This window comes from Colias eurytheme, chromosome 24 (assembly GCF_061535395.1).
Source record: "Colias eurytheme isolate Ceu_HAF_F1 chromosome 24, ilColEury1 Martin Lab GWU primary, whole genome shotgun sequence".
Classification (NCBI taxonomy): domain Eukaryota; kingdom Metazoa; phylum Arthropoda; class Insecta; order Lepidoptera; family Pieridae; genus Colias; species Colias eurytheme.
The window spans coordinates 1,317,712-1,440,027 of record NC_143003.1 but is presented as its reverse complement, the minus strand read 5'-3'; the positions used below and the strand labels follow the sequence as shown (position 1 = coordinate 1,440,027).

Sequence of the window (122,316 nt, the reverse complement as noted above, 5' to 3'; positions counted from 1 at the left end):
TCCGCCCGCGGCTTCGCCCGCGTTTTCAAAGGAAAACCCGCATAGTTCCCGTTCCCGTGGGATTTCCGGGATAAAACCCATCCTATGTGTTAATCCAAGTTACCCTCTATATGTGTGCTTAATTTCATTGTAATCGGTTCAGTAGTTTTAACGTGAAAGAGTAACAAACATCCATACATCCACACATCCATACATCTATACAAACTTTCGCCTTTATAATAGTATTAAGATAAGATTAAGATTAAGATATTAAGATTTTGTATAAATATGAGTTAACATTATAGATGAAAAGAACTCCCGGAGGAATAACATTAATTAAGAGAAAACGAAATCGCAATAACTGATAATTTAAAAATACATTCAACCCTCAAATGAGTAAATAACCCTTGAGAGGAATAATTTAAAATACAAGAAAGTGAGGTAAAAAGTGCCCCCGTAACCCTGAAAAGGTAGCGAGAATTTTAAGGGTTATTTGCAATTAGAATTATTCTCTAGAGTACTTGAATACGGGTTGAAATGAAACCGTTTGGGCCACTTCGACCCCGTGTTTACGTGGAACGGGTTAAAACGAATATAATAGAGTGTTTGCGTGTGTTAATTGTATTTTCTTGTGCAGGGTTAAGTGGTGGGTTATATATTATTAGTTTTTAGTTTGAATTTTATATTAAATAATATAATAAAGGCTTTTTAGTATATAATTTATACAGGGTTACTTGTAAACACCGGCAACCTCGCAGGACAAGATAGCTAACATCATAAGTAACAACATTTGTTCTACGACTTTTGATAATTTGTTAGATTTTATTTTCATACAAAAATAAATATTCATTTAATTTTCCGTTTGAATATTATAAACTCTACGCCTCCCAAAAATAACGTACACAAAAAGCGAACGAGAGGGGGAAGGGGGCGTCGCGTCGTCCATCCGATAATGAATAGAACATAATAATATACTTACAAATGTTAGGAGAGTACAATAAAAGTTTTTTACTTATGATGTTAGCTATCTTGTCCTGCGAGGTTGCCGGTGTTTTACAAGTAACCCTGTATACCAGTTTAATGAGTTATACAAGCCATTTTATGTAACTACGATGGGTGTTCAAACTTAGAACTAAAAACAGACGTGTGGTACTCGGGGACTGCCGCTATTGCATGCTATACCTTCAAGCCACACCTCCGCGCCCGTCGGGGAGCGTGAGGTTTTTCGTAACGGAATTTCTGGATTCGGTCCCCACGCTCAAGGCCCGCGATAGAAGCTATGCAATAGCTTAAAAACATTGTAGTGCTTTTTAAAAGAAATGGAAAGAAAATTCACGATGAAATAGAGTCGTTTATTTTCAAATGGCTATATGCCATATCTATCTTAATGTACCTACAGTTTCAGCAAAACCGTTGCAGAAATAAAAAAGTTTCGTTATTTTTTTACATTTTTGGACAATTATACGCTGCTGCACAACATGGTTTCATAGATAACTTAATATTAACAGCGATCTCTTCCAGTCAACTTACAGTTAGTTAAGAAAAGATTCTAGTATAATATTATAATATTATTATCTGTAATTGTACAACCATATTTAATTTTATTAGCATTAGATGCATATTCTTTACATTTTACAAATATTATTTACCTATATATGACAACTAGCGGTCCGCCCCGGCTTCGCCCGAGGTACCTACATGTTTAAAGTTTAAACTATCCTATCTCTCAAGTTGGATCGAACTGCACACGGTGTGCGAATTTTATTATAATCGGTTAAGTGGTTTAGGTGTCCATTGAGGACAAAAATTGTGACACGAGATTTATATAATATACTAGTGGTCCGCCCCGGCTTCGCCCGTGGTACCTACATGTTTAAACTATCCTATCTCTCAAGTTGGATCGAACTACACATGGTGTGCAAATTTTATTATAATCGGTTAAGTGGTTTAGGAGTCCATTGAGGACAAACATTGTGACACGAGATTTATATACATATATAATATATTAAGATAATCACAAACATTTTTATTTATCTAAATAAAACCACAAAGCTAATTAATAAGTGTTAATAAGCTTGGCTGAATTAGTGTCGCTGCAACGGTGTCGCGTTAGCACGTTCGTTCTGCTCACAAATTAACATAATTATTGCGTTCTACTGCGATACGCTGGATTATCACGAAAACAATTTGTACATTGTTTTTTAGAAAGAATTGCAAGTAAAAAATGAAATTATGAATTAGCTACTAGGTTTCCGCCCGCGGCTTCGCCCGCGCAGTCAAAGAAAAACCCGCATAGTTCCCGTTCCCGTGAGATTTCCGGGATTGCGTCATTTTCCCGGGATAAAAAGTAGCCTATGTCCTTTCTCGGGTATCAAAATATCTCCATACCAAATTTCATGAAAATTGGTTCAGTAGTTTAGGCGTGATTGAGTAACAGACAGACAGACAGAGTTACTTTCGCATTTATAATATAAGTATGGATTACATAGCTTCTATCACGGGCATTGAGCGCGGGGACCGAATCTAGAAATTCCGTAACGAAAAACCTCACGCTCCCCACTCCGACGGACACGAAGGTGTGGCTTGATGGCATAGCATGCAATAGCTTTACCGCGGCAATCCTCGAGTGCCACACGTCTTTTTTTTTCTCTACAATTAGACCTAGAAGTATTTATGTATGTATGCAACAAAGCTTCTTATAATATTACTAGCGGTCCGCCCCGGCTTCGCCCGTGGTACATATGAAAAATAGATGTTGGCCGATTCTCAGACTTACCCGATATGCACAGAAAATTTCATGAGAATCGGTCCACCCGTTTCGGAGGAGTATGCAGACTAACATTGTGACACGAGAATTTTATATATAAGATAATAATTCCCAACACATTCAAAACATTATTATAGACTGAAGAGATTAAAAAGAAGGATGATTATTAAATAATGTTTCATTATAAAATTATATATTTGTACCTCAAATTTAATACGGAAATCTATTGTATATTTAGTGTGAGAAATAAAAGTTTCGATTTGATTTGAAAGTCATAATTTCTAATAACATGTATAATATTATTATCCCATACGTAAAATTTTAGTCTGGTGTTACCTGTTTGTATCACTGATCGTTATTTTTAAAACTATTAAGTTTTTGTGTTATTGCATGAAACAAATGCTAGATATTTAGATTAGCAATCAGATTTTTTATAATTTACATAAATATTCGGGAAACGAAACGAACATCTTTTGATTTCATCTCTTGTATCACTTTACCCAGAAGTCGGTTGACGTTATTCCGGGGTAATCCAAAAAGGATGATTCGATTTTGATAACTCTTACCAAGAAAAAGATCCTCTATCTTTGAATATTTTAGGCTTTATTTTATTGGGATAACTGAATATTTCAGTCGGTAGGATAAAGCGGGTTACCTTCACTTCATTCACATCTACCTACATAATATTATATGGAGGAAAGTCTAATTATTTTTGTTTATTTGTAAGAAGCTCAAAAATTGCCTAAACGGTTCAATAAATTATTTTACTTTAGCTTTCCACCCACAGCTTCGCCCGCTTTGTCTAAAACGTATAATAAATTATATACTAAAACCTTTCTCTTGTATCACATCTATTAAAAAAAACCGCATCAAAATCCGTTGCGTAGTTTTAAAGATTTAAGCATACATAGGGACATAGGGACAGAGAAAGGGACTTTGTTTTAAACTATGTAGTGATGATGAAGCTCTACGTTATTAACGTATTTAACAGGATGTAAGTATAAGAAAAAAAACATTGCCTGTAACCTACAGTAATATGATTTCCAATAAATTATATAGAAAAGTGAAAAGTTACGCTGACTACCATAAAGTTTTAAAAAATTTTAGCCAACCAAGTTTACATTTATAGGACATAGGTGCCTTTCTTCCTATGAATTTTATTTAAGTTTTTCTACTTTTTCTTCTGATTTAAGTAATTTTTAAGCAAATTCAAACAGCCGTCGAGTACAATAATTACTTACTCGAATATAAAAAGAAAAAAAGTACTTTTATTTAATGGCATGCCACATTGAAAAACATATACAATTAAAATTTGAATTACTAACAAACTTTGTAACAAATCCGTAAGCTGTTTAAAAAATAAACTGTTTACTATAAGACGTGAAGTCCCGTGTCCCCGTAGTGGGGTAGGGGGCAGATGCATTATTCATACATCTGTTTCACTGATCGATTTTTCTTTAGGGACAAGTAGGTGATCAGCATTCTGTGTCCTGCCAGACCGAGACATTTTTTTTTTCGTCTCCACCGGGAACCGAACCTAGGACCCCTCGTTTCTACGCTCACGCGTCAACCACTGTACCGAGGAGGCGGACAGAGAAAACTGTTTAATACAGCTACATAATTCTACCAACACGGACGCAGACAATACTAATCCACAATAATATCATTGCGCAGTGGATTGAGGGCCTAAAGGGCTTTATGAATAACTCCTCACTCGGTAATTGAATGAGGCGAGTGTCACGCGACACTGCGAGTTGGTGATTACTGATCTAATTAAGGCTTTCACGAGTTATAGGCCAGGAGCTGGTTGGGGTTTATTCTTACACTATTTTTTAATCGTGATAACTTTTACTGGCGTGTATATGTATAATATTTTAAACTGTTATTTATAATACTGAGCTATGTAGATATTAGAAGTTTATGTGGTACTTATTTTTTAATATGCTTACAATAAAACTTATTTTAAACATCTTTACTAAAACACAATTGATCGGTTCAGTATTTCAGAAAATAGAAACACACAAACAAAATAACTTAAACTGTTATCAGAAATGAATACACAATTATTAGAAGTATGATCTTTCAGTTATATTTAATAAAATAATATTATATAGGTAATAACCTAATACTTTTACTAAGTTTTCGTAAGGTTGTTAAAAATAGGTATCAGACTTTATAACATATAAAGTATAGGTAATATTAAAAATACTTAATGTTGTGAGCTCACGGAATCGAATATGTGCAAAATAATTTTCTTTTCTTTCGTAGCAATATATTATTTTCTCATAATATTATGTTTATAAGTTAATTTGAATAATTCTTGTAAGGAAAATATGTTTCGAATATATTATACGATCGGATTAAGACCCCAAATGGTGTTTTGTAAACTTTATACCATACAGGTTACGGTTTCCTTCATAAAATAATATGTATGTACCTACTCCTATTTTTAAAGAAAGCAAGGAAGCCTGAAATTTATTTCTTTCTTTAAATATTTTAACGTTTGTAAACTTCAAATGCAAAATAACGGTAATTTAAACAATCTCGAAGCCGTCTCCCGTACTGTAATCCAGGAAACACAGAGTAGTGAAAGAATAATATACACAATTAATTCAATCTTTTATTTTACTTCAAATTAAATCATAGTATAATCATAATAATTTGAATTTCTTATAATAAAATATTATAGGTAATTTAAAAAATTAGGATTCGTGCAAACATTCACGTATGCTCCATAATTTAGGTAAGTATTATTTAAGTTATTAGATACGTTATAATTTATAAAAAAAAATAAAAGTGTTTAATTACTGACTTCCTTTTACAATACTAGCTAGTAGTTCAGTTATTATTTTGTAATACACATACCTAGTAATATGCGTAGTAGTTTTTAACATTAGTTTAGTCTCTTTAATTTTCGCTTTTTAAGTTTCTTGCTTTCATAATTAAAAACAGATGTTTCTTAGTTGTAATCAATACCTAAACGAATATGTATAGAAAATATTTCGCCATTTGAACGTAATAAACGAAAATGATCCACTTTAACAATATAATTAATAATTATTATTACATTTATAATACTTACTAATAATTTTTCCTAACAAAATTAATCTGCTTAAAAATCAGTATTACCTCTCTGAATCGCCTACTCTGTGGCCTAACCTAATAAAGTAGCAGACTGTTCATTTGATGTACGAATGTGCTCGCATGAAGTTATGCAAATATCTAGTAATTAATCGATCTACATAACTCTGTTTGCTGAGTTTTAGTTTTTGTTCAGACTCACAAGAGGGTAGAGTCTTGTAGTTCTGACCGTGAGCGAATTTTGATATCTGTACTTATAAGTAAGAGTTTGTCTTTATTTTTGTTATTTTAGAGCTTTTAGTTTAGTTTATAGACATAATACTATGATCAATATTGGGAGAAGCCTCTGGCTCCTGAGACACAGTTTTAACTAGTTCAGGAGTCGAAGGATTCATTATCTAGACCTGTACAATTATTATGTCAATAAAGATTTTTATTATTATTTTATTTTATTATATGTTTGTTTGAACGCACTAATCTCAGGAAATGCTGGTCCGATTTGAAAAATTCTTTCAGTGTAAGATAGCCCATTTATCAAGGAAGGCTATAGGCTAGGTAGGTATATATGGAGGAGACGGGACGGAGCAAAGCGGTTAAAACCGCGGGGCACAGCTAGTTATGTATAATAATTTATCTTTAAAATGATATACTATAATAATAGTTCAATCAAATCGTTCGTGTTGTTTCAAACCACATAAATCGGAGCAAATATGTCAACGAAGCAATTTCGCTTGAAATTTGGTGTAGGATTAGCTTTATGTAAGTTCTTCAACTTGATGGGATGGAACATATTATGAATCACAGAGTACTTTAAATATCTTCTTCTATAATATAAAAATGAATCCCAAAATGTGTTGGTAAGCGCATAACTCGAGAACGGCTGAACCGATTTCAATAATTCTTTTTTTATTATATTCCTTGAAGTACGAGGATGGTTCTTATGTAGAGAAAACGTAAACATGTACCACGGGCGAAGCCGGGGGGGACCGCTAGTTAGAAATACATTACTATTTATGACATTTCTAATTTTGTTTGAAAATGAGACGATGCCTACGTCATAATATATTTAACAACGAAGTGAAGTAAATGTAGAACAGAGAACTTTCTGTTAATCAAAATTCTAGAAAGAAAAAAGCAATATCGGACCTAGAACATACACAATATACTACAGACAGCGAGCTTATTCCCAAACCTCTTATAATAACATTCCACTCACTCAACGCTGAAGATTTTTCATTAAAAACGAAATCTCAAATAAATAAATTGTTTGTGCGGCTCATCGTTTGAAAATCAACAAGTTAAGTAAACGAGGTTGGCAAAACAGAAGAGCGTCGGCATAAGCCGCGCGGATATCTTCAAAATATTTACACAAAAAATCCCAACGAATATAATTTTACTTTTTCGGACTTCTGGCTAATAGATTATTTGACAGATGCGCCCATCTTAGACTATGTGTTTAAAACATCAAAACCCTTTTTTGTGAAACTTATATAGGGGCGTTGAAAGTAAAATTTCAAGGTCGCGTCATGGCCATACCGTCACGTCATGAAGTAAAGCGACTATTTTGGCTTTGAATCTTGACTAAGAAGTTTCACTTCTGACACGCGTCGACACACACGCTCTTTTTTTATCTCTAGCTAGAGTCCATGTAAGAATCTTGGTTTGGTTTAAGGGTCTTGGTTGTTGGGTATTATAAAAATATCATGTTTAATTTGAAATTCCTATTTCAATTACAAGCATTGATCCTTCAATGCTTGTAATATTCGGGCTTTCGATAAAATTACCGGTCAGTAATCATTGTAACAAATCGCGTACAGTAAAAAAAAAACATAAGGATATAAAACTAAACAAGGATTCCTTAATATTACTCCATATTATTTTTTCCTTACGTGTTGAAATCACTTACAAATATTTTCATAGCAACCTAATAAAGCACGTTCGTCGGGCTGTGGGCATAAACTCGCCTGCCGCATCTACGTCATTATTCTGACAGCTAACGAAGGCGCAAAAACCGAGTTACTGCGAAGGGTTGTTTTATCAAAGACTTTGTTTCTACCATTCTTTTGTTTTTCGTATAATTTCACGTCAATAAGTGCTGTACGGACAGATGGCGATCTGGAAGTTGGTTGTTTGCTGTTGAAAAGACGTTTGATTTGGGGCTGACTTCGAAAAGGTTTTCTATAAAAGAAGGAAATGAATTACCTTTGTTGACGACTATTGTATTTCTAACTACAAAATTATTATGTATCTATACTAATATTATAAAGCTGAACAGTTTGTTGTTTGCTTGTTTGTTGGTTGTATGAACGCGCTAATCTCAGGAACTACTGGTCCGATTTGAAAAATTTATTGCAGTGTTATATTATAGCCCATTTATCGAGGAAGGTTATAGGCTATAGGTATGTATATGATTACGCTAAGACCAACAGGACCGCAGCCACGCGGGTGAAACCGCGGAGCGCAGCTAGTTAAGCATACAACTTACCACAGGTTTATTTAACCATCTAAAGCTTATTAAGCTCAGTTGTTACTTACAATACAAAGCATTTAAGATTCATCTCCATAAGTCAGGTCGAGGAATATCCAGGCAAATAAAGATCCATGGAGAGTATATCGCGATTACATCCCGCATCTTATTACAGAGGTCCATTGTTTTGATCCACAGAATTTCGGGATTACTAATCCATTGTTGGGTTTGTTTTGTTTTGAAGTGGGTAAAGTGCAGTTGAGTTATTAAGTTAGGATCGTTTTGCTGTGGTGATGATCGCTGTGGGATTTTTGTAATTTATACCTAAACTAGCTTTCCGCCCACGGCTTCGTCCGCTTTGTCTAAAACCTATAGATTATATTATACTAAAACCTTCCTCTTGAATCACTCTATCTATTAAAAAAACCGCATCAAAATCCGTTGCGTAGTTTTAAAGATTTAAGCATTACATAGGGACAGAGAAAGCGACTTTGTTTTATACTATGTAGTGATAGTGATACCGTGATATTTATGTAGTTATGTTTGATATTTTTTATTGCATGGATATTTTTTATTCATAACTATATCGTTCTTTTTTATCAGAAAGCGTTTTGAAATGGATGTAGTACCTAGTCAAAACTTTTGGTAAGCAACAACCTGCTCTATAGGTAGCAAAAATGAGAAAGTTTAAATGTTTTTAGTTACCAATAAAATCTTTAATCTTTTGAAATTCGTAAGAGACTTAACTTGAGTAAAAATTTATATATTCATATTATTCATAATACTAAAAGGAACCTAGGATAAAACATGAGACATTGAGACGTCTTGTATCTCAAGACCAACCCAAAACTATCAGCGAAATTAAATCCCATCTCAAGTGAACTGCCTCCGACTCCACTGTATGACGGATGGTATCTTTTTTCTGAATAAAATCACATATCACTGAAAGGGCCCGCATTTACATAATACTCCAGTTTGAATTCGTACGCGACCACAAAGACTAAATAATGCATGCAAATTCAGGGGTAGATTTAATGAAAACCTAGCTTCTATTGAAGCGGTTTATAAAAACGAGCGAATTGTTCCCAGGCGCGCGGAGAATGGGTTTAAAATCCTTTTTTCATAGTTTATTACTTATTCAATAAAGGTGATTTACACGGTTTGGATTGCACGACCGTATGTGCAATGTGTGTTAGCTGAAATTAAAGAAAGTTAAATAATACCAATAGATAGGATTGTGCTCGATTTTGATGAGATTTTCTTTTGATACTTATTTTAAATACAAAAATAACATATTGATTTCTTGTTAAAAAGAATATCGTGAAGGAAATTGTCGTTGTTTAGTTATAAAGTAAACCTGTCTAATAAATATTTTTTTTCTGTTCTGTGTTAGATTATTAAGATTTATATTTTTTACATTGTGGCAAATAAAACGCTTTCTATTTCTATTTTAAAATTTAACTATCTATTCGATACCCAGTGTAAAACACAAAGAACAAGGGTTGAGATACTTACGTAAACCCACGAGAAAATTAAAGGATAATATGGATTAGACTGCGATAAATTCTTCACATCCACAATATTTATGCTAATTTTATGTCTGCTATAATAAACGTTATAAACCTATATTGAGCTTTTATGATGTCCCGTTTTCGAGTTGTTAAAATATGTGGATTGGCCTTGAATTTTTAACTGACATTATATTATGTAGTTCTTGTCCTTCCTATAATTTTAAGTAGCTGCAGATACCCTGCCAAGCTCTAGCTCGTCAAATTTTTGTTGCATGAATGGGAAATGTCGAAAACATATGAAAATAATAATCTTTAGCAAGTTCTGTGCGGAATTTTTTTGAATCGTAAAAATAAACTATATAATTAATGCTTAGTTAATAATATATTAATTATTTCTATTGATATTTTATAAGACAGTCGTATCGGTTACATTTACCTGTAACTGAATAACCGCGGAATGGATTTTAATTTTTATGCTTTTTCACTTTTTGAAATTGTCTCCATTGGGATTAAGATATATTGTATAATAATAATTAAAAACAGTGGTGATGTGGTTTAATAAAACAACAAAAGCTCATATAAAAATACTTTATTAAAGAAAATATAATTGTTCTTACAATAATATTATTGGATAATATTTTGTGACAATAATATAATACGCACTTTTTGTTACACAATACATTCGTTTTAACATTTTATTTAATGAAAAAATAACATTAAAAAAACGACTTAAAATATCGACAGATGGCGCTGGAATAAAAAGTAAAACAGATTTATTTCATAGAAAAACACACAACTGAGAAAATAAGTTTAAATAAACTTCATACACAGGTATTATCCACAATTTCTTATGAATGCAAAAATATTAAAAACGAGTAAATAGTATAAAATGAAGATTTTAAAACAGCGCCATCTCTCGTTTCTAACCTAAAATGTTTATAAGCTAACGGTACCAAATTTCGAGATCATTCTACTTACATAAAATATTTTAACAAAACACACCGAGGGTATATACTCATAACAATACTAATTATATAAATATCACATAATAAATCAAAGCAAGCAGTCCTATCAATACATAACCTAAAAATATTTCACCGCCATTTTGAATTATTTAAATTACAACAGTATAATTAAAATGGCGGACGATTATTATAACGAAAAGGGCATTTAAAATAATTATTTACCAACCATAATTGACTAATAAGGAATGGTCAGAACCAAAATGAAAGAAAATTGATGATTTTAAAAGGATCGTTAAATAAAACATTAATTCATATTATTAGGAGTAAAAAGTATTCAAAATAGAGAACACATTTCATACATAAAAAATAAAGCTCGTTGACACAGATGTTCGTTACCTTATAATATCAATACTTGTTATTTTAAATAATATTATTGTCTTGGTCGTTTCAATTAATATACAAACAACTTCTGGATAATTTCTGTTTAGCTTAACTTTAAAAACTTTAAAATAAAAAGACGTGTGGCACTCGGGGACTGCTGCGGTACCAAATATTGCATGCTATGCCTTCAAGCCACACCTCCATGTCCGTCGGAGTGGGGAGGTTTTTTCGTTACGGAATTTCTCGATTCGGTCCCCGCGCTCAAGGCCCGCGATAGAAGCTATGCAATAGCTTAATATCAAATCGGTAGTACTGTTTTAATTAAATTGTATTATTTACTACAAGTTGTATTGAGTTTATTCATAATAACTGTTAACGTAATAACAGTAAAAAATACGTGTGGCACTCGAGGACTGCCGCGGTAAAGCTATTGCATATCATCGCATCGCTGTGCCGGTTGGAGTCCCACACCCCCCGGTGTTAGGTGTTTTCGTTACGGAATTTTTACATTCGGTCACCGCGCTCAAAGTCTGAGTTAAAAGCTATGCAATAGCTTAAAAACCTATTTAAAAACATTACTACAATATATTTTATAAAGTTATGAACATGTTAAAGAGAGCTTAAAATATGGATATTGTAATAAACTGAAAATAACAAATATTCTTTATTATAATTTTTGTTTAATTGAAAGTTTCAGAATTATAATATCCTTACTAATATTATAAATGCGAAAGTAACTCTGTCTCAATCACGCCTAAACTACTGAACCAATTTGCATGAAATTTGGTATGGAGATATTTTGATACCCGAGAAAGGACATAGGCTACCTTTTATTGCGAAATATGTACCACGGGCAAAGCCGGGGCGGACCACTAGTAGTGAAATATTTTTTCTGTTTGTGTTTAACACTGAACTTTTTCTTACTGGCAGGAAAGCAAAACCGGGACGATTGGCTATAGTTTGTAATTTTTTTACAAATATAATAACTGATAGTTAAAAATAATGAAAAGTAAGTATACTTGCATCAATCATTCCTAACTAACATTCAGTTTAACCCATTGAGCCCCGAACGGCCCGATCGGTCCACGAAACAATAGATTTTCTATTGTGTCTGTGATTCCGGGGCCTGAGTTATTATAAAAAGGAATAATACGCATTACAATAAATTCAACAACAGATCACAACTATGAACGATACCAAAATACAGAAAAGTTATTTTAAACAATTTAACGCAGAAAACAAAAGAACGTTTTATACGAGTTTTAAATATAATATTTAGCACCAATTATTGATATATAATCTTATTTAAAACTATTAATACATGTATCAAATTCTTATACACAAAAAATACATAAAGTTTGGAAAAGTAAACGCATTGAAAATGTGCTGCTATTTAATATATGTATATATGTATTTTAATAATAGCAATATTATTAATAATAAATTTAAACTTGCTTTCATTTCAATTACGATATGGAACTGTTCCTAGACTTCCAATTATCTTCTTTATCACAGATCTACAGTAGAAGATCTATTATCTCCTACAACTAAAATCTTTCCATCTTTTTAAATCTTCTGAATAACTTTTTCAGAAATCTAAGAAGTCCCCAAAAACATACATCTCGGAAAATATAAAAAATTTTATCTCCTAATATTTTTGGAAGGGATTTTCTTAATGCGCATTATACAAGTGATAATTCCGTTACTATTAGAGACATCAAAAACTTAAAATGTAAACTGAAAACAACATCAATGCCAGTTAAATTTTTCCAAGCATAATATTTCAAAATTAAACATTGCTATATTATTTCAACATTTAAGTTTATTTATTTTAACTGTACTGTTGTGTGTTAACAGCCTTATTATTATTGTTATTGAATAATTCATTGTTGTTACGTTGTTTACACCTTAAATTTCATAATATTATAATATGATGTAAATTAACCCTGACTGGGGTGGATGGTTGTAATTTAGAAATTTGAGACATTTTCAAAAACTCAGTAACACAAAAAACAATACAAATATGCCATATATTCAACATCATTTTTTGAAACCGGCCTTTGCATAATATATAATACATTCAATAAAATTTTTTTCACTAAGGGCCGATTTTTCAATGCTTGGATAAAACTTATCCGTCGAATAAAGTATTACACGATAATATTAAAATGTCACGTAAACTGTCAAATACGGGCAATTAGAATACGTTTTTAAAATGGTAGTTTTATACATTATTCGACGAATAAGTTTTATCCAAGCATTGAAAAATCGGCCCTAAATTAATCACCCTGTATCCCCCCCCCCTAGCCATCCAACCCTGTCATATTCAAGCTATCCTCCTCCTCCCCACTATTGTACGTGAGGTTCTGGTTCCCCTCCCTCTCCGCGTCCCTCAGGACCCTCTCTAACCTCGGCTGTATGTCCCCCAGTAGGGCCCGTTTACTGGGGTCCGTGGCCCAACACGACTGCATTATGTCCCAACACTCGTCCGAGAATTGGGGCAAACGCTCCGGGCGGAGCCCTGGGAAAATGTGTTAAAGAATAATAGAAAATGTATTTGTTAGCACAAAAACAATAATAAATAAATAAATAAATATTATAGGACATTATTACACAAATCCACCTAGTCCCACAGTAAGCTCAATTTAGGCTTGTGTTGTGGGTACTAGGCGACGATAAATATAATATTAAAAATACATATATAGATAATAACACCCAGACCCAAGACCTCAATGGACTCCTAAACCACTTAACCGATTATAATAAAATTCGCACACCATGTGCAGTTCGATCCAACTTGAGAGATAGGATAGTTTAAACATGTAGGTACCACGGGCGAAGCCGGGGCGGACCGCTAGTAATTTATATTAATACATTTATTATAGTGATACTATACACAGTACACACCTTTTTTCACTTTACTCCATAATTGTTCTTTATTCTGGAATGATTCAAATGCTGCGGGTAGTTTGACGGTACCAGCACACAGATACCTGAAAATAAATAATAGTGTTAGAAATTATCATTCCAATAATAATTATTAACCTGTGTTGTTTCTACAGTAAATCACAACAGAAAATCGATCCGAGATAACTACTGTCACATCATTGGTGCTACTTTTTAAATAGCAGTAGAAATAGAAAAAAAATGTGTGCGTGTACTAGTGTACACACGTAAGAAGTGAAACTTCTTTATGGCCTTATTTTTCAAAAATAATTTACTATATGCAACTTTACAGAAATACGTCGTATCACGCGTGGTTGGGTTAAGAAAAAGATGGCGCGTAACGGAAAAATGTCACGCGTAACGAAAAAATGTTACACTAAATTTTTTTCCAACCCCGACAAAGAAGTTTCACTTCAAAAAATATACTTAACAGTGCAAAGCGGAATAAAAAAAAGTCTAGTTATTTATTTCAATCGGATTTTGTTTTATTATACCGCTCTATTCTGGTAAGAATATGCTTTGTTTGAATATTTTCGTTTGTATGTACCAACGAAAATATTCGATTATACTATACTTCAATATAGTATAAATCGTTAAGATTAGGTTTTATTTACGTCTAAGTCTTGTTTAAGTGTAAGAAATATTTATTCGTTGTGTAAATTCTCCTAAAATATAAATAAACAAAGTATTGCTCGTTCCTGAATTTCAATTCAAACATTTCCAACAAATTTTTCACGTAGTAGAATAGTTAGAAACCACAAATTTAATTGTAATCCTTTTTTCTTTTTCGAATACTATGTGCTCTTTGTTACTTATATATGTATTTTTTTGTACTTTTCTCTGTGGTGCACAATAAAGAATTTTTGTTTGTTTGTTTGTTTGTACTATATGCCACTAACCACAGCAGTACGCCCAGCGCATACACATCAACAGCCGCGTGATATCTCCCGGCCAGCAGTTCGGGCGCCATATGCAGCGGTGTGCCGACCAGCGAGCCGCACACTAGCGCCCCGGCCGCACAGAACCCCAGGTCCGCTAGTGCGGCCCGACCCGATGCGTCCACTACTACGTTCTTTAGTTTTACGTCCCGGTGGACTAGGCCAAGGGAGTGCAAGTAGCGCAGGCCTGGAAAATTTGAACTTTAGGTTAAGAGACATTTATTTGATGGCCAATCCAAAGCGAAATTAAAGACAAACTTTTATCATATAGTGTCATCGACGGAGAAACATTTTGCAAACACAGATACTATACTGGAATAGTGTTAACTGAATTAAGTTCTGCCAATCGAATAATATTGAGTGTAAGGAAACACGATAACGAACACGATACATTTATGACCGAAACTGCAGCATCTATAATGTTACATTTACATTACGCTATAAATTAACGAAAGTTTTTGTAAAAATAAACCTATCTTCTCAAGTCATAAAAACAGTAGCTGAAAATTTATAAACTAATCGCTAGTGTGATCTTTTTAATATTGATCTATCAAAAGCTTTTGAGTTAGTAAACCACAACATCATAACGTATAAATGTGGGAAATATGAAACCCAACCTATAATTTATTAAAAAGACATGTGGGAAATAGAAAACTATGTTGAAATATTAAATTCAGTGAAGACCAGGAGAGTGTTGTATCACACATCCACATACAATAAATATGGAGTTTCTCAAGGGACCTTATGTGGACCGTTATTATTTCTAATCTATATGAGATTAGTTATGGTTTGCACGTTACCACTCACCCTCGAAGATAATCATCATAAAGTCATAAACATTGTAATTCCTGTGTCATACAAATTAACAAATTTTAGTGAGTATCTAAATTTTATTTACTGTAATAAGCTACATAATATGGATATAGAATCTGCTGTTGCTTATTTTTTCTCTTCACTACATCGGCATCGATTGATAGAAGGGCAGGCATGTAAGCGTAGATGTTTAAGTGTTCGCTAACATCTGTTTTGGTATGATTCGTTGTCCCAGTCATTCGTGAAATTTAAAATATACTCTCGATGTATAACATAATGTTTTTGAAGTGAAAACTTCTTTAGCGGTGTTGAGCACTTTTTCTGTAATGAGTATAAAATCTTAAACTCGCGTTAGGACACGTGACCTAATCGAAAAAGCGTAAGACGGATACCATTCCAAAATATCAAACATGCTCAACGTTAATAATCAAGTTTTCACTTCTGCCGGCACTCCCCCAGTGCAACCCGTCTTTTTTTTTTTCATTATTAGGAATTTAAATTACTGCGATCACGTGAAACGAAAATGTTTACCGAATTTTATATCTATACTAATATTATAAATCTGAAGAGTTTGATTGAACGCGCTAATCTCAGGAACTACTGGTCCGATTTGAAAAATTATTTCGGTGTTAGATAGCCCATTTATCGAGGAAGGCTATTGGCTATATATATCATCACGCTAAGACAAACAGGAGCGGAATAATGAGTAGTATAACACAAAGCACTGACCGGCCACAACGTCGCAGGCGACGCGCATGCGCTGCGCGGGCGCCAGGCCGGCGCGCACCGCCGCGTGCAGGTCGCGCGCCCACCGCTCCGACACCAGCACCACGCTCACCCCCTCGCCCCCGCCGCTCCGCTGCACCAGCGAGCCCAGGAGACGCACTATGCGGGGGTGCGGGGGGATGCTCCTATGGGACAATCGCCATACATAGTTTATAAGAAGAATAAGAAGAATAAAATGCATTTATTAGAATCACCAAATTACCACCACCACATAAAAAAAGACGGGATTGCCGGCAGAAGTGAGAACTTGATTATTAAAGTTCAGCATGTTTGATATCCATCCGTCTTACGCTTTTTCGATCAGATCACGTGTCCTGACGCGAGTTTAAGATTTTATACCCAACGCCTCTAAAGAATTTTTCACTTCAAAAAACAATAACAAAAGCACTCTTAAACTCTATAAAAAATAACAAGATGAAAAAACTTAAAAGCTAAAAATCTAATATATAAATATTTGTGTGGCGACTGGTGACCTAAAGGATAAGGCCACTCAGCTTATGCTATGCCGCACCGGTATGGTCGGCATAGCGCTGGTTTTCAGGGCCCAACCAGACAACAGGTGCGTAAGTCTAAAGTGTCCCTAATAATAAAATTTAGTTATATAACATAAAATAATATAAAATAAAACAGAGTAGACAATTTTAAATAAATAAGTGAGTGTTTGTTTAGATAGTTTAGATAGGTAACGTAGGAGGACAGTTTCCCCAGCACACGGTAAATGTTAAAAATACTTATGTAATGACCGATTCGAAAGTGCTACTAAATAGTAGTCTAATTGAATAAAAGAATGTTTATGTTTGAGTTTGAGTTTTCCCAGGCCGTATCGCTAGCCACTCCCCGAATCTCACCTGGTATAAAAAAACTCCATAGCCAGCTCGTGGTAATGCCGCGTGTCGGCTGGCAGCACCGACTTGGCGGCGACCGGGCTGTGCCCCGCCCACGCGCCGCGCACCGCGTACACCACGCCGTACTGACCGCGACCTGATAGCGTTACATACAAACTAAATAACATAGTATAAACACAATTTATATGTATATTTTATCTTATATATAAAATTCTCGTGTCACAATGTTAGTCTGCATACTCCTCCGAAACGGGTGGACCGATTCTCATGAAATTTTCTGTGCATATCGGGTAAGTCTGAGAATCGGCCAACATCTATTTTTCATATGTACCACGGGCGAAGCCGGGGCGGACCGCTAGTATTTATATATTTATTTATTCATATATGTTAAGATAGTGTATTTGAATATACCGTAATATGCGTTATCGAATATTTTATTTAGTTTTCCTTGTTTGTATTGCCTTGTTTTTGCTCACCCACTTTTTGTTGTGTTTATTTCCTATACTTTAAAGGGTTGCCTGGTAGAAATCGCTACCTAAGGCCGCCTTTTGCTTGTTTTGTATATGTTGTGTGCTTTTGTATTTGTATTTATTTATTTTTAAGCAATAAAGAATTTTCATTCATTCATATAAAACAAAGTCGCTTTCTCTGTCCCTATGTCCCTTTGTATGCTTAAATCTTTAAAACTAGGCAACTGATTTGATGTGATTTTTTTAAATATATAGAAGAGGAAAGTTTTAGTATATAATTTATTATGTTTTATACAAAGCGGGCGAAGCTGCGGGCGGAAAGCTAGTAAATAATAAATAAATATTCAGGACAATTTTCACACACGGCACGATCTGATCCCATACTAAGCTTTCGCTTGTGTTATGGGAACCAGTGGTAGGGATCAGAAAAAGAAGGCGCGTAACGGAAAAATGTCACGCGTAACGAAAAAATGTTACACTAAATTTTTTTCCAACCCCGACAAAGAAGTTTCCCTGCAATAAATAAATGTTTTTAGTAACATATCAACTTTCAAATACGATTAAAAATAAAAATAGTAATGAAACACGCACCGATCTCTCGGCCCAAATCCGGAGTTCCGTACATGAGGAGGTCGCACATCGATGTACTCTCTAAACATAGACGAGCGAACGATGGTGCGTATCTGTAAGTAAATACCATCAAATTTCATTCATTCAATGAGTAGTTTTTATAGCATTACTCGTAACATAGATAAACAATAACATAAAAAGACGGGACTGCCGCGGTAAAGCTATTGCATGCTATGCCTTCAAGCCACACCTCAGTGCCCGTCGAAGTGGGGAGCGTGAGGTTTTTCGTTACGGAATTTCTGGATTCGGTCCCCGCGCTCAAGGCCCGCGATAGAAGCTATGCAATAGCTTAATAAATTTATTTTATTCTTATTCTTCTTACTGCCGATTTTTCAATGCTCGGATAAAACTTATTCGTCGAATAATGTATAAAACTACCATTTTAAAAACGTATTCTAATTGCCCGTATTTGACAGTTTACGTTACGTTTTAATAGTATCGTTTAACACTTTATTGGACGGATAAGTTTTATCCAAGCATTGAAAAATCGGCCCTTATTCTAAATTAGAAGGTAGCAGTCAATAGATGAAAAAAAACATGTCTTTCCTAACCACTAAAGTCTACTAAGTTAAGTAAGTTTATATGAACAGTATATCTTTGAAACTACCGTCAAGGACTTAAATATTATCGTCCGTGGCTTGATCGTTCATTATTTTGAACAATAATTCTTATACAATTTAATTCCTAACTTACTTCTTTCGTATCGCCAACTTAACGTCTTCCGTGTGATGCAATCGATTCGACAAAGCGCTTTCGAGCGACGCGAGCGCTGACTGATAGCGCTCGTGTGCTACGCTTAGACGCTCTAGGATCTGGAATTTGAATTAATACTAATTATTTTCTGAAGTGAAAACTTCTTTAGCGGCGTTAAGCACTTTTTCTGCAATGGGTATAAAATCTTAAACTCGCGTCAGGACACGTGACCTGATTGAAAAAGCGTAAGACGGATACCATTCCAAAATATCAAACATGCTCAACGTTAATAGTCAAGTTTTCACTTCTGCCGGCACTCCCGGAGTGCAACCCGTCTTTTTTTTTGTTGACAATAAATTTCTTTCTTCCTTGTCGCCAAAGCAGTTCCACTTGTGTCACGCACCTGGTGGGACAGCATGCGCGCAGTGCGGTGCGCGCTGAGCGACGCGAGCGCACTGAGCGCCGCTTGCCGCCGCCACGCCGCGCTCAGCGCACAGCACGCGCCCGCAGAACCACCGCCCGGCACGCGCAACCTGGGGACAAGGCTTTATTAGTTACAATCATGTTTTATTTGAAAAACTGTGCCGAAAAAATTGGTTGTCTGTAAAGTCGGTTTACTGACGATAGTTAGACGTGACAACGTCCGATTGTGTTTCTTTGTCGCTCGTTCCGCGCTCTCGCTTGCACTTCAAGCCTTGGGAACGCCTCAGTGCGAGGTAACGCCGCATGAGTCATGTTTTTTCGTGCGTGCAGCCGGCTCTATCGAATTATAAGACGTTGTCACGTCAAAAAATATGAATAAACTTATCAACTAAAACCAATCAATGTAACAAATAAAAATTGAGTTTGAGACGATTGACTCTAACTCGTGTTAAAAAAGTGTAGTAGCGATTTCCTCTCTTGTACATGAAAATCAATGATATATGTAATAAAAAAAAAATGTCCTCTATCACATCTATCTCGCAATATACTCATAATCTACTGCACGAATCGTAAGTCTATTTTCACCAATAAACAAAACACTTAAAAACAATAATAGTAGATAAAGCGGGTACCTGTGCAGCAGCCGGCGCAGCGAGTCAAGCAGCCCGCGAAGCAGCGAGTACGAAGCAGCGGGCTGCAGGTCCACCGCCCGCGCGGCGCCCGCCAGCGCCCGCGCAGCAGCACTGGCCGACTGCCCGCACGCCTCCGCGCATGTAGCCTCCAGCGACTGCAGGCACCTGGGGCACACCACACGTGACAATACACGTGACAACACACGTGACATTCGACACACGTGACAACACACGTGACATTCGACACACGTGACACCACACGTAACACTACACGTGACATTCTACACACGCGACATAACACATAACATTCGTCACACGTGACACCACACGTGACACTACATATGACATTGGACACACGTGATACAACACGCATCCACAACACGCATCCCCATCCATTTTTTCGAAATGTATGGGCTCAGTGTTTTTTCTTTCTTTTTTTAATCAAGCTAGTATTCAAGTGAATTAAAATATATACACTTTAAATTGTAAATATAATATAAATATAGAATAAAGAAATAATTAATTATTACCTTTCTAATGTACCGAAATATGCATCCTTCAGACAATCGACGAAATTGACTAGCTTCAAACTTATCTTGTGGCTAAGTTTTGAGAGAACTGAAACAGTAACATTGAAGTAAAAAAATCTCAATTATGTATAGAAAATAGACTACCATATTGTGTATTTCGTGACAGAATAATTGTCAAAATAAACTATAAATTCAAACTTAAATAATGTTATCAAAACTCTGCTTGACAAATGCATAAGCTGAGTTTAGCTTGTGAAAAAAATGGTGTATATTTTCATTATAGCTGTTTTTTTTTTAACATTTACGTCAATAATACTAATAAATATAACAATACTAGATTTCCGCCCGCGGCTTCGCCCGCGTTTTCAAAGGAAAACCCGCATAGTTCCCGTTCCCGTGGGATTTCCGGGATAAAACCTATCCTATGTGTTAATCCAAGTTACCCTCTATATGTGTGCTAAATTTCATTGTAATCGGTTCAGTAGTTTTTACGTGAAAGAGTAACAAACATCCATACATCCATACTTACAAACTTTCGCCTTTATAATAGTATTAAGATTAAGATAATTAAATAAATATGAAGTATTGTGATAACAGATATAACTATTGCAGTTAATACTGACCTGTCCTCTGTACATCAAGCGATGCATGTTTAGTAGACAGAGGAGCGGAACAACCAGACAAACTCCACATGCTTGAAGATTGGCAGCGAGTGCCGAACGAATCGCCTACTATGCTCTGAAATGTATGTGAAATCGGTTTATAATTATGTGAAATTATAAATGCGAAAGTAACTCTGTCTGTCTGTTACGCTTTCCCACTTTAACCGATCAACCGATTTTAATGAAATTTGGCACAGTCAATCTTTAAACACTAAGGTAAACACTCACTAGACATGTCTTGTGACGTCACGCAAAGCGCGCGCAAAATGGAGGCGTTTAAACTGCTTAAATTTTTTTTAAGTTTTAAATTTTTTTTTTAATATCTAGAGTATTTTGAAGCCCATAAATATTTTTTTCTACGTTATAAAATAGTAAACTATTAATTTAATACAAAAAAGAAAAACCATGAATATTCCCCATTACCAACGGCACGAAAAACTATTTCATATCCATATATTTTACCTGTAACCCATAACTCTGACTACCCGCAAAACTTTCATCATGCGACGGCACGATATCGTAGTCGTCGACGTTAAAACTGTCGTACGATAGCGCCTCTTCCACGTCCGACAATTCGTCACTTTGCTGACTCGAGTCCGTTATATCGTAGTCTTTTTGACTTGATTTTTGGCCGGTTTCTTTGGGTTTAAAACGGTTAAGTTGTATTATGGGCGAGTCGCGTGGCGAGTAGAAGGTGGAATTCGATACTAGGAATTGTTTGTCTTGGTGGCAGGGGAGATCTGGAAATAATAGATTTATTATTAAAAAAAAGACGTGTGGCACTTGGGGACTGCCGCGGTAAAGCTATTGCATGCTATGCCTTCAAGCCACACCTCCGAGCCCGTCGGAGTGGGGAGTGTGAGGTTTTTTCGTTACGGAATTTCTGGATTCGGTCCCCGCGCTCAAGGTCCGCGATAGAAGCTATGCAATAGCTTAATAATAACTGCTTCTTACGTTTTTCCGTGTTCGATTTGTATTTGGACGATTCAATAGCGCTACTAAATAAGGTCGAGTTGAAGAAATTAATGATAAGCATGAGTTTGAACATCAAAGCAATAAAACATTTCTTAAAGAAGAAAAAATTATTCGAATTATTAAGCCATTGCATAGCTTCTATCGCGGGCCTTGAGCGCGGGGACCGAATCCAGAAATTCCGTAACGAAAAAACCTCACGCTCCCCACTCCGACGGGCACGGAGGTGTGGCTTGAAGGCATAGCATGCAATAGCTTTACCGCGGCAGTCTCCGAGTGCCACACGTCTTTTTTATAATAAAAAAAATTGCAAGGGTTATGGTTAAAACAAACCATCCACACTCCAGTCCATATTCTGAATATCGGTTTTCATTTCATCCAGCACTTCTTGAAGTAACTGTATCAATTCCTGTTTCTTCTCTCCCTCTGTGAATTTCTCGGTTATCGTCTGAAAATAATTTTTAAATACTTGGTCTTACAAAATCTGTAAGTGCATAAAACATTCCCAATATAAAGATTATATTTATTGGCGAGAAAGGGTGCGGGTTCGAGTCCCGCCTCGTGATCGGATTTTTTCTATTCTTTATAAATTTATATAGACTAGCTTCCGCCCACGACTTTGTACGTGCATCCCCGTTCCCGCAAGAATTTCGGGAAATCCTTTCTTAGCGGATGCCTACGTCCTAACATCTACCTGCATGCCAAATATCAGCCCGATACGTCCAGTGGTTTGGGCTGTGCGTTGATAGATCACTATATCAGTCACCTTTGAGTTTTATATACATATGTCTATAGATTGTATTAACTTGAATGTGTTTTTGACCAACGAAAAGTTTTTGAAAGTTTTTAAAAAGGATAAAAATAAAGTCCGTAATGCTATAAGATAACATAATAGATGGCTTAATCGATCGAGAATAGATTAAAATGTTTACCTATATAGAAATTTATATTAAATCTACTAGCTTTTCGCCCGCGGCTTCGCCCACTTTGTCTAAAACCTAATAAATTATATACAAAAACCTTCCTCTTGAATCACCCTATTAAAAAAAACCGCATCAAACTCCGTTGCGTAGTTTGAAAGATTTAAGCATACAAAGGGACATAGGGACAGAGAAAGCGACTATGTAGTGATTCTCCGAAGTATATAAACCTGTTTTGTGTAAGTTGTTCATAATTTTCTAGTGCAATAAATAAATAAATTACCTCATACAAGTGCTGCTCCTGTTTGGCAACATATTGTATCTTTTTGGGGATCACTTGTAATTCCCTCGCAAGATCAAACGACGCGAGAATCAAACGCTGTAGCAGTTTTACGTGAATCTGTAAAGAAAATTTATTTCAATATTTGGATTTTCACGAATTTAAACTTTATTCCGATATTAATAAAGATTACAGTATCTCTTCGTATTCTATAATAATAATATTCGTATTCTATAGTAAAAGTCTGTACTCGAAAACAGACTCTATTGCTGAAACATTAAAACACAAAACCGCTCAGCTCTCTCAGCACAGAGCACTGCGTCAACAGAGTACTTACTGCGCACATTCCGAGGCGAACTAAAATTATTACTTTTACCACACATTCGAAAATAGACTACTACGATGATAAAAAAGTACAAAACCGCTCACTTCGCTCAACATTTAAGATTTGCACGCATTACATAACAAACTAGAGTTATTCCTTTAACCACATATTCAAATAATTTGGAAAATCCAAAAGTGCACGCCTCATAATTTTTTTTTAATAAATATTTATTAATTATTATTTTTGTTTATTTAATAACAATTAAACCACATCGAATCAGACCCTGAAAAATGAAAGGGTTCTATTCCTGAGCATACTCAAGCGTAAGAGAAAAAAAAAGACTCGATTAGTAAAGTATTTCGGTCGCTATCGTGTTAACAAGAAAAAGGATCCGCACATACAGACACACGGACGTCCAAGACAGAACTTTTTTAAACTGTTTTTTAACTAGTTTAAATAACAAAAATGACATCAAAAATATCATGAACGTTAAAAATAGTGTTTTTTCTTAATATGTGTGTGTATGTATTATCTTACAAGTGCAATGTATGATACATAAAGACATTTTAAGTTTGAAAAATCAGATGTTTTGCGCGAAGTGACAGTAGTACCCACCTCAACGCTTCGCTTATGAGGCGTGCAAAACGAACTATATAATTATATAAATAAAGCACTAATTTCCTTACCTCACTCAACATAGAGCACTGCGTCAACAGAGAACTCTGCGCACACTCCGTAGCGAACTTCAGCACATTGCTCAATAACACAGTGCGACTCTTGACAGTTCTATTGGCGGGCTCTTTTTTTCGTTTCTCAGTCTCTATGTTCGATTTGTCTATGTTTTTCAATATGTCGCTATCGTCTAGTATGAGCCAAGTTGATCTTACGTGGTGCTTTGGTGGTGGGTTTGCTAAAAATTAAAACATTATAAATAACAATAAAAATGTAATTTTAAAATTACTATGTGAAATAGAATAAGAAATTTTTGTTCAAGCAAACCCGGCGAACTCCGTTTCGCCACCAGAGACACCTTTTCTTTGCTATAAACCTCACAGAGCCCGAGACCTTTCCAACGAATACAAAACCGTGGAAATCGGTTCGTGCGTTCTGGAGTTATAGCATCAGGAAGGAAAACCCGACTTATTTTTATATAGTAGATTAAACGTACTTGTACATTTTTTATAAAACTGTACTCACATATAAACTCCCACTGATCAAGCAGCTCGTTCATGAACGCGATCTTCTCTTCCTGCGCACGCACATCTGTTTGCGCCGATGTTTCTTGCGTATGCCTGAAATATTATATATTATACATTATATTTTTGAAGTGAAAACTTCTTTAGCGGCGTTGAGAACTTTTTCTGTAATAGGTATAAAATCTTAAACTTGCGTCAGGACACGTGACCTGATCGAAAAAGCGTAAGACGGATACCATTCCAAATACCAAATACCAAAATATCAAACATGCTCGACGTTAATAATAAAGTTTTCACTTCTGCCGGCACTCCCGGAGTGCAATCCGTCTTTTTTTTTACCGAAGTAAAGTATCAGGGGCCTTAGACAAAGTAACAATTAAAAAACGATAACGAAGTTAGAAAAGGAAAAATGTATGGGATTGACATTAGATAGACCACGTGATCTAACGCGGCGTATGTCAATCCCATACATTTTTGCCTTTTCTAACTTCGTTATCGTTTTTTAATTGTTACTTTGTCTAAGGCCCCTGGAATTCACTTAAACGAGATACAATGAGATTAATTTGAATGTATATTTTCACGTGTAAGCGTCAAAATAATTACTTAATTAATTTGACAAGCTCTTCTAGAATTTGGTATTTTTAACGTGAAACTAACTCGTGACAAGATTTAAAATTTATTTTCTTAAAAATAATTCGATTCCAATATTTCACTACGTACATTTCAAATAATTTAATAATAAAGCTATTTTTTTTTAGTAATCGCACTTTCCAGTAGCAGATTTTTATCAGAATAAGGGCTGATTTTTCAATCCTTGGATAAAAACTTATTCGTCGAATCACTACATAGTATAAAACAAAGTCGCTTTCCCTGTCCCTATGTCCCTATGTCCCTTTGTACGCTTAAATCTTTGAAACTACGCAACGGATTTTGATGCGGTTTTTTTTAATAGATAGAGTGATTCAAGAGGAAGGTTTATATGTATAATAAGATCTATTAAGTAGTGGAGAAGTACTGTTATTTTTGAGGTTTCTAATGTGATGTCGTAAAAAATTACATTTATTCCGCTTACATTGCAAACGCAGGCTGAACCCTACGAATTTTATCAAAATAATGTACTAAGTATTATACACATTGAAAAGGTCTACAGAAAAGTCCGCGATGGTATATGTCTATCTCTTATGGATAACCCACAATAACTTTTTTTTGTCATTTACTTTTTACGACAAATAATGGCTAATTTTCGAAGCGATTTTAACCAATACAGCATTAATCCTTAACCAATTAAATACCATGAATACATTGTTCATTTAATATAGATCTATATGGCCCTTTACACCGTATGATTTAAGTGAATATTTTCGAAGATATTACAGATTTAAAAATTGCGGGACGTAGCGTTTGCGGCCGCCCGGCTATGTATTTTATACCCGTGCGATGCCGGAGCGGGCCGCTATATTTTTATACCTATACAACGTTCACAATTTTTCTGTAGTGTATTTAGTATCAGCATTGCACCCGTGCGAAGCCGGGGCGGGTCGCTAGTAATGTATAAAACTACAATTTTAAAAACGTATTCTAAATTGCCCGTATATGACAGTTTACGTGACATTTTAATATCATCGTGTAATACTTTATTGGACGGATAAATTTTATCCAAGCATTGAAAAATCGGCCCTAATAGGTTTGTAAGCTGAACAACCAACCTAACCTTCCGCATTCAAAACTGCTTTTCTCAACTTACGCTATTATTTTTCAGGATAATTTTACACATACATGCACGGCACGATCTGATCCCATACTAAGCTTTCGCTAAAATTTTATGGAAACCAGATGGCTGATAAACATACATATATAATTTTAAATAAATACTAATATAGATAATTAACCAGACATAGAGCAAACATCTATGTTTATCACACAAATATTTGCTCCGGGTGGAAATCGAACCCACGACCTCTTGGAAGGCAGGGCCACTACCAACCAAGCCAACCGTCAATGACTATATTTTCCTTCTCTTATCTCTTACCTGATTCCACCTCGTAACAGATCTCTATCCGACTCCGGCAGCTCACTGCCATCTCTAGCGGACTCAGTGCACTCACTCACTTCTACCAACTCTTCTCGACAAGAGAGAGAAGAGTCCGAGAAGAGAACGAACAAGAGTTGCGCGTTTGGATCGATCTCCTTTATTTGGTGGAAGTCTTGGAGATTCTGGAAGTATTATACACATAATCCTACTAATATTATAAATGCGAAAGTTTGTGAGGATGGACGTGTATGTGTGTGTTTGATACTCTTTCACGCAAATACTACTGAACCGATACAATGAAATGAAATAAATGAAATGAAATACAATGAAATTTAGCATTTATAGAGGGTAACTTGGATTAACACATAGGGTTGGTTTTATCCCGGGCATCCCACGAGAACGGGTTTGCGGGTTTTTCTTTGAAAACGCGGTTGGAAAGCTAGTATATTATAATGCGAAGGTAAGAGAACGGCGTATGTACCACGCGTTTTTATTTACGTCATAATAATAACTAAAACTTTTCAATCTTTTCATTTTCCTATATCCCAAGGTTGCCTGGAAGAAATCGCTTCAAAGCGATAAGGCCGCCAATTTGTACGGTGAAGATTCTTTTTGTATATTATTGTATTGTATATCTGTGCATTGTACAATAAAGTGTTTATTATTATTATTAAAACTGTACTATCTAATCACCTAGACATATACCTAAATATTATCGAATTGTAGTAAATTATGAGGTGATAATAATTTAAAAAATGTAACTGTTCAAAACACAGACATGTATCAAGATAGACTAAGCGAGTGTATGTACTTCCCGTGTCCAAACTAAGTTTATGAAACTTACTTGACGCTGGCCTACACTCAGTCCGCACTTGCAGTTCGCCAAGGAAAGACGTGAAGCTGAATAAAGTAAAATGCCGAATTGCGCCGTTATAAACTGTAGAAACTCCACAGCTGTGAGTGGCCGAGATAGCATAGATGTTTCCTTCCACCGATAAGTAATTTTCTAATCAGAATATGCACTATTTATTTTAAAATCAAATAAAGAATATCTGTGGAAAACGATCGTGACAAACACGGATACCAATCATACGAAATGATTCGGAATACATTGCGGCTTTTACTTGGCACAGTAAAGATCGCGTCGTATGATAACAAGCAATGAATAGCGTCTTCTCATTTTTCTGTTCTCATTTTTCTGTCCAATTTTGTGGTTAGTGATGTTCATTTGATGCAACAGTTCTCGATTCTAATCGATTTTATAATCGAACAGAAAAATGATAATTTGAAGGAGCAATTTTTCAGAAAAAAAGGCATAGATTTTTTTTGTCATTTAATACGACTTGACCTAGAACTTTTAAGTATTTTAATACAAAGGTACTAAAAATAAATATTATGACATGGACGCCATTAGTTAAAGTGTCATCTTGGGAGTTTTTTAAGAAAACTCCTTATTGCTGACTATGTTTGTTTTTTCAGTTTTCCAAGTAACCCGAACATAAAAGGAAAATGGATCGATGCAACGGGACATAAAGATTGATTGATTGACAGTTTCATTACTTTCTTTCGATGGCCTCTCTAGTACGTAGTACATGGTAACTCAATGGGCATATGTAAGAAAAAGCTAAAACACATTAGTTTACTTGTTAGAATATTAAAAGGTTTATAACTTTATTTTATCATCCCTCTGTTTAAGGTAATTATCATTTTTCTGTCTTGAATCGATTTAGTAATCGATTACGATTCATTTATTTGATTACCTCTTAGACATAGATCTAGTTTGATCTGATTTCTTTCGATTTACTTCGATGGGATAGGACGATACTAGAATCGCCGCGCGAGTGGCGGCCTAATCGATTTAGCGTAAAATGAAATTAACATCACTAAAAAGCGCTCGTGACGTCATAACGCGTCAAGGTCAGTACAAAAAATATGACACGCTTGGTTTTCATACAGATCGCGGTACTTGCATTGTCTACTTAAATATACATGTCTGTGGTTCAAAAGTAACATTATTAAAATTTACATATAAATTACACAATTATTTTTCAACGTGCAAAAACCAACATTTCAATTTACTTGTACATAATTTAATGCATATTTAGTTATTTACCTAAATACAATACTAAAATAATTATTTTTAAACTAAACTAAACTGCCTTCTAGTTATTGACATTAGATCCACATGGATGGCAAAGCTTTCAAATCAAATAAGAAACTTCAAAATCAGTACACCCAATCGAAAGTTCTACACAAACATACCTCAGCATTAAAAACAGACGACTCAGCGTTCCATACACCTTCGGTATTTTCGACTTTTTTCTCTTTATCATTTTCAGTCTTTTGAACATTAAACAGACTAAATGTGGTCCAGAAATCTTCATCGCTTCGAGACACCGCCATTTTATTAACTGTCTCATTAAATATATTATTGCCATATCTATCCAAAGCATATAAGTATATGGGGGCATAATTTCTAAGTATTGCTTCTCTTTTCTGGTAGAAATCTGAATAATTTTCACTTAGAGTCTGATAGTTGAGTAGACCAGGGTCTGAATCGATGTCTGGTGGTATGATGATGCGAAGACCGTCTTTTAAAAAGGAATTATTGAGTTCCACTTCTAATACTGTTGTTAGGTCGTTGTTGTCTTTTCGGAGGAGATCCTTGAAGAAAAAAAAGCTATTAAAGTTAAGAAGGTATTTAATTGTAAATTTAAAAAATTTGTCGCTATCAAGCAAATACTTTTTTACGAGACAGGATTCAAACCCGCGGCTTTTTCGCAAAAATACGTTACAAAACATTGAAGGAAATAAAACTATATATATATATATATATATATATTTAATTTAAGTCAAATATATTTCCAAAATTTTATTTACTAAATATTTCGCTTTTTTACCGCTTGGTTGCCTGGCAGAGATCAGTGCTTAGTGATAAGGCCGCCAATTGTACTAAATATTTCACTTCCATATTTGATTTTTATTGTTTCTTATTATTTAATAACTCAGCCCCCGGAATCACAGACACAATAGAAAATCTATTGTGTCGTGGACCGATCGGGCCGTTCGGGGCTCAATGGGTTAATGATTATTGTATTACAGTAAAGTGTAATAAATCCACACTAATATTATAAATGCGAAAGTAACTCTGTCTGTCTGTCTGTTACTCAATCACGCCTTAACTACTGAACCAATTTGCATGAAATTTGGTATAGATATATTTTGATATAGGACATAGGCTACTTTTTACCCCGAGACAAAGGATAGGTTTTATCCCGGAAATCCCGGAACTACGCGGGTTTTTCTTTGACTACGCGGGCGAAGCCGCGGGCGGAAAGCAAGTAAATAAATAAATACCTGAAGAGGCAAAGTATCCCATGGCTCCCTATTACACTCCAGTTCTTCCACCAGTTCGAATTCCGAAGTACCGAGGGTCAGATGCACTTGTGTACTTGAACCGTATTGAATACGCAACTGCAAATAATAAAAAAATTAAGCATTATTATGATATTCAGAGCCATTTTATTTAGTGAGACTTTTAGATTTTTTGTAACTACTCGTGACATTCGACACACGACACACGACAAACGAAGACACACGTGAATATTCCAAAACATTCATAATTCCGTGTTTAACTAAAAAATTGCCTTCAAACTAAAACCTACATACCCATCGACACCCCCTTGGCAAGTTATCGGGGAGCAATCTCCTACCCAGAATGCAGTGCAGCAGACGAGCTCTAGCACGTTGGCTAGTTCCCAGGATCACTAGCGCGGTTGGCCGGGACGATTGTACTCCGAGCTTTTCCACTCTTTCTGATACCTCCGCATCTATGAAAAAAGTAAAAACCATTTTATTTATTTATTAATTGCAACAGTATACATACCCTCTATATTGTTTTGACTCTCTTTTTTCTGAATCTACGTTGTACGATCACAGCTCTGTATCATATTCATAATCTTTTTATTTATAAAACTTTTATAGATTAAAATAATAAATTTTAATTATTTGTAACAATTTCGCATGAATAAGTAAGGAATTGGAAAATTCGATTCGTATTTTAAAGTTGATACCTTTAGAAGCTAATGCACATGAAATTGCTTATCTAAAGGATCAATCAAAGTTGGGACCAATACTCAATAAAATATGTCATGCACTATACAGGGTGTCCCAAAAAGTAGTGATGAACGGAAGCTGGGAGGTAGAGGACCTAGAGGGCTATCCGAATCAACCCCATGAAAACCTTTTTTTGTGATTTTAGTTTTTTAAGGGCCCTTGAAGTGGTGAACATACTGGGTAATTTTATCTTTCTTGGCATTTAATTCTTTTTATTATTCCATTCGAAGATCTAACGATAGTAAATGTTACCATACTGAATTGGCCTATCTTTCAGCTTAGCAAACAAAAAAAAAATCAAGCATCTAGCGCAATAATTGACGTCACCATGGGTGAAAATATCATTGTACTCGGCGATAGGTGAAAAATTGAAAAAACCTTCATAACTCCGAAAATACGAAAAATCGAATAAAATACATGGGGGTGATTCGGATAGCCCTCTAGGTCCTCTACCTCCCAGCTTCCGTTCATCACTAATTTTTGGGACACCCTGTATAATATACGCGATGTGTATATTGTTGAAGGAACAGGATATCCTGAAGCCTAACTAAACCGATTTGTGAAGCTCTGGGGTGCATTTGAAAGCAATGTTTATATTTTTAGCAGATCGGGTGTTCTGTTAAGAAATGTTCTTACTTCTAACTTAAATCTTTGCATTATTGCATACTAAAGCATTCTCTTAGATATGAAAAATATCATGTACCCAAAATAATGTTGAAATACCCTTACTTTTTAAGACAACGATTTTATAATCAAACGTATCCAATCTGTGTCAATCCAAGATTTCCGTGCATACATTCAAGTACATTATAAAATATCAAGTGTGTGTGATACCTGAACTTATCAAAGAAAGCATTAGACACAAGACAGCTAATGTATTTCAAAGGATATTATACGATCGTTACTATCAGGTATCAGCCCGGATATTTCCCAGGAGACTGTCATGGATCTGATGCCGGGTTCGTATTTTCTCTACTAATTTAAGTTGTAATAGGATCCACATGAAAATTCATCGTTATTATTAAGCTTAATGGTATATTCCGAAATATAGACTATACTAATATTGATTCACAACAGGATATAACAGTACAACTCGGTTACAATATCTGTGGACCTCGCTGGAATGCGGAGCCCCTTCCCGTTCCCCTTTACCTCCCCGCGCTCGCCCGCGGCGCGTCATTACGGTTAGCAATTTCGTTGCGTTCGCGACGTGACGTCATCGAAGCCAGGTCCACAGATATTGTAACCGGGTTGTAGTATTTGAATTAATATCCTTCCCTTTCTTACACTACAAATTGTTTACGTCATTGTAGAGGATGCCTACTTAGTAATTATCTAAGGTAATACATTAAATTGGTGTTTAGGCAGCTTCATACTTTAACATATCATGATATCATTTTATTTAGTACTAGCGGTCCGCCCCGGCTTCGCCCGTGGTACATATTTACGTTTTCTCTACATAAAAAACCATCCTCGTACTTCAAGGAATATAATAAAAAAAGAATTATCGAAATCGGTTCAGCCGTTCTCGAGTTATGCGCTTACCAACACATTTTGCGATTCATTTTTATATATAAGAAAAGAAGAAGATTTCTTTAGGTAGTATATTGATGTAATAGGGTAAACATGAAAGTACTGTTCGTCAATTAAAACAAGTGTTCGATCAAAATTTCCTTAAAAATGTATAGCTCAAGCATATTATTGCCACTTTCATCACTTATGGAAAGTTGGTAATACTATAGCTATGCAGATCTTAAAGCTCCGCCAGTTATATAAGAATTACTACCAATCACAGCTCATCCATACTAATATTATAAATGCGAAAGTAACTCTGTCTGTCTGTTACTCAATCACGCCTAAAGTACTGAACCAATTTTCATGAAATTTGGTATGGAGATATTTTGATACCCGAGAAAGGACATAGGCTACTTTTTATACCGGGAAAATGACGCAATCCCGGAAATCCCACGGGAACGGGAACTATGCGGGTTTTTCTTTGACTGCGCGGGCGAAGCCGCGGGCAGAAACCTAGAAAACAATAAAACAAAAACAACAACAACTTACCGCAAGGCAGTATATCCTGGACATCTTGAAGCGCGCGCGTGGTGTCGCGCAGCAGCACGCGCAGGGTGCGCACGCGCCCCGCGGACCGCCGCCAGCCGCCGCCCGCCATCCGTGCCCATACGACTTTGTTCTGAAAGCATTTACTTCCTATTAATATTATAAATGTGAAAGTTTGTAAGTATGGATGTTTGTTACTCTTTCACGTAAAAACTACTGAACCGATTACAATGAAATTTAGCACACATATAGAGGGTAACTTGGATTAACACATAGGATAGGTTTTATCCCGGAAATCCCACGGGAACGGGAACTATGCGGGTTTTCCTTTGAAAACGCGGGCGAAGCTGCGGGCGGAAATCTAGTATAATACTATAAAGCTGAAGAGCTTGTTTGTTTGAACGCGCTAATTTCAGGAACTACTGGTCCGATTTGAAAAAGTATTTCGGTGTTAGATATCCCATTTATCGAGGAAGGGTATAAGTCACATCACTCTTATACCAACAGGAGCGGAGCCACACGGGTGAAACCGCGAAGCGCAGCTAGTACAATATACATATACTCACAATAACTATACGCCTATTAGAATAGCTTGTCGATAATCTATAGGTACTCATATTATAAAAGCTGAAGCGTTAATTTTTTTGCTTGCTTGAACCTGCTTATCTCAGGAACCATTGGTGCAATTTCACTGTTAGATAGTCCATTTATCGAGGGGGCTATATGCTAATATCATCGCACTAAGACCTATTAAGCGGAGCAATGCGAGTGAAACCACGGGGCACAGACTACACTATAAATAGAGGCGTATATTATGTCGTTTAATTTTTTCTTTAATCTATCGACTCACTGGCGTTCTACTCCACGTAGAACGATAAAACATATTCATTGTTGATACTGTATTGCCCATATAGATAAAGGATACGCTTTAATCAAAAGGTAATTAAAATTTAAAAGAAAGAGGCATTAAAAATTAATCTCTGGTAGAATACGGCACAGACACATTTGTAATGTAAGTTTTTAGCCTAAGTACAATTATCTTATCCCGAAATAATATTTGCCAACATAAATTTGTAGGTACATATAAAGAAAATTTAAGTTCCTGTCTAGTTGTTATCGCGTAACAATTAATTAAACTGAGAAATCATATAAAAAGCATGTAACAGTAAATTTCATAAACTACCTAAGTTATAATAATGGAGACGAGGAAACGGAAATGCTATTTCTCAATAAGGTAGTAATCGACTCATGATCGTTATATACCTAGTGGTATACATATATATCATTTTAGATATAATATATTTCCGGTAATTATGCCTCACGATAATTTGATATATGGCATACGAGACATGTTAGTGAACTTAGCAGATCATTTTTAGCAGATCAAAAAAAAATGTGAGTTCTTATCGCGTGCAGTTGAGTTCTACAGTTCCTGATACTTTTTAGAAATAGTTCTGGCGTTTTTACCTTAAAAAACGACATTTGAAAAAATAATCTGCCAACTTCCCGTAGCAGATCATTTTTAGCAGATCAAAAAAAAAATGTGAGTTCTTATCGCGTGCAGTTGAGTTCTACAGTTCCTGATACTTTTTAGAAATAGTTCTCGCGTTTTTACCTTAAAAAACGACATTTGAAAAAATAATCTGCCAACTTCCCGTAGCAGATCATTTTTAGCAGATCAAAAAAACAATGTGAGTTCTTATCGCGTGCAGTTGAGTTCTACAGTTCCTGATACTTTTTAGAAATACTCGCGTAAAATGAAACACTAGAAAATTTATTTATGTCATATTTCATCACGCCGTAGCATCATGCCGTAGCATCACTCCGTAGCATCACGCCGTAGTATCATGCCGTAGCATCATGCCGTAGCTTCATGCCGTAGCATCATGCCGTAGCATCATGCCGTAGCATCATGCCGTAGCATCACGCCGTAGCATCATGCCGTAGCATCATGCCGTAGCATCACACCGTAGCATCACAGCGTAGCATCACGCCGTAGCATCACGTCGTAGCATTACGTCTTAGCATCACGTTAAGCCGGGTCCAGGTCGGGTTTTTTCAAATGTCGTTTGTTAAGGTAAAAACGCCAGAACTATTTCTAAAAAGTATCAGGAACTGTAGAACTCAACTGCACGCGATAAGAACTCACATTTTTTTTTGATCTGCTAAAAATGATCTGCTACGGGAAGTTGGCAGATCATTTTTTCAAATGTCGTTTTTTAAGGTAAAAACGCCAGAACTATTTCTAAAAAGTATCAGGAACTGTAGAACTCAACTGCACGCGATAAGAACTCACATTTTTTTTTTTGATCTGCTAAAAATGATCTGCTAAGTTCACTAACATAATATACGAGACACCAGATAAACAGAATAAACAATTAAACATTAGAAACCTATCATCATACCACATAGTCTCATCATCATCAGCCCGTTCCCACTGCAGGGACAGGGCCTCCTATGCGGATTAAGGCCATGTCAATCAAATCTTCTATTACTAAATCGAAAATATACCATGGTTCTATTTTCAGTAATAGAATACCCTTGGACGAATATAGGCGAATTATATTATTGAGAACACAAAACTTGATATGAGAGGAATCGCGGACAAAAGATTAGTGGCAAAATTATAATAACTACGTAAGATGGTCCTGTAGGTCTACCATGAGTTTACGCACACGATACTCGCTAGCGATTGTAGTAAGCGGTTTGTATAAAATTTCGTACAGCGCCCCTAGTGTGCCGTAGCGGAACTAAAAAGCCTACCATGAGGTGCATTATAGTATAACTACAGTAGATAACGTAGTGTAAACTATACTACACTCGCTGTAGTAACCATACAATTTTTGCACCACGAGTTCTAATTTTGACATTACTATTCGATGATAGATATAGTGCCACAAACTTATCTGACCCGGTGACAGTGTCACTGATGTCGCTTTCTTTCATATAAACAAAATATTTCGTATGAAAAGTCTGTGAAAATGTGACATTTCAAAATGGCGGCACGTAGTTCCAGTTTTTGCCACCGGGTCAGATAAGTTTGTGGCACTGTACGTCATTCACGGAAAATAATCTCGTGAACTATTCACGTTTACTATTGTAGTTACGTCAGACGATTTAACTATGTCAACTCATGGTAGAGGTACTGAAGTCATATTAACTGTGTATTAACTGACAGGCATCAATATCAATTAAATGCCGTATGTAAATAAACAGTTACCGATAAGTACAGTATTTGTCCACTCTAGCGAAATCTAATACTGTGACCATACTGTGACGCATCGATATTATTAGCTTCACACGTAGCCAGGGAACGGGAAAATATAAGGTTTTCTCTTTGATATATTCATTCTGCTGTTTAATGCACAGAAATAAGAATACCCACACATACTTGATTCTACAGATTTATAGGAGGGCAGTTTTAACTTTTAACTTGAGCTGACTTTTTTAAAGAAGTCTCTCGTATGAACTTTATCCCGAACAAAAACGTTAATAACAAAACACTAAGGAACAATGAAACTTTAGGCTGGTGAAATAGTTTTCAAAAAATTTTCTCTTTAAAATTTTTGTACTTATACCTATGTGTTAATAAAAAAACCTTATCTTTCTTCTCTTATATATAAAAATGAATCGCAAAATGTGTTGGTAAGCGCATAACTCGAGAACGGCTGAACCGATTTCGATAATTCTTTTGCACGCCTCATAAGCGAAGCGTTGAGGTGGGTACTACTGTCACTTCGCGCAAAACATCTGATTTTTCAAACTTAAAATGTCTTTATGTATCATACATTGCACTTGTAAGATAATACATACACACACATATTAAGAAAAAACACTATTTTTAACGTTCATGATATTTTTGATGTCATTTTTGTTATTTAAACTAGTTAAAAAACAGTTTAAAAAAGTTCTGTCTTGGACGTCCGTGTGTCTGTATGTGCGGATCCTTTTTCTTGTTAACACGATAGCGACCGAAATACTTTACTAATCGAGTCTTTTTTTTTCTCTTACGCTTGAGTATGCTCAGGAATAGAACCCTTTCATTTTTCAGGGTCTGATTCGATGTGGTTTAATTGTTATTAAATAAACAAAAATAATAATTAATAAATAATTAAAAAAAATTATGAGGCGTGCACTTTTGGATTTTCCAAATTATTTTTATTATATTCCTTGAAGTACGAGGATGGTTTTTATGTAGAGAAAACGTAAATATGTACCACGGGCGAAGCCGGGGCGGTCCGCTAGTGGGTTAATAAAATCATATTAGCATATTAAGACGATACACAAAAAAAAATCCACTGCTTGGCGGGCGGAGTCTAGCTCGCTATCGCGAACGCGAGTGTGCGCGAAGTCATTCTTGCAAACTCGCCGCGCTGCCGCTGGCCGACTCGGGACAAACATGTATGGAGTCGTCATACAGTTATAATATTGTTATACATTTATTTAATTGTTGATTTATTGGTTTTATTTTCTTGCTTATAAACAAATAATCTTCTTTTTAACAACTTCTTAGACATTATTAATAATTATTATTATTTCGTAATGTTTACTTTATTACAAAATAATACAGGTTATAAATTATAATAGGTGCGGTCGGATTGATATTTTTTTAAATAAAAAAATTGTTTTAAAAAAAATACAAAATATATTGACGCATGTATTTATTTTTTGCACTCTATTATAATTGTAATTATTCATTACAAATAATCAAAATAGAACCAACCAATAGAATAAACCAGCCAGAACAAAGTTAGGCCCTGGTAGGGTAGGTAGGCAGGTACAGCAATGTGAGACGAACACTGGCTTATTTATACCAATAATAATGTATTATAAACATTATTAAGTTTACAACAAAAATACATAATACATATTAGCTAATGTGAAAACGAATCAACCAATCATCCCACAACAATGAAATGTGCACACAAATATTCATCCAAATCGGTTCATGTGATTAGGAGGAGTGACTGCAGCGCCATCTTCCGGGCCCAATTGTGTTTTCAGATCACCCAGGAACTCAATTTAATATACTTACACAAAATTTTTCGAAATGAAAACTCACATTACTATGTAAATATGAATATAAACCTGTTTTAGTACTAAGCAATTTCCCGCACAGGTGTAGTAAGTATAAATGAAATAAATATCAACATCAAATTCTTTATACAACATACTTATCTACCACCTTCTAAGAAATGTAATTCTTGAAATTATTTCGTATTTTTTTAATATAATACTACTCCAATGAGCTCCTGTTCCATATTATGTCCGCCATACTTCCACTAAGTTCACCATAATTTTTTATTTCTTTGCACTTTGTTGCTTTTTGCTAAAAATGGAATCATGCGATAAAACCAGTAGAACGTTGATAACATACATTTTTGACTGAATAAAGGTACTTACGAAGGAGTGGGTTCACATTGTGAACAATCAGTGGTTTTATTTTCCTTCTGGATTCCGGATTTCTGAAAAGATTATCTATGCTATAAATGAAAAAAATCTTACACATTCGTTATGTACTTAAAACAGGGGTACATATCAAACATCGTCTATAATACAATTATCATCAAATTTAAAATAAAACCAACTTACTTCATTAATTTGTTCCAATTGTAAGCATTCTTTTTCCTCCAACCTTTATGTTTCTTCTTCTTATTTTCTTTATTGTCCCCATTTGTCTCATCATGTCTTATTGTGTTGTCACCCTTTGTTACGATTGCGCGAGCGACACAAGTTCCCCGTGTGACGGCCGTAGCGGGAATGACTCGCGCAGCGATCGGGGTAGGAAGGTACAGGGCGGCTCTCGCTATATTGGCTGGTCGCGCGCTAATTTCAAGTATTTCTTGTTTATTTCAAAACCATCGCATATTTCAAAATTCTAAATCGGTAGACGTATAGGTTGTATATTTTATAGTTAATATCCAAAAAGTCGTAACTTTACGTTTGTTATTTTGAAGATGCCAGAGATTTAAAAAAAATAACAATGACAACTTTGTATTTTTTTTCTATCGAGAAAATATCATGGAATCATGTTTCTAAAACGGTAGACGTATTGTGTTACTATTGAACTTTCTTGTCAAGAATTTTCATCACGACAACTTTAATAATATAAAAATTATGAAGGTTTAATAAGGGCCGTAAATGTTAGAAAAATTAATTCATCACCTTAATTGTTTTCACAAAAGATTCCTCATAAATTAAACTGCCTGCCTGGGACTGCCGCGGTAAAGCTATTGCATGCTATGCCTTCAAGCCATACCTCCGTGCCCGTCGTGCGTGAGGTTTTTTCGTTACGGAATTTCTGGATTCGGTCCCCGCGCTCAAGGCCCACGATAGCTATGCAATATCTTAAAAATTTTCAACAGTGTAAGAGAAAATGTTTAATACATTTCTTCTTTTTTATAACCTTCGGCTATTCAGATATAGATAGGTAATTATATTTTATCAATGAATCTCGAAATCTCTCTCAAACACATTTCAATACTGAATCAGCTCTCGATAGCGTATGACGAAACTAAATTATACATTGCGAAATCGCAAGCAAAGTCAATAAAACTGATCTATAAATACCATTAATAATAAATACTTAATATTATTTAAAAAGGATATTTTCAAATATAAGTACAGATGAATTTCAACTTATTAAAAAAACTAACTAGCTCTCACTTCAAACAAGCTCACATTATATATTTTTTAAATTACGATAGACACAATTTTATCAGGAATAAAAATAGTTGCTACCTAGGTACGTGCAAAATGGCATCATTGATAAATTTAAATAAAGGTTATCATAAATACATTTAAATTGCAACATTTTGGACAATAGAAGAGAATCCTACTAATATTATAAAGGCGAAAGTTTGTATGGATGTTTGTTACTCTTTCACGTAAAAACTACAGAATGGATTTGAATGAAACTTTACCACAATATAGCTTATACATCAGAATAACACATAGGACAGGTTTTATCCCGGAAATCCCACGGGAACGGGAACTATGCGGGTTTTCCTTTGAAAACGCGGGCGAAGCCGCGGGCGGAAATCTAGTATAGAACAATAATTTTCGAATTTAAAGATTTTTTTGTTGAATATTTTTTAGAAATACCTGGCTCTAGTATCTACCTAAATCTTAGATTCTATCCTTATAGGACGTAGCTATAATCTCACAAGAGAAGTATTTTCGTTAAAAACTATGATAGTTCAGGATCCATCGCCCATTTTTGCACTTGATTACTATCAAGCTAATTTTCCGTGAGTAGCTTTATTTTAATGAGACGCCCAATAATTTCTTGTACGAAACTCTCGATTGTGGTAGCTTACCTACAGAGGTAACAAGGATAATTTTTTTTGATTTGATGGTTCTCAAATATTTATTAAGCAATTTGTAATACAATAATATGTCTGTTGAATTATATAAATATTAACTAAGTGAAAACAAAATGATGACCTCGTTATCGATACACATTGGAAAGAGGGGACTCTTTGATCAGAGCATCGATTTTGTAGGAAAAATATTTTTTCGAATAATTTAGATAATTATCTTGAGATTGAACAAAAAAAATTCAGTGAGTAATAAATATTTGAGAACCATCAAATCAAAACATTTTATCCTTGTAACCTCTGTAAGCTACAACAATCGAGGGTCGAACAAGAAATTATTGGACGTCTCATCAAAATAAAGCTACTCACGGAAAATTAGCTTGATAGTTTAATCAAGTGCAAAAATGGGCGATGGATCCTGAACTATGACGATAAAATTCTCACAGAGGAAGTCAGAATCTAAACCTATTATATTTAATTTTACAAGAAACTTACTCTGCAACAAAAAAATAAAGAAAAAGTATTTAAAATGTAGGATAATACCCTATGAGAAATTATTTTACATTTAAAAAATAATTATGCCTATTTAAATTTAATTAACATAATACTGTAACAAGGGCCATTTTAATCCACAACCCTGAATGGCAACTAATGAGAAAGAAACTACAATTACAAGAAATTAATTTCCAAGAAAACTCAACAGTTCTAGAAACTCGAGTGTAAAACTTATTGTTATTATGAAAAATGAATGCTATTGCTAATGCGACGAATACACTACGTAGCTTTTAAAACTAAAAGTAACTAAATATTTGGTCTCTATGTATAAGTATTATTCTGTAGCAGTAATTTCTGTCTCAAAGTATCTTTGGCACTAAATTAATTACATAACAATATTATGTACATAAAATATACAGATTTAATAAATTGAATCATTCAAAACGTGCTTATCATTGTATTATTCATCACGGGTCTTTTCCCCCTATTGCTTGGTAAATTCATGGGATTACGTATGTGAAATATAAGATACACATTGACCTATTCAATTATGTACTAATTACACCCCACGGAATTATGTTATGTAATGACGTAGCCTACTTTTACCTAGGGAAGTGAATAAATAATCGATTATTACTTTAATCGATTATTTTTTTTCCATTGTCGATTTTTTATAATCGATTTTATTAATGGTAAACATCGATTTTTAATAAATCGATTATAAGAATTACACATTTTAAATCGATTTTTGTAAATAGTGCTATCTGTGTGATGGATGACAAAATATGACACTAAAGTTGACAGACTAAAAATATTCATGAAATTTAATGGCAATTAAATTATTATAAAAAAAAATTAATTCAAAAATTTCACATGTGAAAATTAATAAAAATTAGGTACAAATGAAAATTTTTAGAAGCATTTTTTACTGTAATTGATTTGTGATTAAAATGGAGAATGACCACGGGTGGTATCGGTAAAATTTTAGTTGTGCCACGTATTCGTGATATTGTTAATTCCTATTTGTATTTATAATGATCATATTTATCACTATTAAGTCGTAATTATACCGAATAAATAGAAATAAAAGTAAAAGTTTTTGTTTTGACACATATTACATATATCTATCTCTCTTGCAAGCGTCCTGCGTCATCTGTCATTGTGTTTGACGCATTGTTCGACGTTATTTATTTTGAAATAATGTTTATTACGATTTACTTTTCACATTTATCTTGTAAATTAAAATATTATCTATGTAATAAATGTAAAACTTAACGTTCATCGTTAGTTTAAACTCGATAAAGTATTTTTTTAAAGTGTTGAATAACACTATTGTTTTATTTATATTGTCGCGAACTGCGGCTTATTTACATAAAAACTTTAATCGTTTCTAAACGTACTAACATCAAGCTTTAAATTGAGCTATATTTCATCTTGACACAATAAGTTTGATTGCGATACCAAGTGCCATAGTAACCAATCTCCTTTAAAATTAACTTCAGATAAACTTCAGTATTATGAAAAAATGGGTAAGTAAGTTTACTGAACAAGTCGATAAAAAAATCAGCGCCATCTGTATATACTAATATAAGTAATTAGTTGTGATCTTTTTTGTTTTTATTTTTATCTGTGATTTTTATCTTTGAAGTTTTGAAGTGTCAATTGTCAAAATAATTGTCGTTAATGGTCGTTAACCATAAAAATCAAAAAATGTCTTCCACTACTAAAACATATAGTTGCTGGCGAAATTATTTTGAGATAAATAAAGATAATGCTACTGCCCAATGTAGATATTGTCCAAAAACACTTAAAACCTGTAGTAACACTACAAACTTGAAACAGCATATGGAACGGAAACATTCCGCTGTTTTACAAGCTGACAAGGTAACACTAATCATTCAATGTAAAATTATTATTTATTCGTTATTAAAGCCCTTACGACAGCAAATTATAAAATTCAGATAATGAGTTAAATTAATATGTTCTAGTTGCAAACATTTAACCTAAATTAAATTAAAATTTTATTTTCTTTTTCTTACTCTACAATAGCTAGTTACGCATCCACCCCAACCCTCGGTATTAGGTTGAGCAATAGCCTTCCGCTGGCCTCAGCAAAGACCACCGGAGAGTTCTTGCAATTTAGCATAAGCGTTGCAGTTATTGAAAAACATTTATTTCGCAATAAGGTATCGATTGTATCATTGCATGTAATTCTGGCATTAACATTTGTGACTCCAAATCGTCCACTTGTTATAGTTAATAATTAAATAAGTTTAATTTTAATTTTATTTTATTTTTTTAAAAAAGTCAAATCGCTCCCGCAAAGTTTAACTGGCGCAGCCGGTAGGATAGCCATATAAGGTCTGCATGTCTAGAGGTCTTCAAAATTAGCCCTAGAACATTGCTATAAAGGCCGTGCTATCCTGAAAGAACCGAAAAATAAATTTGTTAAACGACCACGACGAGGAATAATGGGATCGACGATCGGTTGGTGAGTAAAACTTTTTGCCATCCTTTCTGATATATTCCTATATCCTTTTCACGAGAGTGTAATTTTGACTTTTAACTATTTTTAACTGTTATTTTGGGATTGAACGTCTCGCATTATAACGGATCTGGTTTTAATATGAAATTCTATTAAATCAGTAATTAGTTAGTTATACGTAAGAAATATCGTATTTAATTCTAAGAATTGTCTTGCATAAAACTCTGCACAGACTAATTAACTATAGAGTGTAACTTAATTAAAAGTTTTAAATTAGAAAATTAAATGATTTTTGCATAAAGAAATATTAATATTAATTGATTTAATTGATCTCAAAATCGATCGTAATTCAATTAATGATTTTTATATTTTATATGTGATTTTATAACTTATTTCAAGTTTTAATTTTTATAGTAATTGATAACATATATTTCTTTTATTGTGCTATATTTTAAGAATTTTTATTACTTATATTGTGTTTTAAATTGATTTCTGTGTGTGTGATTTTTATAATTCGAAATTATTGTAATTGGTTAAAGACTTCAGAACTTTAATTACTCTGTACTTATTTAACATGGAAAGCGTAAACGTAGTAACAATTCCGAGTGATATGTTAAAGCTTATTCCTCTTTTTGGTGGAGACAAAAGAATTTTGAATCTATTCTTTCGAAAATGTGAATATATAATTAATAAATTTAGAGGGCATGAAGAGCAGAATATTTACGTTTTACATGCAATAACTAGTAGATTAATAGGCGATGCCGCCGCGTTATTATCCGAGCGCGAAGATATTAACACTTGGCCCGCGCTAAAAGAATTGCTGGAACAACATTTTGGTGATCCGCGAACTGAGGATTGCATAAAAATCTCTCTAGAGTCCTGTAAAATAAAATCCGGGGAAAGTTATCTTGAATTTTGTAATAGGATACAGAATATTAGATCGTTACTAATATCGAAGGTTAATTTATCGGTAGATACGGAAATTAAACGCGCGAAAATTGCGATTTATAATCATACAGCCCTGAACGTTTTCTTGTACAATTTGCCCGAAAGCATGGTGCGAATTGTTAGACTAAAATCGCCTAATACATTAGAACAGGCCCTAGAAATTGTGTTAGAAGAAGTTAATTTTCACGAACAATATCAGTCGCGCAATCGTACCCATAATAATACAACGGTACCCCAATTTTTACAAAATCCTCAACAAAGATTTAATTTTGGGACACCAAATGTACCTCAAAAATTTGGTTTTAAATTCACACCCCAACAACCGTTTAATAAAAATTCACAATTTGGTTATAAGCCACCGTTTAATAAAAACCCACAGTTCGGGTATAGGCCTTCATTCAATCAAAATCCACAATTTGGTTATAGACCAACATTAAATCAAAATCCACAATTTGGTTATAGGCCAACATTTAATCAAAACCCACAATTTGGTTATAGGCCTCCTGAAACTTTTAGTATGACGCCACAGAATTTCGGTCAAAGACCTCCTCAAAATAACCGCTTTGAGTCTACTGACGTTTCCATGAGGACGGCACCCCCTCGACCACAAAATATAACTCAGCCAGGTTTTAGAGTGAATGAAACCGACTTACATAATGATAATTATTACTATGGCTATAATCCTTACGACTATACGAATAATTATTATGGCTGTAATCCTTACGATACGAATTACGAATATGACGCGAATGAGATTTATACACCCACTGACGATACTCAAGACGTTAATGTGCTTCCGTCTGATGAAGAAAATTTTCAAACGAAAGCCTCTATAAAGAAAAAATCATAGAATTAAATTGCAATTCAAATCTGAAATTTCCACACATTTATATTCCTGAAACTAATTCCAAATTTATGATTGAAACTGGGAAGCAAAATTTTAATGCGGACGCTTTATCTAGAATTAGAGTTAACGCTACGCATTCCGATAATGAAAACGAATCTATGGTTGTTAATATAGGCGATAGAGACAATAGGCCAAGAACGCGTAACGACTCTAGTACAATTACTATATCAGAACGCGATTCTAGTGAAACGATATCTATTCCCGACTCTGAAACTCTATCGGCGCCAAGTTCTCCTAGAACATGTGACTACCCAGTCAGGTCACCATCTGTAACGTCAAAATCGGATACAGTTCATTCAGCTAATATAGTAGAATCGTCCGGTATACCTATATTACATGAAGCAATAGATACGAAACCAAATCAAATTTTAGTATATACGTGGTTTAAGAACGAAATGCAAGTTCACGACCTTTCACGTGAAAAGCAAAAGGTTTTAGAAGTATTCTTGCCTACTAATAACCCAGATCTAGTAAAACAATTTTTAAAAGAGTATATTAAACCGAAAGTTAAGTATTTCATTTATTTCGAAGATGATGAACATCGCAAACAGTTCACTAGCATTATCATAGAATTATTTAGAAAGGATACAGTATTGTTATTTGAATGTACGGAGCGTGTAGTTTTTATAGAAGATGAGAAGGAACAAAAGGCTATTATAATAAAACACCATCAAGGCAAAACGTGTCACCGCGGTATTAAAGAGACTCTAGCGAGTATACGTAGGAATTATTTTTGGCACAATATGCAGGAAACTATTTCAGCCCTTATTAATGCTTGTGAAACGTGTTCTAAAATGAAATATGATCGTAATCCCTTTAAACCCATTTTACAGTTAACTCAAACACAAGACGCGCCTTTCCAAGAAATATTTATTGATATTTTTCAGATAGAAGGAAATTATTACTTAACAATTATCGACGCATTTAGTAAGTTAGGTCAAGCCATTCCAATAGATAATAGATCAACGGCAGAGGTAGTGCGTGCACTCATGAAGTATTTTTCGTTTTACGGCACTCCTAGAAAGATTAGTTCAGATCCCGGTAGTGAATTTAACAACGAGCTAATGAAAGAATTTTTGAATTTACATAAAATTGAGCTTCATATCGGTTCACCTAATAATCCTAATTCAATGGGATTAATTGAGCGTTTACATTCGACCATTAGCGAAATTTATAGATGTGCGAAATATGAAGAGAAATGTACGGATGCAGCATCAGTAATGATGTATTCAATTATTGCCTATAATAGTTCAATTCATTCAGTTACGGGCTTAACCCCTTTTGAAGTAGTATTTGGTCACACGGATTCAGGTAGCTTATTTAACACAGATTTCGAGAAGCATTATGTACAGCAATTGGTTAAGGACCATGCAAAACGTTTAAAGGTTCTATATAAACATTTAGCAGAGAAAACGATCGAAACTAAGCAAAAGGTAAAGGATAGGAGAGGTGGTGAAGATCAAATCAGTCTCCCTTCAGGAAAAATTATATTTGCGAAAGACGTTAATAAGCGAAAAAGCAAGGATAAGCCGCGATTCCATAAAGCTAAGGTTATAGGACAAGGTTCAAGGAACGTTATACCGATAGAGATTGGTAAAAGGAAGACTAAGGTCCCTATTATAAATGTAAAACGCCCTCCGCAGGTGGTGTTGGCTGATAGTGATGAGGTCCGCGCTGGCCCTTCAACTACAAACTCTTCAACATAACCCGGGAATTTATCCTGTGAAAGAAGGGCAAGCATATCTCCAAACAGACTATTGGACTATAATTAAGGTTTTAAATTTAGATAAGATAAATGATGACTTAAATTTTATTATAAGCAAATACAGTGAATTCGATAGTTTAATTAATAAGAATATTTCATACTTACACGATTTTCAAGTGGCAAAATATCACGCTGAATATATTCGTGACATAACGGTTCAGAAATACGAACAGTTAGTTCCACACAAACGCGTCAAGAGAGGTATCCTCAACCCTCTGGGTTCCTTAATTAAAATTATAACGGGAAATTTAGACTATAGTGACGCAATTAGATACGATAAACTTACAGCTAAACTTGAAAACGATCAGACTATCATTAGAAATAAAATTACCTTAATATCTAAAATGCTCGATAGTTTTATCAATTCTACTGAAGTCTTAAATCAAAATTCTAATATATTAGATAAGCGTTTAAAAATTGTAGAATCTATGATTAAGGAATTAGCATCTAAGGATAATCATTGGGTTTATACTACTTATGTTGTAAGCCTTTTAAATTTATTTGTTAGTAATTTTCGTTCTATTTTTATAAAATTAGGAGAAATAGAGACTGCTCTAGCATTTAGTAAAGTATCCATATTACATCAAAGTATTATTAATTCTACTGAACTGTTGCAACATTTAATTCTTATATCTCAAACTCAAAATTTAGTGTTTAAAGCGAGTGAGGCAAATTTAGTAAAACTAGAAGAAACTATTAATGTTAAATCGTATATTAAACAAAACCAGATTACGTTCATAATGGAGGTTCCAATTACAGATAATTATACTTATAACTATTACAAATTATACTCTATACCTATGTACCGTGAATCCGATAGTAATACCGTTTCCATTTTTCCTAAATATCCTTACCTGTTGGCAAAGGGGATGAAATACTTACCGGTCGTAAAACCGTGCCGATCGCTCGCTGCTGGAGAACAATTTCTATGCGATGAACAAAATCAAACGCCATATCCTGAAACTACTTGCATAGAACAACTGCTTAAATTTGAAGGAAACCCAATGCACTGCGAACAACAGCTAATCAATATAGAGAATGTAGGAATTCAAAGAATCACACCTATAAGTTGGATACTTTTCTCAAAATACAGAAATACTCTGACTCAAATTTGCAATGATGATGTCAGCAAATATCCTGTCGTGGGCACATATATAATGACCATCGACGAACCATGTAGCATCGAGATCCAGAATATAACGATTCGCCCTCACCAAGTAATCACTGAGAATGATCCTGTAGAACCAACAAAAATTATAGTTTTGCCGCAATTACCTGTGAATAGAACTCCAATATTATCCAGTACACGTGTACTCAATATGCGAGGCATCAACTTGGACGAAGTTAAATATATGTCAACGATATTAAAGCAATCAGTGTTCAGTGATAGTGAAATGGTTAACAGTGAAAGAAATTTTAGATTCAGTGCTACTTTAAGCTATACGTCTCTATTTTTAATCTTTGTACTTGTAATTCTATTTTTACTTTACTTACTTCGTTATAAGATATTAAATGTAACATGTCTGCGAAATCATCGGATAGTTATTAAAAATGAACAAACCGATAATTTCGCACTTAAGGAGGGAGGAGTTACGCATCCACCCCAACCCTCGGTATTAGGTTGAGCAATAGCCTTCCGCTGGCCTCAGCAAAGACCACCGGAGAGTTCTTGCAATTTAGCATAAGCGTTGCAGTTATTGAAAAACATTTATTTCGCAATAAGGTATCGATTGTATCATTGCATGTAATTCTGGCATTAACATTTGTGACTCCAAATCGTCCACTTGTTATAGTTAATAATTAAATAAGTTTAATTTTAATTTTATTTTATTTTTTTAAAAAAGTCAAATCGCTCCCGCAAAGTTTAACTAGCTTGTCTTTTTAAAGATTAACAACGCATTTGTTATTATAATATTCTTTATTTGATTCTGAAATCGAGAATGCATATTATTATAAATATATTTTTTAGCTATCACTCATTTTTTAAACATTGATATAGACAGTAATTTTTATGCAATAATGAAAAAATTTTTATTTAATTTAATTTTTATTTTTATTACTACAGAATTCACGTGAAGTTGCTATTCAGGATACTAGCAACTTGGAAAATAACAATTCACGAGTGCAGCAAATTCCATCAATAACTTTCTCAACAGAAAGTGAAGCTTTATTTTCAACGCCAAAACGAGCTGAATCGAGTATTGGAGCTGCTTTTTCGAGAGTTTCAGCATACGCTCCAAATGGCGATAAAAATAAACAAATAACTCAAACTATCGCAGAAATGATTTGTCGGGACAGTCTTCCTTACAGTATGGTAGAAGGAACAGGATTCAAAAAGTTAATGAAGACTGTGGTTCCTTTGTACACGGTTCCATGTCGAAAAACAATCACAGATCTCATCGACACTAAGTATGAAGAAAAGAAAGCCATCATCAAACAAAAATTAAGATCTATTAAGAATGTCTGTCTCACAATAGATGAATGGAAAGACATGCAGTTAAGAAGTTTTTTAGGTGTGACAGTGCACTTCGTAGAAAACTATGAAATGAAATCTATGAGCATCGCATGTGAACCGCTGCATGAGAACCATACCGGAGACTACTTATCGGAGATGATTCTCAAAGTATGTGAAGATTGGGATTTGCCTAATGACAAAATTGTAAGTGTCACTACTGATAATGGCAGTAACATAGTTAAGGCTATTGAAATTAGTTTTGGTCGGGCAAAACATATTCGATGTGTAGCACATACACTTAATTTAGTAGTTGAAAATTCAGTGAACTGTACTGAAGTGAAAGTATTTTTAGATAAAGCTCGAAAAATCGTGACTTGGTTTCACCAAAGCGGCGTCGGCGCTGAAGAGCTGCGACAGTTGCAAATACAACAAAAAGTTCCCGAAGGAAAATTGAAGCATTTAATTGGAGACGTATCCACCAGGTGGAATTCACAATTATTTATGATCGAACGTTTTGTAATAATGAGTAGTGCAATAGGAACTATTTTATTAAAACATCCAAATGCACCCCAAATGCTTCAAGCCAACGAAATTGTTGTGCTCAAAGAAGTAGAAAAAGTTTTAAGACCTTTTCACAATGTGACTGAAGAAATGAGCGCCGAAAAATATGTGACAGCCAGTAAAGCCATACCTATTATCAAGTGTTTGAGAACTGTATTAGATGCAACAACGGTAAATAGTAATTTGGCTATTCAATTAAAATTTACACTGCAAACGGAATTGATCAAAAGATTTGAAAACATTCAAAAGGTTCACCTTTTCTCTGTCGCAACGTTTTTGGATCCTAGATTTAAAAAAATTTACTTAGATGAGCCGTTATCCTTGTCAAAAACCATTAATTACACTAACCGATGTTTGAGTTTGAACATCAGAAATGATGTTCTAGCGGTGACCAATTCTGAATCGTCTGTTTCATCAGAAGTGACTGTCAACAGACAAGATATATGGCAGGTACACCATGAAAAAATAATGGAAGCAAACATGTCAACAACCAAAAATACAGAACTGGACTTATATATTGCGGCACCATTATCTAATCTTAATGTAGACCCACTCAATGTATGGAAAAGTTCTGAAGGAACTTTTCCAAAGTTAACAGATTTGGCTCTGAAACACCTCTCAGTGATGGCCACTTCTGCACCAGCTGAAAGGTTGTTTTCTAAGGCTGGGAATATTGTGAGGAAAACTCGAAATCGTATTTTAGGAAAGCGATTACCAAAATTATTATTGTTAAACTCTTTAACAGAAGACTTATGGCAATAATTTATTGAAGTTTTTTTTTTTATATATTTTGATTCAAACTTCGAAGAAAGTTATGTTTTCGTTTTTTATGTTGATATTGAACAGTTATCGTTTTATTTACTACTTAAACTAATCGGTTTATTTTACTTCAATTCTAGTCAAATCTTAAGTGACACTAAACATTTGTGGCTATTATTTATTTTAGTTTTTTTATTATTGAAGCTCAAAGATTGGAATAAGCTTTTTTTTATTTTTAACTAATATTTAACAATTGTCGTTTTATTTACTACTTAAACTAATCGGTTTATTTTTATTTTACCACGATTATAGTCAAATGTTAAGTAATACTAAGAATTTGTGGCAATTATTTATTTTAGGTTTATTATTTAAACTAAAAGTTTATAGTATTTTTTAGTTTTAAGACTAAACAAGATTTTGTTTAATTTATTATTAATATTTACCAGCTAATTTCATTATTAATTTAGTCAAATGTTAAACTACGTACCTACTGATCATTTGTGATAATAACAATTAATATTCGTTTTTAGGGTTCCGTAGCCAAAATGGCAAAAACGGAACCCTTATAGTTTCGTCATGTCCGTCTGTCCGTCTGTCCGTCTGTCACAGCCGATTTACTCGGAAACTATAAGTACTACAGTGATGAAATTTGATGGGAATATGTGTTGTATGAACCGCTACAAAAATATGACACTAAATAGTAAAAAAAAGAATTGGGGGTGGGGCCCCCCATACATGTAACTGAGGGATGAAATTTTTTTTTTCGATGTACATACCCGTGTGGGGTATCAATGGAAAGGTCTTTTAAAATGATATAAAGTTTTCTAAAAAACATTTTTCTTAAAGTGAACGGTTTTTGAGATATCAGCTCTCAAAGTCGTAAAAAGTATGTCCCCCCCCCTCTATTTTTATAACTACGGGGTATAAAATTCTAAAAAAAATAGAGGTGATGCATGCTAATTAACTCTTTCAACGATTTTTGGTTTGATCAAAGTATCTCTTATAGTTTTTGAGATAGGTTGATTTAACTGTAATTTATTATATTTGCTGCTACGGAACCCTTTGTGCGCGAGCCCGACTCGCACTTGGCCGGTTTTATTTTTCATTGTCTAAACTTACATTTAATGTAAGTTTAGACAATGAATATTGCAAGTGATGTGCTTTGTATTTTAGTTTTGAGACTAAAAAATTGTTACATTTTTTACTCTTATTGTTAAATACTTTTTTTACTGTATTAAGGTTATTAAGAGTATTAAAAGTTTGTATGAGAAGATTCGAATCTGATTTAATCCCTTAGCCCCCGGAATCACAGACACAATAGAAAATCTAATGTGACCACCGAGCGGCCCAATGAGAATTGGGCCGCTCGGTGGTCAATGGGTTAATATTTAATAAAATCTGAGAATAGCTCATTTGGCTATTTTTTGATACTTATTATATTGAATAATTTTTACTTGAATTAAATTTAAATTAAATATATTTATTAACCGACTTCAAAAAAAAGGAGGAGGTTATCAATTCGGCCGGTATGTTTTTTTTTTTTTTTTATGTATGTACACCGATTACTCCGTGGTTTCTGAACCGATTTACGTGATTCTTTTTTTGTTCGATGCGGGATGGTGTCGAATTGGTCCCATAAAAATTTTATTCGGATAGGCCCAGTAGTTTTTATTTTATGAGCATTTTTGTCTGTATTTGTAAATGTTGCAAGTGCAAGTTTGAAGTCGGTTGTTTTTAACGCAGTTATTGACTTGTGATATATTTACACTAATAAGGTAAAAGCCCCAATACCGGACCATGTACCAGTACCGGAACACTCCATATATTTGTATATCTATATTCACAAATATATACAAATGCATGGAGTGTTCCGGTACTGGTACATGGTCCAGTATTGGGGCTTTTATCTTACATCGAATAGGTTTTTTCGCATAAAAAGTCGAGGTGAAAAAAAAATCGATTATTTTTTTTTTTAATCGATTTTTCACAAATCGATTTATTTCTAAACAAAAAAAATCGATTATTGAGTAATCGATTTTTCTGAATCGAGGTCACATCCCTACTTTTACCATAGGTCTTTCAACTATGTTCATCCTAAAATCCTGTGGTTTACCGACTTTATAATACAAAGCAAAAAGGTTACTAGAACATTTAATGGGAGAAGTTAACTCATTAATTTTAATGAGATTAAATTAACATTAGCAATTACTAAACTATCACATACTACTGTAATCTATTACACTTTTTTGTGCTATAGTTAATATCGAGATACATTTTCCTAAACGCCATTCCAAATAAGCCATCGATCATATTTCTTGGAGATTTATCAACTAACACGTTTAATACTTTCCGACTAGGCTATTCCCAATAAAACTTGGTGAAAATACTATAATCAAATTATGAAATAAATACTATAATAGACTTTCAACGACGCGTTCAGAGATCAAGGAGAGTGGCCTATAAACAAGGTTGCGGCTGATAACCCGCAGGACACTGTCCCTGCTGGTAGGGTTGCCACACCTGTGTTTAATTAGTTATTACAATGTAAGTATCTCGCTTGTGAATCATAAAAGTTATCGGCAAAGTGATGATGTTTTGATGAAAAGCTATGAAAACGATTATCCGAATGAAAATATTCAATTAAATTTATATTTGTACGTCCCTTTCTTACATCAAAACGCTTTTATGTACGTTTGCAACATTTGCGCTATTATAAGTACATATAACTATAGCTTACTTATAATAGCCACAAAAAAAGAAGTTGTGCATGGAAAAGCCCATAAAAATTCAATTCAATTTATTTTATAAATGGCAGTGCTGCGTTGCCACAATTTTGCCAATGTCACGTTGTGGATAGTTTTACATCCCATAGCAATCAAGTAATTTTGACACAATAGTAACCGATATGTCATGTCAGTGTGACATCTAACATTTAGATATACTTAAGTTTTTTTTTCCGTTCTCAGATATATAACCATTTTATCCACATAATAATATATTACATGGGTTACTTGTAAAACACCAGCAACCTTGCAGGACGAGATAGATCAGATAGATAACATCATAAGTAACAACATTATTGTTCTAAGACTTTTGATAATTTGTTAGATTTTATTTTCATACAAAAATAAATATTCATTTAATTTTCCGTTTGAATATTATAAACTCTACGTGCATCCCAAAAATAACGTAAACAAGAAGCGAAAGAGAGGGGGAAGGGGGCGTCGCGTCTTCCTTTCGATAATGAATAGAACATAGACTTAAAAATGTTAGGAGAGTACAATAAAAGCTTAAAAATCATTTAAAAATAATTTATTGCGTTATGCCCATAGTCGTAGAACAAATGTTGTTATTTATGATATAAGCTATCCTGTCCTGCGAGTTCGTGGGTGTTTTACAAGTAGCCCTGTATAAACTCCTACAAATTTATCAGCTTATGTGAAAGTAAATCAATTTACAGCGGTGGCAGCCCTACAGGCGACAGTTTTACAGCTCTGTTTACCGCGGCGCACGCGAAGTGTGGTCAAGTAAATCGATTTCCTTTAATACGATAAGATTCAACCCTACAGTGTACGACTATGAACTTATGCGATCATAATACATAATTATCATGCTTACATCATGTTTAATTTTATAATTATAGGCTCGTTAATTTCTAGAAATAGAAAATTCACGGAATTAATCAGTCCTATTTAGTACTTCCATAAAAATAAATCTAACTACATACGGCATGGTCTTATATTTGAATACAAGCTGTGCCCCGCGGTTTCACCCGCATTGCCAAACTCCTGTTATGTTAGGGTTGATGATATATAGCCTTCCTCGATAAATGGGCTATCTAACACTGAAATAATTTTTCAAATCGGCACAGTAAGTAGTTCCTGAGATTAACGCGTTCAAACAAACAAAGTCTTCAGCTTTATAATATTAAGTATAGATTGATAAGCAAACATGATCACATGCATAAAACTGGAACCGAGTTGCAGAGCAAGTACCTACCTACATTAAATATAAAACCTACTTTTTTCTTGTACACGATAGTAGGTTAAGATATTTTACAGTTATTCTGTATGTTATATGAACTAAGGTAGTATTCTTTAATTATTATTTTTAGTATCCTGACTTTACATTAATAACCTAGCGTTTATAAACCAATAACATAACTACCAAATGGATAGACATGTTATAACCAATATTTTTAAAATAATATTGTAGTAAAAAAAAGCAACAGCCGTATAAAAGCCGCGTTCTTCACTCTCACGCATAAAGCGCGTCGCACACGGTGAAGATACTATAATATATTACAGTATCTTAAGGGGGCGCATAAAGCAAAATAACCAATCTTCTATTAGATGATACGTGTAATATGCAAGACCAAATCTAAAAAATAAAATATGTATCAAACTAGATGATATGTTCAACGATTCTGTTTAATCAAAAACATAAAATATGGTCCGGGAGCCAGCAGCAGATTTTATGACCAAGTTCCTCTCAAGCGGTAATTAGTAAAATACATCAAAGTATAGTATTATGAAGCCTCGTGAACGTCAGCTGGAGCTCGGTTGGGGGGAAGAGCAGTTGTAGCCTCCCGTATCAGCTGACGGTTTTTCCACCAAGATACAGCCAGCTGACATATATATTTATCCACAGTTACATATAAGCTATCATCAGGTAAATTTTTGTTTGAGAGGAAATAACGGAAAATAAATTTTTCTTTAAATTTAACTTTCATGTTCGAGACACCAGCTGACGTATAATACACCATGTTGTAACCAGCTGACTATTTTTTTTCGTTGAGATATTGGGTTAGCTACAATTTGACAAATTTTTAGCTGAGAGGAAATGAATGAATGAATGTATTTTTTTTCCATGTGCGTGGGAGGCTACAACCGCTCACCCCCCCAACCGAGCGCCAGCTGACGTTCACGAGGCTTTATAATACTATACTCTCATGCGTCTGACGAATTATCTCTTGAGAGGAAATAGTTAACCAAATTTGCACCTGGCTCCCTAACCAATATTAAAATTTACTCGATAAAAAAAAAATCACCAAGTTAGCTCTAATTTTCACACTTTTACGTTTTCTACTTGACATGGTAATACTTATTATGATTTTTTTTTCATAAACAATTATATTAAAACATTTGCAAGATATTTGTCAGAGCATTTTGTGTAATTACTTTTAGTTTTGGTTTTATCTGCGATAAACCACTTTTATCGTGACAAAATCAAACGTTTATCTCGAGAAAAAAAGAGCGCCAAAAGTGGTTTATCGCAGATAAAACCAAAACTAAAAGTAATTACACAAAATGCTCTGACAAATATCTTGCAAATGTTTGAATATAATTGTTTATGAAAAAAAAATCATAATAAGTATTACCATGTCAAGTAGAAAACGTAAAAGTGTGAAAATTAGAGCTAAGTTGGTGATTTTCTTTTTATCGAGTCAATTTTAATATTTTATGTTTTTGATTAAACAGAATCGTTGAACATATCATCTAGTTTGATATATATTTTATTTTTTAGATTTGGTCTTGCATATTACACGTATCATCTAATAGAAGATTGGTTATTTTGCTTTATGCGCCCCCTTAAGGTATCCGGTATCAGCGTTACAAATGACCAGAAATTTTGTGGGTCATTTGTAACAGGATGGCGGTTCTACAGGGGTCTTAGTACGCAATGACAAAAAGAAAAATGATGGTCAGAACGCTGATACCTTAAGATACTGTAATATAAAATATTACAGTATCTTAAGATAAAATATTATAGTATCTTCACCGTGTGTGACGCGCTTAAAACAGATTGACATCTCGCTCGCCTATCTACACGAATCGGGCAACTGCCTGACCATTATAACATAGAGTAAGGCTATAATATTATCAATACATATTATAATAAAATTCTAGAAAAGTGGTCTGTACAATGAAAATATGTAAAAAATCTATACTAATATTATAAAGCTGAAGAGTTTGTTTGATTGATCTTTTTTTTGTTTGTTTGTTTGAACGCGCTAATCTCGGCAACTACTGGACCGATTGGAAAAATTCTTTCGGTGTTAGATAGCCCATTTATCGGGGAAGGCTATAGGCTATATATCATCACGCTAAGACCAAAAGGAGCTGAGCAATGCGGGTGAAACCGCGGGGAACAGCTAGTATTATACAGGGTGTAATCGTTAAGTGTGCACAGGCGATTATTCCGTAACTATTACAGATATCAAAAAACTTTAAACTGATATCGAAAGTACTTAACCTAATGAGTAAAATGGCCATAATAAATTTTTAAAAATAATACGAGAAATATCTAAAAAATTAACTTTAAACCCTCCCATACATTTAGTATGAGATATGAATATCCCATGTACATGGGTTGATCCAAAAGTAATGATAATCAATATTAAACAAGGTCATTACAGTTAAAATACTTATGTATTTCTCTAGATAGTCTTCTAACTAGATAATATACTTCGATATTTTTTTTCCTAACTTATAAAAAAAAAACTTTGACTTCATCTACAAAAACCCCTCAAAATCGGCCATCACTTCGCTGTCGTCTTAAAATTTCTTGTATCGACAGTGTTTCTTGTGCCGAGGTAAGAGATAGAATTAACTAGGAGCTAGATCTTACAAATAGGGTGGGTGTTCAAGCATTTTCAATGCCGATTTTTGATTGGCAGCCATCGCAACTGACGCTTTGTGATCTGGTGCGTTGTCTTGGTGAACCAACATTCAAGACCGAAGTTTGCCATGTCTCTTTTTCTTACTAACCTACCCGCAATCTTTTAATTTGGTCTGTGTAGTAAGAGCCCTGTGTAGTAGTGGCTACCTTCTTAAAATATTCCACATTTCTTCAGCGTCCCAAAAAACTACGGCTTTAATCTATCCCACTAATTTTCACTTTGAAAATCTTCACCGTCACTTTGGAAGCTCGCATACAGGCCATTGATTGTTTCTTGGTTTCAGCATAAACATGGTGAACCCAGGTAACGCCCATGGTCACAAATCGTGACAAAAAATTATCCTGATCTCATTAAAAATTTAGAAATTCACCCTCTAAATGTCGAATCGTTGTTTCTTCTTTTCGTCGGGAAACATTCTGGCTCGCACTGTTCACATTAAAATTAATGTTAATACTTGGAAACGTGGCCTGTAGATATAATTTTTTTGTGATAACTTAGTGATTACATGAGCAAGCATAAAACATTTATTTTATATTTTTATGTGCACAGAAAATACCCAATTATCATTACTTTTGGATCAACCTATACATTTAATATGAAAGATTTTAGCTTTTTTTTTGTTTTTTTGGTTTTCTGCTTTAATTACTTCGCAAATTTGGAGGGAAGTTCATTTAGAAACTGTAAATAGAGCTCCTCATTGTATTGCACAATGAGGACGTCACTTCGAAAATCTACTATGAATACAAAATGTATGGGAAATAAATTGTATGGGAGCGTTTAATGTAACATTTTTGGTTATTTCTCGTTTTATTTTTAAAAATTTATTATGGCCATTTTACTCATTAGGTTAAGTACTTTCGATATCAGTTTAAAGTTTTTTGATATCTGCAATAGTTACGGAATAATCGCTTGTGCACACTTAACGATTACACCCTGTATATCACGCTAAGATCAATAGGTCGGAGCAATGCAGATAAAGCCGTGGGCCACAGCAAGTAACTTTATATTATTCATATAATAATTGTTATCATCATGATCAAGATCAGATTAAAATATGCAAAAGATAAATTAGAAAGAGAACGATATATTCCTTGACATTTTAAATAATTACGAACGTTTATTTAAAAAATAAGGTATCTTAAAACCAGACTTATTTAATTAGTGTAGAATTTCACAAAGATCCTTTGAAAGATAATTTGATAAAGTACTAGCTGTGCCGCGCGGTTTCACCCGCATTACTCCGCTCCTGTTGGTCTTAGCATGATGATATATATAGCCTATATTACTCGTGGATAATGTAGCTAGCTTTCGAATGGTGAAAGAATTTTTAAAATCGGTCCAGTAGTTTATGAGCCTATTCATTACAATCAAACAAAGTTATCCTCTTTATAATATAAGTGTAGATAAAATATACAAAAACATTTATTTTGGATATGTATGTAGAAACATTTTATAAGGGTCAATGTGGGTATTTGTGAACAGGGGTTATTGGAAACAACTCCACTTACACTTTTAATACCTATTTTAAACAACTCTACTTTACAACTGTAAATAATACGTCATTTTTAAACAACTTCAAAAAAAAGGAGGAGGTTATCAATTCGGCCGGTATATTTTATTATCTTCTTCTTCTCTTATATATAAAAATGAATCGCAAAATGTGTTGGTAAGCGCATAACTCGAGAACGGCTGAACCGATTTCGATAATTCTTTTTTTATTATATTCCTCGAAGTACGAGGATGGTTCTTATGTAGAGAAAACGTAAACATGTACCACGGGCGAAGCCGGGGCGGACCGCTAGTATTAAATAAAAATAACTACGTTAAAAACAACCGACTTCAAAAACGGAAAAGAAAAAAAAATAAAAAATATTTGAAATTATTAATTACTTATTATTTAGATGTGCTATTTACTAAACAGGTTTGATGTCAGTGCACGGGCTTACTACTAAGTGATTAGTGCTTGGCACCAACTTCAACTTATGTTATTTTTATATAGATACAATTCGGGTTTTCAAACATTTGGAAATTCATATGGCTTTTAGTTAGTTTTTTACAATCACCCCTGTTCATAATTACCCACTCTGACTAACTGCATTATATTATTATCATGACACATAAAAATAGAAAAGCACACTTCACTTCATTTTATCACAGCTTCACTCATGCAAAAAACTTTATTAAAAACGATCCAGCCGTTTAGGCAACCATTGACAATCACAAACAGAAGAAATATTTCATATAAAGATAATATACTTTCCCAAATTGTACGCCAACTAAAATTTATTAAATAGTAATTGCATAAAATGACTATGGTGTTTAAAAATACTTTCTGATGATATTTTCTGTTTCCATTGAAAGTGATAAACTGGTACAAGAACATTAATTTTATCCTGCATTGCACAAAGCCAGGTCGAGCGACTAGCTACTAAATTTTTTTATTATATTCTTTTAAACAATTAATAAATATACCATAACCAATTACTTAAACAATAGATAAGAGTTGTTTATCAGCACAGGTTCAACATACATACAAATATTTGATAATTAAATATAATTGTGGCGATAGTAAACATTATGCTTTAAATAATATCAATGAGTTGTAGATTTCTATGAGGAGAACAGTGATATATTTTTTCCTCGTTTTTTACAACACTAGCTGTGCCCTGCGGTTTGACCCGCAGTGCTCCGCTCCTGTTGGTTTAAGCGTGATGATATATAGCCTACAGCCTTCCTCGATAATTGGGCTATCTAACATGGAAATAATTTTTAAAATCGACCAGTAGTTATTTCCTGAGATTAGCGCGTTCAAACAATCAGGCAAACTCTTCAGCCTTATAATATTATTAAGTATAGATTGTTAATGCATTGTTCTATAAAATAGGTGCGCTTGAACTATTTAAAAAAGCACACACAGAGGCAGATTATATTATATCAAGTACAAAATAACAAAATGTATATGTTTAGAAATTAAGGACTTTTTAACCGTGAGACCCCCCCGTCTCACTGTGACCACACTCGCTGTAAAGTGTTTGAAACATCTGGAATATAATATAATGAATAAATCGCGTTTAAAATCCGTTAAAAAGTCTTTAATTTCTAAATGTATAATACTCGCGTAAAATCAAACACTAGAAAATAAAATGTATATATATGAATAACTAATTTAGGATAACACTTGTTAAGAAAAATCAAAATTATAGTTACAGATTTAAGGAATGCATTTCTTATTATTTGTACATAATTGCCATATTTCCAAGCAATGCAATAGCCAAATCAAGCCAAATATATTAATAGCGTGAATAGTAGTGATATATAGATTATATTATTATCAAAATGCAAATAGTTTTCAGGTAATAAATATTAATTAGCATGTACAATTGAATGTTAATAAAAATTTGTTTTTCTCAAACTGTTTCACTGAGTAATTAGACCTTGAAATTTTAATTACTTATTGAATAATTTCTTATTATCCTGTATTCATGTTGTTTGCTAATTTAATAATAATGATTAAGCCCAAGAAAACATATTTATTACATTTTACATATTGAATAAACCGATCAAAAAAATCAACAATAATTAACATAATATTAATTTTTAATTAATACAACCTATGTTGTGAATATAACAAAAATAGAATACATAATATTATTTATAGTTATATCAACGTATAACTTTAATTGGTTACCTAACAGTTCTTTATTCAATTTTCTTGATCTAAAGAAGGTAAGCAGAAAAAATAAATACGCCTTGTGCATTATGAAATATCGTTCCGCAGCACTTCACACGAATTTTATTGGGCGAAACTCACAAGTACACAAATTATAAAGCAAGTTTATTCGGTTTCTGCGTACATAAACAATGCTAAACTTACTTGATGGAGCAATAGTCTTCTTGCTAATTTATATTAAAAAGCGATCCCTCCAACACTTGATTGCACTTTAAATCACACAATACAACAACACACTAACTTCTTTTCTTATTTAACATAATGAAACTTAAATTAAAAATAAGAAACAAAAGGAAACTTGTTTCTTTCGTAAAATTCGAGTTCAGGCAGCGGTTTCTTCTGCAACAGTTGAAAGAGGGTTTATTCCTCTGAGAGTTGAAAAACAAAAACGAATAAGGAATTGAAGTTGACACAATACTATGTCAGTTTGACAACTGACGTTACGGTTGCCATTTAACTCAGAGACGTTCCGCTGGAAAATTTTAGTCCGTTTAAATTGGTTTCGCTACTGTGTTTCGCTACAAATAATAATTGTTGTATTATATTTTTTTAAAGTTGTTTAACATAATATATTTAAACATATTTTACGGTTATTTTGACAAACTCATAAGTATTCACAACAGCAACAAATAGTAACTACAACAGCATCTAAAAATATTTGTGTTTAAAACTTAGATCATTAAGTAATGGATAACACTCGCAGGCGTTTCCCCTTTTGCCGAGGTATAAGATTATTCGAATCGAAAAATCTTATGCTTTCATAAAAACTACTTGCGTAATCGATTACAAACACTCTGCGTATTCGTAAAACCACAGCGTAAAACATTGAAAGGACGTCTGCGAGTGCTCCGCTAAAAATGCCGTTTTGCACTGTCAAGTCTTGCAGAAGCAATTCAAACATGTCGAATATTAAAAAAGATGGAATAACCTTTAATTTGTGTATATTTTTTTATTTTTTTAACGTACATTTCTAATTAAATGCAATTTCTAATAATCGTCGATGTATCGTTTAGCGATATGATCAAGACAAATAATCGAGTCATGTTTAGAGAGAGAGAGAGAGACGAGACTATCATGGAAAGAAAATATACAAATTTAATCTTTATTAACTAAGAGATAGAGTTGAATTTAAAACGCGATAATGAACCGCATTCCTTACGAGACTATCTTTTAAAGAAATACAAATTTAATCTTTATGATATAAGTTATAAAGTTGAATTTAGAACGCGATATTGAACCGCACTCCAACGAGACAACTTGGAATGAAATACAAATTTAATCTTTATGAACTTAGGGATAGAGTTGAATTTAAAAACTCGTCGCTTAAAAGGTCGTAAATTTTTACGACTTTCGTGACACAAATTATTTTTGTGAATGTGTGATTGTGTTTCAATAGTGTGAGTTACCCTCCCCGCACCAAAATCAGCAGAAAGTTTAGTTAGAACATTTGCCAGCGTACTACATCCATTACTTAATGATCTAAAGTAAAAAAAGTTTAAAAAAGGAACTAACCTGTGGAACTAACGATACAACTTTTTTCTAATTACAAACGTAATCTTATAGCTAATAATTGTAATGTAAATTGAGCAATTTTAAGGTGTTCGCAGAGTGTGGTGAATAAAAAAAGTATATTTTCGATAATCTACCTCCATGTTCTACCTATTGTTATACCTCCACGAATTAATTGTCTAAACTTAAATTTAATATTATTTTGAATATTATGTTATTACTTAATAAAAACTTCAATAATAACTAAAACGCGGGCGAAGCTGCGGGTAGAATGCTAGTTATCTCTAAACCTTATCGCATTAATTTATTAAATAAATAGTCTTTGCAATACTTTTTAGGGTTCCGTAGCCAAAATGGCAAAAACGGAACCCTTATAGTTTCGTCATGTCCGTCTGTCCGTCTGTCCGTCTGTCCGTCTGTCACAGCCGATTTACTCGGAAACTATAAGTACTACAGTGATGAAATTTGATGGGAATATGTGTTGTATGAACCGCTACAAAAATATGACACTAAATAGTAAAAAAAAGAATTGGGGGTGGGGCCCCCCATACATGTAACTGAGGGATGAAATTTTTTTTTTCGATGTACATACCCGTGTGGGGTATCAATGGAAAGGTCTTTTAAAATGATATAAAGTTTTCTAAAAAACATTTTTCTTAAAGTGAACGGTTTTTGAGATATCAGCTCTCAAAGTCGTAAAAAGTATGTCCCCCCCCCTCTATTTTTATAACTACGGGGTATAAAATTCTAAAAAAAATAGAGGTGATGCATGCTAATTAACTCTTTCAACGATTTTTGGTTTGATCAAAGTATCTCTTATAGTTTTTGAGATAGGTTGATTTAACTGTAATTTATTATATTTGCTGCTACGGAACCCTTTGTGCGCGAGCCCGACTCGCACTTGGCCGGTTTTATTTCCTTAGCTTTTTTCATTCACTATTATTTTTATGTAGGTAGGTAATTAATATTAAATCTACCCTCATTCATGTAAATAACTATCAACAATCTGGTTCGATTTAGGGTTGGTAGCTAGCTATATGAGGTAAGTAGGTAACGTTTTTGCAAATTTACTGAACAAATTTTGATCATAGTGCGTAAAAGAATTGAATATTTTGAATGTGAATTTCTATTATAATTTATGGCCTTGGTGGACCTCTGCAACAGTCGCCAGTTACTGCCTTAATCAGTTTTGAATAGAATTAGTCCATTGAATAAAAAGTTCTAGAGTGCGTGAGTTAGTAACGTAAGATGTTTCTTCGGAAACATGTCAAGAGTCCCTAGGTTATAAACATACTAAAACCCCGGGCCACTAGGAGGAGCCCCGGAGTGGGGGGAGGGGGGAAATGGGTCCATTTTTTCATTTTTCGCTTAAATCTCAAAAACGGTACATGTTAGAGAAAAACTTTCAAAGAAAAGTTGAAAGGCCATAAAATTATCTACAAGTTGTACATGAATCATTTTTTCCTATATCCTACCGTTTCTGAGTTATACGCAGTAAAACATGATTTTGGCTCAAACAATTTCCACATCAATCGATCAAAAAATATATCTTTCTTCCAAAAAACTAAAATGTGCAACTTGTGACCGGTACTGATAGATTGCTCTTAATTAGGTCTATAATTGGTAAAATAAACACATTCCTCCATGGAAGCCTTTAGGAGGAATCGATTGTCAAAATATTATGTTATGGTAGTTTGAGTTACTGAACTTGATCTTTTTATTTTTTTCTTCCAAAAAACTCAAAAGTGCAACTTGTAACCGATACAGATAGATTGCTCATAATTGGGTCTATCATTGATAAAAATACCAGATTCCACCACGGAGGCGTTTACGGGGAATTGAATTTTATTAGGGTAGTTACGATACATGAACTTTTTATTTTTTTTCTCAAAAAAAAACTCAAAAGTGCAACTTGTGACCGATACTGATAGATTGCTCTTAATTAGGTCTATAATTGGTAAAATAAACACATTCCTCCATGGAAGCCTTTAGGAGGAATCGATTGTCAAAATACTATATTAGGGTAGTTTGAGTTACTGAACTTTATCTTTTTATTTTTTTCTTTCAAAAAACTCAAATGTGCAACTTGTAACCAGTACTGATAGATTGCTCTTAATTAGTTCTATAATTGGTAAAATAAACACATTCCTCCATGGAAGCCTTTAGGAGGAATCGATTGTCAAAATATTATATTAGGGCAGTTTGAGTTACTGAACTTGATCTTTTTATTTTTTTCTTCCAAAAAACTCAAAAGTGCAACTTGTAACCGATACAGATAGCTTGCTCATAATTGGGTCTATCATTGATAAAAATACCAGATTCCACCACGGAGGCGTTTACGGGGAATTGAATTTTATTAGGGTAGTTACGATACATGAACTTTTTATTTTTTTTCTCAAAAAAAAAACTCAAAAGTGCAACTTGTGACCGATACTGATAGATTGCTCTTAATTAGGTCTATAATTGGTAAAATAAACACATTCCTCCATGGAAGCCTTTAGGAGGAATCGATTGTCAAAATACTATATTAGGGTAGTTTGAGTTACTGAACTTTATCTTTTTATTTTTTTCTTTCAAAAAACTCAAATGTGCAACTTGTAACCAGTACTGATAGATTGCTCTTAATTAGTTCTATAATTGGTAAAATAAACACATTCCTCCATGGAAGCCTTTAGGAGGAATCGATTGTCAAAATATTATATTAGGGCAGTTTGAGTTACTGAACTTGATCTTTTTATTTTTTTCTTCCAAAAGACTCAAAAGAGCAACTTGTGACCGGTACAAATAGATTGCTCATTATAAGGTCTATCATTGATAAAAATACTAGATTCCACCACGGAGGCGTTTACGGGGAATTGAATTTTATTAGGGTAGATACGATACTTGAACTTTTTATTTTTTTTTCTTCTTAAAAACTCAAAAGTGCAACTTGTGACTGGTACCGATAGATTGCTCATAATTAGGTCTATCATTGATAAAAAAAACCAGATTCCACCATGGAGGCGTTTAGGAGGTATTGAATTTTATTAGGGTAGTTACGATACATGAACTTTTTAACTAACTACCCTAATAAAATTCAATTCCCCGTAAACGCCTCCATGGTGGAATCTGGTATTTTTATCAATTATAGAACTAATTAAGAGCAATCTATCAGTACTGGTCACAAGTTGCACATTTGAGTTTTTTGGAAGAAAGAAATATTTTTTGATCGATTGATGTGGAAATTGTTTGAGCCAAAATCATGTTTTACTGCGTATAACTCAGAAACGGTAGGATATAGGAAAAAATGATTCAGGTACAACTTATAGATAATTTTATGGCCTTTCAACTTTTCCTTGAAAGTTTTTCTCTAACATGTACCGTTTTTGAGATTTAAGCAAAAAATGAAAAAAATGGACCCATTTCCCCCCTCCCCCCACTCCGGGGCTCCTCCTAGTGGCCCGGGGTTTTAGTATGTTTATTACCTAGGGACTCTTGACATGTTTCCGAAGAAACATCTTACGTTACTAACTCACGCACTCTAGACCCCCCTTGGAGGGACTCATTCAATGGACTAAATTCCATGTTAGTTGTTATTCTGCACTTTATTTATAAAGTCATTATTCATTGTTAAGCCTCTATAAATGGTGCGGTTCTCTATTAAATTATGATAATGATAACACTAGTAAAGAGTGTTGAGAGATTCTTGCTAAGTAGATACCTATTAACATTTTAGATTTATATATTTTTGTTCATAAATTTAACTACTTGTATAAATACAGACTTATTACATACAATTTACGTACATGGTAATTATGTATCAGAGTGATAGGTGCTGAAAGCCAAAACAGAAGGCGCGCGCCAACGCCATCTGGTCGCGATAAACATAAACTAATGCACTCAGATAAGAACCATCAACATGAAAATATCGTTCAACTGACCTACTTCCCTCGAACAGTAAAAATAGCGGTCGACAATAGCTCAAACACTATTTTTAGGCGCGTATCGCTAAATTGTTAACTAAGAACCTTATCTTACCTTGTTCTAACATCTTCGCAATCAGTCCGTGCGATATAGCTCACGGCGCAACTCCTGAATATCTACCTATAGGCGACGTACGATACGTAAAAATCGATATTACGCGCTCGCCACCAGTACTCGTTTACTCTTCAATAGTGCCGTTTTAGTTACCGCTAGAGATTCGTAGTTTAGTAAACAAGGGAACATGTTTTAAATTAAAATAAAAAAATGGAAGCGTCAAAGAGATATATTAGGAGTGATTCCGCGAGTTGCGCGCACATGGTCGAAGAGAACACCGCGAACAATAGAAAAACTGATCCCCACGAGAAACTGAAGGCGTTGTTGAATTCTCCCGAAGACGACACGGACGACACGCTGCCGCCGTCCGACGCGCCCAAGTTCGGGACCGTGATCCACAACAGGATCTTCGTCGGCGGCTTCTCGCTGACGACCACGGATGAGGACCTGTGGAAGTTCTTCTCGGGCTTCGCCACAGTGACGGCCGCGAGGGTGATCTACGACCGCGCCGGTGTCTCCAAATGCTACGGTTTCGTTACATTCGCCAGCCCCAGAGTCGCGAGGCTCATTGTGAAGCAGGTGAGCTTTGTCTTTGTCTACCATTTGCGCGGCAATCGACGATATAGCATTGAGATTTTAAAATCTTTGTCTTATCTGATAACGGAGATAAGTTGATAATAATAGATCGTTTTAGTTGTACGATGTAATTTTGAACAATGTTATTGATTTGAAATCATTTTCATTTCCATTATTTATAAACGGCGGATGGATTGTAATGTTTTCTTTAGTTAAAAAAATAATAATTAAAACAATAGATATGCATGTACCTATTAATTATAAAGGCGGAAATGTTTTTTAGTAGGTAATACATGTTTTAGACAATGGATCTAAGTTTAGATTTCGATATATTTTAGCTAGATATATTTAGAACCTAGATTTAAAAAAACCAGGTTGATATTGTAAGTGTGTCTTTTTCCTGAGCGTATTTTATTTTTATACCTAAGTAAGTAGGTACGCGTGTTTGAAATTCAAACATTATAATTAGGTATATCGTTATTATAATTGATCAAAAATAAAACATGTTTTTACTTAATATTACGTGGAAATTTACAAGGAAGCCTATTATCCATTATAACAATGGAAGTACCTAAAATAATATTTTTCTTTCTTTGTTCTAAATTCTGATTATTATTAGACTCCCGTTTTGGAAAATAAACGTTATGAATTCTATATTTGAAGAAAGTTCATCCCAAATTACTAAAAGAAAAATATTTTTGCTTTAAACAAAAATTACGACAAAAAAGACTCATTAAAGCTTGGACAGATAGCTTCTTAACAATCTCGAGTCGTTTTCAATATTTCTCTCGCATTTTATTCGAATATAAAGTATCTTATGTTTCATTTATTTTTTCATTGTTTTAGCATTGAACTGCAACGTTTTAGGGCTGATTTTTCAGTCCTTGAATATATTATCCATCGAATAACGTATTAAACTACGTACCATTTCAAAAATCCATACTAATATTATAAATGCGAAAGTAACTCTGTCTGTCTGTCTGTTACTCAATCACGCCTTAACTACTGAACCAATTTGCATGAAATTTGGTATAGAGATATTTTGATACCCGAGAAAGGACATAGGATAGGTTTTATCCCGGAAATCCCACGGGAACTGGTTTTTCTTTGAAAACGCGGGCGAAGCCGCGGGCGGAAAGCTAGTGTATTATAAATTGTCCGTATTTGACAGTTTATAGGTGACATTTTAATATGTTCGTGTAATACTTTATTGGACGGATAATTAATTTTAACCAAGGACTGAAAAATCGGCCCTTAATGTAATAACAAACGCGGAATAAAGTAATATTATTATGTGTGTGTCTTTTATTCCGCGTTAGACTAAGGTCTTTCAGATAATACCAAATCTAACCGCAGTTTAAATTATAGCTACAATTTTATTTGTGACATTCACATTCACATAGAATACTAATTTTATCGATAAGATAATAAATCTCAAATATTATCATACTCTAGGTACCTATAGGTATATATAAATACTAGCGGTCCGCCCCGGCTTCGCCCGTGGTACATATGAAAAATAGATGTTGGCCGATTCTCAGACTTACCCGATATGCACAGAAAATTTCATGAGAATCGGTCCACCCCACAGACATATACATGTCTGTGGTCCACCCGTTTCGGAGGAGTATGCAGACTAACATTGTGACACGAGAACTTTATATATATATATAAGAATATTAAATAATCCACTACATAACACCATATTATTATAGAACAGTCATCGATATGCTAATAATATAAACCCAAATGTCTGTGTGTCTTTACGATTTACGATAGGTAAAGAAAGCACTGAACAAAAATTGATAAAATTTCATCCGCCTCCCATGATGTTGATCATGCACATGGTAAGACTTTTTATGACACCAAACATGTGCGTATTTTTAGTAATATTCATAGTTACGTTTAATTTACAATATATCTTAATATATATAAATCTCGTGTCACAATGTTTGTCCTCAATGGACTCCTAAACCACTTAACCGATTATAATAAAATTCGCACACCATGTGCAGTTCGATCCAACTTGAGAGATAGGATAGTTTAAACATGTAGATACCACGGGCGAAGCCGGGGCGGACCACTAGTAAAATAATATATTTTAATTTTACTATGAAATGTAATTGAGTTATTATTGAAATTGAATTGACTAATGATAACTGATAAGTCATATACCTTTACTATTACTTTTTACTAATAAATATTGTCTGCTGTTGAATTCATTTTATAATTGATGATTTTAATAGAAATTAAGCTTTATTTTCCTCGTCGCAATCAACTTTTAACGAGCGCACGGCGTTAATTGAAACGTGATCAAAATCACGTATTTAAATGCATTGCTGAATACATTTTTATTATTTTTGTAACAAAATAAAATATTGGAAAATATTTATAGGCATCTTAAAACCTATAAACAGTATTAAGTGCCTTCTTCTGCTTTTTAAGAAGCTTCTTAAGATTTATAAATTAGGTAAACATGCTGTGCCCCGCGGTTTTACCCACACTGCTCAGCTTATTATGGTTTTAGTGTGATGATAAATAGCTTTTAGCCTTTTTTCAATAGGTAAATGGGCTATCTAACACAATTTCATATTGGACCAGTAGTTCCTAAGATTAATGCATTCAATGAATCAAACAAACAAACTTTTCAGCATTATAGATTGACAATATTTTATCAAGAACATAGTTCAATATCCTATACCTACGTTTATTATGTATCTAGATATACATACTAATATTATAAAGCAGAAGAATTTGTTTGTTTGTTTGTTTGAACGCGCTAATCTCAGGAACAACAGGTCCGATTTGAAAAATTATTTCGGTGTTGGATAGCCCATTTATCGAGGAAGGCTATAACTATAACCTATATTCTTATACATACTATTATAAAGGCGAAAGTTTGTATGGATGTATGGATGTATGGATGTTTGTTACTCTTTCACGTAAAAACTACTGAACCGATTACAATGAAATTTAGCACACATATAGAGGGTAACTTGGATTAACACATAGGATAGGTTTTATTTCGGAAATCCCACGGGAACGGGAACTATGCGGGTTTTCCTTTGAAAACGCGGGCGAAGCCGCGGGCGGAAATCTAGTACATAATATTATCATCACACTAAGACCAACAGGAGAGGGGCAATGCGGGTGAAACCGCGCGGCACAGCTAGTTTATAATAATAATTCAACTTTGATAAAATTAAACGTTATTTCTTCCGTTATTTCAAACTTGAAAGAAGCCAGATTAAAACACCTGTTAATTAGGTATGCAAATATGTACTTTTATATTTATAAACATTGCAATTAATAAAAAGCAAAATATTTATATACATCAATTAATAAGCTTGTTCCGGTATATTTAAATAAACAATAACAAGAAAATATTGTATGAAATTTTATCCTTGCTATAAAATGTTTGTAAACATTAATTAAATTACGCTCACATTTTCTAGAGAATAAAACAATTATATTTTAGTAATTTACCTATTTATAGGTAGGTAGACCAATGGCATTATACGGTCTAAATACAAAGTGATATGATGAAGAAAATTAAAAATAATTAGTTACCTATTTCTTTTCCATTTGGATGAAATAACCTGGAAATTCATAGTAGCAGAAGAAACCATTAAAAATGATAAAAGGGCATTCAGACATTTAAAAGACAACTTTTTACGGTGATGACGCACTTGCATTGAGCAACAGCGGGGTTATTTAAAAAAATTCTGGTAATTTATTGTGTGTAAAAACACCTATTTATTGGTTTTAATGATCAACATGTTAATAAAATTTTTGCACTTACCACATTTAGATTTCGATTTTTCGATTGAAGCCTCCTGAATAATAAAATGAAATTTTTACGGTGGCTACCTGATAGAGCAAGTTTTTAAAAGCCAAATGGAAAACTTTTTTTTATGTGATTTTATTTTTTTATGGGCCCTTGAAGTTGTGAATATACTGGGTAATTTTATCTTTCTTGGCATTTAATTCTTTTTTTATTCGATTCGAAGATCTAACGATTATAAATGTTACCATACTGAATTGGCCTATCTTTCAGCTTAGCACACAAATAAAATCAAGCATCTAGCGCAATAATTCCCGTCACCATAAATAAAAATCTCATCATACTCGGCGATAGATGTAAAATTAAAATAATTTGGAAAATCCAAAAGTGCACGCCTCATAATTTTTTTTTAATAAATATTTATTAATTATTATTTTTGTTTATTTAATAACAATTAAACCACATCGAATCAGACCCTGAAAAATGAAAGGGTTCTATTCCTGAGCATACTCAAGCGTAAGAGAAAAAAAAAGACTCGATTAGTAAAGTATTTCGGTCGCTATCGTGTTAACAAGAAAAAGGATCCGCACATACAGACACACGGACGTCCAAGACAGAACTTTTTTAAACTGTTTTTTAACTAGTTTAAATAACAAAAATGACATCAAAAATATCATGAACGTTAAAAATAGTGTTTTTTCTTAATATGTGTGTGTATGTATTATCTTACAAGTGCAATGTATGATACATAAAGACATTTTAAGTTTGAAAAATCAGATGTTTTGCGCGAAGCGACAGTAGTACCCACCTCAACGCTTCGCTTATGAGGCGTGCAAAAAAAATGTCATAACTCCGAAAATACAAAAAATCACATAACATACATGGGGGTGATTCGGATAGCCCTCTACCTCTCAGCTTCCGTTCATCACTACTTTTTGGGACACCCTGCAGTATATTAAGATAGATATAGGTACTATTCTGTGTAATGGTATCCTCGAATATCTTAAGTAAGTGAAACTAAGGTATCCCAAACTCAGCAAATTATTATCTTCGTTTGTCGGGTAACAAAAGGTTTTGTGATGTGTTGACGAGTTCTATAAACGATCTCTAATTTAGATAATATCATTTGAAATTTATTTCAATATATTCATACCTATCTAGTTATTTATATGGAAATCCTAAATATTTCTTGCCGGTTCCTGACTGACCGGTTGGCTTGGTTGGTAGTGGCCCTGCCTTCCAAGCCAGAGGTCGTGGGTTCAATTCCCACCCGGGGCAAATATTTGTGTGATGAACATAGATGTTTGCTCTGTGTCTGGGTGTTAATTATCTATATAAGTATTTATTTAAAATTATATATAATATGTATGTTTATCAGCCATCTGGTTTCCGTGACACAAGCGAAACCTTAGTATGGGATCAGATCGTGCCGTGTGTGAAAATTGTCCTGGAATATTTATTTATTTATTCTTTCATGGCTGAATTACATTAACCTGCTTGAAATTAAACATATTCCACCACGTGATAGCCTATACGCAAACTTATTTGAAATCTTGTGCAATAATTTCATAATTTATAAACACAATGACACAATATTCTCCATATAATATACATTATTTTACATAAGCTTAACGAATAAATTAACCATAATACCTCCTCAAAAATGCCCATCAGCCACCAACTTGAAAAATTGTCGAAAAATAAAAAATCGCTGAGAACTAAAAATACCATCAAGTATCCGCTCGGCTGAAGTGACTGTTCAGTTTCAAAGACTTGAAATACTCGAAATGTGCGATACCTCAGACAATGGTGAGAGGCTTTTGAGGAACAATCTAAGATCCATTGTGACCGGGATTTGAACTCGGTTCAGCTACTGGTTCATGCTAATTGTGTAGGTCGATGTGGAGCTATAGGGAGAGCTGGTAAAAATCCTACAATATTATAATTGTGAAAGTTTGCGAGGATGGATGTGTGTGTGTGTTTGTAACTCTTTCACGCAAATACCGATTACAATGAAATTTAGCACACATATAGAAGGTAACTTGGATTAACACATAGGATAGGTTTTATCAAGGAAATCCCACGGGAACGGGAACTATGCGAGTTTTTCTTTGAAAATGTGGGCGAAGCCACGGGCGGAAAGCTAGTTTAATATAGGGTCTTATAATTATTGTAATTGACTCAGCAAAGGATGCAATAAATGATCTCCAGAATATTTTTGGGTAAGCACAAGAACATTCGATACTAATGTAATTATTTATTCTAATGTTCTAGTTTCCAAATATTTAATAATATTTTATATGTACACAAAAACGCAGACGCAGAGTAGGAGATAGACACCGCTATGGCACAAGGAACAGAAATAAAATTGAAATGCCATTTTACCGGTTAGTCTCATAGTATTAAAGAGTTTAGTAGTGCTAAATTTAAAAATTATGTAAAAAACGTATTAGTTCAGAGAGCCTATTACAGCATTAAGGAATATATGGAAGATAAAAACCCATGGAGGGTTGTCGCGTAAAAACCACAGGACAGTTCTTTGGCATATTATGATAATATATACGTAGTTACTTACATATTTTGTAAAATTAAAATTGTAATACTGAAATGATTTAAAGAGCAACTATGGAGTTTCTTGCCGATTCTTCTCCATAGATACTGCTTTCCGAATCGGTGGTAAATTTTAAAAATATGTATTGACGTTTCAAAAGTGCTTCTCGATGAAGTCTAATTGAATAAATAAATGTTTGAGTTTGAGTTTGAAAATTTCAACTCTGTTTTGAATCACTCTATCAACACATTAAAATCCGTTGCCTAGTCAGACAGACTGACATCGGAAAGTGACATTTTTTATACTTTAACTACGAGCTTTAAATCAAACAAATGATCCGTAACAATAAAGCTTAACACACACAACCTGAACGCTTTCCTGTGGGTGTGTCTCATAAATGTGTACGTGACCTAATTCAGAAAACAGTGCGAATTGGCGAGGTCACAGTGAAATCGCGTCAATAACAATTGAAGCCCTTTAGGCTTTATAATTAAAGGGAGATTAGAGGGAGAATACTATGAGAATATTGGTTATTAGATATTGATGTTAAGTTCGTAGTTGTAATCGAAAATAATCGTGTAGTTGGTGTTAAGATCATAGTCGTAAGAAAATAATTGTCGTGTCGCAAGTAATAGTAATATGTAGTTAGATAGTTACAAATTATGTAAAATTGAATTGTAATTGACATAATTTTAAAAGAGCAACTATGGAGTTTCTTGCTGGTTCTTCTCCATAGATACTGCTTTCCGAATCGGTGGTAAATGTTAAAAATATGTATTGACGTTCGAAAGTGCTTCTTATAGAAGTCTTATTGAATAAATAAATGTTTGAGTTTGAGTTTGTTTGAGTCGTAAGTTATAAGAAAGATTTGTTTGAAGTTAGAATTGAGTCCGATGGATCGCGTTACAGTATACATATTATACTCTATGCCTATGGGGAACCAATTGCAGATTTTTTTTAAAGTTATTATCACGTAGATACGTGAGATAATGAGTTAGGCGTAAATAGTATCGTAAATTTTTTTAACTTGTTATTATGTATGTGAAAATCAGATAAAGTATTGTCAAATTATCTTGGGAAAAATAGATAGGAATATGTTTTATTAGATAAACAATGATACGAGATATTGTGTACCTAAAAGATACGTACCTACATAAAATGTCGATTGTTCACAACATAGCCACTAACTTTTTTGCTTGGTGTTTCTGTATTATCTAGAACTGAAATTATTCAGAAACTAAACCTGTACTAGCCCAGACTATCCAAATGTAGAACATTGTTTTTAGGGCTCTTTCAATTTATGCGTTTCGTATCGGACCGCTACAGTGCCGTAGCGGTGCGTTTGTCGTACGGCGCACGGCCGGTCGTTTGTTTTCATACAAAATGCACGGTGCGGCAGCAGCGCGGCGTCCGTACCGCGAACGCTCGACATCAGGACGGCAACGTCGCAAGTCCCATAGGGATGTCGGAAATGCAATAAAGTATCGATATGTATATCGTATCGATGTTTTTTGAAAATATCGATATTGATATTTTTATTAAAAAATATCGATATATATCGATATGATTTGACAGAGAATATTCGTGCTCTAAAAATAAATTTTTTGGTCTAATCTAATTCAATCATCTTTTACGGAGGCGTAGTTTTTGTTTATTTTTTTGTTTGATGTTTTTCAACAAGAGCACTAACAGTAATGTTTCTTCGTCAGAGTCCATGGCTTAACTGGTGTCAAATAAATTTAAAACAGCACTAGCATACAAACGCACGGCAGTCAGATACGCTTTCAATTTAAGCGTTTGGTAACGGACTGCTAACGTACTGCAACGGCACGGCAGCGGGTTATAACTAGCGGCACGGAAAACGTGCGGCAGCGGTCCGATACGAAACGCATAAATTGAAAGAGCCCTTATAATATATTATAGTTTTGTCAAATCTATTTAATTAATTTGGAAGTGAAAATTCGTGTAATAACAACCAAAAATAACAATAGATACTAATTTATATGTCTTTTGAAGTTATATTAATAAGATATTCCACGTAAAAATGTAACAGACATTAATATTTGCCTGAACTTATTATTTTCGTATAGTTCCAAATAACAAATAGGTAATATTAAGAAAGACTTAGATAAAACTACATTTTCATAAAGAAAATGTGATTTTGTATCGCGACTGTTTTCTAATAACTCGACCTGTCATGATCCCTTATCAGAATGTCAAAAGTTTGATTAATTTCGTAAAAGCAGTTCCCTTTTATTTTTTGGGGTTACCGCTTTGGCGTTTTGACTAGGTATGATTGGAGGAGAATTTCATTGCGTAGCATTTTTCTACTGAATTTTTGTACATATGTACATATAATTTGACTATGGTTACCTTACGTTATTAAGTTTTAATTTCATAGCACTGTGAAGATTCGTCTTTAAAAAGAAAGTAGGTAATATGAAAAAAACTGAAACCTTTGTGAAATACTTACTTTTTTTAAGTTTTACAACTGTTAAGTCTCTTTAATTGAATAAATTTTAGTAGAAGTAAGTACTTAGGTGTTAAATGAAAAACTCCATTAGAATTCTTTCAATAGTGAAATGAATAACATTTTCAGCTCAAAGCAAACGGTAATTTTAATATTAATCAAAATATAATAATTAGTATTTCATAGTCTTTTAATAGAAACTACGTAAGCTTTAGTCAATCAAAATCTCGTGTATATATTCTGCCATAATTCACATTTCTAAGCATTTATTAACTTTGACTGAGCAAAACGAGCGTCAAACTTATATACCTATATTAGATAACTTAGGTATACACATGAATCACGAAGTTTTTTACAACATAATATTACATCGATCAGGTCATAATATGAATACCTACTCAGGTCTAACTTTATTTAATAAATATCGGCTTTCATATAGAGGCAAAGTTTCTGAACTAATTTTCCTTATTATACATCTTATAATAATTGATATATGTACTAAACGTTATTATTATACTAGCGGTCCGCCCCGGCTTCGCCCGTGGTACCTACATGTTTAAACTATCCTATCTCTCAAGTCGAACTGCATATGGTGTGGGAATTTTATTATAATCGGTTAAGTGGTTCAGGAGTCCATTGAGGACAAACATTGTGACACGAGATTTATTTAAATTAAGATTATCTGTGCTTAAAAAGCTTTAAAAATAATACAACTACCTAGTAGATCCAGCCTTATGTGCCTTGATCGTAAAATAGCTGTGAATAGAAAATTTTGTATTAAATGTTTATAGTTAGAAGTCATTATCTTTCTTTTAAAAGTCAAAACACGGTTTAAAACGATTTTTTAATTGATGTCATTATAATTTTATTACTTCCCATTTATCAAATCCCAAAACCAACCCAAAACCCACACCACACAATCAATAATTCTAATCTAACATACGAAATAGGTACCATTTTAATTCACCATTTCAATCCACGTGCTTAACACACAGAAAAACTAAAAATTTCTCGTCAAATCTCGTTACTACAGTTTCACAGCAAAAGTTCACACCGTAATCGTAAATGTCAGATGTTTATAAAATAGTTGAACGTTTCTTTTCTAGTTCATAGAAACGCGAAACAAAAGGACTGGCACTCCACTGAGCTTCGTAATTGAGATGATGTGGTTTGATTGAGATTTTTTTTACAATTTAACGGGATGCAATACGTGGTGTTTAATTTTGTTTCTTAAATCGTGATTTTTAAGCTATTGCATAGCTTCTATCGCGAGCCTTGAGCGCGGGGACTGAATCCAGAAATTCCGTAACGAAAAAACCTCACGCTCCCCACTACGACGGACACGGAGGTGTGGCTTGAAGGCATGCTATGCAAAAGCTTTGCCGTGGCAGTCCCCGAGTGCCACACGTCTTTTTTTTGCTAAATAATTATAAGCATTTCTATCTAATACTGATGATTAAATGCATGGCTAAAGATCAGTTTTTGATTGCAATACAGAAGTAAAATAATCTTTCGTATCATGTGAAAAACATTGATAGAACAATTTCATATTGATAATGTCAATGCTTCGATAACGGTTTCGTAGAAGCGAATCACTACATAGTATAAAACATACCGGCCGAATTGATAACCTCCTCCTTTTTTTTGAAGTCGGTTAAAAACAAAGTCGCTTTCTCTGTCCCTATGTCCCTATGTACCTATGCTTAAATCTTTAAAACTTTTTAAATAGATAGAGTGATTCAAGAGGAAGGTTTTAGTATATAATTTATAATTTATTATATAAAAAGCTCTAGTAAGCACTTACTTATTATGTAAAAATATTGTTAGAATACGTTGAGGAGTGAGTCGGGAAAATATCCAATACATGTACATAAATACCTACCACGATTCGTACAAATAAAAACTTTGATTTGATCAAGGCCCGATGTCAATTTTATTAGAAACTACTTCAAAAATCACTTTCAAATAAAATTTAACAATAAATTCACCCGTGTGATTTAGAAGCGTGGAGATTAAATACATGTACCTAATCTAAATGGTATTTTGCATGCATAAAATTAAGTTTTTACTATGACATTTTTTTATCAAAAACTAGCGGTCCGCCCCGGCTTCACCCGTGGTACATGTTTACGTTTTCTCTACATAAGAACCATCCTCGTACTTCAAGGAATATAATAAAAAAATTTTTATCGAAATCGGTTCAGCCGTTCTCGAGTTATGCGCTTACCAACACATTTTGCGATTCATTTTTATATATAAGACTAGCAGTCCGCCCCGGCTTCGCCCGTGGTACATATTTACTTTTTCTCTACATAAGAACTATCCTCGTACTTCAAGGAATATAATAAAAAAAGAATTAACGAAATCGGTTCAGCCGTTCTCAAGTTATGCGCTTACCAACACATTTTGGGATTCATTTTTATATATAAGAAGACTAGCGGTCCGCCCCGGCTTCGCCCGTGGTACATATTTACGTTTTCTTTACATAAAAACCACCCTCGTACTTCAAGGAATATAATAAAAAAAGAATTATCGAAATCGGTTCAGCCGTTCTCGAGTTATGCGCTTACTAACACATTTTGCGATTCATTTTTATATATTACTAGCGACCCGCCCCGGCTTCGCACGGGTGCAATGCTGATACTAAATACACTACAGAAAAATTGTGAACGTTGTACATAGGTATAAAAATATAGCGGCCCGCTCCGGCCTCCGGCATCGCACGGGTATAAAATACATAGCCGGGCGGCCGCAAACGCTACGTCCTGCAATTTTTAAATCTGTAATATCTTCGAAAATATTCACTTAAATCATACGGTGTAAAGGGCCATATAGATCTATATTAAATGAACAATGTATCCATGGTATTTAATTGGTTAAGGATTAATGCTGTATTGGTTAAAATCGCTTCGAAAATTAGCCATTATTTGTCGTAAAAAGTAAATGACAAAAAAAAGTTATTGTGGGTTATCCATAAGAGATAGACATATACCATCGCGGACTTTTCTGTAGACCTTTTCAATGTGTATAATACTTAGTACATTATTTTGATAAAACTCGTAGGGTTCAGCCTGCGTTTGCAATGTAAGCGGAATAAATGTAATTTTTTACGACATCACATTAGAAACCTCAAAAATAACAGTACTTCTCCACTACTTAATGGATCTTATTATACATATAAACCTTCCTCTTGAATCACTCTATCTATTAAAAAAAACCGCATCAAAATCCGTTGCGTAGTTTCAAAGATTTAAGCGTACAAAGGGACATAGGGACATAGGGACAGGGAAAGCGACTTTGTTTTATACTATGTAGTGATGATATATATTACTAGCGACCCGCCCCGGCTTCGCACGGGTGCAATGCTGATACTAAATACACTACAGAAAAATTGTGAACGTTGTACATAGGTATAAAAATATAGCGGCCCGCTCCGGCCTCCGGCATCGCACGGGTATAAAATACATAGCCGGGCGGCCGCAAACGCTACGTCCTGCAATTTTTAAATCTGTAATATCTTCGAAAATATTCACTTAAATCATACGGTGTAAAGGGCCATATAGATCTATATTAAATGAACAATGTATCCATGGTATTTAATTGGTTAAGGATTAATGCTGTATTGGTTAAAATCGCTTCGAAAATTAGCCATTATTTGTCGTAAAAAGTAAATGACAAAAAAAAGTTATTGTGGGTTATCCATAAGAGATAGACATATACCATCGCGGACTTTTCTGTAGACCTTTTCAATGTGTATAATACTTAGTACATTATTTTGATAAAACTCGTAGGGTTCAGCCTGCGTTTGCAATGTAAGCGGAATAAATGTAATTTTTTACGACATCACATTAGAAACCTCAAAAATAACAGTACTTCTCCACTACTTAATGGATCTTATTATACATATAAACCTTCCTCTTGAATCACTCTATCTATTAAAAAAAACCGCATCAAAATCCGTTGCGTAGTTTCAAAGATTTAAGCGTACAAAGGGACATAGGGACATAGGGACAGGGAAAGCGACTTTGTTTTATACTATGTAGTGATGAAGAAGATAAGAAGAAGAAGAAGAAGATGTAAAATATGTAGGTAGGTACAGACAGCTACTTCGAATACATATCTATTGCAAATTCAAACATAAAATGAAAATATCACAAGTTTATCAAATAAAAGTAATAGTCTAAAACTTTCCGTTTCCACAGAAAGTGTATCCACCCCATAGAGTTGTGCATTAATAAAAACGTATCGGGAATATTGACCCACATCAACCCTAGTGACATAGCGTGACACCGCTCGAGCTCTCGTAAAATATAAAACATTTTATTATTGGTAGCACGCTATATTATGAATGAGTTCCATTTCGCTTCATTTGTATGTTTATTGAACATCCCATGGGGAAAATATTTCCAAGCAATTGTTATGTAGAGTTGGAATATCGAGTAGTACCTACGTTTTTAATTATCATAATATTATGTGATGGAAATAGATATCGTATATTGAGAAAGGTCAGTCATTTAAAATGTCGATAATAATATAGATATAACTTTTAATCATGCTTCGAGATCTATGACTATTAGCACCACCTGTCTTTGCTCGCTTTTAAACCGTACAATAAACGTTTAATAATTTTGGTATTACCAAAATCCATACTAATAGTTATTATAAATGCGAAAGTAACTCTGTCTGTCTGTTTGTTACTCAATCACGCCTAAACTACTGAACCAATTTGCATGAAATTTGGTACGGAGATATTTTGATACCCGAGAAAGGACATAGGCTACCTTTTATTGCGAAATATGTACCACGGGTGAAGCCGGGGCGAACCTCTAGTATTTTATATATACTTGATTATATAACAATGTCTCTTCTTCACTTTGCTAGTCTTCATCTACAGACCACCATGTCCCAAATTCAGAAGGGCATTTAACACGAACAAACATAACATTCCGAATCAAAGGTTTTTACTCTTATCTCGTATCTGACGTTACTGATAACACTGTGATGCTGATAACAAAGATGCAATCAGTCATATTTTTATCTGGCACACGACAATATCCCTGTTTGTCTGCTACTTTGTGCAAAATTATATTTTATGATTAAATTGTTTACTCTACAAGAACATTATTCACGGAAGAAACATTGAACTACTATATGAACATTATTCGCGAAAGAAACAAAGTATTCGGGATCATTAGGAATTAAATTTCATTCGTAAGTACATTAATTAAGCTATTGCATAGCTTCTATCGCGGGCCTTGAGTGCGGGGACCGAGTCCAGAAATTCCGTAACGAAAAAACCTCACGGTCCCCACTCCGACGGGCACGGCGGAGGTGTGGCTTGAAGGCATGCTATGCAATTATTAGCTTGTAACGGTCCCTTCTATTATGTTCCAATTTAACAAACTTTGTCCAAAAAATCTAATGACATAATAATGAAGCTTCCATCCCACATTCTAACGAGGGATCATTAGCAAAGGATTTCATTTCTAAGACAAAAAGAAGCATGTCAATCGATTGGACCATGAAACTACCTATGTATGTCTACATAGAATAAAACATAGTCTCTTTCCACTGTTTGTATGTTCCTATTTATGCTAAGATCTTTAAAATTACGCAATTTTTATGTCGTTTTAATAGGTAGAGTAACCCTAGAGAGAAGGTTTAATTTCTCAAATTTTTGGACAAGACGGACGAACCCAGCATCTTAAAGCTAGTGTATCTTAAAAATTAAAATGACCTACGAATTGAGAGCATCCTTTTCGGTACAACAGTGAAAAGGCAGAATTTAAAATAACCCAATCATTCGATTAACCAATAGCATACTGCATAGGTAAGATAATTGCAAACTGTGATTGCAAACAAAAAGCTCGGAATATTTACACCATAGCAGCGTACAAACAGAACAAATCGAATGAATTGTTAATAGAGAGTTCTGTTTATTCTTTGTATTAAATGTTGTGAAAGAATACTTGGCGTTCCACTTGCATCCAGCATATTGTGAACGCAGTATAAAAGGTATTTGTGTATTTGAAACTAAGCTGACCTCGCTTGTATTCGGTTCTATATTTCTATAGATGGTTAGGAATTATGCTTTGAATCTATATAAAACGTGATGTACATTCTTCTAGGAATATGATTTTGTTACTGTTTACTTTTTTTGAGTTTACTGGCTACAGGCATTATTGGCTATATTTTATTATTTTTTTTTTAATAAGGATTTTTGTCCTAAAGGACGATGAAAATCCCATCGTACCTTGTATACAAATATTTAACACTTAACAAACTATATTAACTATATTTTAAACTAGCTTCCGCCCACGACTTTGTACGTGTATCCCCGTTTTTCCCCGTTCCCGAAAGAATTTCGGGAAATCCTTTCTTAGCGGATGCCTACGTCCTAACATCTACCTGCATGCCAAATTTCAGCCCGATGCGTCCAGTGGTTTAGGCTGTGCGTTGATAGATCACTATATCAGTCACCTTTGAGTTTTATATATATAGATTTAAAGTTGAATAGCATTCTAGCTGCATCAGAGTGTGGTGCAGCTAGAATGCTATGATATGCACCAACATTCATAAAATTTATTTTATAATTTGTCAACAAGTCTTTTCTTTTAACATCATTATTGGCTATATAATAATATTCCTGCCTTATATTATAAGACAAACAGGCAATTGAATTATTGATTCTTCATGGCTGTATTATCGCTATGAATATGAAATGAATATGAATAGACGTAAGCTCTCCTCTTTTCCGGGATTTTACATAACTTTTATATGTAGTACTACCTTCCGCCCGCGACTCCGTCCGCGCGGAAAAATTAAGATTTATTTTTTTTTTACGTATTTTTCCGGGATAAAAATTATCCTATTTTATGGATAATAAGGATCCCAGGATAATAAGGTATAATTATACCAAGTTTCATCGAAATCGAACCGTTAGTTTTCACGTGATGCCTTCACATACAGACAGACAGACAGACAAAAATTTTTTTTATCACATATTTGGGTTTGGTGTCGATCCAGTAACACCCCCTACTATTTATTTTTTCAATATTTTCAATGTACAGAATTGACCCTTCTACAGATTTATTATATGTATAGATATGACGTACCTACACGTTCAACGAAATACCTAGTAGCTCCTATTATAGTAGGAACTGGTGACAAGCTTCAGCCTTTTGTATTTTTCATAGACATTTTTGTTATTCCTCAGTCAAAGATTTTGTGTCAATTATTTTGAAGTTGGCATTTTAAAGTGTTTCTTGGCCGGCAGTTGGCAGCACGAATATGGTTTAATGAACGCTTGCGAACAGCTTGATTTTAACGATAAAGTTTTGCTTTTTATCAACATTTTTGGTTTGAAGAATGAATTTCCAGTGTTTATATATGTGTACTAGCTTCCGCCCGCGACTCCGTCCGCGCGGATGTCGGTCTTCGCGTGGATGGTTTATTTCTCCATTTTGATTAACTCTGACAATGACATCTTATAAATATCTATTGGACCCAAATACGGCTAGGCCTATAATAATACGCAACGTGTGTTCGCGGTTCTACAGAACAACGTCTATGGATAAAACTGAAAAATTAAGATTAATTTTTTTTTACGTATTTTTCCAGGATAAAAAGTATCCTATTGTACGCCCAGGATAATAAGGTATAATTATACCAAGTTTCATCGAAATCGAACCGTTAGTTTTTACGTGATGCCTGAACATACAGACAGACAGACAGACAGACAGACAGACAAAAATTTTTTTAATCACATATTTGGGTTTGGTATCGATCCAGTAACACCCCCTGCTATTTATTTTTTCAATATTTTCAATGTACAGAATTGACCCTTCTACAGATTTATTATATGTATAGATAGTAAGATGTTGTTCGATATGAACAAACGAATTTTTAGTCGTAGAAAATTACTAGATTTCCGCCCGCGGCTTCGGCCGCGCGTTCATAGCAAAACCTGCATACTTCCCGTCCCTGTGAGATTTGCGGGATAAAAATCAGCCTGTCTTATTCTTCAGCTACCTACATACCATATTTCATTGTAATCGGTTCAGAAGTATTATTGCGGACCCACAAACTTTCGCATTTATAATATTAACTAGCGGTCCGCCCCGGCTTCGCCCGTGGTACATATGAAAAATAGATGTTGGCCGATTCTCAGATTACCCGATATGCACAGAAAATTTCATGAGAATCGGTCCACCCGTTTTGGAGGAGTATGCAGACTAACATTGTGACACGAGAATTTTATATAATTATAAGATATAGGATTATTCTAAAAAAAATGATAATAATTTAATGCTTTAAATATATGGAAATGGAAAAATAAAAGTCCTTAAGAATATACTTAGGTAGGTACTTATATATTTTAAAATGCAACATAATTAAGAAATGTCATTTAATCTTAGAGCGGGGGCACACGATGCGTTGCGGCGGCGGTGCGGCGCCGGAGCGGTGTCGCTGCGTCGTCTTACATAGAAATATCTGTGGCATGTCACACGATGCGCTCCGGCGCCGCACCGGACTTGTAACCACCAAGACGAGGCGGGGAGGGGTGAATGCGGTGCGACGTCGGAGCGGCACCGCTCAGTTGATTTGCGTCACAAGGAAGGACACGCTGTGCAACGCTGCTACGACGCCGCTGCGACATAAAAACGTTACGGCGCCGCACCGCTTGTGTGCCCACTGACACGGTGAAATCTTTGCGGTGCGGTGCCGCAACGCGTCGTGTGCCCGAGCCCTTACTCTAGTAAATAGATAGCCTTATAAAAATACTGAAAGCTGTTGTAAGAGACTCTCATTAAAATTATTCTTTTAAAAAATAAGTTAGAAATGAGCGTCATACGCTACGCTGTTAGGGTTGTCACTTGTCAGATTATAATCCATACTAATATTATAAATGCGAAAGTAACTCTGTCTGTCTGTCTGTTACTCAATCACGCCCAGACTACTGAACCAATTTGCATGAAATTTGGTATGGAGATATTTTGATACCCAAGAAAGGACATAGGCTACCTTTTATTGCGAAATATGTACCACGGGCGAAGCCGGGGCGGACCTCTAGTATAGAGATAAACTTAGTTCAAAAATCAAAATACATAGTAATATGAAGTTATATAACTTGAAAAACTTATTTCTGTAAGCATAGTAAGAGATTTTAGTATCTTTCATAAACGTTTATATGTGTAATAATAATAATAAATCATTCATTTATTCAAGTAATAGGGACTCATTTTGTAAGTAACAATAATTAATAACTTAAAAATTATGTTAGTAAGAATAATATAATTTATTATGACTCTAGAAATGCGCACCACCGCTACAACGTTGACGTATGACGCCTAGCACATGTGCAGTTCGATCCAACTTGAGAGATAGGATAGTTTAAACATGTAGGTACCACGGGCGAAGCCGGGACGGACCGCTAGTAGTACTATTAATCTTAACTTTCTCTGTATACATATTTTGAAATTTTATTATATAGAGATTGTTAACGATAAGGCCATTTGTATATCTAAAGTATTCGTTTGTTGATTATGTGCAATAAAATGTATCTCTCTATAAATGACCGGGGCCTTTAATAGAAGCTACCAATGTAAATGTAATGTACAAAACTTTTATTAACGAATGAACCTATGAAACAATAAGATTAATTATGAAGATAATTACTTTACTTTACAATATTAAAAAATTATAATAATATCTCTTTTTCTCAACCCTAGTCCCAGTCTTCTCAAGGAATGCACACTCCAGTCCCTGTTATATCTTTTTCTCTGAAGGAGTTTCGTGTTCGCTTGAAACGTTCAAATTAAGGTTATTTTGTAAAAAATCTTCGCTTAGCCGTTTTCTTTGCTTTAGACCAAGAAGCTTTAGACGTTTTTATGTACTCGGGTAACTACATACTTACAACTTTTTAATGTAGAGTTGTACAAAAATTGTTTAAAATGTATGCATATCTCAATATTTGAGTAACTATATTATCTACTATATAAAATAAGTCGGGTTTTCCTTCCTCATGCTATAAGTCACGAACGCACGAACCAATTTCCATACGATTTTTCATTCGTTGGAAAGGTCTCGGGCTTCGTGAGGTTTATAGCAAAGAAAAGGTGTCTCTGGTGGCGAAACGGAGTTCGCCCGGTTTGCTAGTATTTTACAGTTAGGATTAATTGCCATTGAGAATAAAAAAGGTACCTACTTTTAAAAATGTAAAAAAAGAAAGAACACGGTGACACAAAATATCATAAAATATATTTTAAAAACTAACTTACACTATATATGGTATATCTAATACTATATAAAACTATATATATTACTATCTATATATATAGTTTATTGGGTAGCTTTACTAATTCCCGGGACTTAGCGGGGACTTGGGACGTCCTCAAAACTGCGGTTACTAAAACTTCAAAATACCATAACATAAGACTGTTAATAACCACAGATTTGCGTGCAAAATGACTGGAATTCGTATCGAATATTTTGGATAATTTCATTATTATGCAGAGTTTATATTACGCACTATTATTGTCTTGTTTGTCCAGGAATTAGCTTGTTTATAAATAATAAATAAATAAATAAATATTATAGGACATTATTACACAATTTTTTTTTTCGGTTCCGGTACTTCGTATTGTAAACATCAAAGTGTCATTGCTCCGTGAAAAATATTCCACATAATAGTATAAAGTCACAGTCTCAACTATATTACTATATCCAAAGAAAAATCTTAGTGTGATTGAGCGATTGTAATAATATTTAACGCGCTATTTACTGGATTAACAAGGAAGATTGAACAACAAATATTGGCAAATCATTGAGGTTAGAACAGCTTGATACCAAATAAATCATAAGTCATAACTGTCATAAGACAGCTGACACATAGATGTCAAAATTACATTCTTAGCCGATTGCAGTGTTGCCATTGACAAAAAATAAAACAAAAAAGGGGAGATTATTTTTTATATTATTATACAATTACACATAAATTATGGACGAACAATTTCAACTATTATTCGACAAGATGAAGATTGAAATGCAGAATCAAACGTCAGAACTTACCAACACATTGCTCGTAAAAATGGAAGAAAAATTAAAACCCGTTGTAGAAGAAAACCATATACTCAAACTTAAAGTAGAAAAGCTGGAAAAGAAGGTGGAGTCTCTAGAGCGAGAAAAGAAGAGTAATAATATAATTATTCATGGTTTAGCTGAAAAGGAGCAGTCGACACTGGATGCAATGAAATACATTAAAAAGTGTTTCATAGAAGAATTAGGCATAACCATAGAAAATTATGAAATAAATAAAATATTTCGGATTGGAACAAAAAATAAAAATGGGAAACCAAGGCCTTTACTTCTCTCATTGATAAGTGGATGGAAAAAAAACGAAATTATGAGAAATAAAAAGAAATTAAAAGAATTATATATAACAGAAGACTACTCTAAAGAAACGTTAGAAATTAGGAAGTCACTGCAACCCCAACTAATGCAAGAAAGACAAAAAGGAAACTTGGCTTACATAAAGTACGATAAACTCATAGTAAAAGAAAATTCAAAAGTCATAGATAAAAGGAAGAGAGAAAAATCAACATCACCACAAGTCGAAGCACAGCCAAAGAAGCAACAAATGCCAAGCACATCAAAAAATAGTAGAATAAACGCTTTTGATATGATGAGAGGCCGTTCAAACTCACTTTCAACACTCTCAACAACAACAACAAAACAATAGCAATCAGCAACCGGCGACCGAAAACAAAAACAAAATAGAATAGTTAAAGAAATTAGAATAAAAAATCAATCTCCCCCAAGCCGGCTGGTCCCCGTGGGGGAACAAGACCACAACCCTCCAACTAATACCAAAATAATACCTAGAAAGAAAAAATTGCTACAGACGACTCTAAGGATTGGAACATTCAACGTAAGATCACTATCAACATACCAAAAATTTATAGAACTAACATACACGCTACAAAAAATAAAAATTGACATACTTGGACTGGCGGAAGTGAGAAGAATGGGCTATGTAATCGAAGAACATGAGAACTATGTTTTCTGTTACAAAGGCGAAACACTTGGCTTATATGGAGTCGGCTTTTTAATAAAAAAAGAATATAAGGACAATATTGTAAGCTTCACAGCGCTCTCAGACCGTGTTGCACTACTAAATATTAAATACAACAATCAAATGCTTACAATAATACAAGTATACGCACCTACTGAAAAGGCCACCGATGAAGAAATCAACTTATTCTATGAAACTTTGCAAGTAGCCCAAAGCCAGGCAGCTGACCAAGTACTCGTTATCGGTGATTTTAATGCCAAAATCGGCAAACCTACCATGGAAGACAGCGATAACATTGTTCTAGGAAAATTTGGCTATGGAATCAGAAACGAAAGGGGAGAGAAACTGATACAATACGCACTCGAGCATAAACTTACAATTATGAACTCCTTCTTTAAAAGTCGAAATAACCGCAAATGGACTTGGCTATCACCATGTGGTAACATTAAAAATGAAATTGATTTTATACTGTCGAATCAACCCGCAAGGATTAGGAACGTAGAAGTTTTACATGGCCTTGGATTCCGGTCTGATCATCGCTTAGTTAGAGCTACGTATATTCTAGACCTAACAAAAAAGAGCAGAACATATTTCAAAGCGCAACCTAAACCACTTAAAACGAACGAAGATATATCACTATACTTGGAAAACTTAGAGACTAACATACTTAGAATAGAAACACAAAAAGAAGAACATATTCCAACCTTTTACGATAAATTAGTTAACGCCATCATTGTCAGCCTTGCACGCAGATCTGAAAATAAAAAATTAAAAACTACCAACGAAATACTTAGCGAATCTACTAGAGCTCTTCTCACGAGACGAACCGAACTTTTAAAAATGAAGCAAAAGTCTAAAGAAATGAAGAAAGAACTAAGCACATTATTTAAAACTACAAGCAAAGCGATTAACAAAGATTACAAAGACCATAGATACCGAATAATTGAGAATAATCTAAACACACACAGAAGCACAAAAAAAGCCTACAAGAAATTAACAACCCATAAAACCTGGATCCCAAACATAAAATCGACATCTGAAGTAACAAAAACTAGAAAAGATATCTTGAACTGTGCTACAGATTTTTACAAAAAATTATACACAAAATCCAACTCTACTACTAATACAATTGATGTAGCAACAGCGACTTCCCAAAGTATTAACGACGTCCCATTAGTGAATGAAGAGGAAGTCATCAAGCACATTAAAAAACTAAAACCAGACAAAAGTCCAGGTCCAGATGGTCTACAAAATGAGGCACTTAAAGCTGGCGCTAACCTATTGGCTCGCCCACTTACTTACTTGTTTAACATGGTTCTGAAAACTGGTCAGGTGCCAGTGCAGTGGAAAAGATCTGATATAATTCTCCTATACAAGAAAGGTGACCCTCAAGATATTTCTAATTACCGTCCGATTAGTCTGCTCTCAAGTGTATACAAACTGTTCGCGTCAATTCTGCAGAGCCGGCTAGCTCCGAAAATCGATAACTACCAGCCTGTAGAACAAGCAGGCTTTCGTTCAGGTTTCTCTACTACAGACCATATGCACGTATTACAACAAGTGATGGAGAAATACCAGGAGTTCAACCGCCCACTATACATTGCATTCATCGATTATGCCAAAGCGTTTGACACGATCTCACATGATTCTATTTGGGAATCACTAAGCAAGTGTAACATAAACGAAAACTACGTAAAGGTCCTGAAAAATATTTATCAGGGTTGTGTGAGTCAGGTGAAACTAGAGTCTCGAGGTCCGGATATATCGATTTGCAGAGGAGTAAGGCAAGGCGACCCGCTTTCACCAAAGTTATTCATAATGGTACTACAACACATTTTTAACAATCTTAACTGGCAGTCCGATGGCATAAGAGTTAACAGAGCTCAACTTACACACCTCAGATTCGCAGACGATATTGTTCTGTTCGCTGAAACAAGTAAGGGATTGGACAAAATGATAAACAACCTTAATGAAGAAAGTGAAAGAGTAGGTCTTAAAATGAACGAGGACAAAACAAAAATACTGACGAACAGCCACAGACATGCTATATTCCTAAATGAGAAGCCACTTGAATATGTCAGCAATTACATCTACCTGGGCAAACAACTATCCTTCGAAGACAAAAGCGAAGAACTAGAGGTAGTGAGGCGAACTAATATAAGCTGGAAAAAGTTCTGGTCCTTAAAGGAAGTTTTAAAAGGCGAATTCCCCCTTCATCTAAAAAAAATTGTATTGGACACATGTGTCTTACCTACCCTTACATATGGTTGCCAAACGTGGACATACAGCTCGATATTAAAAAGTAAACTAGTAGCATGCCAGAAAGCAATGGAAAGGAGTATACTTAAAATAAGAAAAATACAAAAAGTAAAAAGTGAAAAAATAAGACGAAAGACGAAAATCATTGACGCTTTACAATTTGCACTAAAACAGAAATGGCAATGGGCGGGACATATAGCAAGATGCACGGATAAAAGATGGACACTGGAGACAACTATATGGAAAGGGCCGAAGGGAAAAAGAAATGTAGGACGCCCTAAAAAAAGGTGGATAGAAGATATAAAAAATATAGCAGGAAACGACTGGAGATCAAAGGCAATGGACAGAGATACCTGGAAAAAGTTGGAGGAGGCCTATACCCGAGAAGGGGTTCCGATCAATGGTTCTGATAGATAAGCAAGCTGTGATAGAATGTTACATCTAAAATGAAAAAAATAGAAAAAATAAATTAATTAAGTATTAGTAATTAAATTTTAAGCTAAGAAATAGTGTAATTTGTTTTTATATTGAAAATAGCTTTAAGTATATGTAAACTATATGTATCAACTTGTGGATTGGAAATAAACGGGCTTTTTATTTTATTTTATTTATTTATTATTACACAAATCAACCTAGTCCCACAGTAAGCTCAATTAAGGCTTGTGTTGTGGGTACTAGGCGACGATAAATATAATATTATAAATACATATATAGATAATAACACCCAGATCCAAGAACAAATAATTGAGTTCATCACACAAATATTTGCCCTGACCGGGGATCGAACCCGGGACCGTCGGCTTAGTAGGCAGTTACTTTACCACTGCGCCAACCGCGTCGTCAACCGTTGTTTAAGGACCGATTTTTCAATGCTTGGTTAAAACTTATTCGTCCAATAAAGTATTACACGATACTATTAAAATGTCACGTAAACTGTCAAATACGGGCAATTAGAATACGTTTTTAAAATGGTAGTTTTATAAATTACTAGGTTTCCGCCCGCGGCTTCGCCCGCGCAGTCAAAGAAAAACCCGCATAGTTGCCGTTCCCGTGGGATTTCCGGGATTGCGACATTTTCCGGGGATAAAAAGTAGCCTATGTCCTTTCTCGGGTATCAAAATATCTCCATACCAAATTTCATGAAAATTGGTTCAGTAGTTTAGGCGTGATTGAGTAACAGACAGACAGAGTTACTTTCGCATTTATAATATTACTAGCGACCCGCCCCGGCTTCGCACGGGTGCAATGCTGATACTAAATACACTACAGAAAAACTTTTAACGTTGTATATAAAAACATAGCGGCCCGGCCGGCCGGTATCGCCGCAAACGGTACGCCCCGCAATTTTTAAATCTGTAATATCTTCGAAAATATTCACTTAAATCATACGGTGTAAAGGGCCATATAGATCTATATTAAATGAACAATGTATTCAAGGTATTTAATTGGTTAAGGATTAATGCTGTATTGGTTAAAATCGCTTCGAAAATTAGCCATTATTTGTCGTAAAAAGTAAATGACAAAAAAAAGTTATTGTGGGTTATCCATAAGAGATAGACATATGCCATCGCGGACTTTTCTGTAGACCTTTTCAATGTGTACAATACTTAGTAAATTATTTTGATAAAACTCGTAGGGTTCAGCCTGCGTTTGCAATGTAAGCGGATAAAATGTAATAATTTACGACATCACATTAGAAACCTCAAAAATAACAGTACTTCTCCACTATTTAATGGATGTTATTATACATATAAACCTTCCTCTTGAATCACTCTATCTATTAAAAAAAACCGCATCAAAATCCGTTGCGTAGTTTCAAAGATTTAAGCGTACAAAGGGACATAGGGACATAGGGACATAGGGAAATAGGGACAGAGAATGCGACTTTGTTTTATACTACCTATGTAGTGATATAGTATGGATTCGACGAATAAGTTTTAACCAAGGATTGAAAAATCAGCCCTTTGCCCAAAACATTTGTATTTATTTATTGTTTATACGACTCAGTCAGACTTACCGTTTATTTTCGTTATACAATGAAGATGAAAAAAAAATTTAATAAGAACCTTTCAGTTGTTAAAAAATAGTATTTGTTATAACATCATCTAGCTATCTGCGAGAAAATACTTTCTAAATTCAGTTTAGCTGTTTTGGAGAAGTATATGAAAGTATACTATGCGCTTATTTTTGTAAATAATCAAAAAATACGTATAAACTACAATTAACAGTCACTTATATTGCTATACAGTTTGCATATTTAAAAGAGCAAGAAAAATGCAAAATTCTCGTAAAGATCTAAGATATTGTGATAACTTTGCAAAGCTTAAAGATTGAAAATGCAAGAGATTGCACGATATTCTTCGAGAAATTTCCAATCTGTCCTCCAGGAGAGAATGTATCGTAGATTTTAATATATGTAGCGATTCCGTTTTATCTATACTAATATTATAAAGCTGAAGTTGATGTGGAAGATGAGTTTGTTTGTTTGTTTGAACGCGCTAATCTATGGAACTACCGGTCCGATTTGAAAAATTCTTTCGGTGTTAGATAGCCCATTTCTCGAGAAAGGCTGGCTATATATCATCACGCTAAGACCAACAGAAGCGGAGCAATGCGGGTGAAACCGCGGGGCACAGCTAGTATATCTAGATATGTATGAAACTGTGTAGTTTATTCTTGAGAACTTAGATTAAGTTACTCGTACGATCTTTAAGTATGCATCAAGTTATACTTACTAATTAAGAGTTCGTGCTTGTCAACATACGAGGTTATGATATGCATCTTGAGGAGGTTATATAGCTTATGTTTTTGTAAATTAAACTATTCTGTTGATATTATAAAGCCGTATTTTGTTTGGATGTGCTGTGTAGAAATGTTTATTGGTATATAACGCGAAAGCTCCGGAACTGTTTGATCGGTGTTTATGTTCACGCTCCCTCCCTCTCCCTCTCCCTGTATTAGCGAAAACCGCATCTAAATCGGATAAGCCGTTTCTGAGATTAGCGTGCACAAACATACAGACAAACAGACAAAAAAATTTTTAACTACAGTTTCGGGTTCGGGATCGATTTAATAATAACACCTGCTAATTTTTTTCTACATATTTTCATTGTACAGACATCACTTTTCTACAATTTTATTATATAAAAATATTGATTTGATATTATGTAAATTGTGAATCTACATATAGGTACTATATCGGGATATATTTAAATCGAGGACGAGGATAAAAATGTTTGATACTCGAGATTCGTACATACGTTTTAGCTTTACCTTTTTCAAGTTACAACCTGGTTAAAATATGGGTCACCCACTTCAGCTATCGAATTTCAAAGAGGGCAAGGGAAAGAAATACAACTCCATGAACTCCAAAAATAATAAGTAACTAAAATTTATGAAATATAAAACCACACAATGATGCAAAGATAGAGATACTCAGCATAATAATAATATGTCGTTTTCGTCAAATTTATTGTATTACTAGCTTCCGCCCACGACTTTGTACGTGCATCCCCGTTTTTCCCCATTCCCACAAGAATTTCGGGAAATCCTTTCTTAGCGGATGCCTACGTCCTAACATCTACCTGCATGCCAAATTTCAGCCCGATACGTCCAGTGGTTTGGGCTGTGCGTTGATAGATCACTATATCAGTCACCTTTGAGTTTTATATATTACTAGCGGTCCGCCCCGGCTTCGCCCGTGGTACATATGAAAAATAGATGTTGGCCGATTCTCAGACTTACCCGATATGCACAGAAAATTTAATGAGAATCGGTCCACCCGTTTCGGAGGAGTATGCAGACTAACATTGTGACACGAGAATTTTATATATGAGATATAGATGTACCTATACTAATATTATCTATAATAATAATAATAATAAAATCGTCTTTATTTGTTTCTCACAACATTAGAAAGGTTACAAAAACTTATTAATACTACACAATGTACAGTAGAAGATAACGTTGTGAGAAACTGGTGCCTGAAATAGACTACATAGAAGTCTGAGGTACAGGTCACCAGCCCCTCTCGCGGATATCATACGAGAATACACAAGTTTACGTACCTACAAAATGCATAAAGTTTTACAAATTTTATCAGAAGACAACTTCACCTTAAAAACACTAATACAAAAAAGTAAAGAGAAAAGAAAAAAAAATATATATGTATATATATATATATATTTAATTTTAATTCTACCAAATCTAAAAGGTATGAATGTGAGTGTGTTAGTGCTAGTATGCTAGTGTGTGTAAGCGCATGTGTGTGTGTGTGTGTGTGTGTGTGTGTAAGTGTGTGCGCAAGTGTATGTGTTTGTGTGATTAATCGTATGTGTAGGTGTGATTATATGTTTATATCAGTTTACATAAAGCGTTATTAATTTGCAGTAGAAAGATAAGCCCACAGAAATTTTAAATGAGTTGTTTAAGAAGGTCTTCGGTTTGTTGGTAATCCAGTGATTTTAAAAAAGTAGAAACTGTCTTTTTGCAGTTGTAATTGTTCAAGGGATAAATGTTTAATTTCTTATTTATTTTATTATAAAGAAAGGGTCCCAAAAAGCAAAAGAAATGATGTGAATGAGTTGATGAAAAGGTGGCAGATGAACAAATTGTGTTATTACGGCGCTTATTTTTGAGTAAAGTGGGGTCAAACACCAGCTTTGAATGTTGCTTCATAATGGTGTGAAGTATGAATGTTTGTCTGACCGAAAGCACACCCCACATTCTATAGAGCTCTAACGTGGGGTAACGATATGGAAGTCCAGCACTCACTTTAAGGATAGCACGTTGAGCTCTTTCAACTTCAATAAGGTGTGACTTTGCACAACCGCCCCAAGATGTAACACAATAATCTATCAGTGAATTACAAAGTGCAAAATATACTATTTTTATCACCTCTCTGTCAGCAACATGTGTAAGACTTTTGAAAACATAAATCAATTTTCGCAGTCTGGAGACTAGAGTGTCTACATGGGGTTTAAAAGATAAAAGTTGGTCGATAGTGGTACCGAGGTATTTTATAGTTTCAGTCCTCTCTAGTACAGGACAGTTACAGTTCACGTGATTTGGGGGACAAGTATGAGCTGAGATGACGAGTGTAGGAGGTGGTAGTAGATTGACCTTATGAGCGAAGACCATATATTTAGTTTTGGAAATGTTTAGCGTTAGAATATTTTGGCGTAGCCAATGCCCGACTTTATTAAATCCATCCTGAGCATATTTAAATACATTGTCCCAAGTGTCACCAACAAAAAATAGCGCGGTATCGTCGGCAAATGATACGATCTTCCCATTAAAAAGAGGTAGGTTACACAAATCATTTATGTAAGCCAAGAAAAGGGTGGGGCCGATGACACTGCCCTGAGGAACGCCATAATTTACCGACAATTCCCCACTAACCACGTCATGATTGAGCTTCACGCGTTGTCGTCTATCAGATAGGTAGTCAGACAATAGTTTTAGGGAGTTATCTCTTATACCCAATCGTTCCAATTTATACAACAAGTGAGAGATAGAGACCGTGTCAAATGCTTTAGCTAGATCTAGGAATACTGTTAAACATTTCTTTTTAGAGTCTAAATTTGTGATAATTGAGTCAACTAATTCATGCACAGCATCGCCAGTAGCTTTGCAGCGCCTGAAACCGAACTGGTTGGATGATAGTAGGTGATTTACTTCTAGAAAATTAATTAGTCTTTTATTGATTAGTCGCTCTAAAATTTTGGAAAGAGTTGGCAAAATGGATATAGGTCGGTAGTTGCTGACACAGTCTCTATCGCCTCCTTTGTGAATGGGAGTAATAAGGGCTGATTTAAATGCTCTCGGAAATGTGCCCGAATCCATGGCAAGATTACAGATATGTAGGATAGGTTGTGTCAAAAGTTTACTGTACTTCTTTAAAATTCTTCCTGTAATTAGGTCACTACCAGCTACAGAGTCGCTCTTTAAACCATTTATAACATGAGAGATTTCGTCATTGTCTGTAGGAAGTAAAACGAAGGAATTTACAGGTGGGGACAAAACAGGAAGGTGGTTAGGTGGCTGCTGTGGAAACGCATTATGATTTAAGTCGATAATTTGTTTTGCTAAATTTTCGCCTACGCGAGAAAAGTATTGGTTAACGTCATTGGCGCTTTTTTGGGGATCACATGAATTTAAAAGAGCAGAATTATGATTAACAGATTTATCACAGTTACTTATTTCCTTGATAGTTGTCCATAATTTTTTAGTATTACCCTTAGTTTTTTGTATAGCTTGCTTATCATAGTTGCGCTTTGCTTTTTTTAATGAAGAGTTACAGAAATTCCTGTAACGTTTGTAAATGAGTTTTAAAGTTTCATTAGTCGGATGTTTTTTTGATTTAATGTATAGATTGTCCCGATTTCTCATAATACGCAAAAGCCCTTTTGTGATCCATGGCTTAAAGATCCGTTGCCTTGATGGGATTTTGACTATACGCGTGTTATTTTTTATATGTTGGTATAAAAGCGATACAAATTTATCTGTAGCTAGATTAACGTCGGAGAAGGTAGAAATTTGTTGAAAATTAGTAGTTAATAAGTCATTTTCAAGCCCATCAAAATCAATTGAATGACATACATGATTAGATTTATAATTAGACATGTTGAAATTTAGACTTATAACAACGCATTCGTGGTCTGTAATAGATGACTCAATTATTAGGCATGTTACATTTAAGCTAGAGCGTATCATGGCATGGTCTAGGCATGTTCGTCCGTGAGTGGGAACACTATGGCCTGGCAGAATTCGATGGCTAGCTAGGATGTTAAGATATTCAAATGAACGTTTATCGCTTGTGTTCGGTGTGATATCAATGTTGATATCACCGCATATGATTATATTTTTGAAAGAGTTAAGTCTGGTTAGAAGTGATTCTAGTGAATTGACAAAGTTTGAAGTATTGGTTTGGCCTGGAGGGCGGTAAATAGCAATTATACAAGTTTCAGAGTTGACAGATAACATTAAACAATTAGCATCGCATATATAAGGTTCTTCGTGAGTTATGGGAAGGTTTTTATTAAAGTATATAACGACTCCTTCATTTTGAGTTTTATGAGAAGTAGATGATGCATGGCTGTAGTTGTTAAGGTTTGGAATGTGTCGCGCAGAAGGGAGCCAACATTCAGTTAGTACTATAACGTCCCAGGTTATTTCGGTTCTATGTATAAGCGTCAGTAGATTAGAAAAATTACAATTAATACTGCGGATATTTTGTGATAGTAGATTAAGGTTAAATTTATTTGTGCCAATATGATTTTTAATATTCTCAACATTGCAGGTAATAACATTAGCCACTCGGATGCTGTCTAGATCGGAATTAAGTTTCTCAATAGCGGTCATTATAATTTAAATGAACATTAGGTGTCAGCGGCATAGGCCGCTACACATATATAGAAAAAATAAAATAAAATAATCCGATCAGACATACTAGCAGCGGCTATCACAATAGTGTTAGTAATAATTATTATATGGCAATGTTTGAGTTTTATTAACTGAGATTGTAATGATGTAAATGTAAACGTTGTATATAGGATAGTATAAGTGTTGTGTGTATAATATTGTGTATGTGTAAGGAGTGGTGTAATTGATTTTAAGTGATTTGGTAGGTAAAAATTGTATAATATAAAAACTAAAACAGTACAATATTCCAAGTAGATAATATATCCTTGAATAGATATTTTAAGAATCTTATACAGATGAAATAAAATTAAAAGAAAATATTTATAACTAATGTGTAAGAAGACTAGTCATGCAAGTATTGACAATAAATCCGCTTCTTCGTTTATACGGACTGGGGTCGAATTCTGATTCTTCTTGATGTAAATCTTTCCGTGGGCTGTCCAAGTGCTAAAAATCTTATTGTTTTTAACATTTTGCCGAGCCATGTAAAAAACCTTTCGTGATTTAGAGGATAGATATTCCGAGATAAATATATTACGAGGCGCGCCCGATAGGTTAATATGTTCTGTATTTAACTGTTTATCTTTAGTAAGGCGTTTCGATTTATTGAATTTAGAATAACTTGATAAAAGTTCCTCCTTATGATGCGTTGTTGTAAAGTCCACTATTACGGCGTTAGACTTTGTGCGGAATATCTCCCGAATGTCCGTTGGTTTAATAGTTGAATCAGTACATAATATTGAACTCAAACCGGTCACAATATTGAAGAGAGATTCTTTGTTTTCATTTGTTTGTATAGGCAAATTCCTTATTTCAATTGTGCTGGAATGGGCTGATTTTTCGAGTTGATCTAATTTAAATTCCAAGTAGGCTATTTTCTTTTTGTGTTCCCTATTTTCATTCTCTAATTCATATACTCTTGATAAAAATTCTTCATGTTGGCTTGTAATGCATTCAACCGATTTTTGTATGTCTTGGTTTTGGGTGATAATCGTAGTGAGAGCTTTAGTTAAAGATTCGAACTTGCGATCCTGTTGTTCTTTTAAATCAGTAAACATATTTTTTATGTCCAAAATCGACGAAGGGGACGGCATAGGACATTCAGCAAGACTTCGTTTTTGGCGTTTGGTGATATTGAAGTAATTGTCATCTGTATCCCGACTGCATGGACGGTTTAGGGCCGAATCTGAATTATATTGCGTTATGACGTTCGGTGTATTAAGTTGAGTACAAGAAACTGGCGGAGAACGCTGGATAGACATCGTAAACAATAATAGAATACGGTTAAGTAAGTGGACTGTGGAACGTATGAGCTATGTCTCCCGCGTAAGGTAGTAATTAGCGTAGCTACTGAAAGCAGCGATAGCTGTGTAGATTACTCACGCGAGTTTTTGTCTTCGTCGCACAGATGAATATCCTGCTCATTAATGCAAATGCAAATCACTTTTGTCCATTTAATTCACGTGGTACTCGAACGATGTAATATTGTGATTGTGTCGAGCGTAATTTGTAGTTATCGCAGTCTTTCACAGTGGTTGATGATTGAGTTACGATGGGCGTTCTTATAACTCTTCAAAACCGTGTGATCCTCAAGGTTATGAGCGCCTAATATTGTAAGTATAAATAATTCACTTTATAAGAATAAGCTACACACGTCTGTACCGCACGGAGACCGCGAGGGAAGGGATATCTATACTTCTATACTATATGTACTTAATATTATAAAGAGGAAAAGTTTGTATGTATGTATGTATAGTTTTCACGCATAAACTACTGGACCGATTTTGATTAAATTTGGCAGAGATAATCTTTAGACCCTGAGAAAGAACATAGGCTACCTTTTATTGCGAAATATGTACCACGGGCGAAGCCGGGGCGGACCGCTAGTAAATAATAAAACTGAAGAGTTTGTTGGGACGCGCTAATATCGGGCACTACTGGTCCGATTTGAAAAATTATTTCAGGGTTAGATAGCCCATTCATCGAGGAGAGAATATACCGAATCAAGGAATACGTATATCATCTCGCTAAGACCAACAGGAGTGGAGTATATAATAGATATGTATCTACGTAGGTACGTATGTGATCTGACTTATTACAGCAGTCACACGTAGGTGGTTCAAACAAGTTTCAAACTCACGTTGTTACGTTGGCGTGTCTTCTAATTTGTATATATTACTTACCATTCATTATAACATCTCCAGCCTGATTCTCAGAAGGCCCCGCAGTCACGTGAATTACTTTTGTACTTAAAAGGTAATAAAATAATAATAGTTTAAAAAAAACTAAAAAACACGCTTTTTATAGAAAACCGAACTAAAAAATAGAAAATTTTATCAAATTAGTGTATTGTCATCGGTCCTCAATAAATCTACAAAGTTTGAACGAAATCTGGCCGTTTAAAGTGGGTCAAAATCGCGCCCAAAGAAGTCGGTTACAAACATACAGGTGAAGCTAATATAAAGCGTGTAAAAAGAAAGAAATATAACCCAGCCTTCAGGCAAAGCCCATAATAGTAAACCTACCACTCAGAGCCGTCGTTATAATCTTGAAAAAAATTAATCTCTCATTGAAAAGAAGTGACTTCGTTGACATTTAAAATGGCGGACGACTTGACATCTTCAATAATATCTGAGAGAGACGAGGTGTATCGCCCATTCAAACTTGTTAAAAATTATATCTTATATCACAGTTTTATAGTAAAATGTATACTGTATATATTTGTTTGTTTGAACGCGCTAATCTCGAGAACTACTGGTATACGATTTGAAAAATTCTTTCGGTGTTAAATAGCCTATTTATCGAGAAAGAAACGAGTAGGTAGACGTTATATTATAATAATATTTAACTCTATTACCAAAAACCAAGAACTAAATACCATATTACATACAATACAATACATTGACTGGCCGGTTGGCTTGGTGACATGGCCGGTTGGCTTGGTTGGCGTGGGTTCGATCCCCACCCCACCCGGGGAAAATATTTGTGTGATGAGCATAGATGTTTGCTCTGTGTCTGGGTGTTTATCTATAATATAAAAATGAATCCCAAAATGTGTTGGTAAGCGCATAAGTTGAGAACGGCTGAACCGATTTCGATAATTCTTTTTTTATTATATTCCTTGAAGTACGAGGATGGTTCTTATGTAGAGAAAACGTAAATATGTACCACGGGCGAAGCCGGGGCGGACCGCTAGTTATCTATATAAGTATTTACTATTTATTTAAAACTAGCGGTCCGCCCCGGCTTCGCCCGTGGTATATGTTTACGTTTTCTCTACATAAGAAGTAAGAACCATCCTCGTACTTCAAGAAGGAATATATTAAAAAAAGAATTATCGAAATCGGTTCAGCCGTTCTCGAGTGTATACTGTATATATTTTACGCTTACCAACACATTTTGCGATTCATTTTTATTAAATTAAAATTATATATATGTATGTTTATCAGCCATCTGGTTTCCATAACACAAGCGAAAGCTTAGTATGGGATCAGATCGTGCCGTGTACGTGTGTGAAAATTGTCCCGAAATATTTAAATATTTACATCAAAATTAATTCTTAACTATAAACAATAGAGAACATTACCTAATTCAACAAAGCATATTACTAAAATCTTGAAGAATCATCAAACGTTTGCCCTTAGCAACCAGACCGAAATATTACACAAGATTATTCAAAGGGAACCCTAATATTGAGGCCAAAGGAATTCTGGGATAATGAATCAGCAATAAATAAAATAATCTATGCCTAGACTTTTCCAGAACTAGTCTAGACTATTTAGGTTTTGTTATTTGAGGTTGTTGACTTTTGAGTTGCGTACTTCGAAAAGGAATTTTTACTTTTGTCGGTTATTTTGTTGTTGTTTTTTAAATACCTCGGAATACGAACAAAACAAGTGATTTTTTGAATAGAGTTAAATATTATTGTAATATTATAACGTGTACTCGTTTCTACAACTAGGACGATGTGTGGATATAGTAGCCCGATTATACAGTCCTATTACATGCTAGCTGCGCTCCGTGGTTTGACCCGCGTGGCTCCGCTCCTGTTGATCTTAGCGTGATAATATAATATAGCCTATAGCCTTCCTCGATGGATGGGCTGTCTAACACCGAAAGAATTTTTCAAATCGACCAATAATTGCTGCGGGGACTGCCGCGGTAAAGCTATTGCATGCTATGCCTTCAAGCCACACCTCCGCGCCCGTCGGACTGGGGAGCGTGAGGTTTTTCGTTACTAAATTTCTGGATTCGGTTCCCGCGCTCAAGGCCCGTGATAGAAGCAATGCAATAGCTTAAAAAAAATGTTTTTTTCGTAATTCGTATCTAATAGATAATACTTCTAACTGTCCTCTTTAATTCTTCATTAGAATGAAAAATATAAACGCGAAATTACAGATGTATATCGTAAAAGTAAATTCCACTTCACTCACACAACGTATTATTATAATCTGTTCCAACATTTTATGTAGATGTAGATTTTTACTCATAATATTTTGAAAAATAACTCGCAAAGTCCAGTCAAGCGATTGATTTCAAGAGAAAAAGCGCCCCGAAGGTTCCCTTTGTGAAATAATCACCGAATCTTCCTACTCGTGTATTGTGCAAAAATGGAAAATTATTACGAACAAGAACCCTTAAAAGTTCTAAATTGCGACGAGACGGGGAAATTTATAATATTCCTCGCTGTTCGTCACTTTACGTGTTTAATAACGTTGATAGAAATTTCTAATTTGTATTTTCATTAAGTTTTTAATTTACGTTTTTTCAGTGAAGAGTTGGGAATTTGAGCGGGGAAAATTAAATATAAATACTGAAACTGGCGAAGGTCTCTCTTTTTGCTTTTCCATCTACCGCATTTACTTCTTCTGTTAATTATTATTAGTTTATGGTTAACTATTTACATAATTATTAAAAATCTATTTGAAGTTAGCTGATATCGTTTCAAATAAGTTTTCAAACAATAATAAATTAATTTTATAGGTTGGTACGTATTACAGAAAAATAAAAAAAGACGTGTGGCACTCGGGGACTGCCGCAGTAAAGCTATTGCATGCCACATCTTCGCATCCGTCGGAGTGGGGAACGTGAGGTTTTTTCGTTACGGAATTTCTGGATTCGGTCCTCGCGCTCAAGGCCCGCAATAGAAGCTATGTAATAGCTTAATACAAATTTTAAAACTCTATATTAAAGACAGGTCGTTTCCCTGTAAAAATAATTTGTATAAGTTTTAACATTAGAATTGAAAGATTTCGCAAGAATTATGTAATAAAAGATATCCTCTAGAATTCATTTCATACGTATTCTACACTCAAATACCTACACAATTTTCTACTAGGTATCATGAACATCTAAATAACAAATAAAAAAATGACAAAAACAACTATAAGACTTTACTGTGTACCTAGTTCTTTTCACTTCAATCATTTTTCATCAATCGCGAATATTTTTCTCAGTTCTCCTAAAGAGCTCGAAGCAAGATTTTAATTACTTCGTAAATCAACGATGAGACAGAACAATTCAAATGTTAAAGGTCTAACGTAAATTCTATCGAGATAGGCTTTTTTAAAACGATTCACTCTAGGGCGTTAAAAATATTCTGTTGCTATCGAGCACTTTAATTAAGACCGAAGTGGGTGATATGCGTGGTAAGGAAATAATGATATGATATTTCTGTATCAATAATTAAAAAAATCTTTCGTGAACGGGAAAGTTATTTTGGTTATAAGGTAATAAGTAATATTTCAAGTTTTTGTTATCATGATTTCGGAAAAGAAACAAAATCGATATTAAGTATATTTTTTGGAACGTGAAGTTGGTATGTGCTATTCAAATATGTTATGATTGTTTTTAACATTACATTGTCTGTGTGTCTCCATATACTATAACTAGCGGTCCGCCCCGGCGTCGCCCGTGGTACCTCCATGTTTAAACTATCCTATCTCAAGTTGGATCGAACTGCACATGATGTGCGAATTTTATTATAATCGGTTAAGTAGTTTAGGAGTCCATTGAGGACAAACATTGTGACACGAGATTTATATATTATATTAAGATTTACTTGTTAGTGAAATTTCTCAACATCAATCCAGTTGATGAAAAGATAACAGACAAAATCATGAGACAAACAAACAGACAAGATACTGGAAGCTAAACAATCTAAACATACACATGATATTTTAGCATTACAAATCAAAACTAATTATATGACAACTGACAACCTACAACACGTAACTAATAAATTGTGTATCAGCAATATAACAATACTAGATTTCCGCCCCCGACTTCGCCCGCGTTTGCAAAGGAAAACCCGCATAGTTCCCGTTCCCGTGGGATTTCCGGGATAAAAACTATCCTATGTGTTAATCCAAGTTACCCTCTATATGTGTGCTAAATTTCATTGTAATCGGTTCAGTAGTTTTTACGTGAAAGAGTAACAAACATCCATACATCCATACATCCTTACAAACTTTCGCCTTTATAATATATATGAGGCGTTTTCAAAATAATTGTACATTACTACAAAATGTTTGTCCCCCTAAAAAACCTTCGAAAAAAATATGGTTACGACTGAAATAAATCATTGTTAACGTTTTACAGACTAAACTTAAGCATACTGCATATCATTTCTGATAAAAAGCAATGAATTGCGATTCAAATTCTTACATAAATTTAATGTGAAAATAAAGTAACAAAAAAAGCTCCATACATTTTTTTATTGTCCCCTATGTGGACGACAATGAAAACCAATATTTTTATCAGAATTTTTGTATGAAACTTCCTATTTTTTTGTATCATAATTAAAAAGCAATGTTTGAAGTGTTATATCTGATAGATTAAACTATTTAAATTACCTTAAATAAACGAAGAATTACATATTATAAAAATGTCCCTATCAATCGTTACAATTTCGTGACACTGATTTATTGACATATTTAACCAACTTCTTGTATCACAAAGAAGAGGAATCTAACTCTAATCATTGGCAACAATGGTCATGTCACGAAAAGTAAGGTCACATTAACGCGCCGCCATTTTGTTCGTCGTCCAGACATGGAAGAAGTCCAGTAGTGTGCTGTGCAAAAAATTTAGTTACAATTTCCTAACGACGTATTCTCAACAAAAGTAAGTACATTTTGAAGAATTCACCTACCGCAATTGTAATATACTTAAATTATGACTAGAGTAATAGATTACACTTTCAATCTAATGGTAAATGTGATTATGTTTTGTGTAAAAGTATTTCTTAGGTTATTTTTTACATGTTACTGACGAACAATTTCTTGACATTTACTGACGTCAGTAAATTGTAGACGGTAAAGCTGTGGTCTCATGTGTAAAGTATGAAAATAAGATATTAAAATGTGTGTTAAATTAATGTAACGAATAATAATAAAGGAGAAAAACAATAAATCTCTCAAGATGATTTTTTTGTAACTACAGGCCATACTTTTTTAAACCATGATGTAGGGTTAGTAAAGTCGGGCTTAGGGACTTGACTTTTCCTGGGATCTGATAACTTTTTTATAGTGAAAGCGGATCAGTGAGTCTTGGCCTCCAATTTTACAAGTGGTTTCTGATGGGATAACGCTTGCCTTATTGCATTTAGTGTTGATCGCTTTTCCACCCACACGAGTGATGCTTACTTTTGTTTTTATTTTTATTCAAAATACATATATCCAACAGCTTTTTTTAGTTTCAGAATGCCGCTAACCGGTGCCGAACGGCAAAAAAATACATTGAAAAACTAAAAAAGGAAAACCCTGAAAAATATGAAAAGAAAAGGAAAAAACAGCTCGAGAAAGTGAAACAAAGACAACGAAAAATATCAGATCTTAATGACAGTGAAAAAGAAGCTCGAAGGCAAAAATGGAAAGAAGCTAATGATAGAAGAAAAGAAAAGGAAAAGCAAACAGAGAATTATAAAAATTGATTGTTTGTTGATTATTTTGTAACTAAAAATATATATTTTTTTTAACTAGTGACTTCTTACTTTTTTATATGTAATATTACCTTATTCTGAATACAGCCTTACTTTTACAACTTCCTGACATTTCCTAACGAAACAGTTTACTGACAATTTCGTGACGTACAAATATTTTGAAAATGACCCATATTATAATATTAGAATATTAGATATTAGATATTAGATGTATAGATCACAATGTGTATAGTAATACAGAGTAATACTAGAGATTGTTACAAGCAATTAATTTCTACGTAGATTAATAGATATGAAACGTCGCGAACACAAGTACAATAATAATTATTATACGTAGCAGTGACGTGGAATAACCCCAAATTTCTCAGCTCCTTGTAATCGTGATTACTTCCATTTAAAAGTATGTGTATTGCTGTTTATATTGTGTGATTGTTTCTTTCTTTACGAATAATATATTTTATGTAAGAAAATAAATTACTATTGCTTTCCGAATCGGTGGTAAATGTTAAAAATGCTATTGTTATGTCGATTCAAAAGTGCTTCTAGAAGAAGTCTAATTGAATAAGCCAATGTTTGAGTTTAGATTGTGACTCAATCATGAATGAAGCGGTTTTGAAAAAATAAACAATAATAAATATTCAAATGAAAAAATGTTGTGTGGTTTTATGAAACCATGGTAAAAGTGAAACTGTTCGAACGGTTCCGCTGCTGCTTTGTGTAGCGCATGTCGCGTGATAGTCCGTTTTCTTATGGGAAAAGGTATACATTTTTGAGTAAAGCAATGCCATTTGGTACGAATGTTGTACTCGTCCACCTAAGCCCAAATCGCCTGGTAGCCAGTGTCTACTCCCCGGCAGAAGGGAGGGAGGGGGGGTTATAGAACAGAGCGCCCGGCGCTCGGAAAAAAAATTCTGGCGGATTCATTTGGCCCTTTGAGTCGAGTTTGGTGTCGTTATCAGGTAACTAGATGATGCCCAATTCATTCCCCATACCAGTTTTTTAGGGTTCCGTAGCAAAATATGTCACAATCTTTAAAATAATAAACTTTTGGCAGTGGCAAAATCCAAACAAACCAGTCTAGTTTTATATTTTTGTATCAAACTTGGTTTATAAAAAAATACTGTCTGAAAGGCCATTTTATGCAGATTGTAAAAACATTAACATGTAACATATATCTTACCATTTTCAATGTGAAATAAATTATAGAAAGTACAGGAACGTTCGTCAGCGCAGCGTAGGGGACGGCTAATAGACCCGAAAAATAAGCAATAACATAAAACAAAAACCAGTCAAGTGCGAGTCTGACTCGCACATCGAGTGTTTCGTACTTATTTGTCCTATACCATGTTATCTTGTCTGGTAGGACCTGGTTAACTGATACACACACACTTTCGTCTTTATAATATTAGTGTGATTTTTAATCATCTTTAAATTATAAATGAAGTCAGGTAACATTGTTAAAAATAAAGATATATAATAATAGAACGTTTTTGTATTAATAATAATGACAACCACCACCACAATTACATAATTCGGTACATTTGAGCTGGCGTATAAAACACTTCAATCTGGAATTGCAAGATTTCACGCACCGACATCTTATCAATTCAAAGCTTCTCTTTTCTTTTTATTTCAGATGAGCAAGGAATATTTTGATTTTTTTAGGTCCCTAAATACATATATATACAGCCTGTAAAACTGCCCTTAAGGTGTGTTGTTTAAGGGCAGCTTCTGTGGGAGGCAAATTTTCGATTTGCCTGTCCGTTTTTGTTAAAAATTTGTTTGCGACCCTCATTTACTGTCACAGCGGGGTACAATGTGAAAAACAAACATGTACTTATAATAATTATAAAAAAAATATAAGTTCTGGATAAGAGTATCCTTAAAATATCGTGACCGTCCTTACCTATCATGCATTGTAATCACAAACTTTTCAATTTCAGTGTCTGCATATTTGCCACTGTAAAGTGCTTCAAATCCTCGTGTGACATTCGGATATGCCTTCTATACCTTAAATGCAGGTGTACCTATAGTTCTTTTAGACCTTCTAGCTTTGGAACACACGATATAGTAGTAGTAGCCAAAATAATGTTAAGAACAGTCGACAGATATGGCTAGTACAGAATATCATGTATTCCAAGCTAGAAGGTCTAAAAGAACTATAGGTACACCTGCATTTGAGGTATGGAAGGCATATCCGAATGTCACACGAGGATTTGAAGCACTTTACAGTGGCAAATATGCAGACAGTGAAATTGAAAAGTTTTTTATTACAATGCATGATAGGTAAGGACGGTCACGATATTTTAAGGATACTCTTATCCAGAACTTATATTTTTTTATAATTATTATAAGTACATGTTTGTTTTTCACATTGTACCCCGCTGTGACAGTAAATGAGGGTCGCAAACAAATTTTTAACAAAAACGGACAGGCAAATCGAAAATTTGCCTCCCTTAGAAGCTGCCCTTAAACAACACACCTTACGGGCAGTTTTACAGGCTTTATATATGTATTTAGGGACCTAAAAAAATCAAAATATTCCTTACCCATCTGAAATAAAAAGAAAAGAGAAGCTTTGAATTGATAAGATGTCGGTGCGTGAAATCTTGCAATTCCAGATTGAAGTGTTTTATACGCCAGCTCAAATGTACCGAATTATGTAATTGTGGTGGTGGTTGTCATTATTATTAATACAAAAACGTTCTATTATTATATATCTTTACTTTTAACAATGTTACCTGACTTCATTTATAATTTAAAGATGATTAAAAATCACACTAATATTATAAAGACGAAAGTGTGTGTGTATCAGTTAACCAGGTCCTACCAGACAAGATAACATGGTATAGGACAAATAAGTACGAAACACTCGATGTGCGAGTCAGACTCGCACTTGACTGGTTTTTGTTTTATGTTATTGCTTATTTTTCGGGTCTATTAGCCGTCCCCTACGCTGCGCTGACGAACGTTCCTGTACTTTCTATAATTTATTTCACATTGAAAATGGTAAGATATATGTTACGTGTTAATGTTTTTATAATCTGCATAAAATGGCCTTTCAGACAGTATTTTTTTATAAACCAAGTTTGATACAAAAATATAAAACTATACTGGTTTGTTTGGATTTTGCCACTGCCAAAAGTTTATTATTTTAAAGATTGTGACATATTTTGCTACGGAACCCTAAAAAACTGGTATGGGGAATGAATCGGGCATCATCTAGTTACCTGATAACGACACCAAACTCGACTCAAAGGGCCAAATGAATCCGCCAGAATTTTTTTTCCGAGCGCCGGGCGCTCTGTTCTATAACCCCCCCTCCCTCCCTTTTGCCGGGGAGTAGACACTGGCTACCAGGCGATTTTGGCTTAGATGGACGAGTACAACATTCGAACCAAATTTCATTGCTTTACTCAAAAATGTATACCTTTCCATACAAGCATGCCCATAAGAAAACGGACTATGACGGTCGGCTGCCGACACGATACACGCGACATGCGCTACACAGACCAAAAAGTTTGAGACGATGTAATAAAAGTTTCACTTTAATATTTATTGGTAGGTATTCATCGATCATAGGTTTGCTAATTGACCTACTCATAAATAAATGAAATAAAAACTAGGAGATATAATAAAAGTTATAATTAGATGAACTCCGAGCCAGACGGCTTACCCTGAACTGGAAAATTGTGTCTGATTTTATGTTAGCACTTAGTTATTTAATAGTAAATTCGTACTAAAAATTTGATGACGTAATTGGTATAAAATATATCCAACTAGGTTTCCGCCCGCGGTTTCGCCCGCGTTTTCAGAGAAAAACCCGTTCCCGTAGGATTTCCGGGATAAAACCTATCCTATGTCCTTTCTCGGGTATCAAAATATATCTATACCAAATTTCATGCAAATTGGTTCAGTAGTTCAGGCGTGATTGAGTAACAGACAGACAGACAGAGTTACTTTCGCATTTATAATATTAAGTATGGATTAAATACTTATAATACGATAAAAACTTGTAAACGTAAATTTTAAAATAATCGCTTGGTGAAAATCGAACTTTTCAATCTCAAATGCGTTTCTCTGCACGTATATTTGAAATATTCATTCGACAATTCTGCAGTATCGAAACGATATAATATGAATCATCCCGGTACGTGAAGAGAACATTTTACTACGAAAGATTTGCTGCGATTATATAATTTATATGCATATAACATCTTTGCGGTTAAATGTGCAAGAATAATATAATAAATCTCGTGTCACAATGTTTGTCCTCTATGGACTCCTAAACCTCTTAACCGATTATATAATAAAATTCGCACACCATGTGCAGTTCGATCCAACTTGAGAGATAGGATAGTTTAAACATGGAGGTACCATGGGTGAAGCCGGGGCGGACCGCTAGTAATAATATAATAATTTAAAATTTTGGATATTTTATTACTGATAATAACAAGACGTACGTTTTAGAAGACTATCGACGATAACTTTTTTTTCTAAACAATATAAGCCATTGCTAGTTATTTACCAATATAAGTGGGAGCTGGCGTGTGTGTTTAATCTTAATATTATGTATATATATAAATCTCGTGTCACAATGTTTGTCCTCAATGGACTCCTAAACCACTTAACCGATTATATAATAAAATTCGCACACCATGTGCAGTTCGATCCAACTTGAGAGATAGGATAGTTTAAACATATAGATTGTAGGTACCACGGACGAAGCCGGGGCAGACCACTAGTAATTATGTATGTATCTATTTACGTATTAAATCAGTGACATATAAGCAAGTTTCTTATATATATACCGATTTAATTAAGATAAAACCAATTTTATTAAAACATCACAAAGTGAACAAGTAAATAGAGATTGCAGTATGTAAAAGCATTTCGAAGTTAAGTAAAGTGTGTCAGCCAAGTGAGATGATCGGGAGCACTCAGCAGGTGTGAACTTTGGCTCAATAAGGTGCTTGAAACAGTGTCCGTTTTTGGATATTTTGAATATATTTTTTTATTTATTATATTTTTTTTGTACACTGTACAGGGTAGTATTAAGAGGGATTAGGCGGTCAGCGAAAATACAGCTATTCGCGCCTGAGGTAAGAGGTGAGGGGGGAAGTAAAGTGGGGAAACGTGGACCCGTTTTCCATTCACATTTTTATCAAAAAGTGAAGGAAAATATTTAGTATTTTCTAAATCTAAAACAGTCACAGAAGGTAAATACCTATGTATTTGTGATTTTATACGAATTACTTATTATCGTAAAATGCGGTTGTAATGAGCATTATTAATTATTTTAGAGGTTACTTCTTTCAACAGAGTATAACTTATTCAATAAAATATTCGGCTATTGCATAGTTTCTATCGCGAGCCTTGAGCGCGGGGACCGAATCGAAAAATTCCGTAACGAAAAAATCTCACGCTCCCCACTCCGATGGGCTCGGAGGTGTGGCTTGAAGGCATGCTATGCAATAGCTTTACCGCGGCAGTCCCCGAGTGCCACACGTCTTTTATTATTTTTTCAACAATAATAAATAACATAAGTACGCATTTGATATACGAAATATCTTTTTGTGAGCTATAGCTGCCACGTGTCATGCATATTTTACTTACATATTTTCGTCTGAATAAGCGACACACGCCAGTCATAAGCATTGGCGTCAGTGTAGTGCCTTTAAATATAGGAAGAGAAAAACTATAAGAAGAAATTTCCATATCATTACTAATTTACTAATACTAATATTATAAAGCTGAAGGGTTTGTTTGTTTGAACGCGTAATCTCAAGAACTACTGGTCCGATTTAAAAAATTATTTCGGTGATGGATAGACCATTTATTGAGGAAGGCTGGCTATTTAATGTCATCACGCCAAGATCAATAGCGCGATCAATGCGGGTGAAACCGCGGGGCACAGCTAGTATGAAATTAGATAAGATATCTATTACAATAGATTTATGATTAGAACTGACTTTCCGCAGGTGCCTTTGCGCGCAGTGTGTAAAATTTTACTAATTTTACAAACTGCGCACTAATCGGTGCAGTAGGTTTTGAGTAACAAATAGAACAGATGATGTATGTAGTGAAGAACGTCTGTAATATTATCGAATTTATCAAGTAGTTACTTACCTATATACCAAATTGGGTTAATTATAGAAGTTATAGAAACGATTTAGTATAAGATTAAAATAATACAATATACATTAATAATAATTTATTCAAATACTAGCGGTCCGCCCCGGCTTCGCCCGTGGTACATGTATACGTTTACTCTACATAAGAACCATCCTCGTACTTCAAGGAATATAATAAAAAAAGAATTATCGAAATCGGTTCAGCCGTTCTCGAGTTATGCGCTTACCAACACATTTTGCGATTCATTTTTATATATAAGAGATAAACTGAAATACATTTTTACGAAGGTCAACGATTTAAAGTTTTTCAATTGCAACTATGGTCGAACGGTCAAGAGTCGACGCTCTTATACTAACGACTCTTGTGTACAATCGAATGCACGGATCGAGATAAAAATACATTTAAAACTTGTAATACAAAAATAAAGTTAATAATTATACCCCATACCTACAGATACTTGAAGCCAGTTTATAATATGTAGACGAAGACTGTGTAATAAATAAAAAAATATTTCAGGACATAATTATAAATAGTATTTATTTATTATAGATAATTAACACCCAGACACAGAGCAAACATCTATGTTCATTACAAAAATATTTGCCCGGGTGGGAATCGAACCCACGACCAACCCAGCCAACCGGTCACTAAATAATAATATGTAGAATAAAATCATAAGTATATAAAGAATAAGGCTTTTGTATGAGTAATTTAATATTTTATGTACACAGTGGAAATAACACAACGTAAAAGTGAGCATAATCTCGATGCATATTATACTAATCCATTATCCACAATGTATGTAGGTATTGTTTCTAAATAAACAATTTTTATTTATTATTTATTTATTCGCTACTTTCAAGCAGGATATTATCTCTACAACGCTTATAATATTATCCACTGACCACGTCCAATTTTAAGATTACAGTTGCGCCGGAAATTTAAAACAATCAACACAAAATGGCGTTTGTCAAAATCAAGTTATACAGCGACCTCTTCAGAGTGCTCCACTCTCGTTTCTCTTGAATTTATTCGTTTAACTGTAGTGCCTATTGTTTTATATTCTCCAGCCTTTTGGCAGAATGTGTAGTCGAGTTTTAAATGACTTTATTTCGTTTGTGTGGATTCAAAGGTTTTTTGACAAAGATGTTATACAAAGTGGTACATAGTTAAGAATATTATAAATATCTTATTTTATAATATTCTCGTATAAATAATAACGGAGGGATTACCATACTGATCTTGAATCGTTAAAACATGCATTGCAACCTATGTATTAGGGAATTATAAAATACTAGCTTTCCGCCCGCGGCTTCGCCCGCGTTTTCAGAGAAAAACCCGTTCCCGTAGGATTTCCGGGATAAAACCTATAACATATACGGGATATAACCAATCCTATGTCCTTTCTCGGGTATCAAAATATCTCTCTCTAATCTCTATACCAAATTTCATGCAAATTGGTTCAGTAGTTCAGGCGTGATTGAGTAACAGACAGACAGACAGAGTTACTTTCGCATTTATAATATTAGTATGGATATTATGTACAGAAATAGGTTTATTTATCAGTTGTCTAGGCAGTTTAAAAACTTTGCTTATTATACTTAGTAATAATTTTTGGGGCTACATTTTATAACGGTATTTGTTACTAGTTTTAGACCACTTAATATTGTAATATCTTAAAACTAGCATGCTTCAAGTCACATAAAACTGTTAGAAAGGGGTATTTTATAAACAGATAGGAGTTCATCTCTATGGTAATATTACAATGAAAGTAGCAAATCATTTCCCTGCTCTCGCAATTCGCATCCATGCTTACCATATTAATAAAATAAAAGAAGAACACATGAAAATATATAAAGAAAAAACCAATAAAATAAGAAATAAGCGCTAATAGAAGCAATACCTTCGTCCCGGGTGCCACTTACGCTTTGGTATAGGTACATTTAAAGGGTTGTGTTCTTTTGATATTTCTTTCAATAGTAGTTCTTTATATTTGTGATGGATTGGTTTTCCATACAGATTGTATAGGTCGAAATCTTTTAGTGGAACCTTTTAGGGTTTTGGGCGGATTTTTCTGAATAATTTAGTATAGCTGTTGACGGGTCGGTCAGCGTAGTATAAAACAAAGTCGCTTTCTCTGTCCCTATGTCGCTATGTATGCTTAAATCTTTAAAACAACGCAAAGGATTTCTATGTGGTTTTTTTAATTGATAGAGTGTTTCAAGAGTAAGGTTTTATTATATAATTTATGAGGTTTAAGACAAAGCGGGCGAAGCCGCGGGCGGAAATCTAGTCTATAATATAAAAATGAATCGCAAAATGTGTTGGTAAGCGCATAACTTGAGAACGGCTGAACCGATTTCGATAATTCTTTTTTTATTATATTCCTTGAAGTACGAGGATGGTTTTTATGTAGAGAAAACGTAAATATGTACCACGGGCGAACCCGGGGCGGACCGCTAGTACAATATAAAACTATATAAAACAACATAATATCGGACGGTTGCCTGGAAGAAACGGCTTATAGCCATAAGGCCGCCCACTGTATGCCGATTGTATCTTTTATTTTGTATTTCCTATACAGTGAAGAATAAATAAATAAATAAATAAATAAATAATAATATCATGTAATACGATTAACTAGCATATTAGCATTTATTTAATCAAATTACATAAACTTCAATCATAAAATTATAATAAGTACGTATCCACTAAATAAAAACCGGCCAAGTGCGAGTCGGGCTCGCGCACAAAGGGTTCCGTAGCAGCAAATATAATAAATTACAGTTAAATCAACCTATCTCAAAAACTATAAGAGATACTTTGATCAAACCAAAAATCGTTGAAAGAGTTAATTAGCATGCATCACCTCTATTTTTTTTAGAATTTTATACCCCGTAGTTATAAAAATAGAGGGGGGGGGACATACTTTTTACGACTTTGAGAGCTGATATCTCAAAAACCGTTCACTTTAAGAAAAATGTTTTTTAGAAAACTTTATATCATTTTAAAAGACCTTTCCATTGATACCCCACACGGGTATGTACATCGAAAAAAAAAATTTCATCCCTCAGTTACATGTATGGGGGGCCCCACCCCCAATTCTTTTTTTTACTATTTAGTGTCATATTTTTGTAGCGGTTCATACAACACATATTCCCATCAAATTTCATCACTGTAGTACTTATAGTTTCCGAGTAAATCGGCTGTGACAGACGGACAGACGGACAGACGGACAGACGGACATGACGAAACTATAAGGGTTCCGTTTTTGCCATTTTGGCTACGGAACCCTAAAAAGCTGTCTATGATGTTAGTAATTTATAATTTCATGTTTTTAATTTTCAGAGTGGGGGTGTGATGTTTTCACCTCTAGGACGCTTGAGAGTTGCACAGGCTGTGAGGAAACAGGTAATAACATTATTAATTATTATAATTATTAATAACGTCCATGTATCCAAACGATGTAGAAATTTATTTGCCTAAATAAATGTAATACATCGGCGCGTTAACATATTTCATGATTATCCCAATTCGCATTAGATAGTATTAAAATGGTATTTTTAAACACGTTTTTTTAACGAAAGTAATTTATTTGTAAAATATTGTCTACACTATCTATTGTATATTGCTCTAAAATAAATTATCTATATTTTACAATCAATAGTAAGTGCGAAACTTTTTTTATCCTTTCTCATTTATAGGTATAATCTACTAGCTGCGCTCCGCGGTTTCACCCGCATAGCTCCGCTCCTGTTGGTCATAGCATGATGATATTTTAATTATAGCTTATAGCCTTCCTCGATGAATGTGCTATCTAACACTGAAAGTATTTTTCAAATCAGACCAGTAGTTCCTGAGATTAGCGCGTTCAAAAAACTCTTCAGCTTTATTATATTAGTATAGATATTTTATTATTTTAACCGACACAAAAGATCGTTCCAGAATGTCCGCTAATTCGTCCTTCCAATCATTAACGACCAATACGGTACTAATAAATTAGCCCATTAAATAAACCAACAAAAATAACTCGGCCATTGTACTTAATCGAACTTGTTTCAATACGTCTTCAATCTCATCGTTTTGGATACAGGCCAAGGAGACAAACTTATTTACATATTGGATGCGCTATTTTTATTTTGGCGAAATGCTATCGGAGTAATGTATTACGGTTTTAGGCAGTCACAGTTAGGTATATGGAATGTATGGTAGGGAGATATGAGGATCTTGGATCTTTGTAACGCACTTTTTGTAAATTATTACCTCATTCTCGTAGATCAGCTGTGAAAATGTCCTTGGTTGTTGTGAGTCTTATTAAATCGGAGAAGAGAAAACAAATATCATGTTAATTACATGAAGAAGCTTTTAAGCTCTGTTAATGTTGAAATTTTGCAACCTGCTGACACCTTTTTGGTCTTAAAATTTTGAATCTTTAAAACATTTCTTATAGCATTTCAAAATACTTTTACGACACCCCGTTAAACAGTGATTCGAAACGGAAACTGCTTTTAATGTTTAGTCAATAAATTGTTAGCCTGCTTAGATATTGTTTAAATAGATAATATTTATTTAAAAATATTTTTGTGTACTATTAACTAAGTTTCAAATACCAATTTACAATATTCACAGATAAGCCAGCTTCCCGTGATCAGCTCAGAAGCGACCCCGCTGCAGGCGCCGCTTTGCTATCAGCTGATCTGCCCGCCGCTCGCGCCGCTCCCCGCCTGCGCACCCTGCGAGCTGCCGCCACCGTACGCTATGTATCCTATGCCTTATGAAAGTAAGACTTTTTGTATTTGTAGATTGGCATTAAATGCTCAAAAATTAAAGATAGACGTTTCAAGTAATATTAAATTTTTTGTGTGGGTAGATAGAGATTTCACAAAGCTCGTGTTTTTTGTTGTTTACAAAATTATTTCTATGTTTAGTCTTCTGGTTAATTTTGTTTATAAAACAGTCTAAACGGGTTGTTTACAAACAATTTTTTTATTAATTTTAATGTTTCATTAAAATCACGTCTAATTATTTATCCTATAATATGTACAAATAAATTTATCTGTAAAATTGTAATTCACCAAATTGTCAATTTTTAATTTCTTAACTAACAAAGGCACCTAAAACGAAGCAATAGACTTATATAATAGACAATAGATATGCCTGTTTCAGCGGGCCCCCTGTACGGGCCGCCCGCGCAGTTCACGCTGGTGCCCGCTCCGTACAGCACCGCGTGCTGCGAGCCAGCATGCTGCGCGCCGCTCGACAAGCAGCCCCGCATCCCCCCGCCCCCGCTACACCCGGCTTTCATCTACTAACTTACTTCTTAGGGCGCATTCCCACTATGTCGTAGCGATTCATTTATCGACGGCTGTCGTCTCTAGATGTTCCCTAAAAGATTGTTTGTCTATCTGCAGTCGTTTGAGAAGACACGAGTAAACGAGACGATATTTTTGACGTGGCTACGGTAGAGCCATCAAGTTTTAGTTGAAACGATTTTTATCGTTTTACGACTATCGTGCATCAATCTGCAAAAAATATCGCAGACGACCGTAAATCGTGCCATTCTATATGTGAACACCTCCATTTAAATAATATAAAAGTCACGACACTTATAACTACAATTATCTGTCGTCACGACAAAGTGGGTACGCGCCCTTATTCAGCGTTCATTTTAATTTAAGTCTGTATCTTTTGTAATTACGGAATTATACTGGATTGTAAGAAGCTTAGCTTACGTAACAGATTATATGATCGAAGTCGGATATTTTTAGTTTAAGTTTTGGTACTCTATGCGCTTCGTACAAACAGTTGTTAACTACATGCGTAATGAAATAGTTGTGTGTAGATTCCGGTCTTCAGTCATTCCTTTCGCTCGAGTCTTCCAAATATCATGCTCAAATTGGGTTCGCTTATCGTTAACAGTTAAACGAGAAATATCAGAAATAGGTTCTGAAGTGATGCAAGAAGTGTTCAAGGTATAGAAATTGTCTATCGAGTTAGTTTTCGAGAATTTATCTGACGTGTCGTTGTTAGTTTCGTTAATTAGTCGTACTGTATCGCTTTTGAATTTTTCGTTGAAGCCACTGTCGCTCGTAATATAAGGATTAGCAGCGTGATTTCTGAATTTACACTTTATGAAAACCTAACGATTCAAAATAAATGTATCGATGTACCTAACTTAGATATATTGTCTATCGATGTGACGTATGTTAAGGCTTGTACGAATATTGTCGTCACGGGTCCTCGCGAAGGAGGACGCGTGATGGAAGCTATATTCTGAACCGTAGCTAAATATTAACTCGTGAGCACGTGTCTCAGCGAAACTTCGATACGGTGACACGTGGTTGTGTTATACTTATAGCCGAGTCGATTGTTGTTATAATAGGTAAATAATAGTAACATATAGATTCTGTTATATTTGGTATCTTGTTAAAAATAACCGCACAAAGTAAAGAGGACAAAGTTATCGCTAGCCATAAAGTTTTCATACGTTGTTGAGATCGCTTGTTATCCTTTTAAAGGAGTTACGTTTAACAATAACAATAGAATATAAAATAATTAATTTGTTGCCCTAATATAGAACAGAGAACCTATTTTTAGTAGTTTAGTTTTAGATGATATTGACAATTAATTATATCTGGGGTCCAAAGTGTGATAGATAATGTGAATCTTGAAATTCCGCTAAATTCTGCTCGAAAAAGCGAAGCATCGAGGATATTTCACTATTCACATTTCCACTGCTGTTATATCATTGTGTTGTTTTTATATTGTTTCAAAATGATTCGAAACCCCGTTGTTGACACTCCAGGACCAATTACTTTGGTAGATTTTTGAATTATCACTGTAAAATTAAATTGCACACCCGGTAGACGGCAATATTTTGATGAATTTAACGATTTCAATAAATAATTATATTTTCACGTTTTATAATGCCTTGTTTTATAAGCAGGGGCACATTTATGTACAATATTTTCAGAAAGGATTATTCTATTCGCTTCATCTACATAATATCATATTTATATTTTGTTAAGTTTACAGTATATGTTTATGCTACCACATCTATATTAAAATTAATTATACCTTCGTTTACTCGATTTCGTAAAAAAACATTGACTACAATTGCGCTTCACCTAGACCACGTTCCAGCTTGTTATCAAATTAGTATAAAACGAGCCTTATAACAATTTTGGGGTCTGTTTCAAGTACCTACTCAAAGAAAAGGGCTGAGAGAACATTGACTTTAAATGATAGATATATTTAAAGTTATATCATTACATCGGCCTCATATTATGAAGATGTTAATCGACAGTTTAGAGAAAATAATATGTCGAAGGTAATTCTCTGTTTCAAAAAAAGGTTGGGAGGGACTGAAAAGAAATATATTATTCAGAAAAATTTAATTCTTACTTTTGTTTCAAAATACTACTTTTATTTGAAGCTAGGGAAATAATATATCAGAACATTGTGAAGCAGACCCTCAACGTTTTAGGCTCTCAAATATCTAAAAGTATTTTTCTAATACTCTTAAATGTATCTTATCTAATATCATTATCAACATCTGTAGATGCTAGGCTTCAAATATTAACTAATTATAGTCTAACTGAAAACGCTGTCAATTTACTATCTTGGACTTGTACTACTATATTATAGCATTTAAGTGTAGTTATAATTATGATTACTTCATCCTTTACTCTAATCTATTTATTATTGCCTGCTTCTTTATTTTGTGTATTTTCAATGATTATATTCTTATCGTTTAATTTGGAATCTATTTTGGAAATTGAACTTGTTGTGATTTGTTTAAAGGTATATCGTGATCACTCAAATGCAGCTAATTTTAGACCTATTTTAAGTAAAAATATCACTTATCTATCAGCTTCGAATTTTGCTATAAATATATGCCCCAATATTGATGTGTTCTTCTCACGACGTTAAAACATTAACGATTTCATTTCGTTCTCATTAACCGGCATATATTTGTGGCAATGTCTATCTAACTACGTGGCCTAGACACTTACTGCCTGACATATCGGATATATTAGAAATCACTACGCTATAGTTTTTATTTTACGTGTATCTGTATATAAACTTTCGCTAGACGTATTTGAATTTTAACTGATGTAAATTAGACAATATTAATGTAACCGAACCTAGATGTCTTAATTATTATATTCTATATAAGCGATCACTTCATTGATATTATTAAGCGCTTAGTATTAATGTGATGTCTATTGTGGTAGTTGAGTTTAAACTTTTTAAATATTTCTACAAATAGCATGAGCCTCTTGTTGTCGGTGTGAATTTTAATAATCTATTTCGTAAATGTCTATTACAGTGTTGCTTGATGTCGTACCTCTTAAAATTACAGAATTTATAAATATTCTAAATTTCCTCGTATCAGAACTTTTAATCTTACCAGTGTATTGATCGTGTAGTAGCTTCGTTTCGTTTTTGCTGTTGTTATCTGTTGCGATTAACTTCTATGTTGTTGAATGAAGAGTAGATGTCAGTATTGGTCTCAAAGTAGCCGTCCTGTGACGAACATTTGTTTGGTCTAAGGCCCTGATGTACTTTTATATTGATTCCGTGGTAAATCTTATCCGTCTGATTGAAGCATAGGTTATACAGGGACAAAGACAATACATGTGGTTGGAATGGCGTAAGGGAATAAGGAAAGGCGACTGTAATGTTCGTTACATGTACTCGTATCTATGCTTTTTGGCTGTTACATTTTGCAATCGATCGTTGATGTTATGTTTAACAATAGTATCAGATTTATTACCTTCATAACCACAAATTTTACGTTTATTACATGTTTTAGAATCAAATTTATCTATTTCATTTTTAGAGTTATAACGAAAATGCATACTAATGTACGTCAAAATGTGCAGTTGTTAATAAAGTACGTACGCCAACAACAGAACGTTGTCCAGTCATTATAATGTTTAGAAAGCTATATATTTGTTAAATATTTGTCCCCTACATCAGTAAGAATTTTTATAAACCTTTACAAATTTGTAGTCCGACGTTTTGGTTATGATCGTTCTACCCTTTTAGATGCTAAAGATGTATCGCAGATTATTTTCTTCGTAAAAACATTTCATAGCTGTATTTTAACTGTTGACTACTTTTAAGAAGTCTATTTTAAAATGCTACGCGTCGAAAACTGTTATACGACCATTTAGGCTGATGTATTGAAATCGATAATAATACAAAATAAATAAAAGAAAATACTAAAAAAATCTAAGTGTGAATCTATTTATGTGTATTTGTAGATCGATATACGTAATGAATATTCATAAAAGTCTATGTGTTTAGATATTGCTAAAAATATTCCACAGATAAATAAGATATTATTATAGATATATTAGAAGTAAACGCTACTAACGACTAGGGATACTGAAATAGTAACGCTCCGTGATCATAATCTATCATTGCGCACATAATGTTATATTATTATACGAATTACTGTAAGTGGAATATACTTTCGAATATAAAGCATCGTATCATCGAATGTAGGTGATTGTTGATAGATATTTATAATTATCGTCTAGCTATTATATGTGATATTGTTATTGGAATAATAGATATTTTAAAGGCTAATAATGATAATTAATTCTATATTCTCCTTGTTGACTTTTGTGTAATAGAATAAAGCGTTTTAAGACATACTGTAAGAATACAGAATGGTTGGGTTTGGTGTGTTATCGTGTGAAGTGAAGTATTCGTTCGTTCTCTTACATTTCATTAATTGTAATTCAGTAGGTACAAATGAACAGAGATGAACAGAATATCTATATGTTTTACTAAAAAAAATATCAAATATTAAAGCAGACTGTGAACAATGTTTACGTATATCAACAAATTTGGATTAATTTTTAAGAACTATTGTGTTGATCTCAGTACGAAGTGTAAAATAAATTATTTTATTCTTGTAGGGTAGAAGTAAATATGTGCGTAATGCAATTCCGATACTAGATGGCGCTATATTAAACTTTTATTAACACGGATAAATTACTACTTTTAATTTAGTCCTAAGTAAATTATTTGTTAT

General features: G+C 34.1%; 3 protein-coding genes and 1 long non-coding RNA gene across 4 annotated transcripts; 2 read left to right on the top strand and 2 right to left on the bottom strand.

The window, feature by feature from the left end:
• Window positions 1-13,036: 13,036 nt before the first annotated feature.
• On the bottom strand, window positions 13,037-61,875 carry LOC149897870 (dual serine/threonine and tyrosine protein kinase-like). Its single transcript, XM_090115692.1, has 22 exons — window positions 61,672-61,875; window positions 33,425-33,554; window positions 30,914-31,074; window positions 30,602-30,718; window positions 29,507-29,908; window positions 27,242-27,426; window positions 25,214-25,308; window positions 24,703-24,926; window positions 23,695-23,811; window positions 22,825-22,939; window positions 21,982-22,259; window positions 21,481-21,595; window positions 20,858-20,945; window positions 20,328-20,492; window positions 19,676-19,805; window positions 19,273-19,391; window positions 18,541-18,632; window positions 17,483-17,615; window positions 16,578-16,759; window positions 14,997-15,222; window positions 14,059-14,144; window positions 13,037-13,672 (listed from the first exon to the last, which is right to left on the bottom strand). Exons 2-22 carry the CDS (start codon window positions 33,531-33,533, stop codon window positions 13,455-13,457), a joined length of 3,357 nt encoding a protein of 1,118 aa, XP_089971818.1. The 5' UTR covers window positions 33,534-33,554; window positions 61,672-61,875; the 3' UTR covers window positions 13,037-13,454.
• Window positions 38,697-40,235, bottom strand: LOC149897871 (uncharacterized). The gene is made up of 4 exons (XR_016458108.1): window positions 40,220-40,235; window positions 39,014-39,185; window positions 38,825-38,886; window positions 38,697-38,750 (listed from the first exon to the last, which is right to left on the bottom strand). It is a non-coding gene; the product is annotated as an uncharacterized LOC149897871 (long non-coding RNA).
• A 5,282-nt stretch (window positions 61,876-67,157) lies between the features above and the next one.
• On the top strand, window positions 67,158-119,258 carry bol (boule homolog, RNA binding protein). Its single transcript, XM_090115875.1, has 4 exons — window positions 67,158-67,632; window positions 115,614-115,676; window positions 116,895-117,045; window positions 117,417-119,258. The coding sequence occupies exons 1-4, from the start codon at window positions 67,264-67,266 to the stop codon at window positions 117,575-117,577; spliced, it is 744 nt and encodes a 247-aa protein (XP_089972001.1). The 5' UTR covers window positions 67,158-67,263; the 3' UTR covers window positions 117,578-119,258.
• On the top strand, window positions 87,171-89,100 carry LOC149897869 (uncharacterized). Its single transcript, XM_090115937.1, has one exon. The coding sequence runs from the start codon at window positions 87,434-87,436 to the stop codon at window positions 88,172-88,174; it is 741 nt and encodes a 246-aa protein (XP_089972063.1). The 5' UTR covers window positions 87,171-87,433; the 3' UTR covers window positions 88,175-89,100.
• Window positions 119,259-122,316: the final 3,058 nt, after the last annotated feature.

Bases quoted from the DNA above. Each gene is read 5' to 3' on its own strand.
- LOC149897870 (XM_090115692.1), bottom strand. From the start codon at position 33,533: ATGGCGGGCGGCGGCTGGCGGCGGTCCGCGGGGCGCGTGCGCACCCTG. The intron at 31,075-33,424 runs GTAAGTTGTTGT...CTTTTTTCATAG, and splicing joins CCAGGATATACTGCCTTGCG to ATGCGGAGGTATCAGAAAGA. The intron at 30,719-30,913 runs GTATGTAGGTTT...TATTATTTGCAG, and splicing joins TGCCAAGGGGGTGTCGATGG to TTGCGTATTCAATACGGTTC.
- bol (XM_090115875.1), top strand. From the start codon at position 67,264: ATGGAAGCGTCAAAGAGATATATTAGGAGTGATTCCGCGAGTTGCGCG. The intron at 67,633-115,613 runs GTGAGCTTTGTC...TTTAATTTTCAG, and splicing joins CGAGGCTCATTGTGAAGCAG to AGTGGGGGTGTGATGTTTTC. The intron at 117,046-117,416 runs GTAAGACTTTTT...AATAGACAATAG, and splicing joins GTATCCTATGCCTTATGAAA to ATATGCCTGTTTCAGCGGGC.
- LOC149897869 (XM_090115937.1), top strand. From the start codon at position 87,434: ATGGACGAACAATTTCAACTATTATTCGACAAGATGAAGATTGAAATG.